The sequence below is a fragment of the Antedon mediterranea genome, chromosome 4, assembly GCF_964355755.1.
Source record: "Antedon mediterranea chromosome 4, ecAntMedi1.1, whole genome shotgun sequence".
Lineage (NCBI taxonomy): Eukaryota > Metazoa > Echinodermata > Crinoidea > Comatulida > Antedonidae > Antedon > Antedon mediterranea.
In genome coordinates, this window is record NC_092673.1 from 7,499,040 (window position 1) to 7,624,850 (window position 125,811).

A 125,811-nucleotide genomic window follows, 5' to 3' on the forward strand; every position below is an offset into this window, starting at 1 on the left:
TCATATTTACACTTGCATTCAAATTCAAATTCAAATTCAAATATTCTTTATTCATTCTCAATCATGAAAATATACAACAACAAAATATGAGAACATAAAAAGATGAAAAGGAAACACATAAAAACTCAAAAAGAGCTTGATTATTATTTTTCTCAAGGTGGTAAACTAAGACCTAGCGTATCTTAATTTTCTAAAATTAATAACACTAAAGCCTTGTCTACACTATCAAACTTTATGTGTCAAAAATGTGATGTGCCCATATATGCTTAAATATGGTATTGAAATGTCATATATGGGCACATCACATTTTTTGACACATAACCTTTAATAGTGTAGACAAGGCTTGAGATATTTTTTTAATGCGAGTTGTACCATTATATCATGGATAAGAATTTTCCAAAGATGTTTTAAGTTATTTCTGGTGTATCGGAATCGGAATCTATATATAAATTTACGTAAGGGCAAAATTCGGTAAATCGCGCCTTACTTTTAGAATTTTTACTCGATGGTATATAAAGTTGGTTCGTACTTTCGGTACTGATTTTAACCACCTGATGTAACCCTGTTTACTAATTAAATTAAGTTAGATAATTAGTTATTGACGATTAAAACGAATTTAGGTTCAACGATTTGCCCCAAATAGGGGTGTTTTCCGATCGTGGTATACACTCTCTAATGGATGTCCATCTTGAAAAATACCCGCCACAAAAATGCGAGGAGGCTTCGCATTTTCCTATCTCCTCCTACGATAATTGTTTTTAATGGCTGAAAACCGGTTGAACAGCTCGAGTACAGTATCATAATGTTGAAGACAGGCCGATTTTCTTAAAAAAATACTATTTTGATAGATTTAATATACGTTTATGCAAATGTATTGATTTGAAATGAATGGAACATTCCAATCTCTGTTCCACAAGTGTCTATTCCCTCAGGCGTCGTAAAGGCAAGTACTGTATACTCATAACAGAAATTCGATCCATTTTTTTTTTTCAATCTGTGCTGCAGAGGTTGGATATAGATTTTTTTAAACGGATAATGAGCTAGCGTTTTCAGTCGCCGTATATTATGTACAAATCTTTATTATCGCAGTTAAACCACCCACGTGACATCATCACCCTTCCCTCACTGGCATGAGTAGCGTTGTAAAGCCAGTAGAGGATAGGCCTACGGTGCATCACATGCCCTAAACGCAGAACAACTTTGGTGGGTAGGGTTAGGAACCAACTTAAGTATGAATTGGCTCTAAGAAACAATTGAAAACCATTAGGCCTACTAATTAAGTTGAGTTAGATAATTTAATATTTATTGACGATTAAATCGAATTTATGATTTGCCACGAATAGGGTGGTTTTCACAAATTGTTTTACATTATATAAACATAGTATACACGTCGTAGTGATGGTATCGTTACATGTACTATACTATTTCAATCGACTAGGACGGTGATGGTTTCAACAAAGTATTACATCGCAATGTTTTACTGTGTTTAGTGGTATATTATTTGTAAAACATGAAAACAATTAATATTTCGTTACTACATGGATAAAGAATATATTTAAAAATTGTTCCTCTTTGCACCCATCCTCTTTCCCATCCCTCAACCCTAATGTTACATACAAAACACAAATTAAGTTTGTTTAAATTTGACTTAAACAATTGGTCTCATTTTGTGACAAGTTTCTCTTTCGGAAGTAATTCCCAGGGTGCTAATTTTAGTTCAGTACATAAATCACAGTGTCTATTTATTCGTTCCTGTAAACGACATGTATTATTGTCCTGCGGTACGTACATTTGAAATCGCCAGTTTTTTAACGCTGAAATTATTATGTATTCGAGAACCATCTGTGGGCACGACCTAGATGGTACGCGAGCGAAGCGAGCGTACCATCTAGTATACTACAATTGGTACTAACTCATAATTACCCGTCCTAGCTAGTAAAGTATACAAAATAGATTATTTTTTAAAAGTTTATTTTCGACCTAACCAGTTAGGGGGAAATATCAAAATCGGCACTGTGGTCATGTTACAAGAGATGTCAAAACAATATGAATTATCTGATAAAAATCCTAGAAAGTAGAAAACCTTTTGCCATTTTCCCCTGACTGTAACCTGATTTTGGCATCAAACGTTGAAAATGTATATTTTATTAATTGCGTCAGCAACATTGTATTTGCTGTTATATGTCAGCGTATATACAATACGTAGTACATTACGCTACAGTATTTACGCAATGGAAATCGGTATAAAAGTATGATTTTATATTTATGTATACAGAGTTTGACAAGATCTTGGTATTTAGAAGGACCCACATGTCGGTAAATATTATTGTAATTTTAAAACTTCCTTCTATAAAGATGTAAAAACAAATAATAATTGCCACATTCCCGCCTTGTTTGTACCCGGTTAAGTTATTTGTTTGAAAAAACATCGACAACAACGTTGTTGTAGTTTTTATAATTTCTTGCCAGCAAGAATACATAGTGGATTTTATAACCTAACTAGCATTAGTATTTCTAATTTTAAATTTTGAACATTTTCACTTTTTGTATTTATTATATTTTATTGTACTAATCTTAAATTGCTAGAATCTAGTTTTCCACAGTGAGGGATTAATGAAGTTTTACTTTTACTTTACTTTGTATCGTGTACAAGAGTGTAAACGTTTACCCATGGTGAAAGCAATAAATAGATCAATCATTAAGTTTTATTACCAATAAAGAAAAAACATTTTGTTTAATAAAGGTGGTTAGATTTCCCTTTTTAAAATTAATTTTAATAATAAATATTATAGTATACAAAAGTTGTTTTAAATATTCATGGTACATAAACAATTTGTTACTTCTGAAACAAATGTTCTACAAGAAATATTTCTAACATTTTGAATTTGGTAACAGTGGGTCTAAATGGAATTCTGAATTTTCCTAAATATTACGAGGTTTGCTTAAGTTGCAGTTGTTGTTGTACTGTAATTATGATGTACTGTAATTGATGACTAAATAAATGTGGAATAAATGAAATGAAATAAAAAATTAACACCTGTATATTATATAATAGGTGAAAAGTAATAATAAATTGAATGAGGTGCTCTATCATGATATAGATATGATATGAAGGTTTAATTAAAAAACAAGGATAATGTGTGTGTTCTAAAATGTGAAAAAAATAATGCATTATTTTTTTGTGAAATAAAAATTCGTTAAGATAAGTAAAAGGGCTTCCTCAAACCTATATCAGTTATTTAATGTAAGTTAAAAAGGCATAATGAATAATTTAATTTACCAAGGTTATTCTAGGACAAAATGATCACAGCTTTTTGTTAATGTTTTCACATACATGGTTATTTATAATGGTCTACTATAATACATGTTTATCAACAAGGCCATATACATGGCTGAAGTCGCGTGCTAAAGTTAGTGTTTACCGACCAACCGACCGACCAACCAACCGACCGACATAGTGAGCTGTAAATAAAAATAAAAAGCTAAAAAAACTAAAAATAACACCAACAGATTTAACAGAGATACTTTCTTTAAATATAACGTTATTGATAGTTAAAGTACATTTTTTAGTAACAACTTTATTTTTGGAGTAGAAAAATCATATAATTAGTGTTATTTTAATTAATTGTCAACTTATTGTAATTGCACCATTTAATATTGTATTAATTATAGATAAATAAAGAAAGTCACCAGGAAAAGAGTGAAATAAATAGGTATCATCTGCAAAAAACCCTTAAGTAAAAAATCTGAATAATTTGGCAAATCATTTATATATTTATATTAAAACAAGACTGGATCCCAATACGGAGCCTTAAGGAATGCCACACACAATACCAAATGTTATTAAATAAATGCATCTGGTTCCGAATAGAATTAACTGGAAAATTAAAAACTGTAATGTTGAACTTTAAAAAAATCATACACCTTACACCTAAATACCTTTTTTGTATGTATTTTGTTGGGTTCAACATAAAGTAATAATTTTCCAGTTAATAATGTACGCTATCTGGAAAATAGTTGTTTAATAAAATAAGTTGTTTCCTGCTTCTAAGATTTTTTTTCCTCCAGTGCCATATGAGATCATTTGGAACATAGTATCGAATGATCAATTGTGTCAAAAACTTTATTGAAATCATTGATAAAACTTCGTTTATCCATGCTGAAATCAATAAATAAATCAATCGAACTGAAGATCATTGATGATGATGATTACTGCCTCTCCGCTGGAAATTCAGCCGACATTTACGCTTGGGCGGCTCCGTATATCTCTTTTACCAGTTTCTTCCAATCGGATCTTTCATTGGCTAGTTGTTTAAGTTGTTTGATGTTTTTCTTTGTTTTCAATTGTCCGGGATATTTGATGTTTGTGTTCTGCTTATAAAGGGTGAGTAGGTCGTTGCTGAGAGTTATTGGTAGGGTGGTTCTCGGTCTTCCTCGAAATGTTATATTGGTAGTGTTTCTGAAATAATAGCGTATTGCTCTTTTAGCTGGTGTACATGGGTCTTGTCTGAGTATGTAACCCAATATTCTCCATCTTGCATCGACTATTTCTAACTAAATTGGTTTTGTTCCTGTCCTTCTGTATAAATTTATGTTCGATATCTTGTCTGGGAACCTGATACCTATAATTTTGCGAAGTTGCTGTCTGTGAAATGTGTCAAGTTTATGTGCTTCTTCTTTTGTGAGTCCCCATGTTTTGGAGTTGTAGAGTAATATACTTTTAACCAGTGAGTTGTACAGCTTAATACGTAATTTTAATTTAATTTATCTTTTCGAAGCCACATCATTGAAGATCATTAACAAGATTAATTGAATATAATTTAGTACTGAACTTTTGTTTAAAGCCATATTGGTTTTGTCTAGCAATTGCAATTTTTCAAAATAATTGATCAATGTATTTTTGTAGTTTTTATAATCCAGAAATAAAGTGGGTTCAAAATATGACTTAACAACATTAGAACATAATTTGTGCTTAATGGATTTTAGTAATCCATGGTTTTTTATGTGCTTAATAAGGTTCTTTGTAGTCCTGTCTTAGATACAAGAAATTGAAAAAAAAAAGTTTAGTTTTTTGAAAAGAAATGAGATCGATATCTAGCTTTAAATGAAGTAATTGGAAAATTAAAAACTGTAATGTTGAACTTTAAAAAAATCATACACCTTACACCTAAATACCTTTTTTGTATGTATTTTGTTTCAGTTTGTAAGTTATTCCATATTTTAGCTCCTGCGACTTTGTGTTTTTCAGAATCTCATTACACCACTGTTTCAAATAATTACAAGTTTAGTAGTGTTCAAATTAGACCTACTACTGTACATTCGAATTAATCCAGTAAAAGTCATACTGTATGTAAAACTAATTTAAACTTACTTTGTTCAAATGGAATAAAAAGTACCATCAGTAACGTCGACAACATGACGATGTCTTCTTTTCTGATTCTTGAGTCGATGTGATAGACCACCGATTCGTTATTCATGTACGTGACTTTTTTTACACACGGAGTAACCAACTAAGAACACTCAACAACAATGTTCATATATAGACATCTGGAAAGACGTACTGGAATTTGTACCTGTAAGACGCGAATAGAAATCGCTTTGAATGACGTAGGTTATCATGCCGTATTTGGCTATGTAGGGCGGGCCGTATGTAAATATGGATTTCGAATCAACCAATGATCAAACGGACGTCATTTTGGTTTCAAAAAGAGTACTTACGATCTATTACGATACGATTTATTTTATCTTGTATATTATGATAAATTGTTTAATTAGGGTTCTAAAATGAAAAAAAAAAGAAAATGAAACTAAAAAATGAAACTAACAAACAGTGAGAAAAAATGTCTAAATATGCACTGTGGTCATGTTACAAGAGTTGACAAACAATATGATTATCGGATAAAAGTCCTAGAATTTAGAAAACCTTTTGCTATTTTCCCCCTGACTGCAAAGGGAAAATTGTTCTTTCTGTGTGAAATATTTTAAAGTGAGATAGATGATAATGATCAAACAAAAAGGTTATTTGGACATTACCTTTTTAAACTTCTTTTTTATAGAAAAATGTAAGAAAATTAATTCAAAAATGTTACTGATGAAGGATGTTATGATTTTATGTAATGATATGAAAGATAATGTGAATGTGAATAAAAGTGGTGTTTACGCCACAAACTGAAACAACAGTTGTTGAAATATAAATTGTGAAAGGTATTATTTAAGAGTGTTGCCGAGTACTATTAGTAGAGCAGTTAATGACATGAGCTGTGCATTTTATTACCAAAGCATGAAACTTGGCACAAAGTTTCTTTAATGTATATAGATTCAAAATATCGGGGGGTGCCAAGTGTCCAACGTCCGGTATGGCGGCCATCTTGATTTCAAAATGGCCACCATAAAAACAAAAAATGTTCATATCCTGGCAACTATACACATTAGAGACTTAATTATAGTCTCAAATTGTTCACAAACTATATATTTCTATTTGCTCTAATGAAAATTTTCGTCCAAAAATGACCGGAAATGACGTTTCTTTCAGTTTGACCTTTGACCTCGTATTTGTATATCTCTGTAACTACTGGTCATTTTCAATCGATTTTGGTGTCATTTTGTTCAGAATAAATACATTTATATTTGTAGTAATGAAACATTTTCACATAAAATTACCGGAAATACAATTTATGACCTTTGACATTTATTTATTGATTTTTAATTAGGTGAATATACTATATGTGGTTTTTGTTGGTCTTTGAACTTTGACCTGATAGGCGTAATTATATTAAATGATTAATGGACTCAAATTGTATATAGCACATAAAATTTGTAAACATTGTGCTTGGTGGTAGGCCTACCATTAGTTCAATGATGTTGGCACCTTCTGATTCGCTAAAAGTTTTAATAGTTTGACAGAGGAAATAACATACATGTTATGGAATACCGTAAAACCTCGAAAAGGTGATAGTATGAGCTTCTTTTCGAGATAGACTGTATTTGAATGTCAAATGAAAAGTATGATGATCGTGTTTATATCAATATATTATTTCTACCCCTCCTTCTTTGTCTGTAGATGGTCTTATACCCCATTCTTTGTCTGTGGATGGTCTTATACCCCATTCTTTGTCTGTGGATGGTCTTGTACCCCCTTCTTTGTCTGTGGATGGTCTTACACCCCCTTCTGTGCGTGTTGATGGTATTACACCCCTTTCTTTGTGTGTGGATGGTCTTACACCCCTTTCTTTGTATGTAGATGGTCTTCCACCCCTTCTTTGTCTGTGGATGGTCTTACACTTCCTTCTTTGTCTGTGGATGGTCCTACACCCCCTTCTTTGTCTGTGGATGGTCTTATACCCCCTTCTTTGTCTGTAAGTGGTCCTATACCCTTTCTTTGTCAGTGGATGGTCTTACACCCCCTTCTTTGTGTGTGGATGGTCTTACACCCCTTTCTTTGTATGTAAATGGTCTTCCACCTCTTCTTTGTCTGTGGATGGTCCTACACTTCCTTCTTTGTCTGTGGATGGTCCTACACCCCCTTCTTTGTCTGTGGATGGTCTTATACCCCCTTCTTTGTCTGTAAGTGGTCCTATACCCTTTCTTTGTCAGTGGATGGTCTTACACCCCTTTCTTTGTCTGTAAGTGGTCCTATACCCCCTTCTTTGTCAGTGGATGGTCTTACACCCCCTTCTTTGTCTGTGGAGGGTCCTACGCCCCCTTCTTTTTCTGTAGATGGCCTTACACCCCTTTCTTTGTCTGTGGATGGTCTTATACCCCCTTCTTTGTGTGTGGATGGTCTTACACCCCCTTCTTTGTATGTGGATGGTCTTACACCCCCTTCTTTGTCTGTGGATGGTCTTATACCCCTTTCTTTGTCTGTAAGTGGTCCTATACCCTCTTCTTTGTCTGTGGATGGTCTGGACCCACTACTTTGATTGATTAAATCAGACATTGTTTCTTGTATGATTAGGAGACCAAGACCTTCAAAGTGAAAGTCCACAGGTGGATGCCTAAAAAGGTCTTGTACAGAACAGTATATTGTAGGTCCATGTCACTAATTTGAGGATTACTTGAATAATTATATTGAGATGTCTTTTACGAATTGATTTGGTTCGGATTTTGCTAAAAAATCAATGACTAGAGAAAATCGAGGAAAAGGATTCAGATGGTTTACAGCAAAGGCTCATTACCATAAAAATTGAGTACATTTGTTTAGATGCAACGAAAATGACCAAGAATTATGTGAGTTTCTGATTAATGAAAGTAGGTCTACTGTAGTAAGTACTTTGAAAGACGGTGTTCTCTTAACTCATGAAAATGAGAACTTTCCGAACTTGTCTCATATGCAACATCAAAGAGGCCAACGAAAGAATGCTACTTTACATCAAAAATATTTCCAAATGGCATCTAACAATTCAATTCAACTTTTATTTCAGACAATTGTCCATATGGTATAATTAATACATTACAAAAAAAAAAGAAAAGATGAAGGAGAGAGGACCAAAACTTTTATATAACGATTGACACATCACAGTTTAGCAAACAAGTCGGCATAGATGAGCTCAGTGATTGCTGTTTCTCAGTGATCTGTCATACTTTACGCCTATCCTATCACATCAAAAGTCAAAAATTCAGAATAATAAATTCCTGGTCATTTTTGCATTAAGTGTCATTTATTTCGGTAAAACAAATTAGGTGCATTTATACCAATGTAAACCACATACAGTATGTTCACATAATTATATATGTCAAAGGTTATAAATTGTATTTCCAGTCATTTTATGTGAAAATGTTTCATTACTACAAATATAAATGTCTCTATTCTGAACAAAATCACACCAAAATCGATTGAAAATGATCAGTAGTTACCGAGATATACAGATAAGAGGTCAAAGATCAAACTGGAGGAAACGTCATTTCCGGTCATTTTTTGACGAAACTTTTCATTAGAGCAAATAGAAATATGTGGTTTGTGAACAATTTAACACCAGAATCAAGTCTATACTGTTTATAGTTGCCAAGATATGAACACTTTTTGTTTTTATGGTGGCCATTTTGAAATCAAGATGGCCGCCATACCGGACGTTGGACACTTGGCACCCCCCGATATTTTGAATCTATATACATCAAAGAAACTTTGTAGCAAGTTTCATGCTTTGGTAATAAAGTGCACAACTTGGCTATTTTTATGGCCTTAACTGCTCTACTATATACCCATTTTGGTTGCACTCGCGCACAGTGATAATGAATAGGATTTAGTTTATCACTGTGCGCTACCATACCCATTTTTGGTTGTACTTGAGCACAGTGATAATAAATAGGATTTAGTTTAGCACTGTGCGCTACCATACCCATTTTTGGTTGTACTTGAGCACAGTGATAATAAATAGGATTTAGTTTAGCACTGTGCGCTACCATACCCATTATGTTTGCACTCGCGCACAGTGATAACTAGAGGGTACTCCGAGAGTACAAACCTCCGCCTACTGTAAAATTCCTCTACATAAAATGCCCCCTGAATATTTTTTTTTAACATTTTTTTTTATTAGTTCTAAGTGTAAATATGTTAACTGCACACTACAAAGTTGTGGATGACAGTGTGGTGTAATGGTTATGTATCCAGCCCCTCACAGTTGAGGTCGCTGGTTCAAGCCCCACTGAGGGTTTTTTTTTTTTTTATTATTTTTTTTTTTTTTATTTTTTTTTTTTTTGGTGGACCTTGATCTTTGACCCTGACCCTTCAAAATGTAACCACAATTATATGATGTGTCATTGATCATTGTGGCTAAGTTTGGTGAGAATCGGATCAAAACTGTGGTCTCTAGACAGTAAAATAGTTTTTTGTTAGTTGTGACCTTGACCTATGACCTTTCCCCCTCAAATTCGAACTCGTCCGAGCTTTTTGGGCATAGATCATTGTGTCCAAATTTGGTTAGAATCGGATTAAAACTGTGGCCTCCAGGCTGTTCACAGACACACACACAAACACACAAACACACACACAAACACACAAACACACACACAAACATACAGGGGTGAAAACATAACCTCCTTGGCGGAGGTAATGAATAGGATTTAGTTTATCACTTTGCGCTACCATGCCCAGTTTGGTTGTACTTGAGCACAGTGATAATAAATAGAATTTATTTTAGCACTGTTCGCTACCATACCCATTTTAGTTGCACTTGAGCACAGTGATAATAAATAGGATTTAGTTTAGTACTGTGGGCTACTATACCCATTTTGGTTGCACTCGCGCATAGAACATTCATTCTAAACCGCCCGGTGATATACTGAAATAATTAATTATTTTAAACGATAAGGATCTGTGGGAATGAGAAAAAGTCACCCAAACCGAGACTCGAACCCGGAGCCTTCTGTTTGATATGCGGATGTTCTAACCATTAGGCCACTGGGCTTTCGTAGTATTGTTCAAACTCGATTGAATAGCGACTTTTTAACACTCTCGGCGTGTTACGGCTGAACAATACTAGTCCCTCAATTGTACGCACACACCAGAGATCAAATTGATCAGTATTTTTAATTAATTAATTAAATTTCCAACGGTTTTTAAAATAATATTGTGTATATGTAAATCAATTGTGTTGCGTAGCACTGTGTCAATAATAATATATATCATACTGTCAAATTATAGAAACAGTGCTCATATTCAGAAAATGATCATATAATCGCGTCGAGCAGCATAGCTCATCGGCGAAAGTTGGAATGTATTCCGACTAGTTAAGCTTCCACTGATTGTAAGGGCGTTTGTTGTATGAGAGAATGTATTTATATAGATGAATGCTATAGAAATATAAACAATTTTTATTATGATCCTCTTCATTTATTGTTGTGGGAATGTCCTTGTCTCGCTGGTTTATAGTGTTATTAATTGATTGAGCTACAAACAATTTCCAGAAATTTAAATAATATTAACAAGATACTGATTATAATATTCAAAAGAATGTGAACATCTGGTTATTCAATAAAATATTGCATTGAGCTGTACACTATTCAAACAAATCATCCCATTTATTCAGTGCTCTAAAATGAAATATGCAATTCAACATTTGAAGATTTCTAATTCTATTACAGTAACTAGGAAGTTTCAAATGTTTAGAAGTATGTGTATTATTAAGCCTTAGAAATTGGACGAAATTATTTTAGATTACTAAATGTATTAAGTTTGAAATACAGTACATTATATCCCTTCCACATTACTCTAAGCATTGGTTTAACGATACCAAATGATAATCAGAATTCTCAACCAGATAATCCAGCAAAAACACAAAATTCATGTAAGTATCAGGAAGATCTGTATCTAGACAAAGTATTCCACCATCAGAAGTCTGTAACTTTTCTGAAATTATTCTCAGGGCCTTTGGTATACGTGCAACATCTCGGTGTCGGTAGTAATTCTCAACAGTCAGTAATGGTTCTGTAAAATACGGTATAAAAACATTCTTGGTAATACAAATAATAATACAGTAATCTTCTTTTGCTGTCCATTGTGTCCCATGATGAGTATATTATGTGGGTATATCTGTGTGTTTCCGAACATGCAGAAGTAGTTTCTTTCTTGTGCGGAAGGATCGTGAACAGTGTGCACAAAGATGGTCAAAAATAAAAAAACCATAGAAAGAATTTCTTATTGAAACATTCGCCTTTGCATCGGTTTTAATTATCCTTACGAAAAATTATACCCATCGTAGTTATATACTGTACTACCAATTGTTTATGTCTTTCTTTTATCTGTGCATTATGTCTATGAGTAGGCTCAATGGTGGAGTACGCCTTACCTGATTTAGGCGGAAAGTTAACAGAAGGTTTAATAATACGGAATCCTCTGTTTTTTAGCTGTTCCTTAACTGAACCACCGTCTTCATCAGGTGAATAAAACATCGGTTTTAAATTGAGTTCTTGAAGACGCATTTCAGAACTAACTACAGCTTCTCTGATCCAATTTGCCGACATCTTTTCAAAATGTCCAGCTGGATATGGATGATTTCCACGAAGACCAATAGTGTAGTACTTTGCCCAAGCTTTGACTAGTTCCGGCCATTCTTCAGCAAACTCACTGAACACAAACACAGTGACTGGTATTTCTATCTTATAAGACTTCAGTGTAGTTAATACTCTTACTGCATGTTTCTTACTCATGCCAACGTTCACTGTAATGGCTAGATTCCTGTCACCAGAGCATTTATTGTATACTTGTCCCGCTTCACCTGGAGCTGAATCTGGTATCTATAATGAGTAGTATGTACCGGTAATCAAAGGTTGAGCCAGTGAACAAGTTAATCGGTTTCCTCCTTCGTTACAAAGTCAGTCAGTAGGTCAGTCATCATCTCATTGCTTCATAAAGTAATAGTGAGTAGGCCTAAATATGTAGTCAGTGGATCAGTTAATGAGTCAAATTAATCAGTCAGTCAGCAATAAAGTTTACCATAGAATACTTGCCTGTATTGTGTGAATGGCATTGAAGTCTTCATATATTCTGTATTGACCTGCCCAATCTAGCATTTTCCTCCCTTTATTTTCAACGTCTTTGATTATTTGGGACGTCATAGAACGAGAGAGACCCACCGGCTGGCGCTGATGATATTCGCCATAATATCTGGAAATGGAATAGGATAACTGTTTTACGAAAGTTACATTAATCAGGCCCGTATGCAGCATTTATAATGGGGGGGGTGCGAGCGAAGCGAGCAACAATGGCTGGGGGCCAGGGGGCCGCCAAGGGCCCCCGGTCAGGGTCCAGGGGCCGAAGGCCCTGGAAAAATTTGCGTTATTTGACATTCTAAAGACTGATGTAAGACTCTCTGTTGTGGCTTGGGCTAGTTGAACGATGGACACCAGAACTTAACGCTTTCATGATGAGGCCAACTCAGCAGGGGTGGCGCCAGGATCTTCCCGACGCGGGGGCTACATTCTCCGACGAAGGGGCTATGCGAGCGAAGCGAGCATCACTAGGCTGAGGGCCAGGGGCCGCCAAGGGCCCCCGGCAACGCGTTCTAGCGTCATTTGAGGTCTTTTTAATCAGATTTAGGGTAGCCATTTTTTCCATTTTTTATAATGCATAAATAAAATACTGCGTGCAAAAAAACGATGCGCGATGACTGTTTCAATCCATATTTTTCAATTTAAAAAATAAAAGTTCAAAGAAAATTTTGAAAAATAGAGTTGGAGGTCCCGGAAATTGGACTTATTATACTTCAAAACATGAAAAAAAATATATAAGTCCCTATCATGGGTTGTGACTGAGCTAAGAAATGTTTGAAAAATAGAGATGTTAGGTCCCGGAAAATGTACTTCTTGTTCTTCGAAATATGACCAGCTTTATTGTTGGGGATGAGCTAAGAAAATGTTTAAAACTAGAGCTGCAGGTCTTCAAAAAATTGCATTTTATACTTTGGAAACATCAGGCCTAGAGGCTTAAAAAACGCAAGCGTAGACCTTTTTCAGTCGGGGAAAAAAGTTTATTCCTCCCAGGTGTATGCATGCGTACCATCTGGACTTCCGAGTGGTGAGAAATTCATGACATACAGGATATTGAAAATGTAATAACTATAGCTATAATGTTGGCTAAGCGAAAATGGCATGTTTTTTTGTTTAGTAATGGATGAAAAATTTATTTTAGGTGCCCCACGGTACAGAAGGTTACTTGTAAATTAAAAAATTGGTGAACAAACGAACAATTAACATAATTCGTTTTTGCTGTAGTGTAGCGTACGTCGACGCAGTACACGACGTAACCGTCGGTAAACTTCGCCTGGAAAATAACACATTACACATTTTGGTCCCTGGATGAAACTTGATATCACGCGTCTCGACCCAACGTTGAACGATTCGTACAAAGGGATACCGCCAGACAAGTGCGTACCTAGCTATTGTTTAGTAGTAAGTTAGATCGCTGGCAATAATGAATGCATATAAAGTGCATAATATCACTCTGACGTACTCTCACGGTCAATGAAACGTCGCGGTTTTCTAGGCGCTGAAGCTAGCTACGAAGTGAACGCGAACGCTTTTTACTGTATATTATATTCCCCGACAAAAAGTACACGTGTTCCCTGACGTTAAGTTGTCTGTATTTCTCCAGCAAACACTTTACCGCGTACATGAAGCGCTAAGCTATTACTTGTCGTCACATGATCGACTGCGCATGTTTTACATCGAGTTTGTAGTCAGTTCAGATTCCGTAATTTAATTACCGGTATTTTTTCATTTTATATTAGCATATTTTTGTTTGTATACCATTGATAATGTAAATTTTGTATATATATAATGATATTGTCTTTAGTTAAACAAGACAAGAAAAAATACCAACCGAGGAAAAAGTGGACCTTTTGGGACTTGGGGGGGGTGCGTCTGCACCCAACGCACCCCCCTTGGATACGGGCCTGTTAATGAAAGTTTAAATCACATATATCCAGTTGGATATATCGTCTATATCGTATTTAGGGTTTAAACAACAGCAATAAACTGACATAGCAATTAGACAGAAATACAGCCTTTGTTGCCGTACAATTAAGCTAGGTTTTATATTTAAAATAGACCCTGATATAGGAGTTTTCTTTCATTTAATGCATTATAAACATTGCTTTTCAGAAATATTTTGTATGGAAATTTGTATAGCGTCATTCCAACAATTTAGCGCTGTGGCTGTTACACTTGTTATTTTTAAATTTCACATAACATCGGATGACTTTTTTTTATTTTTATAATTTATCGTGCTTATAAACTAAGTCTCATTTGAGGCTTAGGGAGTGAAGTTGAAGGAGTCGTGAGTTACAAATATGGCACTAGGTCAGGATTTAACCAAGGACCATGAGATTGGAAGGCAAGCATGTTATCATCCAAGCTACAGCTACACTATTTGCTCCCTAAGTGCTGCCACGACAGTAGAGTATATGTGAACCGGTGAATGTTTAAATTATTTTGAAAGGCTTGAACTTTTCTTCTCTGTTCTGACTATAAAGGCGCCATGAACATCGTTTGATGTCCCACAAGATAATGTAGCTGTATATTTTGTAAAGAGAAGTTGGTATGGATAGAACATAAAATAGAAGGTAAAGATAGTCTACATAGAAAACTTCAAGATCCTTTATTAGCAAATTTACCAGCTGGTCTACGTTAGCACACTTTGGAGCACTTTCCTTGCAGACTCGTTTGTAAATTAAAGTTTTCAGGATAGACTAGGCTTTTATCAAAGCTACCTTTGGTGTGTATAGAAACAATTTCCAATTACTATAGGCTAATTAATATTATTGTTATGCTTAACGGTGAATTATTATCGTTAAATGCTATCTAAACAACATGGATTTCACAGAACTAGGAGTCCTTAAAAGCGAAAAAAAATTGTAAATCACAACATTTTATGCAGAGGGTGTAAATATATATAACAATATATAAATGTATTATAGAATTTTCGGTTATTAAATGTCGTACTTATCAATCCATGCAAATGTTCCGTCATTTAGCATTTTCTCAAGGATAAGGAATTCAGCGCCCTCGACGTCTAATTTTAAAATAACGTAGTCTTCCTTTCTCGTATTTTCCTGAATCCATTTTGACAAGTCTACAACTGGTATTTGCTTACGATAAGACAAATGTCTTGGTCCTCCAGTTTTGTCATCTTCTAGTTCATTTTTATCAACATAGAGAGATCCCCCTCCCCATTGAACGTCTCTTCCGTTGTTTTTGTCTTTATCTGGAGACCATGCCGACTCCATAAATGCGGTCATATTTCCTAGAGATAAGTTTAAACTTTCAATCGGTTTACAGATTTAAAAATAAATGAAAGACAATGGATTTAGTATACATGGAAATATAACGTACTTAAGACCAATTTACACAAACCAGCGGTAACGGTACATAGGCGGGAAACTAGCGTGTATCTTCCCGCGTTAGAATGTGTATCTATATCCTGAGCGTTCCGCTTAACCTCTGGTCCGCTCCGCGTTTTGTTGTGGACATGGTCATAAAATGTTCAAATTTTTCCCGCTTACCATTTACCGCTTACCGTTACCGCTCGTCTGTTTAAATTGGCCTTTAAAGAGTACATCCAAGAATGATTATTTATAGTCATTGTGTAATTACCATATTCTGAAGCTACTCCAACAGGACAATGCAGATAGTGTTTTTCGTATGGACTGAAATATGGTGCAAGGCGTTCATCGATTTCAAATGAATGTATTATAAACTGTTTTCCATCAGGATATGTCTCCCTAAATAACTCCACCGTGGATGCCATGTTTCCTCCGCAGTCCAGCAAGATTTTCCTGGGCCCAATATCGCTTGATTTTGAATAATCTTTATCGGGAACAGCACCCCTTTAAAAATAAATACAATATTTATCAATGTTCCCAGACGTTCTTAGCATAGAAATAACTGTCCAGTCAATACAGAGCAGCAACTATTTTCATTCAGTTATACTAATGTATTTAATTTTTATATTTCACTTCTTCTATAGTTTACCTCCCTCCCCCCCCCCCCCCTTATTAACAATACTTAAGGTTTATGAGTTGAATGGGAACAAAACCAGTTAAATCCTTATTCTCTCTCCAATCAACGAAAAACTTAAAACACAACCCCATCTGCTTCTATCTTGAATAAGTTCCTCAATCACTATTCAGAATTGTGTGGAATAGCACTATTATTGAATGGCAAATATTTTCTAATGCATTGTCCTTTGTCTTGGAGTTTTATTTAGTAGGCCTAACAGTGATAATGTATTAATAATCATTAAATATAAAATCTAACACAATAATTATTCTGGATATTTTATGATTACTTTGTTTTTTTTACTCTACTCTACTCTATAGCTCACTATGTCGGTCGGTCGGTCGGTCGGTCGGTAAACACTAACTTGTATATGGTCTTGTCTTGATATCAGTTTCATCTAGCTAAGTCAATTTTTTACAATGTATTCCTTATGGCCAGGAATCGATGTGGTTATGTTTTTACAGTGGTCTACGCACGATTTAACGAAATCACGTTTGTAATAATTATCTTCGCAAGCATGAATCACAATTAAATAAAATTTGGTACTCATAAATTTCAGGTCATATTTCATCATATGGCAATACAATTACGTGCATAGCGCATATAACGCATGCGTACGCGCGCTTAAAATTTTCAAAATTATTTTCGATGAAATTAGAGTACGTTTCAGGCAATTTTAAGCGTTTAAAAAATTGCCAATTAATTAATTAATAATTAATGAGTGCGCAGTTTTTTACACGCGCACTGCACTCTTTTTGCTCGATTTCTGTTTTACAACCTTTCTTTAATAACATCATCAAGAATCTCCATGTAGTGCTTTCTTTTTCAGTCCTTGGTTTTCTCCTCTTGCCACCTCTTCTGATAATCTATAAGATTTTCTTTTTCATCTACCACCTTCTCCTTTTTAAAGCAAATTGCAGCATCCACTGTAGTATTTTTACTCTACAGCTCACTATGTCGATCGGTTGGTGGGATGGTTGGTCGATCGGTTTGTCCGTCGGTTTGTCGGTCGGTAAACACTAACTCAAATTTGAGCACGCGACTGCAGCCATGTTTATGGCCTTGTTCCAAATCAATTAGGAGGCATAGCAAGAATAGTTAATTATAAAAAGGTTTCGATCAATACATTTTTTGAATTTGATCCACACTCTCGTACCCGAGTCACCCATATAAACTCAAGTTTAAAAGCTCTCTTAATATAAGGAGGGACACGTTCTCCATGAGAGTTATTCTGATGGAATGCTCTGTCTACGGATAGTTTCATGTGCTACTGTAAACTCGTTCAAAGCAAAACTTAACGTCGCATGGTCCAACCACCCGCTGAAGTTTTCACCTTATATTGAATATGACTTTATCGTCAAGAGGGCCGGGCTATTAAGCACTGAGTGCTTCACCTCGATCCCGTAGACGAAACTGTACGGGAAACAAGTAAATTGCTGGGTAGAAGCAAACATATTTAGATTGCGTTTGAAACGATACAGGACTATGTTGTATTTTTTTGTCCTGTGTGGGTTCGTGTTACCTTTATTATACTCTATTATAAATATTATATTTACAAGAATATGGCTTTAGTCCAGTTTCACCCGGTATATATGCCTCTCCTTAAAATAACGTCTAACATATTTTAGTTATTGCAAAATAAAAAATACTTTACCCATTCCACCATCCAAAAGATGACATGTCTCTGTCTTTTTTCTTGTAAAACTACATTATTTGTAAAATCACGATGAAAAAGAGATGCTAAAGCAATTCCAACAGTAAAGGATAACATACATTTACTTATAGTTTTCATTGAACGAATTCCGCTTATTGTCATCGTCGACCAGTTTAATTGAAATAATACTGTACAAACTGTTGAAACAACCTTCAATATTACTATTAGCCTAATGCTGCTAACACAATTAATTATGTATATTTAATGGGGGCAGTAAGTTAATAGATATATATGTGAACCAACGAGGCCATGACAGCTTTCAGCATCATACACAGTTTAGGATAAAAAGCTCTTATAATCTGGTTCAAATGTCCACCTAAATTTATTTTTTTTAGTAGTAAAACAAACAATTTAGAACGACGTTTTTGAAAAAAAGAACCTCCACAATATTATCACCATTTATCATCACGCTATTCGTCTTTAAAAATATAAATGGCTTTGAAATATAGACCTAAAAAGAACTTTGTCCCACGACACAAAAAACATTGCGTAATAAAAAAAATGATCACATTCATAGGCCTAAATAAACTTTATTCAATAATCAATTTCATAATTAATGATTTACATTATTTGTTGATTGAAGAGGAAGCAGGTTTCAATTTTTATGCCTTAAAAATACAGTAATTAATATGAAAACTTAATATGAGACCTAGCTGTTGAATACCGTTGAAGAGGATTTTATTAACCCCTTTTACAAGTAAATAATTTATCACTCATGGAAGAGGCATGTTTAAATTCGTTGTTTATAATAAGTCAGGCAGCATTTGTCACTATATTAACTTTACTTCATATATTTAGCCAAGTTTGATTTTTCACTTTTAAGTGATCAAGGACATCACAAGACACAACTTCCAACTTGTTGTCCAAATTCTAAACGCGTTTTTCATTCGCTGGGGGCGCTTTTTCAAAATGGCCGCCTATGCTATCAAGTACTTATATCTCGGCAACCACTAATCGTAGAGACTTGGTTTTAGTCTTAAAATGTTCGTAAGGTACATAATTCTATTCACTATAATGGAACATTTTGCCCTAAAATGACCGTAAATACTATTTCTGACCATTTGACCTTTAACCTAATCTTATCATATCTCAATAACTATTGGTCAGAAAGAGTTGATATTTATCCCAAATTGTTCAGAAAATACATGTTTCTATTTGCTTTAATGCAAAGGTTTGTTTAAAGATGGCTGGAAAAACCATATCTAACCTTTGACCATAACCTGTGTGATATCCACAACATGTTGGTTATAGATAACATTTTTCGACAGATTGCTCAGAACATCCATATTTGTAACACATTATTGATTTTTGAATTATTGATGCTTTAAAACATTCACTTAAGCTTGGAAATTAAAGTTTTAAAATAAATAAAAGCCACTCATTATCTCCATACATAATCCTAGCCTGTGATTGGCTGAAAGTTCAAGCAGATTAGATTTCATGAGTTTAAATGGTAAGTGTTTTTTAAACCGATTTAAACAGTGTTTGCTGGGAAATCATACTTATTATTAGTACATATACATTTACTTGTATAATAATGTACCTATGCTGATATAAATATTGTACAGAGGCCTTAGTTAAATAGTTATAAACTATAGTTCCAGCCTAGGCCTTGTCGCTAACACCTAGCAAACAATGCTAGCCTGGTGAGATCCCCGTGGAACTCAGTGACAAGCCAACTCAGTGCCTGGCATGGTAACCTCCGATGATGTCAGTCAAACGATTGAAAAGCAAGACCAATTAGGAAAAGAAGCATTGGATAAATTTGTGACTTCACGAATGGTTGAAAAAACCGTAACATTTTTGGACCCTCAAAAGAAAAACAACTTCTCTTATTTCAAGCATGTAGGAGCAGTGGTGAAAACCAAAATTAATGGTCAACTAGTTTCAATTAAGCAAGAGAGAAAGCTGGTGTCTAGATTGTTAGTTGTGGCGAAGAGCAGGCCAGAGTTCGCTCTAAAGGATGTCTTAGGCAACTATGAGTTCAATAGCACTCCACCATCAAATTTCCATCCAGATGGAAGAATGATAATGCTTTCTGGAAAATCCAAGGTATTGCAGTCAATAACAGAACTCCCTCTACCAGATAATGTCAGCAGGCCTGTACAGAAAGATGATAAAAAGCAGCATCAATCCCAATTATTGATGGCATGTGTGTCATCAATATGGTAAAAAAGGTGTCTGATAAGTTCAATGCTTCTGACTTTGCATCTGAATTTGTTAACCTGATTGTTGGTATGAGCAAACCATATGATGAAGTTCGTCTTTTATTTGATCAATATCTATCAGGATCTTTAAAAGAATCTACACGAGAAAGAGAACACAGAAAACAACTACCATTCACTACCATGTCAATGACAACACTGAGATTAAGAACATTAAGACATTTTTATCGCACAAAGAGACCAAAGCTGAACTTACAAAATATCTGTCAGAGAAGATACCTAATCACTTCAAGAACAACACGAAGAAGGTCCTAGTAACACATCACACGTCCATGATGGCAAACTGCAATCTCTCAGAAGTTATCATGATGCCAGAGATGAAACACGGACAACACACATTGGAAGAAGGGGACCAACTGGTCTTATTGTATGCCTTTGATTGTACGTTTGTATGAACAAAGACCCAAGTGCCAATGTTGACATATTTTCTGTAGATACTGATGTCTTATATCCTTTTAACAGGAAGCTATCCTCTACTTCCTCCAATGACCACATTTGTAGGAAAAGAGGGAAAAAAATACCTATATGGGAATGCTATTACCGACTTGGAAAACAAATATCAGCAGCACTGATTGGATGGTATGCATTTAAAGGTACAGATAACACAGGTACATTTGCTGGAAAAGGAGTGTCCGCCCATTTCAAAGCACTTTTGAAATGTGACGATGAAATACTAGATGCATTTGCTGTATATGGACTGACCTCTGAAATACCAAATTGGATTTTCAGGCAAATGGAAAGATATGTTTGCATATTATACAGTACTTCTAAGATCAAGGCAGATTATGTCACAGACTTGAGATGGATGTTATTTGCACAGAAAGGCAAGGAAGGACAACAATTACCCACAACCATGGAAACTCTTAGATCACACGTGGAAAGAGCATACTACATGTCTATTGTATGTAATTCATCATGCAAGCCAACTCCATCTATTCCACCAGCAACTGACTATTCCTGGTAACTAGAAGATGGTCACTTGAAGCCGGTATTTTTCAACAATCCACCAGCACCAGAAGCTCTTCTAGAAATTCGTCGATGTACCTGCAATGGTTCATGTTCAACAAATCACTGTAGTTGTAAGAAAAACAACTTGCTCTGTACTGATGCATATGAGTGTGGTGATGAATGTGAGAATACAAAGGACTGGAATGTAGAGCTAGTAGACGATATCGATGAACTTTATTGACTGGAGAGGGTAATCTGACTATATTCAATATTTATGGTATGTATTTATTTATTATAACAGTTCCATTGGTGATTTGAAATATTGATTTTGGAACAAGGGATATCATCAACAAAACCACAAGTACCGGTACAAGTTATAAACAATACTAGACAAATCTATAGTCTCTCAGTTGTGGATATTACATGCATTAGGGCAAGAGGTCAGATATGGCATTTCTGTTTGCTTTAAAACAAAACATTTAATTACAGTAAATATAAAAAGGCATACTGCGAACAATTTGAAACAAATGTCAAGTCTGTGTGACCATTAGTTACCGAGATATGATGATAGATGGTCAAAGGTCAAACGGTCAGAAATGGCATTTTCAGTCATTTATGCTCAAAATATTCCATTAGAGTAAATATAAATATGTACCTTACAAACATTTTAAGATTAAAACCAAGTCTCTACGATTAGTGGTTGCCGAGATATAAGTACTTGATAGCATAAGCGGCCATTTTGAAAAAGCGCCCCCAGCGAATGAAAAACGCGTTTAGAATTTGGACAACAAGTTGGAAGTTGTTCGTTGTGATGTCCTTGATCACTTAAAAGTGAAAAATCAAACTTGGCTAAATATATGAAGTAAAATACAAATGCTGCCTGACTTTAACCCATTAAAGTTGTTATCTAAGTAATGATTTGATTTTTAAATATGAAGATGAGTGTAAAAAATGAAATTGTGCTTATTTTTTTTTTAGAGAGGGCGTGCTCACATCCGTCATTTCTGCGTCACGTCATTTGAGGTATATTCAGCAGAGCGTCATTTCGACGATCGAGCATTCTCTCTACTTCTACGGAGCGCCATTTATGCCTTTATTTACTTACGAAATAGAAATAGAAATAGTACTACGGTAGCTGCTCCAGTGGACAAAATGTAGCACTAGTGGAGCGCAGTGATATAAAATAGAAATAAGTCACTAATGTTAATATCTTTTCGTATGTTAATACACTGTGCTCAAGTGGACCCAATTTGGAGCCAGGGGAGCACAGTGATATAAAATAGAAATAAGTCACTGAATTTTAATATCTTTTCGTATGTTAATACACTATGCTCAAGTGGACCCAATTTGGCGCCAGGAGAGCACAGTGATATAAAATAGAAATAAGTCACTGAATGTTAATATATTTTCGTATGTTAATACACTGTGTGCTCTGAAAGTGGACCTAATTTGGCGCCAGTGGAGCACAGTGATATGAAATAGAAATAAGTCATTGAATTTTAATATCTTTTCGTATGTTAATACACTGTGCTCAAGTGAACCCAATTTGGAGCCAGGGGAGCACAGTGATATAAAATAGAAATAAGTCACTGAATTTTAATATCTGTTCGTATGTTATTACACTGTGCTCAAGTGGACCGAATTTGGAGCCAGGGGAGCACAGTGATATAAAATAGAAATAAGTCACTGAATGTTAATATCTTTTCGTATGTTAATACACTGTGTTCAAGAAGTGGACCCAATTTGGAGCCAGTGGAGCACACTGATAAAAAATAGAAATAAGTCACTGAATTTTAATATCTTTTCGTATGTTAATACACTGTGCTCAAGAAGTGGACCCAATTTGGAGCCAGTGGAGCACACTGATAATAAATAGAAATAAGTCACTGAATTTTAATATATTTTCGTATGTTAATACACTGTGCTCAACTGGACCCAATTTGGAGCTAGGGGAGCACAGTGATATAAAATAGAAATAAGTCACTGAATTTTAATATCTTTTCGTATGTTAATACACTGTGCTCAAGTGGACCTAATTTGGCGCCAGTGGAGCACAGGGATATAAAATAGAAATAAGTCACTGAATTTTAATATATTTTCGTATGTTAATACACTGTGCTCACCACATGGACCCAATTTGGCGCGTGCGCCAGTGAGCACACAGTGCAGTGATATAAAATAGAAAAAAGTCAAAGTTAAGATATTAAAATTCAGTGACTTATTTCTATTTTATATCACTCTTCCTGTGCTCCCCTGGCTCCAAATTGGGTCCACTTGAGCACAGTGTATTAACATACGAAAAGATATTAAAAATCATTGACTTATTTCTATTTTATATCACTGCTCTCCTGGCTCCAAATTGGGTCCACTTGAGCACAGTGTATTAACATACGAAAAGATATTAAAATTCAGTGATTTATTTCTATTTTATATCATTGTGCTCCCCTGGCTCCAAATTAGGTCCATTTGAGCACAGTGTTATTAACATACGAAAAGATATTAACATTCAGTGACTTATTTCTATTTTATATCACTGTGCTCCTCACTGGCGCCAAATTGTGTCCACTTGAGCACAGTGTATTTACATACGAAAAGATATTAAAATTAGTGACTTATTTCTATTTTATATCACTGTGCTCCACCGGTGTTAAATTTGGTCCACTGGAGCAGTTACCGTAGTACTATTTCTAATTTAGAAGTAAATAAAGGCATAAATGGCGCTCCGTAGAAGTAGAGAATGCTCGATCGTCGAAATTAATGACGCTCGTCATATTTGCTGCAGCAGCAGCGCGCATGCGCTGCGTGAGTTGTCAAGTTTATTTTTAGAGAGTGTGAACATCGTGAAAAAATACGAATCAAATTTCTTCTATTTTAGTGGCGATTCAATTATTATTTATGACTTCTAGTGCTTTGAATAACAAATATGACTCTGTTGAGTTCCCATTTTGTGATGAGGTCACCAAATATGAAAAACTTACCAAAATTGGTCAAGGAACATTTGGGTAAGAGAGAAGTCAATCCGGCGCCGCGACGACCTGTGTGTCGTGCCGTGGGCTTGACTCTGGGGAGAGAGGGACAATAAACATGCTAGTAGGCCTAGCCTAGGCCTATATGCCTAGAGAGTTAGACATAAGACCGTTTTGGCCACAGGCTAATTTAGTTAGGTAATTAGCCTGGTTGCCTGTAGAGTCAAATGCAAATAGGCTAATGTAATAAGTGTAGGTAGGCCTAACCCTCTCACTAGCTAGCTAGGCTAGTAGTAGTACTAGTAGTAGGCCTACCTCTACTAGCGGAGTATGGTCGAAGCGGCCACCAGTTTAATAACGTAATTTGTATGGAACGCTATGCGTGCTTTAGCTTTGATGGTCGTTGTCAACGCCATGGCCTATAGCGAGTTGAGTTACAGCTAAAAGAGTATGGTCAAACCAATAAATATAAGCCAAAAATCATGTACTATCGAATCTTTATATTTTTATAATAATTAAGTTTGCCTGCCTGTACTATTGAACCTTTAATAATGTATGTACAGTATTGCCGAATCTTTATATCTCGTTTACATACTATCGAATCTTTATACAGTATGGCAATAATAATTTACATACGGTATTGCCGAATCTTTATATCTCGTTTACATACTATCGAATCTTTATACAGTATTGCATTAATAATTTACGTGTACGGTATTGCCGAATCTTTATATCTCATTTACATACTATCGAATCTTTATACAGTATTGCATTAATAATTTACGTACGGTATTGCCGAATCTTTATATCTCATTTACATACTATCGAATCTTTATACAGTATTACAATAATAATTTACGTACGGTATTGCCGAATATTTATATCTCATTTACATACTGTACTATCGAATCTTGGTTTTTATTATTAGTAATAGGGTGTGTTATACATTTAAGTGTTATTCCATTGTAATACATTGTTTGTGTTTTCAATAAAGCAACGTGGGGACGAATACGCCAGAAGAACGCGCACCTTCTTCAGCACTATTCCTGGCCGCAAGTCGAGTTATTAGCAGGAATTCGCATAATTAATTACCGTACCGTACAGACACTTGCATCTTATTTTAGTATTTAAAACTCATTTTAAATTGAACAATATTTATATATTTGAAGGTATACAATAATGTAGAATATTAAATAAATAAATTGCTGTCTTGTAATTAAATTATGATTGCGAACACTACTAGTTACTTTACTAATTAATTAATATACAATAACAAAAATAAATATATATATTTTGATATACTTTATTTAAAAAATATATATAATTCCTATTAATAATTGGCTTATTATATATTATATCAATATACAATACAAACACCACAATGTATTTTATTGGCTTTATTAAAGTAACATATCATTTAGAACAGTTAAAATAAGTAATCATCGATTCGCCTTTTCGTTTAAAAGAACATATCACAATCAATCTGTAAAAAAAGAAAATAAATTACATAATAATGTAGATTGTTATTTACGTCCGAGGTAAAGAAAACCTGTCGAAACAATGACAATCAAAGATTACAAAACAACGACAATCAAAGCACACACGGCGTTCCATAAAGATTACCGTTATTGAACTAGCGGCCGCTTTGGTTGGCGGCCGCTTCGACCGTAATTCCCTCTAGCTAGGGGCCAGGCTATATAATTATTTTTAATAGGCCTAGTCTAGTTAGGCCTATTAAAATATATTATAGGCTACTAGTCTAGGCCTATTATTATTAGTCTAGTAGGTCTATAAATTGTCAGACGATCGGGTCCATATTCCAACCAAGACGATCGTGTGGACGTTCGGGCCCCAACATAATTAAATGATCGGAACCATTCTAAAATAAAAGAAAGACGATCGGGTCCATGAAAATTAGTAAGTTATAATTGTTCACCATAAAATAAGGTGTTCTTGATACAAATGTAATCAACTATGTAAAAGAATTATAAATTGTATATTATGTGTGTGTCAAATCTAGTTATTCTTGTTTGTAATACTAAACCATTTTGTAAAAAGGCCTGTGTCTGCTAGACGTTATACTTTTGGTAGCAAAAAAACGGCATAAGAGTAAAATAAAAGCACATCAATCAAGCCCACAACTGCTGCTACACAGGAAGCACAGTCAGTTGGTCCCATGTACAATCAATAATTTGGTTAAATACTGTAACAACACTCATCCACTTGGTATGTAGTTGTGACAGTATGCCGAGAAGTCAATTAGAAACTAGAATGTATTTACAAAGGATATGTTCACTTGACTATCGGGCATTTTATTATTATATAATTATAGCAAGTTGAAAACTCGGATCTACAGTAATTCCTAAACACTTTAATTCATAAACAGACAGCCAGTGCTTTTTAAGCTAGGCCTAGACTAGTCGGAGTACTGTAGTGATTATTATTATTGTAGAATTACACTGTATTATCATTCATGTGGTTCTTTTATTTACTTTTTTTGCAGAGAGGTTTTCAAGGCTAGACACAAAAGAAACAGAAGAGTGGTTGCACTTAAGAAAGTTCTCATGGAAAATGAAAAAGAAGGAGTAAGTAATGACTGGTACTGTAGATACATGGGGGTAGAGGGAGAGAGGAGTCATGTTATTTTATGGGGGAGGGCTGAGATAACACTAAAACATTAACATTTGTCGTATTCGATTGGGAACTTTCGTTGTCAATGTAAAGATTCGTTGAGTACTTTTTGTATTCAAATTGTAAATTTGTGCTCAACAGAAAGTCATTCGAATAGAAAACGTTGACAATGAAAGCTGTTTCGTTAAGAACAATCTCAACGCTCAAAATACTCTGTTAAAGAAGTACTCAACGGAAAAACTGTACTCAACGGTGAAAGTCTAAATCGAATACGACAATTATATGACAATCAAAGTTTTGTGATTTGTATTGCCAAAACATTAAGCGTTTGAGACAGGATTGCCATAATCCATTAAAAATAATACTAAGCATTTATAAAGCGTTCTTAAATTGCTGTGTCTTAAGCCTTCTTGTCTACACTATCAAACTTTTTTATGTGACAAAAAAAATGTGATGTGCCCATATATGGACATAATGATGTCATATCACTATCATATTTAAGCATATCACTACTTTTTTGTCAGACTAGGTTGATAGTGTAGACAGAGCTTTACAGCACTAATGACCACAAGTTTGTTTGAACTTTGTGGGATCATGCTCTGTGGTTGTGTTTTTAATATAATTTGTTCAGTGTAGGACAAGTCTATTTAAAAAAAAACCCAATTTAACCGTACAGAAGTAGATTGGGTGTACACTATTTCTCCTTGTGTATACTTTGAAAAACCAAGTACATCTTTTGAAATGAGAGGGGATTTTACAGTGTTCTACATTTCGCACTGTCCCCTAAGATAGATGAATTGGCACATTTGTTAAAACAAAAAATAAACCTCCAACCTACCAAATTGTTATACTATGTGTTATACAAATAGTATTTAATATTAATTAATTATATTATTTGTTTATGTACAATTCTTACAGTTTCCGATTACAGCCTTAAGAGAAATCAAAATCTTGCAACTTCTCCGACACGAAAATGTGGTTCATCTAATTGAGATTTGCCGAACAAAAGGTACATGAAGTCGAGTGCAGTAACGTACTATTACTGTAAAGGATCTAAAGAGCACCACAACACAGCACTACAAATTTAAATGTGAAACAAATTTCATCTGTTTTAAGTTTAGTAATGGGTATAACACTGAAATAAATTCCTGTCATTTGATTGGACAATAAAACGCACTATTACACAATCTTGCAATAAATATTCTCGCTTATGAAGAAAATAAAACACCAAAGCAGTCAATTAATTAAAAATTTCTTTAATGGAAGGCTTTTTGAAAATTATTGAATCATTAATTATTAAACTTTGAAAGCCCATCATTTGTGTGACTGCTGTGTGTTGCTTTTTTATCAATTACAGTATATACATAAAACTTTTTATTTGCCGGATATACATTACTTAAACCCGTTTTGAGTTTCCTCACTGAAAGTCAGTATAATTATACTACTTATAAGCCGATATGTTTGTGATAAATAGGCTGGCATAGCTTGCCATGGAGTACATACAGTAAGATATGTATGTATATCAGTAAAAAAGCGTTCAAAACCAGTTTCTGAATAATTCTGTTGCTACTTCTTTTTTTTTCAGCAACAGCATATAACCGTTTCAAGGGAAGTATCTTCTTAGTGTTTGAGTTCTGCGAACATGATTTAGCTGGGCTACTAAGCAATGCAAATGTCAAGTTCTCGCTTGGCGAGATAAAAGAGGTTGTGAAACAGCTTCTAAACGGACTCTACTATATCCATAGTAACAAAATACTACACAGAGACATGAAAGCAGCTAATATTCTTATAACAAAGGAAGGCAAGTTAAAATTAGCAGACTTTGGTCTTGCCAGGGCTTTCAGCCACGCTAAACCTAGCCAGCCGAACAGGTACACAAATAGAGTTGTCACATTATGGTACCGACCACCTGAGCTATTATTAGGTGAAAGAAATTACGGTCCACCTATAGATATGTGGGGTGCTGGGTGTATCATGGCTGAAATGTGGACGAGAAGTCCCATAATGCAAGGCAACACAGAGCAACATCAGTTGACCTTAATATCACATTTATGTGGGTCAATTTCGCCAGAAATATGGTCAGGCGTTGACAAACTTGAATTCTTTTCTAAACTTGAACTTCCAAAAGGTCACAAACGAAAAGTAAAAGAACGACTCAAAGCCTACGTGAAAGATCAGATTGCTTTGGACCTGATTGACAAACTGTTGTGGCTTGACCCGTCCAATCGTATTAATAGCGATGATGCCTTGAATCATGATTTCTTTTGGTTAGACCCGCTACCGTGTTCACTGCAAAAGATGTTGTCGTTACATACGCAATCCATGTTCGAGTTCCTTGCGCCACCACGGAGGCGAATCCAACAGCAAGCGCAGCATTCTGCTGTCCCACCACGAAGATCGGCAAACTTACCACAATCACATGATCAAACATTTGACAGAGTGTTTTGAGTCGGTTGATTATGTCTAGTATTGTAAGTACAGAAATTGTCTGTCTTATCATTCAATCGACGGAAAGTATTATAAATGGATTATAAAGAGATGGAAATGATGGTAATGTTTCTAGATCTATTGTTTTCTAAGGATTTTGTACTGTACAAAAGTTGTACTTAGAGTACGTAAAGCAGGGATTGTTTTATTTACCATAAGTAGGTCTTGCCCAAATGAAACCAACTTACCTCAGTTAGTAACTGAACAGGCCCATTAATATCCAGGCATGGTGTGCTGTGCATTAGTGTGGTCACAAAGAAACACACCATGCACTTTGTATAATTTATAGCATGTTTGCAACTCGAAACATCCTCAGACACAAACTATTAAATTATTCTTATTTTTAGTTAAACATTATTAATCATGTTATAACATAATAATACACAGTCTGTGTTTGTCAATAATAAATTGTACATTCCAAATCATTTTTTATGATAAAATGTAAAATGCTTCTCCAGTATCATAGCATATTCTATAATACAGGTGTCACATGTGATACAGTTGCATTATGAGATATCCTATCGACGCACGTCATACTAACACTGTATGTGGAGATAAAGTACTGAAAATTTCTACTGTACATACAATGTTACCGTAAATAGAAATCCGCAACTTATTGATCAATCAATATTTGACTTTCATTTTTATGAATTATGTTACTAACTCATATTAAATATGTTGATGATGATAACTGCAAAATATGAATATTGTATTTATTACTCAGTAGTTTTTTATATTTAACCAAGTTATTGCTAAAATTTCCTTTTTTCACACAATAATGTAAATCAATTAAATGTATTTCAATTTAAAATGTATTATGTCCACTGTACTGTAAATGGGTAATAACCCAAATATTAATATTTATAAAATATACAGTAATTTATTAATCCCATAATGTATCATTCTGAAGACAATTGTAAAATTAAATTATGCATTATTACAATAAAGAGATGAACAACTTAATAATTTTAACTATTGTTTTTAATAATAATAATTACTGTATCATATGTGTATATATTTTTTTTTAATCATTATTTTTAATTGCACCACGTAATTGTTAAATATATATCTTGACACTTTCATTGTTTTTATAAAACAATTTCCAAATTGCTGTAGTAAGTATTGTTTTGTATATATTTATTAAGTGAGGCGAGCACGCCATATTCAACCATGTCATTCAGTATTCTATAGTCAAGTTCGATTGTGCCAATAGAAAATGTTACTACCAGACACTCGGTCAACTGTGCTGGTAGACAATAATAAATGACATGCATGTTTGACCAATAGACAATTCCAATTATTCTCCCTTTATTTTGTATAACATTTAGTTTAGACTTTTCTGGTACAGTAGTACACCCTAAACAAAACCCTAAAAAGTTCTACATTTGTTTATCACACAAGTAAAACTAATAGAAAATAACCAATGATATTACATTTTGTGAAAATTGTGTAAATAGTAAATGTTTGTAAGACAAATACCAATAAAAATATCCTATTTTAGGTACTGCAGTGGGCCTACTGGTATTATTGTACATGCATGAGCATTTTTTGGAAAGTGTCAAATTTACATGTAAAGTAAAGTGGAAAGCTTTTCCCGTCCGTGGAACAATTCATGTGCGAAGGTTTTGCAAGCTCTGAATTCCCTGCATTGAAAACTGATGCTTAAACGTCTCATTTGATTTTCACATTGAAATCGTTCGTTGTGTAAAAATTGTGGTTCGCATGTAAATTGTTCAGTTTTCATCGGCTATTAACATGATGAGTTGAGTGCAGTGGAGCAGATATTACAATCCACCTACTTTTTCCACTTAAACGCAACAAAATGATGTTATTGTAAACACAGAGCAAATAATTTGACCAATCATTATGCAACAGCTCATCCACTGTCGCTTTGTGATAGGTCAACTTACTTGCAGTGTGCCTACGTTGTGTTTCATCCATATGGGAACCATGCTCAACAGTGTTGCCACCAAACGTTGCTCATTTCTAATTGGTCTAGTACATCACGGTGACCCCCTACTCTTCCAAAAAATGCACTGGGTTCCTACAACCATTGATGTGTACACTGGACCTCCATCTTCTGATTCACCAGATTTGTGAAGATATTTTAGCTATAATTTGTGGTACCTGCCTTAACCCACTCGACTTGTCTATGGTTGTAAGCCTGTCTGTGGATGGGTTTAGTTTTGTTGTAAACCTGTTCGTTAAAATGACTACAACGCATTATGGTTTAAAGATGTATTGTCCCCCTGAAATAATTTTTACAATTTTTTTTTATATGACATTTTAATGTCACATAATAGTTATCCACTTTAAACAAAATATTTTATTTAAACAAAAATGATTTACCGGAAAACACTGCAATTTAAAGCAATAAATAGACAAATTGGCTGCCAGCCAATAGGGGTTTTAGTTGAATTTGGCCATTTATTTTGTCTTTTTATATGAGAAAACATTGAGTTTTTTTTTGTTTTTTTTTTTATTTTTGATGAAAGGGATTAACTTAAAACTCCAAAATAACCTATTCAAAGTCTGATTTAATTAATCGTCATTTTTCATGTTTTTGGGGGACAATACATCTTTAGTAAAAGGTTTTGAATGCTCCGCCTTCCAAACAAATAAACCACCTTATCAATTTCAACATTTTAATATCAACAACCAAACATTTTTAACTTCAGTTAAAACATTTTCTGTGCTTTAATATTTTTTTTTCTTGACTTTAAATACTTTATTTCAAAATAACATTTCACAGAAGAGTAGCTATAATCTATAAATAAATATGTTGATTTTCTCTATGTTTAAAAAAATCTTTTAACAAAAAACAAATTTCTGTAAAATATTGCATAGCAATTTGTAAGTTTTAAATTGAGTACACAATCAATTGGCTTTGTTACAATATAACAATACAGTGCAATAATCAATGCATTTCACACCCTAATTAAACCTAAATAAAGTTTTCTTGTAATGTATTAAAAGCAAGGATCTCCTAATTGACAATGGCAATGTTTTCAGTGTCGATACTCAACTCTTTGAAAGTGTTAAAATAACAAATATAACATTTCTCCATAGTAATATTGCCCTATTCTATTTAATACAATACAATGTGTGAATCTAAAAAAAAAATGTTTTATTCTAATATATATTGGTAATAGAAAACTTTTTTAGTAAACATCCATATTTCATAAATTAAATAATAATATTAAAGTATAAATTCTAATGTGCTATTAAAAAACATTTTGCTGACTTATAGTAGTTAATCAGTATTATGGAATGGTATTAATCAGTACTAGGATTATATTGTAATCGATTGTAATCTAGCAGTATTGTAATAAAGACAAATTATGACCTTAAAATGCCAGGTCAAAGGACATGATACCATAAGATGGTTAATAAACCTACGACCTTACAATGCCCAGTCAAAGGACATGACGATACCATATGGTTAATAACCTATGACCTTAAAATACTTGGTCAAAGACATGACAATACCATAAGATGGTTATAGCTTTAGAATACCTCGTCAAAGGACATGACAATACAATTAAATGGCAAAGGTGGTTATGAACTATGACTTTAAAATACCCGGTCAAATGACATGTCAAGACCATGAGATAGTAAAGGTGGTTCTGAACTATGACCATAAAATACCTGGTCAAAGGACATGTCAAGACCATGAGATGGTAAAGGTGGTTATGGACTATGACCTTAAAATACCCGGTCAAAGGACATGTCAAGACCATGAGGTGGTAAAGGTGGTTATGGACTATGACCTTAAAATACCCAGTCAAAGGACATGTCAAGACCATGAGGTGGTAAAGGTGGTTATGGACTATGACCTTAAAATACCCGGTCAAAGGACATGTCAAGACCATAAGATGGTTATAGCTTTAGAATACCTCGTCAAAGGACATGACAATACAATTAAATGGCAAAGGTGGTTCTGAACTATGACCTTAAAATACCCATTCAAATGACAGTTCAATACCATGAGATGGTAAAGGTGGTTATGGACTATGACCTTAAAATACCCGGTCAAAGGACATGTCAAGACCATGAGGTGGTTTCTTTATTTTCTGTTGGTTCTGCTGTTGACGTCTACGATTTAGAGCAGAGAATTCAAACATTGATTGTGTATGCAACGTAAGCATTTTGGCAAAAGAGCGTGGCATTGGATCAACCCAGAAGAAATCATGATTGAGGGCATCATCACTGTTGAGACGCTTTGCTGGATCTATTGCTAATAATTTATCGATCAAATCTAACGCAATCTGATCACGAACATATAGATGTAATCTTTCTTTTACTTTGCGTCGGAGATCTGGTTGCAGTTTTATCTTAGAGTAAAATTCTAGTTGTTCAACTTCAGGCCAAACTTCTGGTGTAATAGAACCACACAAATTAGATATGAGGTTGAGTTGATGTTGTTCTGTGCTTCCTTGCATTATTGGTGTGCGTGTCCACATCTCAGCCATAATGCACCCTGCACCCCACAGATCAATGGGTGGTCCGTAATTTCTCTCTCCGAGTAAAAGCTCGGGTGGGCGGTACCAGAGCGTGACAACGCGATTTGTATACCTATTAGGCTGATTCGGTCTGGCGAGGCTGAATGGTCGAGCAAGTCCAAAGTCTGCTAATTTCAAATTTCCTGTCTGAGTGATTAAAATGTTTGCTGTTTTCATGTCACGATGTAGAATTTTATTACTATGTATATAATACATGCCATTCAAAAGCTGCTTCATAACTTCTTTGATCTCAGGCAATGAAAACTTGACTTGAGGGTTGCTAAGTAACCCAGCCAGATCATGGTCGCAGAACTCAAATACGAGGTAGATACTAGTATTGCAATGGTCGTTTGATGTTCCTGTAAAAAATATATCAAAAGAAGCCAAATTTAATGGGCACAAAAAAAGTTGTATTAAAAGTTATAATAATTGGAATACACTGTACCTTTGGCTCTGCATATCTCTATCAAATGCGTAATATTTTCATGACGTAATTGTTGAAGAATCTTTATCTCTCTTAAAGCTGTGATTGGAAACTGTTGGGAGAAATAAATGATTAAACACATTTACCATATTCATTTGAATGCGGCGCTTATTGTTCAGGAGGGTTTTTAGGAGCGTGTTTATTCGGATGAGGCGTTTATTCAAAGCAGAGAGTTTTTATTCAAATAAATATAATAGTAACAAATTGCCATAGCACGTGTTATTAGGCTAGACCTGGGCCTATAATGTACTTTAAATTTACATTTAATTTGATTGAAAATACAACACAAAATATCATTATTACATGGAGCTATAATATTTTATAGTACAATCAATGTCCGTAATTATTATTATTAACAATGTGAGATTTTTAGTCTCACCCCTTCCTTTTCATTGGCCATTAACACTTTTTTCAGTGCTACAATCTTTCTCGACTTTTTGTCTCGTGCTTTGAAAACTTCTCTGAAAGACAAAAATAATGCTAATAAATTATACTATAGTATGTAGAGTACAACAGGGCTGAACAGTAGAGAGAGGGCTAGCAGAAGTGAGTATACAGTAGTTGAGATCAAACTATGCAATATACTGTAACCTAGCTAGGCCTAATACCGGTTCCTCTTCCTGGGAATTTCAGTATACCGACTGGGCTGTATAGTGCTGATTTGTGAACGAATTTTCTGCTTACCCAAAAGTTCCTTGGCCAATTTTCAATATTTTTTCGTACTTTTTTACATCATCACAGAATGGAAACTCCAATGAATCAATCTTGCTGGCTGAATTTGAAGCCATTGATTAGTTTAAAGTATGTCAAGTTGAACTATAGGTCGTTTTAAAATAGAGAAAATAGATACAAAAAACAACTTTTTGTTTCTCAGCTCTCAGCACACTTATGTCACCTATCGACGACGTACTATGTTGTTGTTTTACTTAGTCTTTCAATCCAGATCCTTCAACTTTGGTTTGTTTCATGGTGCTGAGGAGACTACCATACTTCCGAAAAAATAAAGATGGCGTTCGCATCATCAAAACGTCGTAAACAATTTCGTCGAAGAAAAGCGTCAAGTTCTGATGATGAAACAGAGACTGAAGATATAAGGTAATCATTAATTGATATATAAAGTAATACAAAATATGTCAATATTATTGAATGTGCCAAATACTATAATCTGTACTCTAAATTTAGCTTTTTAATCCTAGGCCACCATCAATGAGTTTTACCGTTTCTTGGCTTGTGATAACGTCTATTACGAGGGTGTTCAATGATTTTTTGCCCGTCCAGATTCATGTTGTGTCAATGGTTCCGTATAGGACTAGGCCTAGCATTGTAGCTATGATTTCTGCTAATTTCGACCGGAGGTTAATTATCATAGCCAATTCAGTTTTACATTTTACAACTTATAACCTTTTTAATATCATTGACATTGTTGTCAACTGTCTGTGTGCATATTTCGATTATTTGATTAGGCCTAGCCTAGCTAGGTTAATAATATAATAAAATAATTATTATAATGCGAGTTGTACACAAAAATAATGTGGTGATCTTATGTATTGATAACATTATTATTTTATATAATTGAATACAGTATGTACAGTATTGTATTACTGTATTTTAACTAAGAAATAATCGTATTGTTCATACTGTACTGTCTGTATTGTACCTCCAACCTGTGTGTGTTGAGCCCCTTGACAGCGAATTTATTTCGCTTTTTGGTTAACCAGTCATTTAGATTTTGAATTTATTTTCTTATTTGTTTTGTTGTTCTGACGAAATAAATGTAATTGTAAGGTAGGAAACGTAAAATATAGTATTGCAACAGTCTTGCGATTCATGTACAACAGATTTGTTTGTGGGTTTTTTGACAATAATAAATTCACCATTTCTTTCACATAGTATTTTTTTGTCAACATAGGTCAATACTCGAGGAAGCTAAAGAAGTTCAAAAATTCAGAGAAAGACCGAACGGTGTAAGGTACAGTATGGCATCATTCTCTTGATCAAATTGAATTTATTTGGTTAAATCATTGCCTGACATATCATGAATCATGCATTTAATAACAATTTATATACAGTCAGATTCAGATTCAGATTCAGATAATATTTATTTAGAATTAGATAATAATGAATGAATATATACAAAATAGAAAAAAGATATTAAAGTGAACATAGATAAAGCAGTAATTGGTAGTCATTATTATCATGGATCCCTTCTAGAAGTTAAAAACTTGTCTCGTAGGGACCCACAACAAAACACATTACTAAAAAAATAAAAATAACCTAGAATATATAATTATATAATTTAGGATAAAAAATTACAGTATAATAACATAACTAACATCTTCTTTATAAAAATTATTTAAATTATATTTCAATAGTTTCATGATAATTATAAATGAAACTAGATTTAATTCGTCACTATGACGAATTATAGGTTATATGCATTGATAATTAAAATAAAGATAATTTATTTTTAAAAGATATTTTGATTCATTGATTTTCTCAGATTCTTTAAATAATATATAATATATGATAGGACCTTGCTAACGCGAATACAATAGCCGGTATCACAATCCGATCAAAGATCCCTCTGCGTATAATGTCATAAACCACATTTGCTGTTACATAATAATAAAGACATAAGTTATTTTTTATCTAGATTTCATTATAAATCATGTGTATAATATATACACTAAGAAATAAATTTGAACAAACAATACGGATAATAAAAAAAAAATTTATTTCGTTTCCCAAGGTGAGACTCGATCTCGGTACCTTGAGTGCCATAGACACGAGCACACACCACCGAGCCATACACAACTGACTAAAAATTGTAGAAAAATTCCTCCGTGTATTTACTATGCAGTAACCACTTTGGTGCAGATAGATTATTACATACCGCAATGAATTATAATTTTTTACTATGATGACATCTCTAAAAATGTACAAAAATGATGCACTGTCAAACTATATACTTTTAACTTTAATATATGAACTTCTTAAGGAAGAAAGTTAACGTTAAGTTTGTTATTTTGGCCTAAGAAAATGTTATAATTTGTTTGATTGTCGAAATTAATTTTGTTGAATTTAATATGCCATTAATGATGACTTAATCAACTTTTGTTCTTCTAATTTCATAATAAATCATACATATGATACATACACTTCAAGAAAATTAAATAAAAAATAGGTGTTCCCGAGCATTCTAACGATATATATTAATTTTAAAATTTAGCATATTTTCACCATTTTGTTAACTTACACGTGCGTAGCCCGTCACTTTTGACGTGCTCGTATAACGCTGTTTCGCGTTGAAAAGTGAATAAAATATGATGATATTATTAAAGAAAGGTTATACAACAGTAATCAGACACAAACAGTGCGCATTAACGTTTGACAATTTTCAACATTTTAAGCGCGCGTACGCATGCGTTATATGCGCTACGCACGTAATTGTATTGCCATATGATGAAATATGACCTGAAATTTATGAGTACCAAATTTTGTTTAAAAGTGATTCATGTTTGTGAAGATATGATTACAAACGTGATTTCGTTAAATCGCGCGTAGACCGCGTAATTTTTGATTGCGCACCGTGAAAACATAACCACATCGATTCCTGGCCATAAGGAATATACTCTGAAAAATTGACTTAGATAGATAAAACCGATGCCAAGATAATTGACGGACAAATAGTGCTAAGGAAAGAATAAATAAATAAATAAATAAATAAATAAATAAATAAATAAATAAAGATTCTGACAGAATCAAGAGGTTATATGCATATCATGCATATAACCTAATAACTACCGATATTGGTAAATGAAAAAAAAAATATGTATACATAAATTATAATTCCAGTATATATATAGTATACTATATATACATTATATATAGTATAGATTAAAGATTGCAATAATAAACAACAACTATATTTTGTGTAAGACATAAATAGTATATGAGTATAAATAATGATAATAAGCATATTAACTAAGCAGTATAATATTTAGATATATAATGATTCTTTAACTTTTTTCGGAAAGTAAATAATGATATTGACTGATATAGTTATAAAAAATTTAGTTTTAGTAAGTCCAGCAAAAGGAATGTTTAAATGAGAAGTTCTTAAATTGTAATTGTGAAATTTGGTACGTTTACAGAGCATATCAATCATAGAAATAGGAAGTTGGTTTTTAAAATAATTAAACATAAAACTGGCAACTTGAACATTGTGGATATCCGTTAATTTTAATATACCAAGACGTTTAAAAAGGGGTTCAGATGAGGTTCTATATGGTGAAAAAGTAATAATTCTAGCTGCACGTTTTTGTAATTTAGTTAATCTAGCAATATTAGAAGAGTAATCTGCAGCCCAAATAATGTTACAATACTGGAAATAAGGAAGTACAAGTGTGTTATAAAGAGAAATTAAAATATTTAGAGGGAAGAAGTGCTTAAGTCTGTTAATAATACTAATAGATCTTGATATTTTTTTCGAAACGTAATTTTGATGACTGGTCCATTTGAGGTTTTCATGAATATATACACCTAAAAAAAGTGTTTCAGTTTTGCGTTCAATTTGAATTCCGTCAAGAAGTATATTTAGGTCATCAACTTTTAGTTTACGTTGAGAATTGTGAAAAATTAAATAATTTGTTTTAAGAGTATTAATAAGTAATTTGTTTGAAATAAACCAGTCACAAAATTTTGTTAATTCATCATTGAATGTAGTAAATAATAAATCAATATTGGAATTAGAGTAAAATAAGGTGGTGTCGTCGGCGAAGGATATTACTTGCAATTTGTTACTGACATTAGCCAGATCATTAACATAAATAAGGAAGAGCAATGGCCCAAGCACAGATCCCTGTGGCACTCCGCAAGTAATATCCATCGTCGACGATGTACAAGATCCTAATGCAACATATTGTTTTCTATCTTTCAAATAACTATTAAACCAATTCAATGAAATACCTCTAATTCCATAGCACTCAAGTTTTTTAATTAAATTATCGTGATTAATAACATCGAAGGCCTTTGAAAGATCAATAAATAAACTTAATAAATTTTCTTTTGATTCAAATGAATTTGTAATATTATTAATAAGATCTAAAACGGCATGGGATGTAGAGTGATTTTTTCGAAAACCATATTGGCGTTTATTAAGTATATCAAATTTTGTGAGATAATCAGAAAGTTTAGAATACATGAGTTTTTCAATAATTTTGGAAAACACTGAAAGTAGTGATATTGGCCGGTAATTAGATAATTGACTTCGTTCACCTTTCTTGAAAATGGGCACAACTTTAGCTAGTTTTAAGTGTGTTGGAAAAGTGCCAGATAAAAAAGATGAATTTATACAATGGGTAAGTTGGTGGATGATTAAGGGAGATACAGATTTTAAGACACGAGCAGTAATACCGTCAGATCCAGACCCTTTATAACAATTATAATGCAAGATACTGACATTTTAGTATCAAATTGTCTTTTGTACATGTCTTTTATATTCACTTTATTACAATATTTTGTCCCAAAAAAGAGCAGCAACTTTCATTTATCATGGCACTCTAAACTTTGACCTGGTCATCTTTTACCTTAGCTAACTAGTACTGTTAGTGTAAGCCTTCAGTATAGAAGACAATATAATAATATAAATAAGGTTGGGTGTAAATTGTTCAAAGTAAAGTAGTTTATTTTTTTAAGTATTGTTTTATTGGTTTTTGAATGTTTTCAGCTCGGCAGCATTAGCGACAGGGAAAAAACTGTCAAAAGAACAAGAAGTTAGCAATGTAAGTACCATATTGAATTGTTATACTGTATTATGGTTCAATGCATTACAAATAGCCATACACTATATATCAAGTTTTGTTGGTTCTATGATGCATACTTACTGTATGGACTTTTCTCTTTTCAATATCTTTTTTGTCGTTTTTATATGGTGTTGTTTTGTTTGTAATATCACAAACTTGTGTAAAAACAATCTATATTGATTGAACGAGTTGTACTGCAAATTAGTCTTACTGTATGTATAAATAAAGTTTATATATAAGGAAGCCCTCCACATCACCTGGAGTAAACCTTCTTTGAACAAACAAATCTATAACTTAGGCTTAGTTTGCCATATGATTGATTTGTTGCCTACGTTCCTTGTGGTTTTATCATGCTAATTACTTCCTCATTTACATACTCTACAATCTGTCCTATTGGTATATAATAAGTATTCTAGGCGTTGTTTTCTGTTCTGGTGATGAGAATAGTTTTAAGGCAGTTTGCCTATTTATCAAATGCCTAACAATCGTTGTTTTAACTCAAAAGTTCATGATTTATCTAACAAGTACTGTATACTAAATCAAAATATGTTTTATATTTTAAGGATGATCCATTTAAATTAAAGACAGGGGGATTGGTTGACTACCAAGAGATCAAAGACAGGAACAGGGACAGGTACTGTATGTTAATGTTAAGTTTGGCTAAAATTAAGAAAACCAAAACTACATATATAAAGATTCACTTAGCTGAGTGAATCTGGGTGAAGTGACCTACTATCAAATATTATTTTAATATTTTCTCAAACATAGTTGGCGCCTCTGACCTTCTGTGCCTAATACTGTAATAAATACATTATTTAACTGGCTTTATATATAAGTTTGTTTGTTTTCACGATACTTTACTTTGTGATTGAACCTTTGTTTCTTTATTACCTTTTCTAATTTCTCAATCTTTCTACTGTAGATCAGATGAAGATAAAGGTGATCGTGATGTTGCTAACATGAGCAGTACATTTGCAGCTGAAACAAACAAAGGAGATGAACATGCTGACATGTAAATTATACCTTCTTTAGAATATTTTAAAATGTAAAAATATAAGTAAAAAATGTCAATATTCTATATTATTTTCATTCTGTAAAACTATTTGTAATATGAAATCAAATATGACAGAAACCTGTGTATACTCACAGGCCAGTAGCCCTACTTCTTCTCGTTTCTGTATGTAAATTATATCTTCTTTACTCTACTATTTTATAAATGTAAAAATATAACTTAGCATATGCACATGCTCGCAGTTCCTTTAAGCGCTGTCTACACTATCAAACACACTATGTGACAACAAAATGTGATGTGCCCATAATGGACGTGATGATGTCATACAGTATCACTACCACATTTAAACATATCAACTACCTTATTTGGACACATCATACTTTTTTGTCAAACTAGATAGTGTAGACAGAGCTTTAGTAACAGTGGGAATACCTGGATTTAGCAGTGTCATTTACAGTATTTGATAAATATTTTCAGTTAAACTACACACAGTCGCATTTCACAAAAGTTGTTTTACTGAACAATATTAATGCATGAGGAGATCACCAAAAATAATATTTTGATCTATTTGACTTATTTTTTATCTAAAGGATGAAATACATTGATGAACAGATGGCAATAAGAAAGGGACTTGATGAAGACAAAGAAGATGATAATGTAAAGTGAGTGATAATTGATATAGTAGTAATGGCACTGTAACTGGTTGCTTACCAATTCCATGGTACAGGGTTCAAATCCTACCAAAGAACCTATCCTAAAACAATGAAACTAAGTTTAGAAAGTATGAGGTTATCGCCTTTATAACGAATAAGAGATATGGCAGAAATTTACATCAAAACTTTACCCACACATAAGAGTGTGCCTCAGCCCCATCCACTATGGTTGGAGCTGAGGTAAGAAAAACATGTTAGGAATATGGACCTGTAGATAATAGTTCTTTCCTATTTCTGTTCATTCTAATTCTCTGGAAATTGTGTTTTTTTGTTTGAATGATCAAAATTCCGCGGATCCACCAACATCCCAGGTTTTCCCCTCTAATGTACATGACACAATTGTCAAAAAACAAGTCGCACACATTTTCAGCAACATTTAACCTTATTAAAAGACGATTATCATGCTAAATTATTGTTTTCAATTTCTTAAGCCACCCTGTAGCCCTTAAAAAATGTTCCCATAGTTTGTGGAACGTCGTCCTACACTTTAACCTGTTATGGCTAGAAAGTGGAAAGTTAATAGTAGTAACACAAATTGTTGAATTTATAACTTTTAGGTTTAAAAGTGCCGAAGACAAATTATATGAGTTGCCTGAGCATTTGCAAGTGGCTCAGAAGAAAAGAACAGAGGAAATGTTGTCAAATCAGATGCTGTCAGGCATACCAGAAGTGGACTTAGGAGTTGAGTAAGTATACTATTCAAATAATGTTGTTTATTTATTGTTTTTAATGATAAATGTATAAACTGTGTGACCAGTTAATGGGTAACATTTTTGACCCCTTCAAACCACCTCTCTATTTATTGCTAGGTCCCATTTTCATTTAAAGAACCCCTCCTCAATTAACTGCATCAATGTGTTCACATCTACTCTGTTTATTTCACATTTATATCACATAAATGTTGTAAAAATCCTTTTCATTTCCCCTGTAAATCTTGCATTTGATTGGGTGAAAATGTAACATAACACAATTTGTTTACATTTTCACAAGTCTGAAATAATTTTTCTACATTTAGTAATAAATGTAGAGCATGCCTAAATCAGGGCCATATTTTAAGCATCTTTGCCTCGTCTGTTTTTACCCTCTCGTTAAGGCCTTGCTAAATATTATATACCTTGTATATACATTAATTTTTTCCAGTGCAAAAATTAAGAACATTGAATTGACTGAAGAAGCGAAGCAGAAACATTTAAAGGAACAAATGACAAAGAAGAAAAATAATACATCATTCGTGCCAGCAAATATGGCAGTAAACTATGTGCAACATGCTAGGTGTAAGTTCAGTTCAATATTCTTCAAATTTAATTGAAAACAATAAGAAACAAGGAAGGGAAACAGGAAAAAAAAAGCTTAGCTCCTTTTTCCATTTTTACTCAATTTGCATTATTTAATAAAGCAGTTTTAAATAAATTCACCATAGTGTCATCAACATAATCACCAAAGTATTTTTTTTTATTAAATATCTCAGTAAATAGAAATTAATTTTCAATTCAAAGACTTTTTATGTATAATTTCCTCCTATAAAATGGTGTTTTTTTAATCACCTTTTTTACAGGGTCAAAGACAATTGTCTTTTCCAGTGGGTCACACTATTTTAGTACTTTTTTTTTACATTTTTGGTTTTTAAATTTTAAAAAATTGCATGAAATCCTATAGCTAACATTATCTGTTCTGCGAACACAATCTATCCTTCACAACAACAAGATTAGAACAATGGCAAGAATCTACTTAGATGTTATATAAAACAAATAATGATCAGAACAATGATGGCAATGACAAGATGTTATATAAAATAAATAATGAATGTTTTTATATTTGTGCAATGCTTAAAAATAATTTCATGAGGTGAAATATGAAATTCTATTTTTACTCAGGCTTCATCTAATGAAAATAGAATATCATATTTTACCTCATGAAATTATTTGTACCATCGTACTGATAAACATTCATTATTTGTATAGTATTACCTGTAACTATGCTGGCAGAGTAAGAGAAAAAATGTTATTTTGTCCTTCTAATTCCATGTCTGTGATAATAATTTAACTTGTGTTATAAATAACATTGGCTGATTTTTGTTTTAGTTATGTATGATGATTCTGGTGGATCAAGAAAACATCACAAGCAGCAAAGTAAAGAGGAACTGGTGAAACTGAAACCAGTAGTAGTTGGAGATGCCGAAGATCAAAAGTTTACAGGTCAGTACAGTATACATTTTGGGTTTTAAAACCTGTGACAAAATGCCGTAAGAAAATAAGCAACCGAAAATAAATTACAGACATTCCTGTCATTTCCTATCCCAAGCTTAGACCTTCCGCTTCATCAACTTTACCCTTTCCCGCTCTCTGCTGCTGGTTGCATTGAGGAATAAAAAAACATTTTAAAAGAGGCAAACGAATGATTCAAAATTCCTCGCGGACCACCGGAAATTGTTGTAAACAAGTCATATTTTATGACAACACACATAAAATATGTACACAACCAGGTATAGTTGATCATTCATAGGCAAGGGAAAACACTATTGTTGGAAGGGTATTTTCTTACATTGTGTTGGTTGCGTTGTTCTCTAGTGGGACCCAGGCCTCTGTTTTTAAGACATTTTTGGAGACAGTCTTCCTGAGAGTCCAGATAACCAACTATCTTTTTGTAAGTCATTAATAATATTTCTGTTCTTTTCAGAACCTGACAAAAAACCACAGAAACGTTCATTGTCTGAAAAGGCCACAGACGATTACCACTTTGAAAGATTTAAAAAACATGTAAGACGTTACTGAAGTTTATGTTTGTCAACAAATCTTGCATAAAACCGCACTTTCGGAACTTTAAGACAGCCACTACTTATAGTTCCTCAGATTATTGAATTAACTTAAGTAGATTCTTGACTTTTCATTAGATGATTGTTGATCACATAATATATAATAACTACTCCATTGAACTCTTACATCATCAAGAGTGGTATTTCATAACAAGCCAGTTAAATTTCATACATTCCTGTTGAATTTGGTTATAGGATGCACATTCATTATTGTTATATGTTGAGTAACCATGTGCAACACAATGCTGTTGACTGATCCTGTTCGAAAATGAACCTGTAGTGTGAGCCATCTAGAATTGTTCTGCTCCATATTCAAAATAGGAGTGATATCCTTTCAAATGATTTAGGCCTTTAAAATATGTGTACTAAAAAAAGAATGTCTTATATATCCAATGGAACAAATAATTTCATTTTGTGAAAGCTGAAATGTTCCATTTTCATAGAATATAACCTTTCACTTTATGAAATTATTTGTACTATTGCACTAATAAACATTATTTGTATATTAGTGCTGGGTAAAATAAGTTAGGAATACTATATACTGTACCAGTGAATAGCAAGCTAAGATGTCTAGAAATTGTAATGTCGCATTCGAAAATCAACCTGTAGTGTGCATTGTCTAGAATTGTTCTGCTCCATGTCCAAAATAGGAGTGCTATCCCTTTGAATGGTTTAGGCCTTGGGATTTTAGATGTCTAGAAATTCTAATGTCTTATTATAAAACCTAAGCTAACTATAGAGAGAGCATAATAAAACAAAGATTTCAGATTTTCTGAAAAGAATCTACATATTGCAATGCATAAAGTAATCTGCTCCTTCAGGTTATGATTGTCTTACGCCATATGTCAAGTTTGAAGAAAATGCAGAGTGTAAAGAACATTGAATTATTCCACTTTCTTTAAAATCAATATATGTGTATAAATTGGTTTGTTCTTTTTCATTTATTTATTTAATAAGAACAGGTCAGGAAAGACAAAAGTGACCTTAATGCCTCTATGACACAATACCTTTACACAATATAAAAATATATAAATTTGGTAAATTATGAAAAACACTATTTTACACTTTATTTAAAATCCAATTACAGTGTATACAAATTTAAGATTTCAGGAAAAAATATAAAAAAACTATTAATAATAGGCAGGAAAGACAACCTATTGTGCACTAACTCCATATAACGGTGAACAAACTGTAAAATAAGACATTAAATATGAAAAATCAAACACTAATACTGAACCTGAAAAGAGATTTTTTAAATGTTTTTTTAATTTAGAATTAGGAAAGAATGTCATTGGGTTATTTTCTGGTGTATTAATGATGCCTTGTTTAATATGCACAAAATACATGCTGATATTTCTAATGTGTCATCATTTTTAAGTGTAAAATAAAAGTAATATTCGTTCTAATATAGGACTTATTGCTCATAGTGCCATAATAAGCAATTATATCCGAAAATAAAAAGTGGGGAAATTATGAACTTTTCAAAAATCATTTATTTTATTGCATAATGCGCATGTTAATTGATATTTTTATAATTTTCTACATTTATTTTTTGATATGCGCATAATTACATAATGTGTTCGTACCTCAATACATTTTGAAAAGTAGATATTTTGGTCATTTTTCGAAAAATGGCCAAACTTTTACTCTTATTTTTTGGCATACACACATACAATTTAAAAACTCTCTTCATTCAACTATTACTGAACTTTAAATCGTGCATTTCTGTGTGTAATTACAATTATTTCTTATAATTGTTGATTGCTCAATTTGTTTATGTCATTTTGTAGTTTTCATATTTATGATCTTTTGATCTGTATTTTTTATATTTTAAAGTTTATGTGTGTCTTCAATTTTTATGTGATTTATGTATGTGGTTTGGAGTATTGGAGAGCCACTTTGATAGTGCTTGCACTGTTGGCAATCAACAGGGTACTCCATCCACACTTCGTTTGTTAATGTTGTTGTCTGTATACCTGGAAATTGAATAAATAAATAAATAAATAAATAAAATATCACATTACATGTTCTGCGCATGTTTCCAAACTAATATTATGAAAAGAATCACACAATATATTCCGCGTGTTAACTCAAAACATGTTTGATAAGTAGATATTTTGAGTATTTTTTTTCGAAAAATCTCTATACTATAATACTTAATAGTACAGATATATTTTCCAGAAATTTCCAAATTTCTTTGCATGCGCAGAATCACATATTATGTTCTGAGCATGTTCTTTTCATATTTTACAAAGAAATCAATGTACCCACAGTGTATGTTCGTATATATTAATATTTTTGAAAATCAGGCTCGTCGCACACTGAATCATTTTAAATTTCCGTACGGATTTACTCAAGGCTACGGTATTGCAATTATTAAATTATTAAATGGCGGTATTTGGGTTTAAGTTATTGTAATCCGCCCTTGGGCCTTAATTACGGTTATCGTAACTAAAACATTATCATTTGTCCTAATTAAGTCATCAATTACCGTTAAAAGGTACTACTAGTTCGCTTAAGAACCATAAGTGCCAATTGATCTGGAATTCCTTATACTCTAATACTACGTTGACTGCCACGTTTTTTCATTAAAGACGCTGATATCAAGTTGATTCTCTCTATAATAAATTATCAACGTATGGAACGTGTCATAATAATCACTCAGACGGATTAGTTCGCTTAGAAGTATAATTATATTTCAATAAATGCTGTTGTTTTTACTTCAGATTTCTATTTTCGAGCTTGATTCCTCCACGATGCATTATTCATCATATAAAATACATGAGTTACCTTGCCATTTGATTGGTTAATTCCATATCACCTGTCCACATCATTGAATAGAACAGTCAATCTTAAAATATTCTCCCATTCAACTCATAAATATTCATTATATTTTAGTTGTTCGTTATCGTCAAAAACAAATATATAGCTGTTTTCGTTCGCGATTTTTTGAAACACCGGTTTATGGGCATTTCGTATTAATATTTTTAAGTTCTAGTTCGAAAAAAATGTTAAGCGACAGGAGGTAAAATTACGCAAGTACTGTATTGAAAGCTGGTAATAAAGGCGGGAAAGTCTATCAAATCGTAGACGGGTTACACAGTTTAAAGTAAAGCGGTTGTCTTGTAATATAGTAGGTGAACCACATTGACTATTCAATTCATTGCTCAATTGATATCGATTTTTGCAGTATCAAAGCGGCGCTAGTTTAGCGGCTGTTTTCAATTTATCCTTTAATTATCTATTATTATTACCAGGGAATATTGGTTCGAATTTTGATTCGCTATTTTTACACAGTTCAAACTGTGAGGAAAATACAATTCGGTAATAAAAAATATTACTACTTGCTGATTACCTCAGTGTAGCTAAGGAACTAATCGTAGTACAGACTTTTAATCGGTGTCTAGAAATTCAACTCTCGTGGGATATTTACTTGTTTTGACGTTAAAAATAATGTACAACTTAAAACTTGGAACTAGTATCATTTTTAGTTTACTTGTTTTTAATGCATGTTTACCGCAAGTGGTAGGAGAGAATGGAATATCATTAGCAACAAAGATTCCTATTTATATCGGAGGGTTTATGCCGTTTTCGGATGATACGTATGATCATTTAGTGCACACCGTTCTTACAGCCATAGACCATGTCAATTCATTTGAAGAAATACTACATGACTATGAACTTCGTATGATTTGGAACTGGACTATGGTAAGATTTTAATTAATTCATTTTTCATGGCGTCTCTAGTTGATTCTTAGATGACGAAGTTTCCTATTGCGTTGTCTACACTATCAAAGTAGTTTGACCAGAGCTTTAGATAAAAACAACTTGTTTGATAAATAAAGCCTAACTAAACACTTTTAACTATCTTAGCAAAATTATTTTTTTGGTCTAAATTAATGTTATGGTCCTTTGGATCGTCTACAAATATAAGTTTCACTAGTAATATAATTTATGTTGTGTTTTGCTTAATTTTTTTCATATCTAAAGCTCCGTTTACACTATCAAACTAATTTGGCAAAAAGGGTGTGATGTGCCCAAATATGGTAGTGATATGAACAAATATGGTAGTGATATGACATCATCATATCCATATATGGGCATATCACATTTTTTTGTCACATAGAGTTTAATAGTGTCAGTAGACAAGGCTTAATATTTGACGGATACCTTGCCTTTGTACAATAATACAGTAATTGTTATTGTTATTAATCTCAAAACTGAATGAATGTTATTCCGTTTGTCCCATTGTTGTATTGGCATTGTAAGTAGATTATTAATAAACTCCTATAAAACTGTACGTTTTCATGTCATTGTTACAACAACAAACCAATCCCATTCGGTTACGATGTCAATTTGTTTGTCGCAGTTGATGCGGTAAATGACGATCAGAATAATGGTAATAGCTGACAGTGAAAATGTGAAATGTTCTGTAAAGAAAATTATAATAATTTTAGAAATAAGTTCTTATAATATAATAATTTATTGGAAACTTCACTTTTACAACAGTGGCACACTTTGATGATAAAGGTGCGTCCAAATAATAGCATACAAGGATAAATAAAAGTATTAACTTAAAAATAAATCAAAATGAATGAGTGAAATACAAAACATAACTCTTACAAAAACAAAAAAATAATAAATCAAAATAAATAAATAAATAAAACAAACTTAAGAACAATCAAAATAAATCAAAATGCTTAGATACACACAAAATAAATAATAAAATTAATTTCATGGTATGAACCAAAATAAAGAGTATAATGGTGTGTGTAAAAACTCAACACATTAAAAAAAGACAGCATATCAACAGTACTTACATATACAGTACCATACTAAAGTTATAATTGCATTGGACTTCGTAAATCTAATCAGAGAAATAGAAAGTTTTGATCCAGAAATAATTGGTGGGTGAAAATCTAAATTTTTATCGGCCACTGCACTAGTTAACTTACTCCTGAAAAACTAACCAAGCTAATTTTAACCTAGCTAAATGTTAATAGCGCTGTTTTGTTATTTTTCGTACATAAGTTCCGCAATTCAGAGTTTTCAGTTCTATTTGGTAGCTCGGTAAAAACAACTTCAACCAGCTCATTCGACTAATAGTTATCGCGGACAAAGTTACAGTATTGCATATCAATGAAGCCAATGGTGCTACAGATCTATACTTATATGCCTACTTTGTATAGGTAATTACGGTATTGAAATGTTATGTTTGTGCACGCAAACACGTATACTTGCTCCAAGTCTATTTATTAGTCGCGTGCGTGCAACGCGACTCTTCAGCTCATTTTATGTCGGTCAAACTTGAGCACGCCCTTGAAGCCATGTATATGGCCTTGTTGTCTTTTTATGTTAGTCCACCAGTCGAAATTTCGATTTTTGTCTGTATCCAAGTATAGTATATATACATATGAAACGCCATATGTGCAAAATATATCTTGTTACTAATATCAAGACAAAATAACTCCGTCTGGAACCCAGACTAGAAAACACGCAGCTAGCTCTACTCTTCACTCACAATCTGTAAACTATAGTATAGTATTAGTAATAATAAAACAGTCTTATCATTCAATTTCAGGCGGATCCAGGAAACTCTTTGCTGACATTTTACCAGTTGATAAACAGCCCAGAAACAATGCTGATGGCCTGGGGACCGACGTACTCAATCGTTGGAGAGATGCTTAACGTGGTTGTCTCAGAATATAACATAGTTCAAGTATGTAAATACCAATACTATTACGCTTCCCTTTCTGTTTCATTCGCATAAAGATCTTTGGGGGTTTTTCTTCGTCCTTTTTTTCAGTTCGATATCATTTTTTTCATCATTTGATTATCACAATGTACTTGTATGGCAGTTAACGTTATAGCTTATAACTTCTGTGCATGCGAGCTTTTTGTATTGGTAAATCCTCGTAGGTAGGTTGTAATCTTTTTTTTTAAATTATGATGATAGTGTATTCATAATTTGTCCAGCTAGCATCATAGCCCTAACCGTATCATTATAACCGTATACTCCTGTAGAACAAGGCCAACAGCCATTAAGTCGCGTGCTACAATGCATAGTGATACCGGACCGACAGACAGACCGACAGACCGACAGACAAACCGACCGACTGACATAGTGAACTATACTGACCGAAATTACTGAACATGTTTAAAAATGTTGAAATGTTTAAAAACATTTATATTTTTTTAATTTACACGTGCGTAGCCTGTCACTTTTGACGTGCTCGTATAACGTAATTTCGAGTTGAAAAGTAAGTCAAGAAAACAGAAATCGGGCAAAAAGAGTGCGCAATAACATTTAACGCGCAGTGCGCGCGCAAAAATATGCGCACTCATGGCAATTTTGTAAACGCTTAAAATTGCCTGAAACGTACTCTTATTTCATAGAAAATAAATTTTGAAAATTTTAAGCGCGCGTACGCATGCGTTACATGCGCTACGCACGTAATTGTATTGCCATATGATGATTTATGCCCTGAAATTTATGAGTACCAAATTTTATTTTATTGTGATTCATGATTGTGAAGATATGATTACAAACGTGATTTCGTTAAATCGTGCGTAGACCGCGTAATTTTTTATTGCGCACCGTGAAAACGTAACCACATCGATTCCTGGCCATAAGGAATATACTGTGAAAAATTGATCTAGCTAGATTAAACTGATATCAAGATAAGGTCAGAAAGCGATAAAACGCATAGTGATACCGGACCGACAGACCGACAGACCGACCGACCAACATAGTGAACTATAGAGTCGCTTCCACGCGACTAAAAATGATGTCATATATAGAGCTTATAAACAGAAGAGAATCGTGTACCCGCGTACAGATGCCAAATACGAAAGGAACACTTCAAGTTTTAGAAAGAGATCGAAAATGTACACAAAAAAAGTATTAAAACACAGAATAAATAATATTTAAAACTGTCGAGCCTTTAAACCTGTCTTTGGGATGATTATAATAATACAGAATTCCTTTATTTCAGGTTGGAATTGCTCAGTTTCAAACAGATGATCTTTTCTTGCTAGATTATCCATACACTATCCAAATATATCCGAATGCCAACATATTTAATCCTGCCAGGATTTCACTTTTTAAAGAATTGGGTTGGAAGAGGGCCGCCATAATCTACGAAGATGTTGATTTATTTCGAGGCGTAGGTTCAATATAATTTACATTTGATCGGCTTGTTTTGGCATCACGTGATATGTATTTAATACACCTATACATGTTTCCATTCCATCCATAAAAATACAATATAAAAAAACGTGGACAAAGGACAAGAAAAACATCACACACAAAAACAGGCAGAGAGACGGGATTTCCTAAAAACCGAATTAATCACTATCTAGTAGGTCTCCTATTGCACTGATTGGATAAAAAAAACATTTAGAATATAATTTGTATAAACATGTATCAAAATACTGTATCAAAATAAATTTAAATATATTGCAATATCATTAACAATTATCAATAAATAGCACAATTAAATTTTAAGCTCGTTTATAAAAGTCTTAACTGTATTTAAAATTAATGAACCTATTACTTCTTCCGGTATTCCCTCCTATGCACGGGAAAATATGTAAAAATTGAGTACTTTAAAGAATTTGTCGGGGCAAAAAGGTGTACGAATATGAGATGATCACCGTGACGCGGGTTGATTGGAATATGGTTTAAATTTGGATTGGAACAAAGCTTTCAATCGTAATGCATGCTCGTCACCCTACACATAATAACATACCGTATTACATTTTAAATTTAGGAGATGGAACAATTTGCAGTAATGATGGTTGAAGAAGGATTTGAAGTGATCAGTATAGAAACGTTTTCTGACGAGCAACCAGCAGATAGGATAAGAAACCTGAAGGTTTGAAGCCACTAATTACATAACATCTTAATATTGTATGAAGTGAATAATTGTTGACAAGATTAGAGATTACGTAGGACAAACAGTATTTAATCACCATCACTACCGTCTAAATCTTAAGAAGATCAGGTTTTTCGTGAAATAATATAATTCGTATGCATATTATTTTATTATTAGCTAATTCAAGACGAAATATTGCAAAGATCTTTATCAGATAAGAAAAAGAATAGGCCAGTCACAGAAGGCTAATAGCAAGGCAGATATACGTCACTCCCTCCTTTTAACAGCTAAAAAGAAAATCATGAACTACTTTTTTTATATTGACAAATTCAACCGAACTAATAGTCAATAACCACAAATAAACACAGTGGTAGGTAAATAAACACAGATTTCGATATTTACGTATATTCTTCCCAACGTGGTTAAGTCATCAGAGTACCGATATTTAAAACTTACGTTTTATATTTTATAAACATCGTTTTAATATGTTAGTTCCAATGTCACATAATAGTTATTACCTTTGACAACAATTGGATCAGAAAAACCGGACCAGAAGTTTTTTTAACTTATTATTTATATATATCATTCATTTGGTATGCCGGCTCGCAACGCGGCAATAAGCGAGTACTACAAAGTTTTCCTGTTTAATAATTTAATTTAATTTATTTAATTCATATAATCCGACTTCGCAGCGATAAAAATTACAATTATGGTGCCCACTGTGCATAGACTAGAGATGGGGATCAACCTCGCCATAATATAAAGGCTACCGTTCTCAGGAATTACCTTGGAGTAAATATCGCTAAACATATTTGTAAACTGACTTGATACTACTTGGTAATTGATCCTTCATTAAGATCTCATCAAACAAATTGTTCTTTTCACAATTAAATAGTGGTGTTTTGGTGGGAAACAACATGCTGAAAGTACAGTAGCAGAGTTGCTCATAGTATGCCAAGGCCTTGTTTATCGGATTGTCCTTGTTATTTTTTGCTTTTAGTTTAATTAATCGAACATTTTTTTCTCAATGCCAATTTTACACTCGGAATAAATTAAAAAGACATTATTATTATTTCATCCTGTCTTGTTAATTTTAAATTAAAATTTAAAATGTTAAATTACAACAAATTGTATGTTAAAATGATGAATACGAGGGTATGTGGCACATGTGTTGACTATATTATTACTGATCGAATCCAACGGTCGTCGCATTAATTGTATCCTTAGGCAAGACACTTTAGTTTTGTAGAAGTGGAAATAAGAGCACATAATTGCTGATATTTCAACGAATATTCTACACAATGGTTTCGTAGTTTAGCTACATAATCTGGTAGCAAACATCTAACATTAACAATAAAATACTGACGGAATCGATTTTTCTTCGAACTATCTAATAAACATGAGCATATGTTACTTGGAAAAAAGTAGGCCTACCCATCATTTTCTCACAAAGAACACGTGTGTTATTTTCGTGTGACACGCTAGGACTAGGTGGATTGTACCTTTTGCATCAAGCATTATAATAAATTTATTAGAGATTAGAGATATTATTTAGGGCGTTGCTCGAGTCTTTTATATATTTGGTTTGTGCTCGATCACTTTCTTCATATTAGACTACAATATTTCCGATTATCTGATATTCTGTGCTTCCTTGCTATTTTATTTTGAATTTTCACTATAATCATATTATTCCTAATTATTTTCTTGTCAACCTTGCATTCGGTAAAAGAATGAACAGAATCCATCTTAGGTTCTGTTTATGTACACTATTTACTGATTTGTTCAATCCCTTTCTAGATCTACACGTCAACAATGTAGAGAATTAAGAAAATAGTAATATTAATTCTAGTGATTATGGCTAGACCAATTGTTCATAATTACCCTACACAAAGTTTGGCACATACAAAATGTTGTGGATGTTAGGGTGTAAACTAATTATTTTGTTTAAGGAATTGTTGCATTTCGTCCCGTTACTAATGCATTTTTATTGAATTAATACAGGATCACGATTCTCGCATTATTATCGGTCTGTTTTATCAAGATAAAGCCGTCAGGGTATTCTGTGAGGTAATGAACATGTTAATCATTTTAAGGGTGTGTTGGGGGAGGGGGGGGGGGGGCTAAGGAGTATACTAGATCATATTATATAGGAGGGGAAAATGAGAAATCATAAAAAAAGACAAAATATTCCACGACGCTTGTTCTGCGTTAGTGCTTTCTGAAAACAGTGGTTATCAAAGTGATTGCAAATGTCTGGCCGGCCTAGATAATTTATAATAAACCATATTTATACTAAAACCATTTAACAGATTATCATTGCGGTGCGTCGATGGAAGTATAATTTACAGTATTAGTTACAAAAACAACTTTGCTTAACAGAAAGTGACACGTAATTCCAACAATAATACAAAGATTTTTTATAAGAATAGAATTTCTTTGAAAATAGTAGTCTCACTGATAGAACTGCCATTTGACTGAGAGTACAAACAATTACAACCAAGTGTTATTATGAATTACCTATACTGTGTCGACTCATAACAATATCTGGCTTTCAGTAAAGACGCCAATCAAATCGCGTCATATTCTTTTTTAATCGCTTAACCCAGAATTCAATATTAAGTGAGACGGGCTAAAATTTACCAGTATATTCTATGTATTTAGGGTATAATTCTAAATTCCATTTCACATAACTCCAGTCAAATGATAGCATTAAACAAAATAACACAAAAAAAATAAATTTAAGTATCGTACATAATCGAGTACGGTATTATAACTAAACCATTATTGTAGGCCTAGACTGGGATATTAATTTACGCGCACGTTAAGCTGCGTTTTTGTTGATCCAAACTAGTTTTTTCCAGGCTTATAGACAAAATCTATACGGACCTAAGCATGTATGGATGATATTGGGATGGTACCATGCAGACTGGTGGATTGAAGAGACGAAGAAAATCAGACAAACAGATCAAAACTTCTGTACGCTTGAAGAGATTGAGAAAGCAGTTGATGGATATCTGAGCATGCGTGGATTTGAATTTCAGTCAAATACATCACACATCCACTTCAATGGAGTTGTAAGTTTTGTTAAAATTATTTAGAGAAGTACAATACAAATAGGATATAAATCTATCTACACTTTTATATACACCTACTGACTATATACACAAAATAGGGCAATCGTGAACCATGCTTTTGGAACAAAGATCACACTATCAAACTTGATGTGATAAAAAAAAAGTGATGTGCCATCAATAATGTACACGATGACGTCATATCAGTAACATTATTAATTTGGCACATGATTAATTTGGCACATAACACTTTTTTTGTCAAACTAAACTTTATGTGACAACAACAAATGTGATGTGCCCATATATGGACACGATGATGTCATATCACTACCATATTTGGACACATCACAATTTGTTGTCAAACTGTTTTAAAGATATATTGTCCCCCTAAAAAAATATTTTTTTTAATTTTTTTGTTGAATATGTTATTTTAATGTCACATAATAGTTATTCACTCTCACAAAAAATTGGGTCTGAAAAAAATTTATTTACCTGAGAAAAATGTAATTTAAAGCAAAAAATGGTCAAATTGTCTGGAAGACAATGAGTTTTTGGGTAATTTAACGGTTTATTTTGTCTTTTTATAGGTGAAATAATTTTTTCCCCCGTTTTTTTTCTTATGCAAGTGAACAACTTCATTAAAACTGCAAATTGGCCTATTCAAAGTCTGATTTTAAAAATCTTTATTTTTCATTATTTTGGGGGACAATACATCTTTAATAGTAGGGAGGTTTCGCAACCTTACGAATACGATAACGAAAACGGATACGTCACACACACGTATTCGATTTCGTAAGCCATAAAAAAATCTGTTTCGCATGGCAACGAAATATTGAGGGTGCGTCCAAAATATGACTGCGGTAAATTGAGCGAAGCGCAGGTACGTGTTGCTTGGTGCTTGCCTGCCTAGGCCTAGCGTAACATCAAAGCGAATGTGAGGACTTTAAAAACTGCTATTTATCAAAATTGACTTGGCATTTTAGTAAATTACTTTAGTAAATTACTTTCAATAAATCTATAATTATATTATAATTATGAATCATTCCTGATTCAAATGCAAAATGTGCAAATAGATCAAAAACTATACTCGTTTTGTAGTTACGAATATGACGGGTGATATTCGTCAAAACGAATACGCTTTACGAATATGAAATGGGGATCAGCTCAAAAGTTTCACAAATGTATGACGTATCCGTTTTCGTTATCGTATTCGTAAGGTTGCGAAACCTCCCTATTATACAGGCTTTACGATTATACGACAATAGAATGGAAATTAAGAACAACTTTCTCTTAAAAATATTTTAAGCACCCTTCAGAAGATCAACTTGAATATATGGAGGAGCTTCAGAAGATGTTGTTAACATCGGGTGCATGCGACTCATATGGCTACGATCAGATTATAACCATAAGTCTTGCACTCAATGCGTCTATTGCAGATCTAGATCAATTAAACCCGCCAAAGAAACTTGAAGATTTTACATACAAGGCTAAAGACATGGCGGATATATTTTATAAAAACACAAAGAACGTTAATTTTGATGGATTAACGGTAAGATTTATTTCTTTTATTTTTCCATCACCGCAATTCGATAGTAAGTGCATAATTTGTGACGCGGAGCATTTGTCGGTGTTAATGAAGTTTGTTGGTTCCGCTGAGCAGTTTACCTGTTCACTAAGCCGTTTTCCGGTGCCGTTGCAGTTCCCAGTTTGCCGCCAGTGCCACTGAAAAGTTTGACGCTTGATGTTTGTCAGTGTTACTGAGCAGTTTTTTCAGTAGTACCGTTGAACAGTTTCTCAGTGTTCCTGAGTTTGCCAGTGCCGCTGAAATGTGTTCCGGTGTTACTGAGCAGATTTTCCGTGTCACTGAACTGTTTTCCAATGCCGTTGAACAGTTTGCCGGTGTCACTGAGAATATTTACGGGGTCACTGAGCGTTTGTCAATGCTACTGAACGGTTTTGCCAATGCCACTGAGTAGTTTGACAGTGCCCCTGAACAGTTTGTCAGTTTCATTTCATGAGCAGTTTACCAGTTTCACTGAGCATTTTACGGGTTTCACTGCCGCTGAACATTTTATCAGTGCTTCTGATGTTTGCCAAGTGGCAGATTTTTTTTTTTCTGTTGTCTCGATAGAGTTGAGCCATTTACCAATGTCTATCGATAGATTACCAATTTTGCCGTTGCATAAAACAAGCAACTCCATTATTATTTTTCCATCCCATCGCTTACGTTAATTCATCTTGGCCAACTCCTTGCGATAACAATTACATAAAATGTCACAATCTAGGTCACACTTCATGCTATGAATAGATTGTTTTAAGTAATATTAAGCTCAATTAATTATGCAGTATTATTATTTCCAAGGGGTTCGTAGCATTTGATGAATACGGTAGCAGACAAAGTGACGCAGTCGTACAACAGCTTCAAAGTAAATGTCTTTTTTAATTATTCTTGATAGAAATACTGCTGTAATGTGATAAACATTTATACAAAACAGTTCAACTTGTAGTACTTTCACTACTGTATGTAGGCACACTACAGTAGGCCTATTGTATTGAAATGAAATGTATTTATTTTTAGCAGCATTAATGAATACATTAATACTGTCTTAATACTTTCAACACAAGCTTTTGCTTTTTAGAAATTGTGCCTCCTTCATAATATTGTTTTATTCATGTTAAAGATGAGAAAAAAAAATTGTATTGTTTTAACTATCTTTCTTCTCGTCATGAATTTTGTGTATTATATTATTTATTTTGTATATTATGAAGGAAATAAATGTTACTATGAAATGAAATGAAATGAAAATTGATATAACATTCTTCCTATAGATCGCATTGCCTGGTGTACAGTAATCAAATGCTGGCACTACCATCACATATTGTTATAGCTTATACTGTATCAAAATGTAACGTCGGTATCATATGGACCCTGACCTAATTAAACGAAACATTCCACGATACATGTGGCCACATAAGATGCTTTTTTACGGAATTTGCCTGTGATACTAATTAGGTAGTATAGCATATTAAAATCGCATTTTTATTATAATTTTTAGATAGAAGTATTGTACAGGTGTTAATTCACAATCAACTCAAAGATACGACAAGATTTATCAACAATTTTATGTGGAGCGGTAAATATTTCAAACCTATGTGGGTTAGAGCAAAACAAACAATAAATAGAGATAGGTTTAACATTTATAAAATAGAAACACTTAACAACAATATCTAACTGTTTTCAAATATCCCGCCTCGATGGTTTTTCGATTTTCAATCGTACTTTGAACCCATGGAAGTTGTTATTTATTTTCAAATATATTTCAAGAAAGTGGAAGGTAGGCCTATATAGCCCAGAATTCATTCACTATCCTTGTTAAATATGGCACCCAGCCTGTTCACAAAACATAATAAGTAAAGAAAAATGTGATGCACTAGACATTTAGTCTTGAAGTGAAGTTTATTGTCTCTGTTTTTCTTTAATCATGCAGATTGAAAAAGGTGTGTTTTCAATGGTACTTTTATAATTGTGTTCTGACATTAATAAAAAACAACAACTTGTATTTTATCTCAAATTAATTTGGGTAATTGCATGAGTCATACAGCCAGGAATATATTTTATATTTGTAAACAACCTTTAACATGAACGATATTTTCTATGTAATACTGAGTTGATGACATCATAACTGACCTTGAAAGTGGTAAGGTGTCACTTTTTAACAATATTGGTATGATGATGCCTTCTTTGTCGTTTTGGTATTATCAAACTTGAATCTTGGCAAGCCATTTAGTGGGAGATGAGAAGTGTACTTAATGAAACACGGTATCCAACTGGGAAAACAAAATTATTTATACGTGAAAGAAATAAATGGCAATAATTTCAAATAAATTCTAAACAATTTGGGCAAATTAATGAATACAGAATAAATCACGGCTTGATACAATTCTGCAAAACACATTTTTTTTCATAAAACAACCAAAATGGAAAAATCTTTGGTGACCTAAACAATGTTTCTTTCCAAATCGGACATCGTCGTATGACGAGGCCTGACGAGTCGTTTCAAAAATTAAAGTTAAATTAAGTTCTCGCGACGACCTAAAAACTGTATCTCGTTGGGATTCTACTCAGACAGCACCGACGAGTCAAGACGTTTCGTCGGGCCTCGTCGTACGATACGACGCTGTCTGAGTAGGCCTCTATACGTTATTGTTTTACATTAAACAGGTGGGATTGTTCCAGTTGACGGCCCTACATATCAAGAAGCTCCTCTAACAATTTGCCGATCTAAGAAGATCTTTGTATACGTTCTACTGACGTTAGGAATTATATATGCTACAGTACTGTTGATACTGAATATTAAATTTAGAGAAACTCGGTAAGAATTGAATTATTATTTTGATTAATACAAATTGTATTTTAAAATAGATGATTTTCAATTAAATAATCTATACTGTATTTACACTATGGTAGTATTAATCTTAGTATGTACATAATTATAGGAATGATTAGGAGAAAGACGATTTGCAATGTTTTCATTCCCAATCTACATAATCCGAAGGTTTATACAGACATGTTATTAAGACAAAAGGGCATGCGATAATGTCGCTTTATCAGCGACGGGCATATCATGTTTAATTTACACAGCAGATGTACCGTACTTAACGACGGACACAATGACACCGTGGCTTGATTTGGTCGGAAACAATACACATCACCAAATAGCTTACGAAAATAATGATGATGCGAGAGAGGAGATTTACGATCGGCTAGATTTGTCGTCGGTACAGCGACAGACATGGTCGATGAGTTCAAGTAGTTTGAGTTCAGTTTGTCGGAACGCTCGAGACAATAAATGTTCTTCAAAAAATTCTAAACATTCCGCCCAATACGAGGAATGCAAAATCGCATCGACCGACGCCGTAACGACGATAATGCCGGCAATTGAAGAAAAACAAAGAATTACCTATAGACGAAAGAAAGAGGTGTTTTTTCTCTAACTATAAAATAATAATATTTATTCATATTTATTTATCTGGAGGATCAAACTTAAAGATTTGGCGTAATGCGTCCTCCTCACACAATTATTTTCTTTTACTTTACGTTCTGTAATTCTGTATATTGTATTATGTGAAACAATTACCTTGAAACTTCAACCTAAGCCGATACGAATTTCGGCAGCAAGATGATGAATGTAACATTATGTAACATTTCGAGGACGAAAAAACGCCATGCAACTGTCGAACGAATGGGGTAGAATCTTCGTCTCGCAGCCCGTATGATTCCATATGCCACATGATGGTTGGTCGATGGAGAATCCGTAGCAATTTACCAGATCTCTCGTTGGTTAGGCGAAAAAGCGAAATAGTAACGACATAATTATGAACGATTTATATATTAACAAACATGCTAAAAACATGTTTGTCGATTCACGGAAAATTAAATCGGCGACAACGACAGAGAAGATATCCACGGCAACAAAGACAGTTATTCCGACGACGGCTAATTCCGATGATTGATAAACTCCACTTACGAATGAAGCATTGATTGCACTGTTGCTGTTGTTCACACACGTACGGAATGGCACTTCCTCAACTGAAGACACTGGTGATGCCTACAAACGGCAGACATGACCACCGTAGCTCAACCTGCTAATGCGGTGGTGATCACACTTGCAGTGAAAACGAACGAAACTTCTCCTACAAGGCCGTTATGACATTTCTAGTGGAGACAACTAACTGACGCTCAATCATTTTAAACGACAAACCGACGTTGCATCTACAGATGCAGTGACGACGTCGACTGAAACGGTGACGGTGATGTCGACGTACGCTTTGACAACTACAATCTATTATCGAAAAGTACGAAAATAACGGGATCGAGGCGAAATCGACTGACACTACACCTATTCAACGATGACAATGGAAGCTGCGTCTGTGCCAGTGACGAAGATTGCTGCACCGACTATCCGCGCCAACGGTCATGATCGTCGTTTATTCTGTTAAACGTACGGGAAAACACTTTTGTAGGCTAGTCATCAGTAACCATGATATATAACGATGTATCCCTCGGTCCTTTGCACAAAGCCGAACACACATTCAAGCTCAATTGACGGTTTTCAGACGACGAATTCCGGTGAACGCTTATTCATGTCTAGGTTTTAGCTCCTCATACCGTATAGGGGAAGACATAAATCGTTTTCCTTTTTAAAAAAAAAGGTCATACTGTGTTTTCGTCAGAGGGATTTCGAATCTTAATGTATCTTTCCATTCAATTGGCGTATTTCTGTACGTTTCAATTCGAGGACAGGAGAATGATTGTGATGGCGAAATTTTCTCGAAATATTACCTCACAATTCCAACGACTGCAAAAAAGACGACCATCGATGCAGTTACACAGCTTATGATGGAGAGAAATATACTCCACGACTGCGGTGATAACGACATTTTAAGCGAAGACGAACACTATTGCTCATCCTTCGACTCCAATCGAAAAGACAATCGACGCTGCTTCGTCTACTACAGCAGTTACAATGTCTGTAGCAGTAAAGGTAGGAACCACATTGGAAATAAGTTGTTTTACTTTAAACGACTTTATGTGTTTTCCCGTGCATCGTCAGACCTCATTAATCCCGCCATTTTTATTTGCTTTTTTGATGTATTTTAATATTTAAGGTGATTATATATATTATTGACGTATTTTTAATGTTATGTATTGAGATGCCAAATAAATGAAAGAAAGAAAGAAAAGGTAAAGGTATTTATATTTGTCCTCAAGCTGAACTGGAAACTGAGGAAATTCGGATTAGGCCCTCCACGGACCCCCGGCAGCCAGCAGTGCAGCGCCTACCAGATCAGCACACCAGGAGACGATCCCCTATTTTTTTCGAATAGAGTACCAAGTTCTTTAACGTGCACTGTTAAGTACACGAGACCAACGGATTTACATCCCATCCGAAGGATGAGGCAATGAGAGTAAAGCATCTTGCCTAAGGATGCAATTAGTATGGTACAGATAACATTGAACGCATTCCTATCACATGCTAGTCCGATATTACCATTACACCATCACTCTCCAGTATATACAGCACCCGCCGCAATTTCTAGACGGTCTCCAATCGAGAACGCAACCGGGCCCAACGTTGCCTAACTTCGGTGATCTGACGAGAACCGGTGTTTAAATGCAGTATGGCCGTATATGAATTCGGCATCGGTGTTGACATTTGTATTGAAATGTATTGGTGCTATACCATGTTAAGCATTGTTTTGCAATGCGAAGTTAGTGACAGCGTTCATAAACCAACTTGTAATATATGACAGTCTGTTATTGTTCTACTCCGCGTCCAATCCAGTGCCTTTTTTCAATGGACTAGCCTCAAACTAAGACGTCGGCATTGATTCAACTTGGAAGCAGTAGATAAATTGAATAAGGCATACTTTATATTATGTTATTTGAATACTTTAACATTACAAAAGTTAATCTAATCAATCACTATTTTTACAGAGTAATAAAAATATCAAGTCCTCTATTAAACGGATTGATAAGCATTGGCTGTATTATTCTGTACATCTCAATGGCGTTGTATCAATTGGCTCTGGAAATCAATACAGATTCACATATATTTATATCTTGCCAGGTAAGAAAACATTAGTTAAATTGTAATATTATGTGTCTTTTAGTATCGATATGCAATCAAGTGATTGTCTGGAATTTTGATTTGAACATTATCTACTATTTAAACTTGACATTTTAAAGCTGAAAAGTGAAGGAAATCCATTGCCATAAGTCGCAAAAGCACGTGCGGTGATAAGATTGCTAACAGGGCAATCGTTATCAACTTTTGCCAGTCACAAGATGTATTTGTCCTCTGACATACAGCGAGTCGACACCAGGAACGACGTCTCCTGTTGTTTTGTTATGATGAAACCCGTCGTAACGAAAAGGGCGTATCCTTCATCAACCAATCTTTGATGTTCATATGTGATATATTCCATGCTGGTGGAAAACTACGAAATTTCTAACTATGCATGTAAACACCTGCGGATCCGTTGAAAAGACAATGCGATGAAATGGCAAAATAGGCCATGGATTCTAAAAGGACACCAGCGTTAGTCTGCCTCACAAGGGACGTGAAAGTATGCGTAGTCTTGGTCTATTGAGGCTGTCCCGTCTCCTCGTCTTTGTCCCCAGACGATCCTTTGACAGTCTCAGACAAACAAACACTTTCACAATCCTGCCCGTCGCCCGTTTTTTTCTGTCAGGAAAACAGTCGACTTGCGTCTCGATACCGTGCATCGTTCGTTTCCGTGTTCAACTGCTTCTTTTCAAGCAGGGAAGTGAGACAGCCCAAAAGGTTTTGACTCTTTTGCAGAGGTTTGGCCTTGTACATTATTGACTAATTTTTTTAATTTTCGAAACTAATTTGTCGAGGTTTCGAAACTCTTTGTGCTTCTGCAGGATAACATGACAGCCTTCAACCTAAACAAGGCCATATAGATGGCTGCAGTCGCGTGCTCATTAGTGTTTACCGACCGACCAACCAACCTACCAACTGACCGAAATTACTGAACATGTTTAAAAATTTTGAAATGTTTAAAAACATTTATATTTCTTTAATTTACACGTGCGTCACTTTTGACGTGCTCGTATAACGTAATTTTGAGTTGAAAAGTAAGTCAAGAAAACAGAAATCGGGCAAAAAAAGTGCACAAAAAAATCTGCGCACTCATGGCAATTTTGTAAACGCTTAAAATTGCCTGAAACGTACACTTATTTCATCGCAAATAAAATTTTGAAATTTTTAAGCGCGCGTACGCATGCGTTACATGCGCTACGCACGTAATTGTATTGCCATATGATGATTTATGCCCTGAAATTTATGAGTACCAAATTTTATTTAATTGTGATTCGATTCATGGTTGTGAAGATATGATTACAAACGTGATTTCGTTAAATCGTGCGTAGACCGCGTAACTTTTTATTGCGCACCGTGAAAACATAACCACATCGATTCCTGGCCATAAGGAATATACTGTGAAAAATTGACTTAGCTAGATTAAACTGATATCAAGATAAGGTCAGAAAGAGATAAAACGCATAGTGATACCGGACCGACAGACCGACAGACCGACCAACCGACTGAACTATAGAGTAGCGTCCACGCGACTAATAAAAATGTAAACATAAGTTTGATAAATGTTCATCACTATCCTCATTTTTTGTTCATCTATTATTCTGTTTGCCAACCAGGCATTATATAATTTAATGTAAACGCCACATTTACCTTAACTTTACCTTTTAAAATATCATGTTGCAATTATTACATTCAAGCCTATAGGAAAAAAACTGAAAAGGTGATACATTAATGTTGCTGCTATTGATTACAGCTTGGACTGTTTACTACAAGTGTTGGTTTCTCAATGGCATTTGGGGCGCTTTTTATGAAAACATATCGTGTCTATAGTATCTTCAAAACAAGTATGAAACAACTTCGAACTGCGGTAAGATTTTATTTCATCAGTAAAACACGTCTTCAACGTTTTTTTTTCCGCCTCGACACAATGTATTTGTTCACATTATTCATTTAACCTTTAAAAAACATATACAATAGATGAGTGATTTACAGAATAAATTGTTCATTGGCAATGCTGTAAATTTATATAACTATTCTAGAAATAATTAATGGGTCTATGGAAAAGGAGAGTTACTTAAAAAATAGGGCCCTGGGCTTACATATAAATATATAATAAGCTTGAAAACATTTTCTTTGTAGACTAAAATATCATGTTAGTGTAACCCTAATTACGCTATGTATTTTAAATTTGTGAGAAAGGTTTAAATTAAAAAATCCTAACGCCAAAATAAATGTGTTTAGGTATACTGTACATATAATAACCATTTGTGGTTTAAACATTACATAGTAGGGAGGTTTCGCAACCTTACGAATACGATAACGAAAACGGATACGTCATACATTTGTGAAACTTTTGAGCTGATCCCCATTTCATATTCGTAAAGCGTATTCGTGTTGACGAATATCACCAGTCATATTCGTAACTACAAAACGAGTATAGTTTTTGATCTATTTTGCATATTTTGCATTTGAATTAGGAATGATTAATGATTATTATATATATATATATATATATATAGATTTATTGAAAGTAATTTACTAAAGTAATTTACTAAAATGCCAGGTCAATTTAGATAAATAGCAGTTTTTAAAGTCCTCACTCGCTTTGATGTTACGCTAGGCCTAGGCAGCCAAGCACCAAGCAACACGTACCGTACCTGCGCTTCGCTCAAATTTACCGCAGTCATATTTTGGACGCGCCTCAATATTTCGTTGCCATGCGCGAAACAGATTTTTTTATGACTTACGAAAACGAATACGTGTGCGTGACGTATCCGTTTTCGTTATCGTATTTGTAAGATTGCGAAACCTCCCTATTAACATTCAACAGAACTGTTACAGTCAAGTAGATTCAATAATACGAAACTAATCCAGCAAATAGTAAGTGTAATCAATGATATCATTATGCCGACACCTTTAACTAAACTTATAATATAATATGTATTTTTATATTTAAACAGAAAGGTCTACATAACAGTATGCTATTTTCCTATATTGCTGTTTTTGTATTTCTCGATATTTTCATCCACGGATTATTCTATTTGTTGAATGATGTTGAACTAGTTTCAAGCGAAGTCAACATTAAGGTAGGTTATTTTAGTGAGTGAGTAGCCATAGCGTCGGCAAGGGCTACATGGTCCTGAACCCGAATCTTCTGGGAATAGGACTATCAACTGTAGGTCCAGTGTACACATACAGTAGCTCATGTGCATCTAGTACATATTTTAGAGACGATTAGGTGGTTACGTCGGTGTACTAGTCCACACACGCACAGCCACTGTAACACACCAGCGACCAACCGGTGATGATGACGATGATTTTGATAACGATGGTGGTGATTGTGGTGGCGGTGATGATTGTTGGCGTTGGTGGCATTGGCGGTGACGATGGTGGTGATGGCGGGGAAGTTAGCGATGGTGGTGTTGACGGTGTTGGTGATGTTGACGGAATTGGTGGTGCTGACGGCGTTGGTCGTGTTGACGGCATTGGCGATGATAATGATTTTGTTTGTGCCGTTGGCGTGTTGGTGGCGACGGTGATGATGATGGTGGTGATTGTCATAATGGTGGTGGTGGTGGTGGTGATGGCGATGGCGGTGGTGAGAAGGGTTAGTGATGATAGTGGTGACGGTTGGTGGCGTTGGCGGTGATGTCGGCGACGGTGACAGTGATAATGATTATGGTGGTGGTGATTGTGGTGATGGTGGTGGCGTCGGTGTTGTTAGTGGCGTTGACGGCGTTGTTGGCGTTGGCGGAGATGGTGACGGTGATTGTGATGACGATGGTGTTGATTGTGGATGCGGTGATTTTGGATGCGGTGGTGGTGGTACTGGTTGGTGGCGTTAGTAGCATTGGCGGCGTTAGCAATGTTGGTGATAATTGTGATAATGTTTGGTGGTGTTGGCGGTGGTGGTAACGATGATTGTGATGATGATGGTGATGGCGGCGGAATTGTCGGCAATGATGATGGTGATGGTTGTGGTGGTCATGGTGGTGATAATGCAGACAATGATTGATGATGATGGTGGTGATGGTGGTGGTGGTGACGTTGGCGTTGGCGACGTTGGTGATGATGATGATGGCGGCTAAACTGATACTCTCTTGACAGATGGTTGAAATAACAAAAAAAATCAATGGGAGGAGGAGTCAGAGTCTATTCTCTGAAATAACCATACTGTAGGTGATAACAAATGACCAAGTGTTTGTATTTTGTATACTGAAAGAACAGAGGGCTTTTTCTTTTATATCTCGATCAGCCACTGGAAGTCATACATCTAGACAATTGAGCGTGCTACTGTATAATTCTGTATTGTTATTCCAATTTTTTTTATAGGAAGACACAACACAGTCTAATTTAGAAATGTTCTATATTGAAGTGATATACGGATGTTCATCAAAATACGGGTTCATTTTAACATACTGTCTTATTGCATATAAGGGATCGATTTTGCTCTTTGGTGTCTTTTTAGCATGGTCTACTCGCAATGTCAAACTCGTCCATCTAAATGATAGTACGTGGACTTACTATTTATATTTTCATGTTGATTTTCTTAATGTTGTAGCATCCAACTAAAAAATACCTCATAATAGTGATAACATAATTGATAGGCTTTCTACTCACCATCTTACTGTCCTTCTGTCTAAGTTACGCTTGCAAGCCACATTCATTCATTTCCTTCCTCTTCTCTATTTCGCTCTACTTCGTTTCCATGGGCACATAAAAAAGGAAAGATATCCTGACACACAAAAAAATGCATTATATAAATAAAATGTTATTTGAATAAAAATAAGAATGCAAAGTAAGAAATAGCGGTAACACATAATTATTTGCACAAAGCTAATGCAGTATGGTAAATCTGAACACACGTGTAATTGACTGAATAGTCAAATAAAGAGCTTCTTTTACTAACCAAAGTTGAGGTGTTAGGTCTAGTCTAGCTAGTAAATAATGGTGGGCATGACTCAGGATATCGTACTATATCTTAATTTATTCACAGATATCACTGTTCAAATTTTAATTTCAGGTCATTACATAGCCATATGTGTGTATACAGTAGTGATTTGTTGCCTCATAACCGTGCCCGCCGCAGTACTCAACTACGATCAAATTGGTGTTGTCTTCATACTTTTTGGTACCACCATATTCATCACCAACACTGTCGTTCTTTCGCTTGTATTCCTCCCGAAAGTAAGTACAGTATTCAGTTTGTTTGCTGAGATTTAATATTAGACAGTTGTTCAAAGGAATACTTCATTGTGACTGTGCACTGTTGCATTACACCTTTATGTAAATTATTTTGCACGGTTTAGCGTGGTGCAGTTCAGTTATTTTGTTTGAAACATGCGGCTTGTATGGCCTTTGGTAATACTACAAAATAATACAAATTTTCACTTCATGCTATTTTAAGTTGAATTTATTAAAATTGTTTTGAGAAACAGACGTAATACAAGCCAACACACATGCAAAGACAAGCCATGCAAATAAGGATTTTTATTCAGTGATAATTGCATTACAGCCGGTGTTGGTATTAATGGTAATTTACCTGGATTTACCTAGTGTCTTTCCTTTTTGGTTTGCGCAACCTATTCGAGCCATAACTAGCTTACAGTACCTTAAAACGTTACGTTAGACTTTTAGTAGTAACTGCACTATGAACGCATTGATTGCAGAACGTCTTGGAGGTAATACACCGTCGATATTGATTGACTTTGTCCGTCGGTTTGCATAGTTTAAGCTCATCAGCGACTGACAATGCTGCAACATTATCCACACAATGTTATCAACGTGTATGGCATTACAAGAAAATTGGAGCCACTAGGACCACTTGCAGTTGCATGTGCGACAGGACAGTTGGCAAAAAGAGTTGGCTGGAATGGATTGAGTCAAGAAATGACGATCAATATAGATGGGTAGCGAGGGGTTCTATCAGAAATTACTAGTACTGAGCTAGTTTGTTGTTGTCCAGTTTTGTCAAGGATTTAGGTGACTGGGTCCACCGAAGGACTCAACCAACCTCCATCTTGCGACGCCTACACACTCAAAGTCAAGAATACAACTATTTCTATCGAGTTTAACACGGGACCATAATTAGCTCATTCTCATTAAGCTGGGTAGGAAATCCAATACCTTGCGTCAGTTGTATGCTAATCGAGCTAACTCCGATCAACCACGTCCGACTTGACTCGATTTAATATAGACTTAAGGTTGAACCTTATGTGACACTGGACGTCGACCGAACCGTAAACGTAGGTAATTTCATCGAATATGTCCATACTATGTAGCCTAAAGCAGATTTATGAGAAATCATCGAACATGTTCTGGCCTGGTAGTGGAACAGTACACCGAAAAATCCATAGTCTGTCGCAAAGAAATGTGATCCTTTGATAATTCATTGATGCCGGCTGCAGATGGTTAATTTACACTCATTATCCGAGATGGAAAACACTGTAGCGTCATTTTTTAGTATCAGGCTCAGATACCTCAATAGATGCGTAATCAGGGCCGATGTGTAAAAGTAATCATGTTAATGCAATAATTTTGGCATCAATTTACTTTCATTCTTTCAGTTGATTGTTTTATATAAAGACGGGGGTAAGGATGTTAATATTAGTTCAATGCCGAGTGAATTTACCTCAGAAATATCAGTCACCAGAACTAATCAAAGCACTTTAGAGGAAATGTATATCCAGGTAAAATATACTTTATTTAAATATAATATAGAAACTTTACCAAATTAAAATAAAACACAATTTGGTGCCGCTATAGAGGGCCTGCTACACAATGTATAGAAAGGAACTGAAATAACTAGTGACGATATAGAGGGCGCTAACCAAATTAGCGTCTACGGAACTATGCTTCACTTTATTTTTTACGATGTATTTATTTTTCACAGAAATGTTTGAAACTACAAAGACTAAAACAACAACTTGGAAAGCAGTAATTACTTCAGTTTTTTCAATGAAAAGGTTTATTCATTTTAAAATAATTGTATCTTAATGGAGGAAATGAATGCGAGATTTTCAGACGTCTGGTAAAAATCCCGAAAACATTGTTGATCATTAAGTGTTATTAAATAACACCCTTTTTAATTTACTAAATTAGATTTGTTGAAACTTTTCTCTACACTATTGGGAATTCATTTTAGATTTCGTAAATCTAAGCGCCTAGTTTACATCGTCGTGGCGTAGGCCTGTTATGCATGGTTAGTTGTGGAAATATCCGGGTTAAAGAGATATTGTATAGTTGCTAACATTTTAACAATTATATTCACGACCGAAGTCAATTAAACAGTTCTGTACATGCATTCAAACGTAATAGTTTGCGAGCATGCGCACCTATTAACAATTATTTTTTAAAGTTGTATTTAAAAGTATACTGCCCTCTATTGTAATTATTACTCTTCGTAAGGATACTGTACAATAGTATAACATTTGTAAAACCCCAATTTATTACATTAATATAAACATTTGTTAGATTAGATTAAAAAAATCTTAGATTAGGTTATGTAATAACAGTTTATGTTTCAAGTATAACGTACAGTAGATTGTTTTTGTGTTTGTTTTTTTTAGTCGTCGAATAAACGCCTTGTCGTTGAATAAGATTCCCCCTCTGACGATTAGGCCTAAGCGGTAAAGCGTTTCATGCGTACATTTAATAGAGGGTAATCGAGCGAACCCACCCTCTAGTAATGAAAATTCAAATATCAAGCCTTTACTATACAATTTTTTTGATAAAATCCCATATTATCCAGAAATTGAAACTGAAATGGATTAGTACAATGTACACATTTTCTACATAAACAAGATTAACATTCTGTGCATGTATACAGTATACTGTACCAGAAACCGCTAGCGTAGGCCTACCTTTCGTGAGATCTATGAAGGAATAATGTGGTTAATTAATTTGATGGGCCGGACAAAATAGACCAAACGGCGAACCAACCAACCAACCAACTTTTGATGATTTGAGTGTTTTAGATTTAACTAATGCAAAAAAAGAAATAGTATTTGTTTTGTTTAAGATATGTTTTGTTATGTTTCTAAAATAAAATTATATATTTGAGAGAAGGTTAAACAAAAATGTTTTCTGTATACAGTATTATGTTTAGAAAGGTTGCCCATATTGATTTAACTATTTATTTTTTTAATGATGAGTGACTGGTTGTGACTATTTTTTAGCCCTTCCCATGATTCATTATGTTTTTATTCATGTTTACAATGTTTATAATTTACTTTTTGGGTAAATAAATAAAAAAGAAAAAAGAAAGATATTGTCCAGTGACTTCGTATCCGAAACTATTTCGAACAGTTATCATAAAATGTGTTATCGAACTATCTACTCCTGCCCCTAGAATAAATTTTCATTCAGGGAAATTCTACTTGTATTCAAGAGATGTCTACGACAGTTTTAATGAATGATTGAATATGGTTTTCTATGATAAATCCATAAACATAAATTGGCAATCTTCAAAGACATATACTTTAAAAACTTTGAGGTTTTCGTCGCGCACAAGCTTTTCAAATCCAACCAAAGGCACAACCCACCATGGTGCAGATTTAAATAAGTCAAGAAAGTAAAAAAGATCAGGCAGTTCAATCAAAGAATGAACACGGTACAATCACGGTCCAGACAGAACTAGAGAAGTTACGGAACCAAACTAAAAAAAATGGCAAAAACCGATTAACAAATTAAAACAGAGGAACCAAAACAATTTTTTTAACTTCACTATTATATCAGATTGTCATCAATAGTAGACATGTGAAAATCAAATGAAAAGAAAGTTACGGAGGATAATGCAAACTTCTTCAGTAGTGTGACGTCAAATGAACCACCTTTATCTTATTCTATAACAGTGCAGACTAAAAATGTTACTTCTGTGTCCGAAATTAAGTATTTCTGCTGTATTGATGTGGGGATGCTCTAAAAAGGTTTGAAACTGAACAAAGGTTTAGTTTAGACAAAGTACACACACACACGTCTTAAGACAAGTTTTACCTTTTGATGTTTTATTTGCTATGATATTCTAGCATTCCTTTTTCCACACTGGGGCAATTCCGATTGGAGAGATGCAACGGTGTTTTCAAATATTCAAGAAGGTTCCCGTTCTAGCTGTACTAATTGCTGATGTACCATTTTTTCTTAGTTGCTAAATTAATGGAAAAACATTAATGTTACATATCTGGCGACCAGCGTGGTACTCAAAAAAGTGTTCGTGCACTACACAACCGTTAATTTGGTTAAACCACATGATGAAAGATCCATATCTGGAACTGACGTCATCAGGACATATATTTTGTGGATGCATTCACATACAGAAATCTTTATCATTATCATCATCATTATCATTACATGATGCCAGTATGTTTGGAAAAAATAATTTTATTTCATAGAACTCGAAATAGTTAAGGTATTGTTACGTCATTTTAAACGACAGCAACGTCCACCATAGAACAACGGATGTCCCACACGCATCACAACCGTCCGTGGCGGTTTCAATCTTTGTCATACGGTAAACTATTCATTAATAATGCTAACATAACTCATTATGACTCTGGAGTTAAGTAAGCGAGCGCACCCTGTAGTTCTAGAAAATATAACCTCTTGGGTTCAAATAAAACGAAATCGATTTAATAGACGCCATTTAGGATACTGGTAATACTGCAGGCTTATTATGGTTCTACATTCTAATTTTAAAAAAACTATCAAGAATGACTGGAACACGTTCAATAAAAGTCCTAGCTATATGTGGATTATCTTTTACTATTGGAGTTGTTTTAACATCTATTCATCGTGATTTTACAAACAATACAATTATACAAGAAAATAAACCAAGACCTGTTGTAAGCACATCGTATTTTGGATCGCACGGGTAAAGTAGATATGTTTCTATTATGAATATGTATACTAACAAACAAATGCGATACAAGGGACGTCGCAAGGGCGTCCCTTGGCGGGTTGAGATTTCCCCTACTAATTTTAGGCATTTTTCAATCGACAATTCGCGTAAGCATTCAGACCAAAACAAGAACAAATAGGAGGTTCGAAATAAGAGAGGCGTAATATATTGCAAAGATTACAATTCATATCGGTCTGGTATATTAATTTATATTATTCAAATTTCCAGTAGATATAACTTTAAAAATGACATTAAAACGGGGAACTACAGAACAGAACTGAATATATAAAACATGATTAATTGTTCTGATCAATGGGTTTATAATAAGGTCACCAAAGAGAAATAATAAATATCTTTTTTTCTAATAATACAATACCATGTTTTTAAAAAATAAAAATGCCTATGTTTCTTGCAACACTCACTGCTTGTAGAATTACAGCAGTATTTTATTTTAGAAGGCGAGCGTGCACAGAAAATGTACACATCCAGGAAACTAAGCTCCAATTCATACATTTATTAAATAATATTATTAGTTATTTATATATTTATTTTTAAAGGGATAAGCAACATGATGACGATCACAAGTCAACCGATATCGGACCCAGAAAAATCTTGCTGGACTGCGGAGGAAACATGGCATCCACGGTGGAGTTATTTAGGGAGACATATCCTGATGGCAAAGAGTTCATTATACATTCGTTTGAAATCGATGAACGCCTTGCACCATATTTCAGTCCATACGAAAAACACTATCTGCATTGTCCTGTTGGAGTAGCTTCAGAAGACGGTGAGTGATTTATTACCTTAAAAGACATTTTACCCTTATTCACCCGTATGGTTATTTCATCAACATGCTACATAATCACATTTTACCCTTATTCATCCGTATGGTTATTTCATCAACATGCTACATAATCACATTTTACCCTTATTCATCCGTATGGTTATTTCATCAACATGCTACATAATCACATTTTACCCTTATTCACCCGTATGGTTATTTCATCAACATGCTACATAATCACATTTTACCCTTATTCATCCGTATGGTTATTTCATCAACATGCTACATAATCACATTTTACCCTTATTCACCCGTATGGTTATCAACATGCTATATAATCACATTTTACCCTTATTCATCCGTATGGTTATTTCATCAACATGCTACATAATCACATTTTACCCTTATTCTCCCGTATGGTTATCAACATGCTACATAATCACATTTTACCCTTATTCACCCGTATGGTTATTTCATCAACATGCTACATAATCACATTTTACCCTTATTCACCCGTATGGTTATTTCATCAACATGCTACATAATCACATTTTACCCTTATTCACCCGTATGGTTATTTCATCAACATGCTACATAATCACATTTTACCCTTATTCACCCGTATGGTTATTTCATCAACATGCTACATAATCACATTTTACCCTTATTCACCTGTATGGTTATCAACATGCTACATAATCACATTTTACCCTTATTCACCCGTATGGTTATCAACATGCTACATAATCACATTTTACCCTTATTCATCCGTATGGTTATTTCATCAACATGCTACATAATCACATTTTACCCTTATCCACCCGTATGGTTATTTCATCAACATGCTACATAATCACATTTTACCCTTATCCACCCGTATGGTTATCAACATGCTACATAATCACATTTTACCCTTATTCAGCCGTATGGTTATTTCATCAACATGCTACATAATCACATTTTACCCTTATTCACCCGTATGGTTATTTCATCAACATGCTACATAATCACATTTTACCCTTATTCACCCGTATGGTTATTTCATCAACATGCTACATAATCACATTTTACCCTATTCACCCGTATGGTTATTTCATCAACATGCTACATAATCACATTTTACCCTTATTCACCCGTATGGTTATTTCATCAACATGCTACATAATCACATTTTACCCTTATTCACCCGTATGGTTATTTCATCAACATGCTACATAATCACATTTTACCCTTATTCACCCGTATGGTTATTTCATCAACATGCTACATAATCACATTTTACCCTTATTCACCCGTATGGTTATTTCATCAACATGCTACATAATCACATTTTACCCTATTCACCCGTATGGTTATTTCATCAACATGCTACATAATCACATTTTACCCTTATTCACCCGTATGGTTATTTCATCAACATGCTACATAATCACATTTTACCCTTATTCACCCGTATGGTTATTTCATCAACATGCTATATAATCACATTTTACCCTTATTCACCCGTATGGTTATTTCATCAACATGCTACATAATCACATTTTACCCTTATTCACCCGTATGGTTATTTCATCAACATGCTACATAATCACATTTTACCCTTATTCACCCGTATTGTTATTTCATCAACATGCTACATAATCACATTTTACCCTTATTCACCCGTATGGTTATTTCATCAACATGCTACATAATCACATTTTACCCTTATTCACCCGTATGGTTATTTCATCAACATGCTACATAATCACATTTTACCCTTATTCACCCGTATGGTTATTTCATCAACATGCTACATAATCACATTTTACCCTTATTCACCCGTATGGTTATTTCATCAACATGCTACATAATCACATTTTACCCTTATCCACCCGTATGGTTATTTCATCAACATGCTACATAATCACATTTTACCCTTATTCACCCGTATGGTTATTTCATCAACATGCTACATAATAACATTTTACCCTTATTCACCCGTATGGTTATTTCATCAACATGCTACATAATCACATTTTACCCTTATTCACCCGTATGGTTATTTCATCAACATGCTACATAATCACATTTTACCCTTATCCACCCGTATGGTTATTTCATCAACATGCTACATAATCACATTTTACCCTTATTCACCCGTATGGTTATTTCATCAACATGCTACATAATCACATTTTACCCTTATTCACCCGTATGGTCATCAACATGCTACATAATCACATTTTACCCTTATTCACCCGTATGGTTATTTCATCAACATGCTACATAATCACATTTTACCCTTATTCACCCGTATGGTTATCAACATGCTACATAATCACATTTTACCCTTATTCACCCGTATGGTTATTTCATCAACATGCTACATAATCACATTTTACCCTTATTCACCCGTATGGTTATTTCATCAACATGCTACGTAATCACATTTTACCCTTATTCACCCGTATGGTTATTTCATCAACATGCTACATAATCACATTTTACCCTTATTCACCCGTATGGTTATTTCATCAACATGCTACATAATCACATTTTACCCTTATTCACCCGTATGGTTATCAACATGCTACATAATCACATTTTACCCTTATTCACCCGTATGGTTATTTCATCAACATGCTACATAATCACATTTTACCCTTATTCACCCGTATGGTTATTTCATCAACATGCTACATAATCACATTTTACCCTTATTCACCCGTATGGTTATTTCATCAACATGCTATATAATCACATTTTACACTTATTCACCCGTATGGTTATCAACATGCTACATAATCACATTTTACCCTTATTCACCCGTATGGTTATTTCATCAACATGCTATATAATCACATTTTACACTTATTCACCCGTATGGTTATCAACATGCTACATAATCACATTTTACCCTTATTCACCCGTATGGTTATTTCATCAACATGCTACATAATCACATTTTACCCTTATTCACCCGTATGGTTATTTCATCAACATGCTACATAATCACATTTTACCCTTATTCACCCGTATGGTTATTTCATCAACATGCTATATAATCACATTTTACACTTATTCACCCGTATGGTTATCAACATGCTACATAATCACATTTTACCCTTATTCACCCGTATGGTTATTTCATCAACATGCTACATAATCACATTTTACCCTTATTCACCCGTATGGTTATCAACATGCTACATAATCACATTTTACCCTTATTCACCCGTATGGTTATTTCATCAACATGCTACATAATCACATTTTACACTATTGTTTTCCTCTACTGTACAGTATTTACAATAACAGTAAAATGTTTTACTACAGTATTAAAAATTTGGAAGAAAATTACTCAATTTGTCTGTTTACAGTAATACTGATAGTTACCCGTGTATATTAAAAATTTGAAAGAAAGTAGGACACGTCTGGGAAGTAAAGTAGTATCACAATTGCCGGAAATGTTGGGAATATTTTAAACTACATTTGGAAACCGTCACGAAGGGGTTGTGGATTTGGAGTAATGGGATAATGAGATATCAACATTTCCAGTGGGAAGGGATACTACTACTAGAGTTAAGTGGGGTGGGGATAGGTACCCCGTTTTTCTAGTGCATTTATAACGCAGAACATAAACTTAGTGCATAAAACGGACGTTCTGCGATACGTACAAGCAGTTTTCAATACAATTTGCGTGTGACGCGACACAAATTAGATGAATAATTGTTTGATGAGTGAGTACGTTTGTCGGCGGCTAGGAAATTAAAATGAAATAGAATGTCAATAAAAAAAGCATCATTAATGAAGAAAGAGCAATAATTAAAATTGTTACGTAAAAAATCGAGCGGCGTTAGTCTTAGTTCTTCTTGTGTTCGCATGACCATAATCAAAACGGTACTGGATTTGGTCTACTGGCCTTCCGGTTCCCAGTCGTAAACGTAAACTTTATTGAACAAACGCTTTTGAATCAGCGGCACACGTTTATAAAGTAATATAAAAACAAACAAAAAAGTATCAAAAATAACATTTAAGTCTTAAATAATTAATTAGTATTATTAAAATAAATGCAACTGTTATAATGATTATTTGTTCTTATTATATTTCATTTTAATAGTTATTTGTAATTTAATTAAACGTGATACTATTTTATTATACTATTTAGTCTTATTTTTAGTACTGTATTATTATTATTTATTTTATTTTATTTAGATTTTGGTTAGATGATATCATTTTGGAGAGAGCAAATAATATATATATATTATTGAATTAGATAAATGGTAAAATAAAAGTTAGTAGATAATTATGGTGGGCGGTAAATATTTATATATTATATATTAGGTGTAGTCTTTCTATGTCTTCATGCAGCAGTTTAGTATTGTTTACAGTGATCCCATGAATTAAGTGCGCATGCGTAAACTAAATAGGTGCCCTATGACGAATGATATGTAGACTCTTCCAGTATAAGCGTTAATGAAGCAAGCCTGGTGGTAAATATAGAATGGTTTCGAAACAACAACAAGTATGCTTCGACTTTAGTTGATAGAAGATTTAAATATTTGTTAGAGATAGAGAATACGATGTTTGATTATATTAGTGTAGATGTGTGACTATATTCAACTGGTGTTCTGCGCTACTTCGCTGACAGACTATTCACCGACCGGGCCGGCATTTTGCCGACTGGACATTTAAAAAACAGGACATTTGGCCAAAAGGAAACTTCGCCGACATGTCATTTCGTCGACTAGACATTTCGGCGTAAACCATTTTGCCGACAGACAATTGATCGACAGACAATTGACCGACAGAATAAATTTAGCCGACAAGGCACTTTTCTGCCATTTATACGGTTGGCCAACATACAATTGATCTGCAAATATAGACCCACATGTTAAATTTTGGCCAATGGATACTTATATATACGGTCATAATCAATACACTAATTATAAATATGAGATAAGTATGAACTTAATTGAAAACGTTTTACAGGTTACGAATACCGACAATCTATACGTTAAAGCCTTAACTTAACAATGGTGTATTAGTAGGACTATATATTTTATAGATGTTGGTATTGAGCCATTCAAACTATCTATTTTTAAACTGCCAATTCGATGAAAAACATTATGACTTATCCTTAAATAGAAAAATATGATAGGCAGCCACTGAAGGTATCGGAATTAGACGTGTAAATAATAAAAACAAACCATGGTTTGACAAAGAGATAGACGATGCCATCAAAAAAAGGAAAATTGCGTCGCGAGAACACAGAACATGGGTTAAAAATAATAAAATTACTAATAGGAACTGTACTGATAATAATAACACAAATAATACTATGAATTATGATAATGGCGTTACACTGTGGGAACATTATAAAGAGACACAGAAACATGTTAAGCAACTTGTTGCTCAGAAAATCACAGAAAAACGTGTTAGCAAATCTATTGAAATTGCAAACAAAGGTGGTAAATCTTGTAAAGACTTTTGGAAAGTGCTAAAAGGCAATACAAATAACAGTAAAAATATTCAATGTATTAAATCAAGAGACTCTGGTAAAAACATTCTCGAAAAAGGGAAAATGAATGAGGTTGTAAAAGATTACTGGGAAAATCTTGGCAAAGCCAATATGAATCTTAATGATTGCGGTACTTACCTTACAAGTCGTTTTGTTAATAATATTAGAAATCAAACAAAAACAAATTGTACGTATGATAAAGATGTTTACGAAAATTGTTTGTATGATGTTAAGATAGATTATGATATTGTAAAAGAGGCTATACTAATGGCAAAGAATAAAAAGTCACCAGGTCTAGATAATATAACAAATGAATTAATTAAGAATGGTGGCGACAAATTAATCAGATCTATATTAGACCTATTTTTACAAATTTTAAAACTAGAACAAATACCAAGCGAGTGGAATATTAGTGTAATTGTTCCTATTTACAAAAAAAGGGGATCGCAATGATCTCAATAATTATCGAGGGATATCGTTAACCTCTTGTATATCCAAAATTTTTAATAGGATAGTTGCCAAAAATATCTCTCTCTATCTTGAAGACAATGCTATTCTTTCTGAAGTCCAGGGAGGCTTTCGACCTTCGTATAGATGCGAAGATCATATCTTTGTTTTAAAGAGTATAGCAACTTGTCGCTTACAACAGGGTAAGCATACATACATGGCCTTCTTGGACTTCCGAAAAGCATTTGATAGTGTATGGAGAGACGGCTTAATGAAATCAATTTTGAATACAGGAATAAGAGGAAAGGTATGGAGGATGATTGATAAGCTTTATGCTAATGTTAAAGGTAAAGTCTCCTCTGGTATAATTGATACAGATATTTTTTATATTGATCAAGGAGTAAAGCAAGGGTGCGTTTTATCACCTGTTTTATTTAGCATCTACATAAATGAGTTTACCAAAATGTTAAGATCCAAGGATATAGGTATTAGAGTAAATGATACATGGATGGGTAGCCTTTTTTGGGCTGATGATATTGTATTATTAGCTAACAATGAACTGGAAATGAAAAGAATGTTAGACCTTGCAGGAAATTTTGCTAAGGAATCGAAATTATGCTTTAATTTTGAAAAGTCAAATATACTGATAACTGGTAAACGTGTTGATAAAGTAAGACAATGGAAATTAGGTAATGGCTTTATATCTGAAACTGAATCCTATAAATATCTCGGTGTACATATTTCTCGTAAATTAAATGACCATATACAAATTGAGAATGTTATAAAAAAAGGTCAAAGATTAATAGCGTACGTTAAATCAATTATCAGTAGCTTTGATAACTTTAACAGAGTATATTATGGGGATACTCTGTGGAGATCGATAGTTCTCCGATCTATCAACTATGGTTGTTCAGTATGGTGCTCTTTAAGTAGAATAGATATAGATAAACTAGAGCGTCTCCAGCTCCAAATGGCGCGTTATATCTTAAAAGCACCTCGAAATACATCTTGTGCCGCCTTATATGGAGAGCTTGGTTGGTCTCCAATTAACGAGATTCATAACGCTCTTCGTATGAAATACTTCCATAGAATTATAAAGATGGAAAACTATCGATGGCCAAAAATTATGTTTATTGGAATGCTACAACTTAATTGTGAATTTAAAGACTTAAGTTATAAGTTTCTATCTTGTATAAACGATATTCTCTTGAAGTGTAATTGTGAATCCAAAAATATTTTCACCACTCTCTCAAATTATAAAGAAGTCTACTTTCCAATTTCTGAAATCTTAAGAAAACTTAACTATATAATGATAGATGAATGGAGAATTGAATTACAAAATAAATCAAGTCTCCACATCTATGAAACATTAAAATCAAAACTTGGACTTGAAAATTACTTAATTGATAAAACTAATTTTGAAGGTGCTGCATTAAAATTTAAAGCTCGTTCAAATACTCTACCTTTGAATGATAGAACTGCAAATTGGAATATTGATAATAATAACAAATGTAAATTGTGCGGTACAAAATCGGACGAAGACAACCATCATTTCATCCTTAATTGTCCAGCTTTAAATAATATACGTAATCAGGAATTATTTAATTTATATGTGGATATGTATAGAAATGGCAGCAAAGATATGTTTGATAATTTTTATACTTCTCATGAAAATGACAAACTTAAATATATTTTGGGATACTCAGATAATTTAATTGATGAAGAGTGTGAAAATATTTTGGATAGTTTTTGTAAAAGATACCTAAAACAAGCATGGAAATTTCGAAATGATTCACTGAATTCCATGACTCAATAACTATGTTATCTACATTGCTACATTAAGTAAATTGAAAAAAAAGTGGGGGGGGGGGGAGGAGGGGGTGGGGGGTTTCGTAATAAGCTGTGTTTATCAGTTGATTTTATTTTATTTTATACACTTTTACTATATCTTGTTTTGTATTCATTGTGTAAAGTAATGATCTACTGTATGTATCGATGTAAATTGGGGGGGGGGGGGGGTAGGATAGGGGTTGATAGTTGCTTTTGCCTTTTTTAACTTTTCTGTTAATTGTTATATTATATATTGTGAAGGATGCACCTTTGTGCTAAGTGTGCCACCGATCTAAAGGTGTAATTCCAAATAAATAAATTAAAATATAATATAAAATAAAATTTAAAGTGAGATATAATTATATGATGAATGATAGTGGACCATACACTATATGCTACGACAGTAAGGAACTATAGTTTCATGCATTTTGTTTCAATTTCAAATTGATTTTTTCCAACAATAAAACATAAGAAACTTCCTGTGTTATTACTGTCAATATAAAAAAGAGAATACAAGAACAAATATATTAACAATTTCTGTGGGTTAAGGTTGTCACAGTCTTCTCGCAAGCGGGCTAATTATTCCACTAAACTAAACTCAGATTTATATTACCGTATATATTCGAATAAACAGTCCGCTTTGAATAAACACCCTCTCGCAAAAACTCCCCCGCCTACAGAACATTTTTGAAATAAACTTCGAATAAACGCCCAGACCTTCATTATTTCATTTTTTTTCATTTCATTTATTTTGTCTTTTATAAATAATAACAAAATCAAAGAGACAAAGGACTTTGAGGGAAGACGGGATTGTCAAAACGTGAAACAAAACACTATTGAGTGACTCTCCGCATCCCTAAAGTGTAAGAAATAAACTAAAAACAGAATAAGTCACACAGATAGATATGTATACAACAGTTTAAAATAATAAATCACATATCATTGAGTTCAGACTTGTAATTGAAGCAAGCAAGCAAGCAATCTTTAACATTTGGAGGCAAGTTGTTGAACAAACGTGGACATGAATTAAAGTTATAATGAGCAGTTTGTTCTTGAGATACTATGGACAAATTTTTACAAAAAGAAGGTGTCGCAAATTTTGAGTGATGTACCCCTTAATTGAAATATTAATTTTGTTGTATAAAATCTTAGCTATAAATGTAATTCCCAAAAACAAAAATCTATTAGAAAGGTTCATCAAACCAAGACGCTGAAGACAGATTTCATAAGGAACAGTTAAATAATTATTTTGTAACGTGGGCCTATGAAAACATAATCTGGTGTCCCTACGCTGAATTTTTTCTAGGTCATTGAGATATTGCATGGAGGGTTTAAAAATACACCATGCAGGAACACCGTATTCCAGAACTGGACGGACGAGACTATTATATAGTTTAACAAGTTTAGGATTTCCACATCCAATTGTTCTGATTATGAAACCTATCGTTTTCGATGCTTTATTACTGGTTTGAAATACATAAGACCCCAATCAAGTTTAGATGTCAGGGTGACTATAAGATACTTGAATTCAAAGGTTTCATCAATGGTATCTAAGCCAATATTATATGGTATTGTGTTCAATAGTTTATTTTTACTCCTAGTTATCCTCATAATTTTACACTTGTTCACATTTAACTTCATTCTATTAATTGTGCTCCAATTTAATACACAATCCAAATCTTTTTGTAGATTACATACATCGTTAGGCAATCTAATTGCACAATAAGAGGGTGTCATCAGCATACATTTAACTGAAGAAGATAATAAAGCATTAAGGTCATTTTTTTTTCTTTATTCGAATTCATAAAATATCACAACATAAAAAAAATACAAAGAATGAATTCAGGGTAACACAAAAAAGTAACCAAAGGTCAAACTTATTTCCATTGTGGCCCTTAAGGATAAAAACACCATAAGAATAAACATTTACAATAAACAATAACACATGAAGTGACAATATAAATATAAATTATAATCTTTCAAGCATAACCTCTTTGAGATGTTTCCTGATATTTCTTTTGAATTGATTGATGGTTTCTGAACACTGTATCAATTTTGGCAGGTGATTCCATGACGTTATTGCCGTGTTAACAAAGGTTGTTTGGGAGTGGTTACCTATAGTCTATAAATTGATTGAGTTGCAAATCTAGTATTGTACTGGTGAATTACATTTGCTCTACTAATACCATCATTCATAAACGTAGGGCTTAATCCATTAATAATACGATACATGTGACAAAGTTTTATCTGTTTAACTCTTAAGTCTACTGCGAGCCAATTCAGTTTGTTTAATTCATTAGCCCCAATGTGATCCCTTGGTTCAAGACCAAGAATACATCTGACCGTCTTATTTTGTGCAGTTTGCAATTTAACTTTTAATGTTTTTTTTTTAATCCAGAGTACCACACGCTACAAGCATAATCATAAAGGCATAACACCAAACTATTTGCTAGTAACTTAAGATCTCTGAAAGTTAAGTACTTTCTATTTCTATATAAAAATTTTACCCTTGAGTTTACTTTCTTTATAACTGATTTACCTATATAATCTCCAGTTAGATTGTTATCGAGTTCAAGTCCTAGATAACTTACTGTAGGTTTGTTTGTGATTATATAATCATTGCATGTAACTTTCAATTCTTGTTGATTTCTGAGTTTACGTTTAGATCCAAATAGAATTGAATACGTTTTGCCTAGATGCAATGACAATCTATTATCTAATAACCAAGAATTAATAGATTTTAATTCTTTTGACAATACATTTTGTATATTGGCGACACTTTTATCAGATACAACTATAGCAGAATCATCGGCATAAAGGAGCAGTTTACTACTCAATGCAGATTCCATATCATTCACATACATTAAGAACAACAGTGGGCCCAATATTGACCCCTGAGGGACCCCACATGTTATTTTTTTCCACGTTGAAAGAGTACAACAATTATCAACTACCTGCCATCTATCTGTTAAATATGATTTAAACCAAACTATTACTGTTTGGGACAATCCTAATGCTCTCATTTTGCCTAGTAAAATCTGATGGTCTACAGTATCGAAAGCCTTTTGTAGGTCTAAGACTATCATACCTGTTAAATTACCTTTATCCCAATTCTTTTTAATATGGTCAGTTAGGTGAATTAAACAAAGATCTGTCGAAAAATTTGCTCGGAACCCACATTGGAAATCATAGATAAGTGATTTAGAATTAAGGTATTCCATCAATTGGTCATGTACTAGTCTTTCAACAACTTTAGAAAAAGCCGAGAGTATAGACACCGGACGATAGTTACCTACCACCGTTTTACTACCCTTTTTGTGAATTGGGATGACTCTCGCTAATTTCCATTCTTTGGGTACAATACCGGATGTGAAGGACAACTTAATAATATGAGTTAATGGTTTTGCTATTGCAGAAGCCCCATCTTTGAAGAATTTGGCTGGTAGAGTATCTATTCCGGTAGCTTTACTCGTCGATAATTGTGTCAAAGCTTTAAGAAAATTATTATTAAGATCAATAACAAACATATAAGGTATGGACCCCAGCACCGAACCATGGGAACGCCAGATAGTACAGGGGAGGAAGATGAAAACGCCCATCTAAATACTACCTTTTGAGAACGACCCAGAAGGAAAGAAGAAATCCATTGCAAAGTAGTCCTACAGACCCCAAAACTTTTAAGTTTCGAAGCAATAATGTATGGGGGACGTCAATGCGTGAAGGACATCTTTCATCAAGGATGGCGCTCCAATCATAAAATTATTTCGGAAAGGATTGTTGTACATAAACGGCCTTTTACGAAACCATGTTGATTGGACAGAACAAGACCATTATCATACATAAATGTATTCAACCTATAACACACATTTTCTCTAGCAGTTTGGCAACAATCCAAGCACAGCGAAATTGGCCTAAAGTTTTCTATTTGGTTAGAATTACCATACTTGTATATAGGTATAATATTCGCACTTTTCCAGTCATTTGGAAGGTTTCCACATGCAAGAGAGAAGTTAAACAGCTTAGCCAACAGCTCACTAATGTAATTAACAAGCAAGCATCGAAGATGTGATGCCGTCCGGACCTGGGGCTTTTTCAAATTTGAGAACCGTTAATAAGCTGTAAAACCTCTTCTGCAGTGGTAGTCACCCCAGGTAAGCAAGGCCCAACATGTTCAATATATTTACAAATATTATCATCCGAACACAATTCATGATCATTTTGTGAAAAATTGGAAATAAAAGAATAATTAAAAGAATTAGCAATACTTTTGGGGTCATTTACAACAGAATTGTTTATTAGAAAAACCGAAGGCGCTGGCTTAGTCTTTTTATTTCTGACATGAGTCCAGAATGCCCTGCCATAATCTGATTTGTTAGCTAGCCCTCCCAAGTATTCAAAGTACGATTTCTTACATGTAGGGCCTATTACCTAATTTATTTATTTCTTCTTTTGTTAAAATTTTCTCATGCATGAGGATTAGTTCTTTTAGCTTTCTTAAACATACGTTTATTTTTTCTAATTAGATTTAAAATGTCAGGAGTAATCCAAGGTTTCTTTTCCTTACGTTTAGCATTTCTTTGGGGAACAAGTATATAAATATATTCTAAAAACAAGGTTTTAACATTATATTGTATTACAACACATTTCTATTTGTAGTAGAATGTATTTTCTCACTTCTTAAGATTACTTAAAATTATATTTAATTATGTTACCATATTATTACACCAACACTATAAACGCCCGGGCGTTTATTCGAGTAAATACGGTATAATTTCATACATTATTTCTGAGTTGCAGATCAACTCATTTTAAATAGAAAGAGTATTGTAAAGTAATGAACCGTGTAGGTAAGGTTTCGAAATTTCTTGTCGGTAAATTGCCAGTCGGTCAATTGTCTGTCGGCGAAATGGCTTTCGACGAAATGTCCTGTCGCCGAAATGTCCTGTCGGCCAATTGTCATGTCGACTAAATGTTGGTCGACGAAATGGCATTCGGAAAAATGTCCGAATGTACCGTATAGGAAGTTAGATGATTGCAGTTGGATGTAATCCTCTTGTATATCAATTATACTGTCATGCGATAAATTGGTTAAACCATATTATTTTATACATATTATTAATTATTGTTATGATTATAATATTATTTATAAAAAAAAAAGACATTTTTTTATAATATAAAAATATAGATCTAAGGAAAAATACAATACTAAGTATCGTAAGTGTCAATTTATAAATTGCAGGCGATCTTGTCAAAGGTCAACCACCTAATAGCCTGCCACGTTTCGATATTCAATATTGAACTTGTTATGTTATTTATGTTGGTCATGAAAAAAGGCCTATTGAGGACATTGTTTACGATTTTGCAGCATATCTATTACTCTCTGCTTAAAACGGAGAATGTTATTTTATTCTATTTAAAAAAATGAAATTCGCTATTTACTTTATATTACTGTATCTCACATTGCACTTTTAGAGGTTAAAATTCAAATTACAGTATATCGAATAATAGTTGCACAATAATAGTTGAATAATAACAATTTTTAATAAAAGCATTGCAGTGCTCTTTCAATATAATAATAGTTATAAAAGAATGTTTACAAAACCTAAAGTTACTGACCGTAAAGCATTAATTTATAATAGGCACATTTAAATGTAAACATGTTATCTGTAGGCCCCTATTTTATTCATATAATTAAGAGTGTTAGACCGCAAACTTTATATCAACAAAATGTAAAGCCTATAATAATAATTAGTATAAATGACTAAAGGCTGACGATAAAAGAGCGTTGTAACTTGTTTAAAAGCGAGTAGAAAAAACCATGTAGGCCTATATATATTATATACATAAATTTCGTTATCCAAGTCCATAATTTCCAATACACTTCTTCTCTTCTTTCTCTCGTAATATAACATTGAAGTCACCCGTAAGTATAACATTCTCTTTTCTACAGTAATCCAGTAAATTGTCTATGTCTACATACACTCTATCTATATCTTCCTCATCATTATTTTTATCATCATAAATCTTTCACTGACATATTTAACTTCAACAACTTTTGTTTGCATATTATTTAGCATGATACCAACACCATGTTGCTATTGTTTTTCACTTCCATCTATATCCATCTTCAATAGTTATATCACAATTTTTTCCTAATCTTGTTTCGCAAAGTCCTAATATATTCTATTGTTCTCTTTGCATCTCAATTTGCATATTTTGCATATACTTTCCATGTGCCTAATTTTCTTTTCACGGGAGATAGTCGCTAACGGACGACCAGGCTATCCCCATTACTGACTATGCCGGACGTGCATTTCAGTACTTTTATATTCTTGGAATGTCGTTGGTGTTCCTATTGCCTATTATTAACTGTCACTATTCAAGTGATCAATTTACAGTGAGGTGGTTCCCCGTTGCCTTCCAACCCATCCTCAACGACGGATTTCAAATGTAATTAAAACCCTTTCCCAGTACAATTCCGGTTAGGCTTGATATTGCATTTATGGGGCGGTCAAAATGTAACTAAAACCTCCCCGGTAATGTTGATACCCCATTATCACAACCTGGGTAATTTATGGAATATAAATCTTCCCAGTACAATTAAAGTCATTATACCCTATGTATATGTTTATTTTACTTTCATGGTTAACCACCACCTTTATTCATTCATTTTTTCCAATTAAATTTTTTATACATCTTCTATCTTTTTTTTTTGGTAATATTCTGTTTTTGTATCTTCTTTAATATTATTTTAACACATATTTCATACTAATAATAATACTATAAATATTACTGAACTTTATTTACGTTAAATCATATTAATAAATTATGTCTATCACATTACAGTAAAGCTAACAAAAAAACTGTAACTAATGTCATCTATAACGGCCTCTAAATAATATAGTTATATACTGTATTTAGGCTATATACACAGTAAATATACATACATATATTTTCCCTTGTTTTGTTTAGTTATCTTTCAGTAGTAGATATTGATGGTATAGCCCGTTTATAGGTTGTTTTTACTATAGTCCGTTTATAGGTTGTTTTTACAAAACTGTAAATATTAGTCAGCTGTACAAATTACTGAAAAACAAATTACTAGGAAGTATGAAACAATAGGTATTGTGTTTCGGGGTATATAACAATAGAGGTATTACCGTGTATAATTTAAATTAGTTACATGCTATCATGTTGTGTTGGTAACATTTAAAGTGGGTTAATTCAGTATGTTGGCTACTATATGCTGTATGATATAAATTGTACAACTTGTAGTCCAGTTTTACAAAGTAGGCCTACTGAAAACTAATTGACTACGGAAGAATAAAACAATAGTTATTGTGATAGTATAAAATAGGTGTGATGTTTCGGATATATAACAATATAGGTATTATTTAATTTGATTACATGACGTCATGTATTGTCGGAAATTTTAAAAAGAGATACTTATGTATGCACGTGCAGGAGTTAATTAAAAAAATAAATAATAAGTTCATTAAAGGTGTCTCGATCGAACCCACATATAATTAATAAGGGTAATTTCTTTCCGGATATTATAACAATGACAAAAAACAAAAAGATAAGAATGAATGAAGTTAAATAATAAGTATGTCTTGATTGAACTATACCGACATCTAACGTGCATACCAGTATTGAACAAGTATTTGAAAACAGCAGTCGTAGCGGTAACGAGGAATTTTTGTTAGAAATTCTTAATGACAACGATGAAATGGTAAGTTGAAGCAATTTGTATAAAACAAAAACACAAAAATTTACGTATATTATTTTCCAAATGTTATTAAGAATGACTTCTTTGTTCTGTCTGTTACATGGGTTTTGTTATTGAATTTTCAGATTCGATGTATAGAAGAGTTAATTGATGATCAGAACGAATTATGTAATGAAATGGTAAGTTACTATTTCTATAAATTTATTTTGAAAATGGTAATAATATATGATATTTAGTCTAATATAACAATTTTGTTTTACAGTACGGTGTTTTGAATATAAGTAATAATGAAGGGGAAGAAACACTTCAATTAGAGAACGACATGGTAGTTCAAGGAATTTGCCGCATTGCAAGAAACAAAAGAGGTGATTTAGACGAAGAAGAAAATGTTAGAATCAAAACAGGATTTTTAAATTGAATGACATTGGGGAAGCTACTTAATGAAACAAAAGATACACGGCGCTTCGACACAATGTTCCAACAGGAAATACAATTTATATCATACAGCATATAGTAGCCAACATACTGAATTAACCCACTTTAAATGTTACCAACACAACATGATAGCATGTAACTAATTTAAATATATACGGTAATACCTCTATTGTTATATACCCCGAAACACAATACCTATTGTTTCATACTTCCTAGTAATTTGTTTTTTCAGTAATTTGTACAGCTGACTAATATTTACAATTTTGTAAAAACAACCTATAAACGGACTATACCATCAATATCTATCAAATCTTACAACAATCTTTTACTTCCTTACTCAATGTTAACCGTTGTATTATTATATCCGAAACATAACACCTATTGACTTCAACCATTGTAAACCATTTGTTCTCATCACAAGCAACTAAATCATCACCAAATACTTTTTATTTATTATTTAATAATTTTATATTATAATGTATATTAATATATAACAAATCTATATAACAATTCTAGTGAAATTAATGATATACTCTATTGACTTATACTATCCCCATTGTTAACCATTGTTATAATCACGACTGACTAGGCCTCCATTATCAATTTGTTTTTTGTTTTTTTGTCATTGTTATAATATCCGGAAACTAATTACCCTTATTAATTATATGTGGGTTCGATCGAGACACCTTTAATGAACTTATTATTTATTTTTTTAATTAACTCCTGCACGTGCATACATAAGTATCTCTTTTTAAAATTTCCGACAATACATGATGTCATGTAATCAAATTAAATAATACCTATATTGTTATATATCCGAAACATCACACCTATTTTATACTATCACAATAACTATTGTTTTATTCTTCCGTAGTCAATTAGTTTTCAGTAGGCCTACTTTGTAAAACTGGACTACAAGTTGTACAATTTATATCATACAGCATATAGTAACCAACATACTGAATTAACCCACTTTAAATTTTACCAACACTTATTAATTATACATGGTTTCTTAAATCAAAACATCTTATTCTAGAATGTTCATGTAAATACTATGTTACTCTATATGTTAGGGAATGGTAATTTATTACAATCATAATACACATATATATCATAAAACATGTTTTTATATTTATAATATCACAATATCGCCCGATTGGTGGTGTCACATACCAATCCCATTTGGTACGGCTGGCAGTATTATAACAAAACATAATTGTATAAGAGGTTTTATCTTTTTCTTGAGGAATATATTTGGTTTTTTTGTTATCCTTACATAATACTGTATTCTGTTTTTGTATCCTCTGTAATATTATTTTAACACATATTTCATACTTATATTAATACTAATAATACTCTCAACATTATTTATGTTAAATCATATCTATATATTATGTCTGTCACATAAGTAAAAGCTGTAACCAACATAAATACTTAAAAAATATGTTAAAGAAACATTTTATCGAATTACAGTACTTAAAATGCTTCACTCATAAATATACATATATTATGCGTGGTGTGTGTGAGTGTACACTGGGCATTTGTTGTATGTATCTGGTGGGTGAAAATCTTTGAAAAATACCATATATGGCTCTGTGGTCTAGTGGTATGATACTCGCCCTGTAAGCAAGAGGTTGCAGGTTCGAATCTCTCCAGAGAAATTTGTTCATACAACTAAAAAATACCGAACTTTCGCCAATGACGACGCGAATTTTATGAGATCATGTTCCGAATATAAGCACTGTTTCTATAATTTACAGTATGATTTATATATAATTTACACAGTGCTACGCAACACAATTGATTTACATATAGGGCCTACACAATATTATTTTAAAAACCATTGCGTATTAAAGTTAGAATTTATTCTGACTTGTTAAGCCTCCACTGATTGTGAGGGCGTTTGTTGGATGAGAAAATGTATCTGGTGGGTGAAAATCTCCCGGGTTGGCGATTACCCAAGTTTCAGATAATACATATATTTCTAGACCTGAATCCCTGGTTGGCGATTACCCAAGTTTCAGGTAATCCATATACTTCTGGACCTGGATCCCTGGTTGGCGATTACCCAAGTTTCAGGTAATCCATATACTTCTGGACCTTGATCCCGGGTTGGCGATTCCCCAAGTTTCAGGTAATCCATATACTTCTGGACCTTGATCCCGGGTTGGCGATTCCCAAGTTTCAGGTAATCCATATACTTCTGGACCTTGATCCCGGGTTGGCGATTCCCAAGTTTCATGTAAGTTTTCTTCATATTTATTTTCTTCATCTTTAAACCACTTTATAAGTATGTATTACATTGTTAGATTTATCTGAACCATGTTACCTAAAATATTTATACTCTTAAATAACCTTTTTAAATGAGAATAAACAATTTTACAGCATAATCAGTAATTACCAGTTACAATCATTGAAAACTAGATAAAAAAGGGTATGCGTAATATGCGTGAAATTTACTTATAATAAAAAACCTTTTAATCGCAATTCACACACTGGCTATTGAGTGAATAAAAGGTCAATCTTTTAAGAACTTTTAACACTTTGGCTTTATCTATATATAAATTTAGGTAAGGGCAAAATTCGGTAAATCGCGCCTTACTTCTAGAATTTTTGCTCGATGGTATATAAAGTTGGTTCGTACTTTCGGTACTGATTTTAACCACCTGATGTAACCCTGTTTACTAATTAAATTAAGTTAGATAATTTGTTATTGACGATTAAAACGAATTTAGGTTCAACGATTTGCCCCAAATAGGGGTGTTTTCCGATCGTGGTATACACTGCCTAATGGATGTCCATCTTGAAAAATACCCGCCACAAAAATGCGAGGAGGCTTCGCATTTTCCTATCTCCTCCTACGACAATTGTTTTTAATAGCTGAAAACCGGTTGAGTACAGCATCATAATGTTGAAGACAGGCCGATTTTCTTAAAAAAATACTATTTTGATAGATTTAATATACGATTATACAAATGTATTGATTTGCGATGAATGGAACATCCTAATCTCTTTCCCTTTGAGAATAAACTTGCAATACTTTGACAATACTGTACTGTAAATACCTATTAACTATTTTTGGTCCTCATTTGAATCGAACATTTCTTACTGTGAATGTTTGTACTGTTAGATGTAATATAAAAATATATACAAATAAACTTTATTACTGAGATTGTGGATAGGCTCTACTGTTAGATATATAAACACATTATTATATACAAATAAACTTTATACTGACAGTTCCTTCTCAACGTTTGTATTAATTAATAATTACCAATAATATAAACGTCGTAGTGGTGTATCGTGACTTTAATATTTCAATCGATTATGACAGTGACAGCTTTAACAAAGTATTAAATCTCAAATGTTTTACTGTATTTAGAGGTACAGTATATTATTTATAGGCCTATAAAACATGAAAAAAATATTTCGTTACTGAGTGGATAAAGAATATATTTAAAAATTGTTCCTCTTTGTACCTATCCGCTTTCCCATCCCTCAACCCTAATGTTACATACAAAACACAAATTGGGTTTCTTAAAATGAGTCCAAATCAAAAATTTGGACTCATTTGTGATAAGTTTCTCCTTCGGAAGTAATTCCCAGGGTGCTAATTTTAGCCGACTACATAAATCATCGTGTCTATTTATTCGTTTCTGTAAACGACAATGTATTATAGTCCTGCGGTACGTACATTTGAAATCGCCAGTTTTGTTACGCTGAAATTACTGTGTATTCGAGAACCATCTGTGGGCACGACCTAGATGGTACGCGAGCGAAGCCATGGTAATAAGGTCGTTTGTATACTGTTTATCTGTTCCAATTATGATAATCTCAAAGCTTATATTATTGCTCTGTGTTATTTCATTTATCGTAGTCAATACTTGTTTGGCGTATACACAGTCATGTATTAGATGTTTCTCGTCTTCGATTGTATTACATTTTTGACATAGTTTATAATCTAAAACTTTCTATGTATAAAGCCTTTTGTTTGTAGGAATTATTTTGTGTAACAAAACAATTGGTGTTAAATGGAGTTCATTCAGAAAGCCTGCGAGTTAGTAGTGGAGTCCCACAGGGCAGTGTACTTGGTCCTGCACTGTTCAATATATTTATTAATGATATCCCTGATGGAGTTAGTTCAAAAGTAAAAATTTTTGCAGATGATACCAAAATGTTCAATTTGGTGAACAGTGTGAAAGAATCAAATGGATTACAGGATGATCTGAATAAATTATTTGAAAGGTCTGAGAAATGGCAACTTCCTTTCAACTTAATGAAATGTAAAATTATGCATTTTGGAAGAAGGAATAGGAAAGTTATCTATCATATGGGTACTGATCAAAGAAGAATTCCAGATTTGGGAATCATACTTGATAATAAATTTTCCTTTGGATTACATGTTGCACAGAAGGCTTCTATGGCAAACAGAAAATTAGGAATGATAAAACGAACGTTTCATTATCTGGATAACTATTCTTTCATGCAGCTGTATAAAACCATAATCAGGCCGTCAATCGAGTATTGCAGTCCTGTTTGGCAACATATATCACAAAGAGTCAGACAAGCTTGAAAAAGTGCAACAGAGAGCAACCCGTTTGGTGCCAGGCATTAGAAGAGATACTTATCAGGATAGATTGAAACAACTACAACTACCTACTCTTTATTTCAGAAGGCTGAGATCTGCTCTAATCCAGGTTTTTAAAATTTGTAGTCATATTGATAATATAGATGCCAGAAATCTGTTCACTTTTGTAGGAGAGTCCAGAACTAGAGGCCATAAATGGAAAATGAATAAAGACATATCTCATCTACGAATTAGACAAAAGTTCTTTACTCAAAACATATGCAATGTCTGGAACAAATTACCGTCAACCGTCATAGAATCTGACTCAATCAACCAGTTCACGTCAAGGCTGGAAAAACACTTGTCTACTTCTTTCTGCAAGTTTTCCCCCTATAGTAGACAAGATAATATATAGAAACACGTCAAGGGACACACAAGCTTCGGCTTTATAAGTCTCAACATCAAGTAAAAAATCAATTTCTTTGTTCAGATAATCGCATATCACGACCCAGTTAGATTCAAAGAAACGTTATAGGCTCGTTTGCAACCCAACAGAGGTTGTGAGGTTTATCTTGTCTTTTTAACCATCTACCTATCCACATGGCCTTAGTTTTGTTTTTGTTTAATCTTATTTCAGTGGCTTTACAGAAAGCTGCAATTATTAATACACTTCTGTGGTCATTATCAACCAACAGTATCGGGTCGTCGACAAGTTGTGCTATCTTAACTTCGGTTTCAGTTAATGGTAATTTAATTCCTGTTACGTTTTTGTCATTTCTTAAATTTGAAGCCATTATTTCAGTCACAATTATAAATAAAAGGGCGGATAAAGGGCATCCTTGTCGAATCCTTTTACTCATTTGGAAGCTTTCGGAAATCCATTCGTTGTTTATGATTACACAGTCAGTTTTGATATAAAGCACGTTCACACCCATTTTATAAAAGATAACCCGAAATTATATTTTTTCAAAGTTAACATCATGAATCTGCTAATTGTAAGTCTAAGAAGACTAGAGCTCCACAGACATTTTAAGATATATTTTATATAATGTATGTAATAATATATGTATAATTTATTATATCCTGTACGTTTTCACCTGAGAAACGCCCTTTATGTAGCGTTTTTTATCTGTATTTATTAATGATTTTATAACGTGTTGCAGACGTTTAGCTAGGACGTTTGCAGCAATTTTATATCAATACTTAATAAAGATATAGGTCTCCAGTTGTGTCTTTCTCGTTATCCTTTCTTATATACTAAGTTTAGAATACTTCTTCGCTGTGTTGGCGATAATTCATTCTTTAAATATCCATAATGTATTGCGTCACAGACTACGATGACGTATATTTCTTTCCAGAAGTGTTTATAAATTCGTTGTTGCTGCTTCCACTGAAATTATTGCTGAGAAAAAAATATTCTGTAGGTAGAAACACTGAAAAAAGAAAACAAACATCAATAAAAAAAATGAAAATATGCCCTTAACCAGAATTCAATATAAAAGATGGACCAAGAGGCTCACAGAATGGCAATTAAGAAATAGTAAAATGAGAGGAAAACAAAGATACATTCACCAACTACAGCAACCTGGACGTGAATGGCATATGCCAGAAGGAAATTTAGGAGTGTTTCAACCAACAAAGAATGAAAAATCATTAGCATACTTTTCCAATGGTCGAATAAATGAATGTCCAAAAAAGCTAACATCCTCTTTAAGAGGCAAGAGTGAATAAAGTAAGAACACTCCTTTTCAATACTAATGCGTACGACAGATTATCAAAATCGTAATTATCAAAACTAATACAGTAACTGTATTATCGGAAATATTGGCGAGGGAAACTTCTGAAGAAAGATGTAAAGTTGTAAAGAACCGGAAATCTGAAACCTAATTTGATGCCCCTCACTATCCCCACATGCACAGGAAGTAACCTTGAATTGGTACGACCGGACCCTGCCCTTCGCGACACGAAATTATCCTTCATCGTGCCTATGAAAACTGGGGAGAATACAATGGTAAATTTTTACGTGTTTTTGTCGGATATGATAACAAGAAATTACACGGAAAAAGTGGGATAAAAAGATTATACATTTTTAAAATGTGTTAAAAATGTGAAATGGAATATATTTTTGAAAACAAATCGATGGTTATAGAGACACTGGCACTTTCCAAACTAGTTTGAAAAAACAGAGGTACGCACACAGAATAAAATTGAAATTATAAATAGTATTATTGTAACGAGAAAACGAGAAAAAATAATCTCCAATCAGTGATCAAGGTCTTTGGTTGTATGGATTGCCTACCATTTAGGGAATTGCCAACCTGGGATCAAGGTCCGGAAATATACGGATTACATGAAACTTGGGAATCTCCAACCAGGGATCCAGGTCTAGAAATATATGTATTACCTGAAACTTGGGGAATCACCAATCCGGGATCAAGGTCCGGAAATATATGGATTACCTGAAACTTGGGGAATCGCCAACCCTGGATCATGGTCTAGAAGTAAAATTATGGATTACCTGAAACTTGGGAATCTTAAACCAGGGACCCAGGTCTAGAAGTATATGGATTACCTGAAACTTGGAGAATCGCCAACCCGAGATCAAGGTCCAGAAGTATATGGATTACCTGAAACTTAGGAATCTCAAATCAGGGACCCAGGTCTAGAAGTATATGGATTACCTGAAACTTGGGGAATCTCAAACCCGGGATTTACGTCTAGTAGTATATGGATTACATGAAACTTGGGAAATCTTCAACCCGGGATTTAGCTCTAGAAGTATATGGATTATCTGAAAGTTTTAGGCAGTCCAAGTCAGATCCAGGATGAACTTTAATCACTTTATAACTGATCTTTGACCACGTGCCAGGTTTTGAAAACATATTTTGTTCACCGGATTGGTGATCACAAATTACACATCGTTTCAAATCACTGGGTCTGGTCTACTATGGAGAAGATTTAAGCTAAGACAATAAGGAATGCAGAATTGACGGAATTTGAGTACTAAGAGATAAAGATACCAAATTAAATTTAATGATTACTACTAATGTTTTTTTTTATATAGTTTTGAATAAACATAGAAACATTTAAATAAACCTTTATATTAGTAAAACCAAACAAAAATATGTGATCATATTGAATCGATTGATTGTTTTTCCATTTAGACAGTATATTGATTAAACTTTATTGTATATTGGCCAACAGGAAAACAAAATCCGGGAGGCTTGTGAGTGCCGACTTGTGTTTCTTAAAATGTGCATTCTGTCTTCCTATTTATATTATTTTTGTTATTAGATGGAAATAATAATATGGAATTATCTTTCTAGGAAATATGACCGCATTTACGGAATCAGCATGGGCCCCTGATAAAGGTAAGAACAACAGAAGAGACATGCAATGGGGAGGGGGAACGCTCTATGTTGATAAAAAGGAACTAACAGATACCGACACTGGAGGACGAAGAAAATTGTCTCATCGTAAGCAAATACCAGTTGTAGACGTATCTAAATGGATTCAGGAAAATACCAGAAAGGAAGACTTCGTCATTTTCAAATTAGATGTTGAGGGTGCTGAATTCGGAATTCTTGAGAAAATGCTGAAGGACGGAACGTTTGCATGGATTGATAAGTAAGGTTTTTTTATAATTATAATAATATCGTCTGACGAAAAAAATAGCGTCAAAGAAACACATTAACGGAAGTGTATCGCAATATGAAAAATCATTACATTTCTGTAGAATAATTAACAACACAATATGGTAAATGTAAAGTAATTTGATTTTGATTTTATTGAAACCAAACAATAAGAAGAATGTTTCATGCTATCACTCAATCTCAAGTTCCAATATATTCCATGATTTGTGTTTAATTTGAGCAGTATGTTGCGTGCGCTTCAGTAGTCTTGAAGCAAAATTGTTAACGCAATTCTGTTTGCTAAACTACGCTGTTATACGATATGATTATATGACTTATTGCTATCTTCAAATTGAAGTTTACCATTGGAAAGAAAAACGCACTTAATTTAAAAACAACTGGAGATAAAAAGCACGCAAGCATGAAACAGTTGAAATAAATTAATAACTACATTTGTACTATATTGAAATGGATTTATAGACAAATCCTCCGTGGTCTGTCGGTTTTAAACCGTCTTAAGCTCTGTCTACACCATAAATACTGTAGTAGGTAGATCAACTTTAGTATAAAAAAATACCGGAAATGCCATTTGTGAACTTTGATCCAAAAACCAGTACGTATCTCCGTAACTACTGGTAATAGACACTTAAATTTGGTCTTAAATTGAACGAAATATACATTTTGCAGTCAGGCTTGCTCTATGTATGTGTGTGAGACTGGGAATGAAAAACAAATATAGATGATATAATGATTTGGATAAATATTTATTCTGAAAAGTCCCGTGAGCACGGATCACGGCAAAATAGAAAATATACCTATTGCACTCGCCAACGGGGCGAGGGATAAGTGATTATGTAGAAAATACTGGGATGCTACAAAAGCCAAATTAAAATACAATAAAGTGGGAGGGTGGGTAGGAAAAGAATTAAACTTTAATTAGAACAAGCGTGCGTTGCGGCTGGCGATGATTTAGAAAAGGGTGAAATGTTTGAGCCGCCAGCCGTGCAAAATGTGATTGGTGTGTGACACCACCAATCGGGCGATTTTGTTATTATTATACATTTTTAAAATGTTCAAAAGGTCAGGGTCAATGGTTATATGAACAAATACAAATAGGTAATTATGTCCGTCTTGTACTACTTCGTCTGGTATTTTCTCTTCTTTATTGTATCAAACAAAAACAATTTAATACAAAAGGTAGCCAAGGTATAGCCGAAGCTAATCAAGCTTGGTACCTTTTCTCTGCATATCCCCTGCTTAGCGCCGAATAAACCGATTATTTCAAAAATGTAATTTTTATATGGACTGCATTTCTGCTTTTTGCTCCAAAATAACCGTTTAAATCAGTGGGTGTTCGTTGACAAAAATCGTTAGATTTACCCAAAATGCAATTGGTCCTGACTCAAAGTCAGCAGCTGTCAATCAAATAACCGTTATTTTGTGTTGCAGCTAAAAATTGCTCAGTGATAACCGATTAAACGGCGTTCTAACACCGAATTGAATGGGTGTTTTTAACCGGTTATTTTGCGCTGCCTTTTAATAACCGGTTACCACAAAGTAGTCTTGTTTCTGCTCCCAAGAAAAACATAAATGGACTATAAAGATTTAACTAACAATGAATATCTCGGCATAACGCCATGAACAAGTTATACCGTTGGGTCATTTATGCATTTGACCGTATAATGTCAGCATCAAAGTCTTTATATATTAGTAAATATTATAAATAAAACTGAACCTAACCACGACCCTTGAATACCTCCATTCGGTGATAACCAAACGTAGAGGTTTTGATTAATTAAAAACGCTTCTACATATTGTACAATAATGTTGTCAATCTCAAATGTTCAAAGTTTCTGTTATGCAAATAAAATGTTTGTTTGTTACAATATTACAAATGACAGGATGAGAGCTAGACTTGTCTGTATTTATTGTCTTTTTTATGTTAGTCCACCAGTCGAAGTTTCGATTTTTGTCTAAAAATACAAGTAGTATACGTATGAAGCGCCATATATGCCAACATATTTATCTTTTTACTAATATTAAGTCAAACTACGGCTGGAACCCCGACTAGATGAGAGCAAGAAGATAACCCTATAAGCTGTAGAGCTTGTTTCCATATGGGTCCCCGACATAAACAACACCATACATGAAAAATCTTAATTAACAAGCAAATCTTAATAATAAGTTGCAATTCGTTTTTAACTGTATATTTGAATTGATTATGGTTTCCAATGTCCTTTATACTATTACTATTATAGGTATTATGGCGAATACCATAAGAACCAGCCGGTGGGTCTCTCTCGCTCTGCGATGTCACTCATAATTAAAGACGTTAAAACTAAAGGGAGAAAGATGTTCGACTGGGGTGCAGAAAATAGAAATTATGCGGATTTTGCAACCATTCATCCAATACAGGCAAGTCTTATCATCTGCAATACGACTGACAGACTTAATTACTGCTTGGTTACTTGCTCACTGAAACTGATGAAGACGTGATTGATCAACAAGTGCCAAGGCCAATGATTACCATGTTAACTGTAGACATGCAGATAGATAAATAGCTAACAGACTGACTAACGACCTACTCAGTGATTATTTCACTGAGACCTGATGGCTGCTAACTTGTTGCCTCATTGACCATATTACACGCACTGACTGACGAGGTGATTAAATTGCTTGATCATGTTTAGATGACATGGATGCTGACGCTAATTGGTTATTCACTGATGAAGTGACTTCTGGTTATCATAGCAGTTCCAGGTGACGGATTGACGACATCCGGACAGACTTACTGACAATTCTTTGAACTAACGAAATTACTAGATTGACCGACGACATTTTTACAGACACAATGTCCATTCCATGAACTAACGATATGACTAAATTATTAGACCAAAATTGTACTGACTCACTGTCCATTCAATGAACTAACGAAACGAATATAGTATGTTTATCGACGAGATTTTGACCGATATGTTGTTCATTCAATGCACTGACGAAGTGACTATACTGACCGATGAGATTTTTTTGACTCGATGTCCATTCCATGAACTGACAAAGTGACTAAATTGACCGACGAGATTTTGACTGATTCGATGTCCATTCCATGAACTGACAAAAGTGACTATATTAACCAACGAGATTTTGACAGATTCGATGTCTATTCCATGAACTGACAAAGTGACCAAATTGACCGACGAGATTTTGACTGATTCGATGTCTATTCCATGAACTGATAAAGTGACTATATTAATCAACGAGATTTTGACTGATTCAATGTCCATTCCATGAACTGATAAAGTGACTATATTAATCAACGAGATTTTGACTGATTCAATGTCCATTCCATGAACTGACAAAGTGACTAAATTGACCGACGAGACTTTGACTGATTCGATGTCCATTCCATGAACTGACAAAGTGACTAAATTGACCAACGAGAATTTGACTGATTCGATGCCCATTCTATGAACTGACATAGTGACTAAATTGACCGACGAGATTTTGACTGATTCGATGTCTATTCCATGAACTGATAAAGTGACTATATTAATCAACGAGATTTTGACTAATTCGATGTCCATTCCATGAACTGACAAAGTGACTAAATTGACCGACGAGACTTTGACTGATTCGATGTCCATTCCATGAACTGACAAAGTGACTAAATTGACCTACGAGATTTTGACGGATTCGATGTCCATTCCATGAACTGACAAAGTGACTAAATTGACCGACGAGATTTTGACTGATTCGATGTCCATTCCATGAACTGACAAAGTGACTATATTAACCAACGAGATTTTGACTGATTCGATGTCCATTCCATGAACTGACAAAGTTACTATATTAACCAACGAGATTTTGACTGATTCGATGTCCATTCCATGAACTGACAAAGTGACTATATTAACCAACGAGATTTTGACTGATTCGATGTCCATTCCATGAACTGACAAAGTAACTATATCAACTAACGCAATTTCTACTGATTCGATGTCCATTCCATGAACTGACAAAGTGACTTTATTAACCAACGAGATTTTGACTGATTCGATGTCCATTCCATGAACTGACAAAGTGACTATATTAACCAACGAGATTTTGACTGATTCGATGTCCATTCAATGAACTGAAAAAGTGTCCATATTAACCAACGAGATTTTTACTGATTCGATGTCCATTCCATAAACTGACAAAGTGACTATATTAACCAACGAAATTTTGACTGATTCGATGTCCATTCCATGAACTGACAAAGTGACTATATTAACCAACGCAATTTTTACTGATTCGATGTCCATTCCATGAACTGACAAAGTGACTATATTAACCAACGAGAATTTGACTGATTCGATGTCCATTCTATGAACTGACAAAGTGACTAAATTGACCAACGAGATTTTGACTGATTCGATGTCTATTCCATGAACTGATAAAGTGACTATATTAATCAACGAGATTGTGACTAATTCGATGTCCATTCCATGAACTGACAAAGTGACTATATTAACTAACGAGATTTTGACTAATTCCATGTCCATTCCATGAACTGACAAAGTGACTAAATTGACCAACGAGATTTTGACTGATTCGATGTCCATTCCATGAACTGACAAAGTGACTAAATTGACCTACGAGATTTTGACTGATTCGATGTCCATTCCATGAACTGACAAAGTGACTATATTAACCTACGAGACTTTGACTGATTCGATGTCCATTCCATGAACTGACAAAGTGACTATATTAACCTACGAGATTTTGACTAATTCGATGTCCATTCTATGAACTGACAAAGTGACTAAATTGACCTACGAGATTTTGACTGATTCGATGTCCATTCCATGAACTGACAAAACGACTATATTAACGTACGAGACTTTGACTGATTCGATGTCCATTCCATGAACTGACAAAGTGACTATATTAACCTACGAGATTTTGACTGATTCGATGTCCATTACATGAACTGACAAAGTGACTATATTAACCTACGAGATTTTGACTGATTCGATGTCCATTCCATGAACTGACAAAGTGACTATATTAACCTACGAGACTTTGACTGATTCGATGTCCATTCCATGAACTGACAAAGTGACTATATTAACCAACGAGATTTTGACTGATTCGATGTCCATTCTATGAACTGACAAAGTGACTAAATTGACCAACGAGATTTTGACTGATTCGATGTCTATTCCATGAACTGATAAAGTGACTATATTAATCAACGAGATTGTGACTAATTCGATGTCCATTCCATGAACTGACAAAGTGACTATATTAACTAACGAGATTTTGACTAATTCGATGTCCATTCCATGAACTGACAAAGTGACTAAATTGACCAACGAGATTTTGACTGATTCGATGTCCATTCCATGAACTGACAAAGTGACTAAATTGACCTACGAGATTTTGACTGATTCGATGTCCATTCCATGAACTGACAAAGTGACTATATTAACCTACGAGACTTTGACTGATTCGATGTCCATTCCATGAACTGACAAAGTGACTATATTAACCTACGAGATTTTGACTAATTCAATGTCCATTCTATGAACTGACAAAGTGACTAAATTGACCTACGAGATTTTGACTGATTCGATGTCCATTCCATGAACTGACAAAACGACTATATTAACGTACGAGACTTTGACTGATTCGATGTCCATTCCATGAACTGAAAAAGTGACTATATTAACCTACGAGATTTTGACTGATTCGATGTCCATTCCATGAACTGACAAAGTGACTATATTAACCTACGAGATTTTGACTGATTCGATGTCCATTCCATGAACTGACAAAGTGACTATATTAACCTACGAGACTTTGACTGATTCGATGTCATTCCATGAACTGACAAAGTGTCTATATTAACCAACGATATTTTGACTGATTCGATGTCCATTACATGAATTGACAAAGTGACTATATTAAACTACGAGATTTTGACTGATTCGATGTCCATTCCATGAACTGACAAAGTGACTATATTAACCAACGAGATTTTGACTAATTCGATGTCCATTCCATGAACTGACAAAGCGACTTTATTAACCAACGAGATTTTGACTTATTCGATGTCCATTCCATGAACTGACAAAGTGACTATATTAACCAACGAGATTTTGACTGATTCGATTTCTATTCCATGAACTGACAAAGTGACTATATTAACCAACGATATTTTGACTAATTCGATGTCCATTCCATGAACTGACAAAGTGACTATATTAACCATCGAGAATTTGACTGATTCGATGTCCATTCAATGAACTGACAAAGTGTCTATATTAACCAACGAGATTTTTACTGATTCGATGTCCATTCCATGAACTGACAAAGTGACTAAATTGACCAACGAGATTTTGACTGATTCGATGTCCATTCCATGAACTGACAAAACGACTATATTAACGTACGAGACTTTGACTGATTCGATGTCCATTCCATGAACTGACAAAGTGACTATATTAACCTACGAGATTTTGACTGATTCGATGTCCATTCCATGAACTGACAAAGTGACTATATTAACCTACGAGATTTTGACTGATTCGATGTCCATTCCATGAACTGACAAAGTGACTATATTAACCTACGAGACTTTGACTGATTCGATGTCCATTCCATGAACTGACAAAGTGACTATATTAACCAACGAGATTTTGACTGATTCGATTTCTATTCCATGAACTGACAAAGTGACTATATTAACCAACGAGATTTTGACTGATTCGATGTCCATTCTATGAACTGACAAAGTGACTAAATTGACCAACGAGATTTTGACTGATTCGATGTCTATTCCATGAACTGATAAAGTGACTATATTAATCAACGAGATTGTGACTAATTCGATGTCCATTCCATGAACTGACAAAGTGACTATATTAACTAACGAGATTTTGACTAATTCGATGTCCATTCCATGAACTGACAAAGTGACTAAATTGACCAACGAGATTTTGACTGATTCGATGTCCATTCCATGAACTGACAAAGTGACTAAATTGACCTACGAGATTTTGACTGATTCGATGTCCATTCCATGAACTGACAAAGTGACTATATTAACCTACGAGACTTTGACTGATTCGATGTCCATTCCATGAACTGACAAAGTGACTATATTAACCTACGAGATTTTGACTAATTCGATGTCCATTCTATGAACTGACAAAGTGACTAAATTGACCTACGAGATTTTGACTGATTCGATGTCCATTCCATGAACTGACAAAACGACTATATTAACGTACGAGACTTTGACTGATTCGATGTCCATTCCATGAACTGACAAAGTGACTATATTAACCTACGAGATTTTGACTGATTCGATGTCCATTCCATGAACTGACAAAGTGACTATATTAACTTACGAGATTTTGACTGATTCGATGTCCATTCCATGAACTGACAAAGTGACTATATTAACCTACGAGACTTTGACTGATTCGATGTCATTCCATGAACTGACAAAGTGTCTATATTAACCAACGATATTTTGACTGATTCGATGTCCATTACATGAATTGACAAAGTGACTATATTAAACTACGAGATTTTGACTGATTCGATGTCCATTCCATGAACTGACAAAGTGACTATATTAACCAACGAGATTTTGACTAATTCGATGTCCATTCCATGAACTGACAAAGTGACTTTATTAACCAACGAGATTTTGACTTATTCGATGTCCATTCCATGAACTGACAAAGTGACTATATTAACCAACGAGATTTTGACTGATTCGATTTCTATTCCATGAACTGACAAAGTGACTATATTAACCAACGAGATTTTGACTAATTCGATGTCTTTTCCATGAACTGACAAGTGACTATATTAACCAACGATATTTTGACTAATTCGATGTCCATTCCATGAACTGACAAAGTGACTATATTAACCATCGAGAATTTGACTGATTCGATGTCCATTCAATGAACTGACAAAGTGTCTATATTAACCAACGAGATTTTTACTGATTCGATGTCCATTCCATGAACTGACAAAGTGACTATATTAAACAACGAGATTTTGACTGATTCGATGTCCATTCCATGAACTGACAAAGTGACTATATTAACCAACGCAATTTTTACTGATTCGATGTCCATTCCATGAACTGACAAAGTGACTATATTAACCAACGAGAATTTGACTGATTCGATGCCCATTCTATGAACTGACAAAGTGACTAAATTGACCGACGAGATTTTGACTGATTCGATGTCTATTCCATGAACTGATAAAGTGACTATATTAATCAACGAGATTTTGACTAATTCGATGTCCATTCCATGAACTGACAAAGTGACTATATTAACTAACAAGATTTTGACTAATTCGATGTCCATTCCATGAACTGACAAAGTGACTAAATTGACCTACGTGATTTTGACTGATTCGATGTCCATTCCATGAACTGACAAAGCGACTATATTAACGTACGAGACTTTGACTGATTCGATGTGTCCATTCCATGAACTGACAAAGTGACTATATTAACCAACGAGATTTTGACTGATTCGATGTCCATTCCATGAACTGACAAAGTGACTATATTAACCTACGACATTTTGACTGATTCGATGTCCATTCCATGAACTGACAAAGTGACTATATTAACCTACGAGAATTTGACTGATTCGATGTACATTCCATGAGCTGACAAAGTGTCTATATTAACCAACGATATTTTGACTGATTCGATGTCCATTACATGAATTGACAAAGTGACTATATTAACCTACGAGATTCTGACTGATTCGATGTCCATTCCATGAACTGACAAAGTGACTATATTAACCAACGAGATTTTGACTAATTCGATGTCTTTTCCATGAACTGACAAAGTGACTATATTAACCAACGATATTTTGACTGATTCGATGTCCATTCCATGAACTGACAAAGTGACTATATTAACCAACGAGATTTTGACTAATTCGATGTCTTTTCCATGAACTGACAAAGTGACTATATTAACCAACGATATTTTGACTGATTCGATGTCCATTCCATGAATTGAAAAAGTGACTATTGTTACGGGCTCGCTCGTTAGGCTGAAACCAACAATAAGAACATAACAAAACACGTTGTAGTTGTCGTCCATCTTTATTCATCTCCTCTCTTTCTTTCTAGAGGGCTCACTTCCGTGTGACAAACCCATCACACACCCCCACTTAAAGAAAGTTTGATATGATTAAACTTATAACTGTTTACTATAACATCTTAAATCTTTTCTTATACAGTAGTGATTTTAACAGGTCGTTGATATGAACCCCGTTCTAATTACTTTAAATCCGTGTATGCCATTAATGCATCACTCTATCACAGCTAACATATTATAATTAAATACTTTTAACATTAACAAAACTTTTAAAATCATTTCATGCATGTTATCTAAACTCTTGACAAAGCGTCAGCTACAACATTGTCTTTTCTTCTGATATGATGAATTTCCAGATTCATTTCTTGAACTGCTAAACTCCATCTCAACAAGCGTTGATTCCTGTCCTTCATTCTTGCCAAGAACGTTAATGGGTTGTGGTCAGTCCAAACTACAATTGGAAACGGAGTAGATCCAAGATACACTTCAAAGTGCTTTAACGCTGACATCAAAGCTAATGTCTCCTTCTCAACAGTAGAATAAGGTTTCTCATGCTGGTTGAATTTTCTCGAGTAGAACCACACAGGCTTGTCAACACCATTTTCGTCTGTTTGCGCCAACACAGCACCAGAACCAACATCACTGGCATCAATCATTAACGAGAACTGTTTATCAAATTGTGGAGCCATCAACACCGGTTCGTTTGATAACATCGCTTTAACTTTAATGAACGCATTATTGCATTCCTCCAACCACACAAAACTCGCATTCTTTTTCAGCAGATTTGTTAATGGAGCTACAAGCGTTGAGAAACTTCGGCAAAAACGTCGATAAAACCCAGTCATTCCCAGGAAACGCATTAACTCCTGCTTACTCTTTGGAACTGGGAAATCACAGACTGCCTTAATCTTAGCACTTAATGGTTTCACTTTTCCGCAACCAACTTTATGACCCAAGAACACAATTTCTGCACATGAAAACTCGCTTTTCACCAAATTTACTGTCAACTTTGCAGCTGTCAACCTGTCAAACAATGCCTTAATTCTCTGCACATGAACATCCCATGTATCACTATAAACAACCAAATCGTCTATATAAGCTTCACAGCCCTCCAACCCTGAAATTATACCATTAACCAATCTCTGGAACGTGGGTGGTGCGTTTTTTAAACCGAAAGGCATGACCTTATACTGATAAAGACCCATAGGAGTTACAAAAGCTGACACTTCTTTCGCACGCTCTGTTAAAGGAATTTGCCAGTAACTCTTAATTAGAAGATCAAATTTAGTGACAAACTTAGCACTACCCACACGATCAATACAGTCGTCTATCCTCGGTATGGGATATGAATCTGTAGTAGATTTAGCATTAACCTTCCGATAATCAGTACAAAAACGATACGATTTATCTGGCTTCGGAACTAATATACATGGAGAACTCCAAGCACTGCAACTAGGCTCGATGATATCATTCTTAATCATGTAATCAATCTCATTTTGTAATACCTTCATCTTGAACGGATTTGCTCTATATGGATTTTGTTTTATTGGTGAACAATCAGCTGTCTTAACATCATGCTCCACTAACTTCGTTCGACCTGGAACATCCGAAAACAACTGCAGATTTCCAAATATCAAACTAACAATTTCAACCTTACGATCACGAGATAAATGACCAACTTTCTCTTCAATGTTTGCAAGGACATCTGAATTACTGAACTTAACACATGTATCCGGATCACCAAACTCTTCAGAATTCTCTTCAACAACACACGTAACTGGTGTTGACGTACAGGTATCACTATTATTTCTCGCTGTGTATGGTTTCAACATGTTTATATGACACAGTCGCTTCTTCTTACGCCTATCTGGAGTATCCAACACATAGTCAACTTCTTCTACTCTTTCTAATACTTTGTAAGGACCAGCAAATCTTGTAGATAATGGTTGACTGGGAAGAGGCAACATAACTAACACTTCATCACCTGAACTAAAGCTTCTCTTTTCTGATTTTCTATCAAACAATCTCTTCATTTAACCTGAGCCTTCACAAGATTCTTTCTAGCAATCTCACAAGCACGATTTAATCGATCACGAAATTCAGACACATAATCTAGTATCGATACAGACTCTTCTGCATTCCCTAACAGCCTTTCTTTGACTATTTTAAGAGGGCCTCGGACCGAATGACAATACACCAACTCAATTGGGCTAAACCCTAAGGACTCTTGCACTGTTTCACGAACAGCGAATAACAATAAGGGAACTCCCTCATCCCATTCCTTTTCACATTGAAAACAATAGGTTTTAAGCATATTCTTAAGTGTTTGATGAAATCAAGTGACCCATGAGACTGTGGATGGTAAGCACTTGAACTTATATGGGCAACACCTAACTGCTCTAAGACTTGTTTAAATATCTTTGACATGAAGTTTGATCCTTGATCGGACTGAACAGCTTTAGGCAATCCTACCCATGTAAAGAATTTTACCAATGCTTTAACAACATTCTTAGCTGTAATACGCCTAAGAGGAATCGCTTCAGGAAACCTACTTGATGCACACATTACTGTTAATAGATACTCATTTCCATTTTTAGTACGTGGTAATGGTCCCACACAATCAACAATAACCCTTGAAATTGGTTCACCGAATGCAGGAATAGGCTTAAGTGGGGCTACTGGAACCATTTGATTAGGCTTTCCCACTACCTGACACGCATGACAGGATTTACAATAGTTAGAAACATCTTTTCGAAGACCTGGCCAAAAGAAATGCCTGAGAATTTTGTCTACCGTTTTATTGACACCTAAATGCCCTGAAAGAGGATCATCATGCGCAATACCAATAATATCCTGACGGTATCCACTAGGAATAACTATCTGGTGAATCTCATTCCAAAGATCACTACTTGGAATATCTGGTGGCCTCCACTTACGCATAAGTATAACATCCTTTATATAATAACAAACAGGAACAATAGACATTTCCTCTACAGAAAGAGCTTGCTGACCAAATGAAACCAAATCAGGATCTTTACTCTGCTCTTCCACTAACCTGGACCGATTGAGAACTGTCGGACCGAAATCACACACTTTTGGGTGCTGTTGTTCAGCTTGGGCAGTGTGTGACTCTGGACCTGAACAGACAGCCTCTTGGGAAACGCGATCCGTAATGTCTCCGTGAAAACTATCACATAAGTCAATACTCTCATCCTCATCTATGGTTTTATTTGCCATAGATCGCGTCACCGCACATGATGGAAACACATGTGATAATTCTTTCTCTAAACACACCGTGCTTTCGTCTTCAACAGGACTCTTGCACACAACCGGTTTTACTGTCACTCTGTCTCCGGCCAAATCATTCCCCAAAAGGAGTGTGACACCCCATACTGGAAGACTCGGAACGACACCGACAACAAAATCTCCGCTAACAATATCTGTTTAAATCCGAATTACATGAAGTGGGACTTCCTTATAACCCCCTTCAACACCTTGAATGAGCACACTTGCTCCAGCAGAAGACTCGTTTAAAAATGACAATGCCGATTCTATTATCAGGGATTGTGACGCCCCTGTGTCTCTTAAGACACGAACTTTACTCAGATTCACATCGTTGATCAATGCTACAGAACCAGTAGAGAGGAAAGGCTTAAATAGCTTTCGCACTTTTTCCGGACCTGAAGATTAAATCAACTTCTCACTTTCATCAACGTCATGACTCTCTGTCACTTTCAACGGGACTGTATTTACTAACGTGTTTGGAAGTGATTGGGGTTTCTTATTATCCCCTTTAGCTTTGCTTTGAAACAGCCAGCAATCTGCCTTTATACAGTATGACCCTTTTTCTTGCAGTAAAAACAAGTTCTGACAAATTTACTACTACTATTAACTATAGTTTTCTGACTTTGAACCTTAGAATCATCAACAGATTTGGAAACCGATTTGGTATTGATCACCACCTTGTGCGTGAGCACATAATTATCGGCAGCAGAAGCCGCTTTCATTAAATTATCCACTTTCTGCTCCTCTAGATATGTACGAACTTCAGTAGGGGAACACGATTTAAACTCCTCAACTAACATAAGCTCACGAAGCTTTCCAAATTCACCATTTACTCCTTCCGAATTACACCATCTATCAGAAAGAATCTGCTTCTTACGTGCAAATTCTGTAAACGTTTGATCATAAGGTTTACATAAGTTCCTAAATTTCTGACGATACGCCTCTGGAACTAACTCATAAGCTGACAAAACAGCTTTTTTAACCGCATCATAGCTTTCACATTGATCATCAGCCAAAGCAGAAAATACCTCTTGGGCTTTACCCACAAGAGCAGTTTGTAACAACACAGTCCAGTGTCTAGCAGGCCACTTTAATCTATTAGCAATTTTCTCAAAAGCTAAAAAAATATGTCTCTACCTCGTCCTCATTAAACTTGGGAACCCATTTAATATTCTGAGTAATCTCTGAGAATCATTAGGTGTAGAAACCCGTGTGGTGTGACCCATTTGGTTAGCTAATTCTAATTTCCTTAACTCAAATTCTTGTTTTTCTTTTTCCATTTCTCTTTGAGTTTGCATCTCTAGAATCTCTATTTTTCTTCTTTTAAAAATTAATTTTTCACGTTCCAATTCGATTCTAGCCAACTCGACCTCATTCCCCGCAGTTTTTACGGATTCATGAGTAGTTAAACCAACATGACTTAAAAATCACATTTATCAAGTCATATTTATTCATGGAATCATTTATAGATGCTCCAACCCTAGTACCTAGGAGTCGCAAACGCTCCTCTGATAGCTGAGCTACCACCTCAATGGACATGCTATCCAAAAATTCCTCGTCAAAATCACTTTCTGACATAGTTTCTATTTGAAACAAAGAAACTAAACAACAGGTTACAATAATAACCAATATGACGATAATTAAGGCACCGGTAATAAAATACCTGCCAAGCCCACACAGTATTAAACCTACCATGCGCCGTGGTCTCAATAACTAGACCCCTAAAATCAAAGCCAAACCGACTTCTAGTATCACAGGCAAGCCTACACAAGCCTAAAACAACAACACAGTTTTCTAGCTCGGCGACCGCCAAACCTCGTTCGTTATAAAACGCCTCGGATCTAAACCTAAAACCAGCTTAGAATAAGCAACTAAAATTACCATCAGTTCGATCTACAACTAAAATTCAGCATTTTGTTCCCGGATGACCCCCCAATTTGTTACGGGCTCGCTCGTTAGGCTGAAACCAACAATAAGAACATAACAAAACACGTTGTAGTTGTCGTCCATCTTTATTCATCTCCTCTCTTTCTCTCTAGAGGGCTCACTTGCATGTGACAAACCCATCACACTATATTAACCTACGAGATTTTGACTGATTCGATGTCCATTCCATGAACTGACAAAGTGACTATATTAACCTACGAGATTTTGACTGATTCGATGTCCATTCCATGAACTGACAAAGTGACTATATTAACCTACGAGATTTTGACTGATTCGATGTCCATTCCATGAACTGACAAAGTGACTATATTAACCTACGAGATTTTGACTGATTCGATGTCCCCATTCCATGAACTGACAAAGTGAAACGATATTTTGACTGATTCGATGTCCATTCCATGAACTGACAACGTGACTATATTAACCTACGAGATTTTGACTGATTCGATGTCCATTCCATGAACTGACAAAGTGACTATATTAACCTACGAGATTTTGACTAATTCGATGTTAATTCCATGAATTGACAAAGTGACTAAATTAACCGACGACCCTTTTACTAACTTTTTACTGACAAGGTAAAGATATTGACCGATGACATTTTGACTGATTCGCTATCCATTACATGATCTTACTAACTATACTGACTGACGAGACTGTAACTGACTCGTTGTCCATTCCATGAACTAACGAAATTACCTTCGTCACACAATGGTTTGTTACTGGCTGTAATTAATTCACCGATCAATTTATTTTCTATTCTATGACCTGACAAAGTAACTAATTTGATTGATATTTGACTTATTTACTTGCTATCCATTCCACAAACTGTCGAGATGACTAAATTGACTAACACTTCGACGGATTTACTAAATTGACCTACGACATTTTGACTTAGTCGCTATCCATTGCATTATCTGACGAGGTAACTATACTGACCGACGATATTGTAACGGACTCGCTGTCCGTTCCATGAACTAACAAAATAACTCCGTCAAGCAATGATTTGTTACTCGTGATTAATGTCACCTAACAGTTTATATTATTAAATACATCATACTATTTAGATACCAGATTCAACTCCCGGTGAAGCGGGACAAATGTACAACAAATGCAATGGTGACAAGAATCTAGCCATTACAGTAAACGTTGGTATGAGCAAAAAACAGGCAGTAAGAGTATTAACTACACTAAAGTCTTATAAGATAGAAATACCAGTCACTGTGTTTGTGTTCAGTGAGTTTGCTGAAGAATGGCCGGAACTAGTACAAGCTTGGGCAAAGGACTACACTATTGGTCTTCGTGGAAATCATCCATATCCAGCTGGACATTTTGAAAAGATGTCTCCAAATTGGATCAGAGAAGCCGTAATTAGTTCTGAAATGCGTCTTCACGAACTCGATATAATACCGGTATTTTATGCACCAGCTGAGGACGGTGGTTCAGTAAAGAAACAGCTAAAAAACAGAGGATTCCGTATTATCCAACCTGCTATTAACTTTCCGCCAAAGTTAGGTAAGACTAATAATCCACACTGAAAGTTTGCATAGAGCTCCTAATAAAAAGAAATAGCCACAACAATAATGTCCTTTAATATTGTGCAACACACGACATTGATTATGGAATTTAGTCTTAATGGGAGTATTTTAGACATGACTAAAATCAAACCTATCTAGCGAGCTAACTAATAATTATTACTATTATTATCAAAAGTCTTGAGTATGTTTTACTACCGTATTTTGCAGAACCATTACTGACTGTTGAGAATTACTACCGATTCCGAGATGTTGAGCGTATACCAAAAGCGCTGAGAATGATTTCAGAAAAGTTAAAAACTTTTGATGGTGGAATACTTGGTCTAGATACAGACCTTCCTGATACTTACATGAATCTTGTGTTCTTGCTTGATTATCTAGTTGAGAATTCTGATTATCATTTGGTATCGTTAAACCAATGCTTAGATTAAATATACATGGGTAGGAAAGAAGAACTTGAGAATATAGCCTTTCCAAGTTTGTGGGTACTATGGAAGGCAATTGCCGCCAAAAATACGATTACAAAATACAATGTATTTATTGCATGTCTTTTTATTGTACGTTTCTGCGAGTAGGTTGTACGTTTCTGTGAGTATGTTGTACGTTTCTGTGAGTATGTTGTACGTTTCTGTGAGTATGTTGTATATTTCCAAGAATACATTGAATGTCTGTAATTGACATTTTTAATGGAGATTGCCTTCCACAGGGCAGAATAGGGTACGTGGATATTATTGGTCTTATAGTTACTGTAGTTGATAGTGAACGATACGTATTTTTAAATAAAAAGTAAGTTTTGTATGGTAATGGTAATGAAGTTAAATAGTTCTTTTGAAAACGCAGATGCGTCCTTTTTGGTGTTAAATAAAGTAATTTAATAGAAATAGAAGTCTTCTATGTGAAGGAAAGTATTCCGGATTCATCCACAGTTTACCACTGTGCGCTACTATACCGATTTTGGTTGTACTTGCGCCAAGTATTAATAAATAGGAATTAGTTTAGCACTGTGCGTTACTATACCCATATCGGTTGTACTTGCGCACAGTGAGAATAAATAGGATTTAGTTTAGCACTGTGCGCTACTATACCCATTTCGGTTGTACTTGCGCACAGTGAGAATAAATAGGATTTAGTTTAGCACTGTGCGCTACTATACCCATTTTGGTTATACTTCAGCACAGTGATAATAAATAAGATTTAGTTTAGAACTGCTGCGCTACTATACCCATTTTTGTTGTACTTGAGCACAGTGATAATAAATAGGATTTAGTTTAGCACTCTGCGGTACTATACCTATTTTGGTTATACTTGAGCACAGTGACAATAAATATGATTTAGTTTAGCACTGTGTGCTACTATAGGAGTACATTATTATGTGAACAAATACTGTAGTACCAACACGTAGTATTTTATAAATCTATTTTTTTTTGCATTTTTTACTGTACTGTATGTACTGTACAAAGTAAACTCAAAATGGCAAGTTTTAGTAATAAAGAATATGGAATCTTTGTATGATTAAGTGTTTTGCTTTGTTTTTTTAGTTGGTTTAAATAGGAACGATGCCAGAAGGTGATTTTGACAGGAAATTGTTTCTCCATTGGGGCTATAAGAGAATTTAAAAAAAACTTTTATTAAAAAACAAGGCCAACAGCCATTAAGTCGCGTGCTACAATGCATAGTAATACCGGACCGACAGACAGACCGACCGACAGACCGACAGACAGACCGACAGACAGACAGACAGAGAGACCGACCGACCGACATAGTGAACTATACTGACCGAAATTACTGAACATGTTTAAAAATGTTGAAATGTTTAAAAACATTTATATTTTTTTAATTTACACGTGCGTAGCCTTTCACTTTTGACGTGCTCGTATAACGAAATTTCGAGTTGAAAAGTAAGTCAAGAAAACAGAAATCGGGCAAAAAGAGTGCGCAATAACATTTAACGTGCAGTGCGCGCGCAAAAATCTGCGCACTCATGGCAATTTTGTAAACGCTTAAAATTGCCTGAAACGTACTCTTATTTCATCGAAAATAAATTTTGAAAATTTTAAGCGCGCGTACGCATGCATTACATGCGCTACGCACGTAATTGTATTGCCATATGATGATTTATGCCCTGAAATTTATGAGTACCAAATTTTATTTAATTGTGATTCATGGTTGTGAAGATATGATTACAAACGTGATTTCGTTAAATCGTGCGTAGACCGCGTAATTTTTTATTGCGCACCGTGAAAACATAACCACATTGATTCCTGGCCATAAGGAATATACTGTGAAAAATTGACCTAGCTAGATTAAACTGATATCAAGATAAGGTCAGAAAGCGATAAAACGCATAGTGATACCGGACCGACAGACAGACAGACAGACAGACAGACCGACAGACAGACCGACAGACAGACAGACAGACAGACCGACCGACCGACATAGTGAACTATAGAGTCGCTTCCACGCGACTAAAAACTTGTATTGTCCAATTACATACACAATACATACAATTGGAAATGTGTCTTTTGATACACTACATACATAACAATCTAAAAAAATATATAGAGTTATACTGAACATTATTCACAATACTTGTTACAACAAAAGAAATAAAAATTTAAATATAAAAAAGCACACGTAACTTTAAACCTTAATGCATTGTGTTGAGGAAAGACTAGGCGTATTGCAGATTATTACAAATTATTGAAGTAAATATGTACCATATTAAAATATCATTAAAAAAATACCTTACTTAAAAAATGTAAAATATCGCAAATCAGCTCATTCATAATTGTATATTTATCTATTGCACTGCTTATTAAAAGTTTTAATTGAACTTGGTACAAACGATTTACTATATCTCGTAGTTCGTGAGAGAATACTCCGTAAACGGCACCCTGACCTTAAAAAGTTATACTCGGCATATAATTGATGGTTTGTATTTTTCATTATTCGTTTTACAAGTGATAATACTGACTCATCAAATCTTATATTGAGATCGATTACAGGGATATTGAGCATTTTACTAGATCTTCGTATGATTCTATGTAGTTTTCCCTTATCTTTTACATTGAGACTATTTCCCAACACAGCATAACAGAAAGATATCACGCTAAGTACCATCGATTTGTAAAACATGGTTAGAATTTGGTTATCTACTTTAAATTTCTTAAGTTGACGCATTAGGTGCAGTCGTTGCTTACCCTTTTTATATAGCATGTTTGTATTTTTGCTCCATGTTAATTTATCATCTATGTTTGTTCCTAAGTACTTGTTTTCTTTGGCAACTTTTATACATTTACCATCAGTTACGACATCATCATGATTACTTTGTTTCTTTCTAAAAACGATAATCATTTCGTTGGTTTTCGTAGAATTTAAAATAAGATGGTTTTCTTTACACCACTCTGTGAATAACTTTACTTCGGTAAAATAGTTCGAAAGCGATTCGACATCTTGAATGTTACCAGCTATGCAAGTGCCATCGGCATATTTTATCAAACGGCAGGAGTCGGTGGCATTTCTACAGTCGTTTGTATACAGAATGTATTACAGGGGAGACAGAACGAAGCCTTGTGGTGAGCCTGTATTGGTGAATGTGGTTATTGATGTAGCATTTCCGAATTTAACTTGTGATCTGTTTGTTAAAAAGTATTTTATCCAGAGAATGATAGATGAGGACAGGTGAGTGTGAGGTTGTATTGTGTTAAAGGCGGAACTGAAGTCTATGAAAAGAAGGCGTGTGAATGTGTTGTTCTTGTCGAGTGTTGTAAATGAGAGTGGCTGTGGCATCGTCTGTCCCTCTGTGTGCTCTTTATGCGAATTGCATAGGATCTAACAGGTGGTCACTTTGATCTTTAACACGTTTACTAATTATTCTTTTCATGCATTTCTTAACCAGGGACGTTAGGGCCATTGGTCTATAATCATTAGGCGTTTTAACATTATTTAATTTGGTAATAGGTACAATCAGAGAGTGCTTCCAAATTGCTGGGATAGTGGTTGTACGAAGAGAACATTCAAAAAGTTTCTGAAAGACATGTCCTACCTGAGCAGCACACTCTTTCAAAAGTTTTCAACATAACTTGTCTGGGCCACCAGCTTTGTTTGCATTTGTTTTCTTCAGAAGGTTGACAACCTCATTGTCCGTGAAGTAATCTGCATCATCAGTTACGTCAATATTCTTGCAGGTATCCGCTAGCTGCGACTTAAAGTCATGAACATCAAACCTACTGTAAAATATGTTGAGTTCTTCAGCTAGTTGCAAGTTGGGAGGACATATTTTGTTTGATCCTCCTATTATATATTTTATGTCTTTCCACGCTTTCCTCGTCTGCATATTACAGTATTTATATTCCTTTCTAATCTGTTTCTGAACTTTTCTTTGCCTCTTTTTACAGCCATATCAAGCCTTTTCTGTGCTTCTTTTAATTAAATTTTGTTTTTACTTGCAAAAGCTGGCTTCTTTTCGACAATTGCTGTTTACCTCCTTGGTCAGCCAGGCTTTATTATTTGGATACCGCTTTACTTTCTTGGTTGGTATAGTGATATCTTGGCAGAAGTTTAAATATGATGTTACTGATTCCACCATTTCATCAATACCTACAGAAGAGTCAGTAAAAATATCCCAGTCTTTCGCTTCCAGGCATCCGCGCAAGCGGTCTTTGGCAACGAAGTTGTTTACCATTTTTCCATTTTCCAAATCCCTCTCTGCGACGAATTTTAGTTCCAGTTATTTTCGTCTGATTGGAACTAACACAAATATATAACAACTTGCTAAAGGGAGGTGCGCACCCGACAATCCCATTGGGAAAAACTTTCAATAGATGGATGCAAGGTGCAACTCACTCACTCAACTGGCGAAACCTGTAGGCGTAATAGTCTAATTTTGGTTTGCATTATTACTACTATTGTCAGGCAGTCGGGTGTTTATTATTGAGAAGCGTGCTCTGCCCTACGAAAGGAGGTCCACTCGGACCGGTAGTTGCAGAGGTTGATCGTACAGTAGGCTGTAAAGGAGTGGAAATCATGACTGGCGCCGCCAGTATGGAGCTACTAAGAGCACTCGGCTCCACGATGGCGATGAATGTCCGACAGAACGAGTGGAGGAAGAGAGATCGGTGTGAACGCATAGGCCCAGAGACCGTCCCACCATCTGCCATGCTTGAGCTTCTTGGAATCGGCTGCAGAAGGTCGGAAGCTGAGGGTTCTCCGCTGTTGCAAAAAGGTCTACGAGGGGCCGCCTGAACTGGTGAAACATTTGGGTGGCTATACGTGGCAGGGGAGCTGCCATTCCGTCGGGCAAAGCAGATGCTTTCATAGAGCGTCCGCTATTGTGTTCAGCCGTCCGGCTATGTGGGCTGCTGTTAATGTGAATTTGTGCGCGATGCACCAATGAATTAGTGTCCATGTATGACATGTTGGCGAGCGCGTGCCGCCTTCTCGGTTTATATATGCCAAGACGGTGGTACTGTCGGACATGGTGGCCTTGTACTGTAGCTTTGAGGGCCTTTAGCGTGCGCTGCACCGCCCATAGCTCTAGGATGTTGATGTAAAGTAGGACTAGAGGCCGGAATTGTGCTGCGTATCCGAGTGTTCTCCCCACCCGGTTTCGCAGGCATCGGTAGTAATTCGTATGTCCGGCGTTGACTTGACGAATGAATTCAATTTTTTTTTTCAATTCAATTCAATAGACATTCATTTACAAAATCTGAATACATACAGTAGGAAAACAAGAAACAGGATTGTACAGAATTATAAAGTATATCAGAAAATGAAGGCAAAAGCCCTGAAAGATGTTTTTAACATCTTGTGTTGGGCGAGCCTTAACACAAATAAAAAGAAAAGAAATGCATTGGAGAAAATCATAATAGGAGCGGCGTAGCTTCCTTATATGAGTATTCCATACCGAGGTATGTCAGTACCGCAGGTACTACCCGGTTGACTAGTGTTGGAAGACCAGGTGCCTCCGAACCGGCAGCATAGTCGGAATACGAGATTAACGTTTCATCATCCTCCATATCAATGTCCCCAGGATCCGGCGCTGCGGGCAGGATTGGTGGAGGGGCTGTATATACGGCACCGGGCCATCCTGTAGAAAGGCGGGAAACAAATCAAATCGGTGCTCAGCAGGAGCTTGTATTTAGATTAACATTCGGCGGTGTAATAAGCGCAATCGGAGGTAACGGCGGAGTAATGACCGGAATCGGAGGCAACGGCGGAGTCTCCGCGGGAGACTCGGGTCTAGGCAAGGCAGGCTTTGCCGTCGTATCAGCGCGTGCTGAAAGAGAGGCGAAATGCACGGAGCCCCCCGCAGCTAACACAAGCACCAAGGAAACCCGGCACCGGGAGTCTTGGCTAGCAGGCGATGTTTTAGTACAACAACAGCCCGAAATCACCACGGATTACGTGCTAGACTCTAAATACTTAGCTTCGTTGAAGAGCGTAAGTTTAGCGTGAGTAGCTTCGCTTTTATTCTCCTACCAGTAGCTGCTCACAAACATATCTTTAGATTTATCAATCCAACGGTAGTACAATAGAATACAATAGGCTATTGTTTTCCTCTCTCTAGACAAAACGTGTACACGTTTCGACGTCTCGAAAAGAAATGGTGGGGTATGCAGGAGCGTTGCCGCCCACCTGAGGGCGTGGCTCATGGGCGATACCACTGTTTTGGAAGGGAGTTAAGGAATACATTTTTACTTTTCGGTTCATCCAGGTAAGCTAGTCACGTAATAGACAAATGTTGATATTTGATATTTAGATAGAGCTTTAGACAGTGTAGGCCTATATTACTATTGGAAAACACCCTTTTGGGTGGAAATTGTCAATAACTAATTATCTAACTCAACTTAATTAGTAAACAGGTTGTATTAATGTAGGTGGTTAAATCAGTACTGAAAGTTACAAACTTTATATACCATTTATCGAATGTTGCCCTTACTCTACGTGCATTTATATTGATGATGTATTTCAATGATTAAATAGGGCCTCTAAATATCAGTTAAACAACACTAAACTAAACTGTTAGCCTCTTTAAGGATAGTTTAAATTAAAAAAAACAATTAAGCAAAAAGAGGATTCAAAGTCTGTTCTCTCTCTTAACCATACTGTAGGTGGTACCGAATGGCTAATTTGTTCACAGATATCACTTTTCATATTTTAATTTCAGGTCATTACATAGCCATATGTGTGTATACAGTAGTGATTTGTTGCCTCATAACCGTGACCGCCACAGTACTCAACTCAATCATACTTTTTGGTACCACCATATTCATCACGAACACTGTCTTTATTTCGCTTGTATTTCCCCAATTACAGTATGCCTTAAACTCTTTAGATATAAATATAGAATTAAAAGCACATTAAAATACAAAACATACAAAAATGGCAAACTTATTGAAGAACTTTAGACTTAAATTTGGACAAAGTGTCAAAAAAAATTGATAGTCTTATCTTTAATAGAAATTGAATTAAAAAGCTTGGATAATCTTTGAATGAAAACATTTTTGGTTACGTTGACTCGACAACGGGCAAGGGAAAATAAGTCGGTGTTGCGAAAGTTTGGTCCATTAATTTTGAGAGAAAAAATGACAAAATATTACATTTAAAAAGGGAGTTGAAGCATTTAAAAATAAATACCAAATCGAAAAAACTTCTCCTAGTATGAAGTGGAGGAAAATGAATTAAAGGACCTGGATTGTTGTGGTTAATAAAGTAAATAAATTTGAATTGAACCCGTTTGATACGATTTAATTGGGAGATCGAAATGGAATAGTAAATTGTTGATGAAAAGTCAAAAATAGTACGGACAAGAAAGATATAAAGTTAAAGTTTAGTAACACTATCGATATTTTCACAGTGACGCCAAAGCATACCTAACATTCTACCCTTACAATATGATCAACATGTTTAAGTTTTGAATCAATATAAATGCCAATATCTTTTTGAAAGTTTTTTTGAAACTCTATCAATAGAAAGTCCGTTAATAGTGTAATCAAAATTAATCATTTGTTTTTTAAGTAATAAAGTATGAATCTTAAAGCCTTGGCTTAATGCGTCCTCCTCACACAATTGTATTTATTAATTTATGTTACTGTTCTATTGTATTGTATTGTGTGAAACAATAAACTTGAAACTTGAAACTTGAAACTTGAATCTGATACTTAAGCGGATTTAAGAATATTTTCCATGTGTCAGACCAATTACATAGCCTAACAAGCTTTTGCTGAATAAGAAGAGAATCATTAATAGTATTAACTATCCGATAAAATTTATTATCGTCCGCAAAAATGAGGCAATGCGAATGAACGAACATTTCGGAAACATCATTGACAAACATAGAGAAGAGCAAAGGTCCCAATATGGAACCCTGCTCCTCCGGATGTAACGGGCAACCACGTAGATGTGCAACCATTGAAGTTAACGCGTTAACGATTGTCAAGATAGTTACGAATCAAAGATAAAATTAAAGAGGATCGCAAATGCCAAATTGTTTTGACCTTGTAAACTAGCAGGTCGTGACAGACTTTATCGAACGCCTTTGAATAGTCAGTGTAGACAATGTCACACTGAGATTGTTTTTCAAAAGACTGATATGCAAGTGATAGTATAGTAGCAAGATTGGTCTGACACGATCTGCCAGAGACAACGCCATGTTGGACAGGAGAGAGAACGGGTGATATATGAGAAGAAATCTATTTACAAACAATTTTTTCGGAAATGTTTAGTTTGCTAAAATGTAATAGTTTCTTTCCTTTTTGGTTTTCGTAACCTATTCGAGCCATAACTAGCTTACAGTACCTTAAAACGTTACTTTAGACTTTTTAGTAGTAACTGCACTATGGACGCTAGAATTGCAAAATGTCTTGGAGGTAATACACTGTCGATAATGATTGACTTTGTCCGTAAGTTTAAGCTTACCAGCGAATGACAATGCTGCAACATTATCCACACAAGGTTACCCACGTGTGGCATTACAAGACAAATTGGAGCCACTAGGAGCACTTGGAGTTGCATGTGCGACAGGACAGTTGGCAAAAAGATAGGTAGCGAGGGGTTCCATCAGAAATTATTAGTACTGAGCTACAAGGCCAATGGCTGCATTGTCCAGTTTTGTCAAGGATTTAGGTGACTGGGTCCACCGGAGGATTCAACCAACCTCCATCTTGCGGTGTCTACACACCCAAAGTCACGGATACAACTATTTGTATCGAGTTTAACACGAGACCATAATTAGCTAATTATTCATTAAGCTAGGTAGGAAATCCAATACCTTCGACAGATCAACCACGCCCGACTTGACTCAAATTTACTATAGACTTAAGTTTCTTTGACACTGGACGTCGACCGAACCGTAAAACGTAGGCAAGTTCATCGAACTCGTCCATTCTATGTAGCCTAAAGCAGATTGCTGAGAAACCATCAAACATGTTCCGGCCTGGTAGTGGAACAGTACACCGAAACTTCAGTAGTCTGTCGCAAAGAAATGTGATTCTTGGATAATTCGTTAATGCCGGCTTACAGGTGGTTAATTTACACACAATATCCGATAGGGAAAACATTGTAGGGTCATGTTTTAGTATCAGGCTCAGATACCTCAATAGAACGATCAGTACAAAATATAGATACGTAATCAGAGCCGATGTGTAAAAGTAATCATGTTAATTCAATAATTATTGCATCAATTTACTTTAATTCTTTCAGTTGATTGTTTTATATAAAGACGGGGGTAAGGATATTAATATTAGTTCAATGTCGAGTGAATTTACCTCAGAAATATCAGTCACCAGAACTAATCAAAGCACTTTAGAGGAAATGTATATCCAGGTAAAATATACTTTATTCAAATAATATAGAAACTTTACCAAATAAAAAAAAAACCACACAATTTGGTGCCGCTATAGAGGGCCTCCTACACAGATGTATAGAAAGGAACTGAAATTACTGGTGACGATATAGAGGGCGCTAAACAAATTGGCATTTACGACACTATGTTTCACTTTATTTTTTACGATGTATTTATTTTTCACAGAAATGTTTGAAACTACAAAGACTAAAACAACAACTTGGAAAGCAATAATTACTTCAGCTTCTCAAGGAAATGGTTTATTCATTTTAAGGTAATTGTATCTTAACAATGACTAGCCTATTCACCACAAGTTGAGGAGCCTATTTACCACAAGCTTTTCTTTCTTTTAGGCTCCTCCACTTTATATTTATTTATTTGTAAAGTGAAATAAATAAATGAAATGAATTAATGGAGGAAATGAATGCGAGGTTTTTAGACGTCTGGTAAAAATTACGAAATATTGTTGATCAATAAGTGTTTAGATGTTTTGCCCTACTCTGACGTAATTTTTACTTTATACTAAGTACATTTGAGAATACTTGCGAAACAATTTGCAAGTAGTTCTCGGGTGGGACTCGAACCCACGACCTCCAGATAACTAGCCTGGCGATCATACCTCTAGACCACCGCACCGAGGTTGCGCTGATGGCTAGTGGTTAGATTCGAGCCCAAGTAAGCAGCGGGTACTGCACCAACAGGATTGTAATTGTAGTTTTGCGTCAGGGAGTTGATTATAGATGTTTTGCCCTACTCTGACGTAATTTGTACTTTATACTAAGTACAAATTAACACACTTTCTAATTTACGGAATCTGATTGGTTAAAACTTTTCTGTACACTATTGGGAATTCATTTTAAATTTCGTATATCTGAATTGATCTATCACAGCGCCTAGTCAACGTCGTCGTTGCGTAGGCCTGTTATGCATGGTTAGTTGTGGAATACCCGGGTTAAAGGGATATTGTATAGTTGCTAACATTTTAACAATTATCTTCATGACCGAAGTCAATAAACCGTTCTGTACATACAATCAAACGTAATAGTTGTCGCACCTATTACCAATTCTTTTTTAAAGTAGTATTTATAAGTATACTGCCCTCTAATTGTGACACTTCGTAAGGATATTGTACAATAATAGTATTCGATTTGTAAAAACCCAACTACACTACAGTATTATAAACATTTTTGTTAGATTGATAAAAAAAATCTTAGATTAGGTTATGTAATGACAGTTTATGTTTCTAGTATAATGTACAGTAGATTGTTTTTGTCAGAGTAATAATGAGGATAATATCGAATAAAAGCCTTGTCGTTGAATAAGCGCCTCCTCTGACGATTAGGCCTAAGAAGCGGTAAAGCGTTTCATGCGTGTACATTTAATAGAGGGTAAGCGAGCGAACCCACCTTCTAGTAGGTTCAATTATCATGCCTTTACTATACAACTGTTTTCGATAAAAAACCCAAGATGTTAAACCATAGAAACTCAAATGGTTTAGTATTATCCTCTACTTAGCATGGGATGTTATGAATTATTTTAATAGTACATACGTATTATGTCATGACTTTCTCTTGACGTACAGGTTTTACGTACCTTATGACGAATGTACACATTTTCTACATAAACAAGTCATTAACATTCTGTGCATGTATAGAGTATACCAGAAACCGCTAGCGTAGGCCTACCTCTCGTGAGATCGATGAAGGATTAATGTGGTTAATTAATGTGATGATTTACCATGAGCAGCAGCAAAGTCTACGGTCTTCTCTGTTGTACGGGGTTACACTTTCTTTAAATACAAAATCTAGTCAATGACATTTATCCTCGCAATGATATTTTTGTTGTAACAATACAGGTAATTCCCAACAACAATATTT

The 125,811-nt window shown here is 34.3% G+C and overlaps 8 protein-coding genes across 10 annotated transcripts; 5 read left to right on the forward strand and 3 right to left on the reverse strand.

Annotated features, from left to right (window-relative positions):
- Positions 1 to 10,829: 10,829 nt before the first annotated feature.
- LOC140046780 (uncharacterized) lies at positions 10,830 to 19,491 on the reverse strand. The gene is made up of 7 exons (XM_072091510.1): positions 19,413 to 19,491; positions 18,449 to 18,521; positions 16,087 to 16,319; positions 15,436 to 15,736; positions 12,445 to 12,601; positions 11,784 to 12,231; positions 10,830 to 11,422 (listed from the first exon to the last, which is right to left on the reverse strand). Exons 1-7 carry the CDS (start codon positions 19,489 to 19,491, stop codon positions 11,202 to 11,204), a joined length of 1,512 nt encoding a protein of 503 aa, XP_071947611.1. The 3' UTR covers positions 10,830 to 11,201.
- A 4,720-nt stretch (positions 19,492 to 24,211) lies between these two features.
- LOC140047968 (cyclin-dependent kinase 9-like) lies at positions 24,212 to 30,970 on the forward strand. Of its 2 annotated transcripts, none has more exons than XM_072092998.1 (4): positions 24,212 to 24,380; positions 26,848 to 26,929; positions 27,894 to 27,984; positions 28,561 to 30,970. In XM_072092998.1, exons 1-4 carry the CDS (start codon positions 24,274 to 24,276, stop codon positions 29,421 to 29,423), a joined length of 1,143 nt encoding a protein of 380 aa, XP_071949099.1. In that variant the 5' UTR covers positions 24,212 to 24,273; the 3' UTR covers positions 29,424 to 30,970. The 2 variants fall into 2 exon arrangements, with proteins under 2 accessions (XP_071949099.1, XP_071949100.1); XM_072092999.1 differs by having other exon boundaries at positions 28,567 to 30,970.
- Positions 30,971 to 32,228: 1,258 nt separating this feature from the next.
- LOC140047969 (cyclin-dependent kinase 9-like) lies at positions 32,229 to 35,314 on the reverse strand. 2 transcript variants are annotated; one of them, XM_072093000.1, is made up of 4 exons: positions 35,133 to 35,314; positions 34,828 to 34,909; positions 34,410 to 34,500; positions 32,229 to 34,323 (listed from the first exon to the last, which is right to left on the reverse strand). In XM_072093000.1, the coding sequence occupies exons 1-4, from the start codon at positions 35,234 to 35,236 to the stop codon at positions 33,482 to 33,484; spliced, it is 1,119 nt and encodes a 372-aa protein (XP_071949101.1). In that variant the 5' UTR covers positions 35,237 to 35,314; the 3' UTR covers positions 32,229 to 33,481. The 2 variants fall into 2 exon arrangements, with proteins under 2 accessions (XP_071949101.1, XP_071949102.1); XM_072093001.1 differs by having other exon boundaries at positions 34,828 to 34,904; positions 35,133 to 35,213.
- Positions 35,315 to 35,450: 136 nt separating this feature from the next.
- On the forward strand, positions 35,451 to 46,763 carry LOC140047970 (splicing factor C9orf78-like). The gene is made up of 10 exons (XM_072093002.1): positions 35,451 to 35,543; positions 36,358 to 36,417; positions 40,177 to 40,231; positions 40,816 to 40,886; positions 41,175 to 41,264; positions 41,855 to 41,926; positions 42,535 to 42,663; positions 43,118 to 43,251; positions 44,059 to 44,172; positions 44,654 to 46,763. Exons 1-10 carry the CDS (start codon positions 35,455 to 35,457, stop codon positions 44,746 to 44,748), a joined length of 909 nt encoding a protein of 302 aa, XP_071949103.1. The 5' UTR covers positions 35,451 to 35,454; the 3' UTR covers positions 44,749 to 46,763.
- A 1,479-nt stretch (positions 46,764 to 48,242) lies between these two features.
- LOC140046783 (gamma-aminobutyric acid type B receptor subunit 1-like) lies at positions 48,243 to 71,478 on the forward strand. Its single transcript, XM_072091513.1, has 16 exons — positions 48,243 to 48,497; positions 50,371 to 50,508; positions 51,785 to 51,955; positions 52,562 to 52,666; positions 54,668 to 54,733; positions 55,528 to 55,740; positions 57,044 to 57,286; positions 58,100 to 58,163; positions 59,960 to 60,110; positions 63,236 to 63,368; positions 65,119 to 65,232; positions 66,326 to 66,451; positions 67,698 to 67,875; positions 68,389 to 68,552; positions 69,932 to 70,054; positions 70,258 to 71,478. Exons 1-16 carry the CDS (start codon positions 48,243 to 48,245, stop codon positions 70,303 to 70,305), a joined length of 2,292 nt encoding a protein of 763 aa, XP_071947614.1. The 3' UTR covers positions 70,306 to 71,478.
- A 1,537-nt stretch (positions 71,479 to 73,015) lies between these two features.
- Positions 73,016 to 100,683, forward strand: LOC140047527 (uncharacterized). The gene is made up of 4 exons (XM_072092570.1): positions 73,016 to 73,233; positions 73,818 to 74,047; positions 97,882 to 98,182; positions 100,446 to 100,683. Exons 1-4 carry the CDS (start codon positions 73,073 to 73,075, stop codon positions 100,681 to 100,683), a joined length of 930 nt encoding a protein of 309 aa, XP_071948671.1. The 5' UTR covers positions 73,016 to 73,072.
- An 8,669-nt stretch (positions 100,684 to 109,352) lies between these two features.
- On the reverse strand, positions 109,353 to 112,186 carry LOC140047529 (uncharacterized). Its single transcript, XM_072092571.1, has 4 exons — positions 112,096 to 112,186; positions 111,231 to 111,725; positions 109,814 to 110,763; positions 109,353 to 109,604 (listed from the first exon to the last, which is right to left on the reverse strand). The coding sequence occupies exons 1-4, from the start codon at positions 112,184 to 112,186 to the stop codon at positions 109,353 to 109,355; spliced, it is 1,788 nt and encodes a 595-aa protein (XP_071948672.1).
- Positions 112,187 to 113,632: 1,446 nt separating this feature from the next.
- LOC140046516 (uncharacterized) lies at positions 113,633 to 115,581 on the forward strand. The gene is made up of 2 exons (XM_072091186.1): positions 113,633 to 114,070; positions 114,301 to 115,581. The coding sequence occupies exons 1-2, from the start codon at positions 113,656 to 113,658 to the stop codon at positions 114,519 to 114,521; spliced, it is 636 nt and encodes a 211-aa protein (XP_071947287.1). The 5' UTR covers positions 113,633 to 113,655; the 3' UTR covers positions 114,522 to 115,581.
- The last annotated feature ends 10,230 nt before the right edge of the window (positions 115,582 to 125,811 follow it).

Bases quoted from the DNA above. Each gene is read 5' to 3' on its own strand.
- LOC140046783 (XM_072091513.1), top strand. From the start codon at position 48,243: ATGTACAACTTAAAACTTGGAACTAGTATCATTTTTAGTTTACTTGTT. The intron at 50,509-51,784 runs GTATGTAAATAC...CCTTTATTTCAG, and splicing joins CAGAATATAACATAGTTCAA to GTTGGAATTGCTCAGTTTCA. The intron at 63,369-65,118 runs GTAAGAAAACAT...TATTGATTACAG, and splicing joins ATATATTTATATCTTGCCAG to CTTGGACTGTTTACTACAAG.
- LOC140047529 (XM_072092571.1), bottom strand. From the start codon at position 112,186: ATGTCAGAAAGTGATTTTGACGAGGAATTTTTGGATAGCATGTCCATT. The intron at 111,726-112,095 runs GTACTAGGGTTG...ATATTTTTTTAG, and splicing joins GGAGCGTTTGCGACTCCTAG to CTTTTGAGAAAATTGCTAAT. The intron at 110,764-111,230 runs GTCAGAAAACTA...GGATTTAAACAG, and splicing joins TGATGATTCTAAGGTTCAAA to ATATTGTTAGCGGAGATTTT.
- LOC140046780 (XM_072091510.1), bottom strand. From the start codon at position 19,491: ATGGATGTTCTGAGCAATCTGTCGAAAAATGTTATCTATAACCAACAT. The intron at 18,522-19,412 runs GTTAGATATGGT...AAATAAATTTAG, and splicing joins CACACAGGTTATGGTCAAAG to GTGGACATTTGAACCAGATT. The intron at 11,423-11,783 runs GTAAGGCGTACT...CGTATTTTACAG, and splicing joins TAACTTTCCGCCTAAATCAG to AACCATTACTGACTGTTGAG.
- LOC140047969 (XM_072093000.1), bottom strand. From the start codon at position 35,236: ATGGCTTCAAATTCAGCCAGCAAGATTGATTCATTGGAGTTTCCATTC. The intron at 34,910-35,132 runs GTAAGCAGAAAA...TTTGTCTTTCAG, and splicing joins ATTGGCCAAGGAACTTTTGG to AGAAGTTTTCAAAGCACGAG. The intron at 34,501-34,827 runs GTGAGACTAAAA...TTCTCCCAACAG, and splicing joins TGGCCAATGAAAAGGAAGGG to TTTCCAATCACAGCTTTAAG.
- LOC140047970 (XM_072093002.1), top strand. From the start codon at position 35,455: ATGGCGTTCGCATCATCAAAACGTCGTAAACAATTTCGTCGAAGAAAA. The intron at 41,265-41,854 runs GTAAATTATACC...TTTTATCTAAAG, and splicing joins GGAGATGAACATGCTGACAT to GATGAAATACATTGATGAAC. The intron at 43,252-44,058 runs GTAAGTTCAGTT...TTTTTGTTTTAG, and splicing joins CTATGTGCAACATGCTAGGT to TTATGTATGATGATTCTGGT.
- LOC140047968 (XM_072092998.1), top strand. From the start codon at position 24,274: ATGACTTCTAGTGCTTTGAATAACAAATATGACTCTGTTGAGTTCCCA. The intron at 24,381-26,847 runs GTAAGAGAGAAG...CTTTTTTTGCAG, and splicing joins ATTGGTCAAGGAACATTTGG to AGAGGTTTTCAAGGCTAGAC. The intron at 27,985-28,560 runs GTACATGAAGTC...TTTTTTTTTCAG, and splicing joins TGAGATTTGCCGAACAAAAG to CAACAGCATATAACCGTTTC.
- LOC140047527 (XM_072092570.1), top strand. From the start codon at position 73,073: ATGACTGGAACACGTTCAATAAAAGTCCTAGCTATATGTGGATTATCT. The intron at 74,048-97,881 runs GTGAGTGATTTA...TTATCTTTCTAG, and splicing joins TGGAGTAGCTTCAGAAGACG to GAAATATGACCGCATTTACG. The intron at 98,183-100,445 runs GTAAGGTTTTTT...TTACTATTATAG, and splicing joins ACGTTTGCATGGATTGATAA to GTATTATGGCGAATACCATA.
- LOC140046516 (XM_072091186.1), top strand. From the start codon at position 113,656: ATGTACAACAAATGCAATGGTGACAAGAATCTAGCCATTACAGTAAAC. The intron at 114,071-114,300 runs GTAAGACTAATA...CGTATTTTGCAG, and splicing joins TAACTTTCCGCCAAAGTTAG to AACCATTACTGACTGTTGAG.